Source organism: Prunus avium, chromosome 1, assembly GCF_965620075.1.
Source record: "Prunus avium chromosome 1, drPruAviu1.hap1.1, whole genome shotgun sequence".
Lineage (NCBI taxonomy): Eukaryota > Viridiplantae > Streptophyta > Magnoliopsida > Rosales > Rosaceae > Prunus > Prunus avium.
In genome coordinates, this window is record NC_142284.1 from 60,064,047 (window position 1) to 60,166,665 (window position 102,619).

The 102,619-nt window shown below is 38.4% G+C and overlaps 7 protein-coding genes and 1 pseudogene across 10 annotated transcripts; 3 read left to right on the forward strand and 5 right to left on the reverse strand.

Annotated features, from left to right (window-relative positions):
• Positions 1–2,032: 2,032 nt before the first annotated feature.
• Positions 2,033–8,087, reverse strand: LOC110767046 (BRASSINOSTEROID INSENSITIVE 1-associated receptor kinase 1-like). The gene is made up of 11 exons (XM_021970467.2): positions 7,555–8,087; positions 7,330–7,462; positions 7,092–7,163; positions 6,814–6,957; positions 5,258–5,329; positions 5,073–5,144; positions 4,910–4,989; positions 4,482–4,610; positions 4,052–4,393; positions 3,399–3,793; positions 2,033–2,701 (listed from the first exon to the last, which is right to left on the reverse strand). The coding sequence occupies exons 1-11, from the start codon at positions 7,652–7,654 to the stop codon at positions 2,387–2,389; spliced, it is 1,854 nt and encodes a 617-aa protein (XP_021826159.1). The 5' UTR covers positions 7,655–8,087; the 3' UTR covers positions 2,033–2,386.
• A 2,140-nt stretch (positions 8,088–10,227) lies between these two features.
• LOC110767045 (transcription initiation factor TFIID subunit 1-like) lies at positions 10,228–35,447 on the reverse strand. 3 transcript variants are annotated; one of them, XM_088246719.1, is made up of 22 exons: positions 35,118–35,447; positions 34,959–35,027; positions 34,143–34,249; positions 32,632–32,694; positions 32,326–32,371; positions 31,214–31,471; positions 30,966–31,069; positions 30,386–30,533; positions 29,007–30,111; positions 28,151–28,353; positions 27,791–28,028; positions 26,643–26,979; positions 22,962–23,171; positions 22,765–22,857; positions 15,456–15,656; positions 15,060–15,266; positions 14,234–14,723; positions 13,791–13,972; positions 13,510–13,626; positions 12,957–13,013; positions 11,722–12,855; positions 10,228–10,901 (listed from the first exon to the last, which is right to left on the reverse strand). In XM_088246719.1, exons 2-22 carry the CDS (start codon positions 35,002–35,004, stop codon positions 10,539–10,541), a joined length of 5,709 nt encoding a protein of 1,902 aa, XP_088102845.1. In that variant the 5' UTR covers positions 35,005–35,027; positions 35,118–35,447; the 3' UTR covers positions 10,228–10,538. The 3 variants fall into 3 exon arrangements, with proteins under 3 accessions (XP_088102845.1, XP_088102846.1, XP_088102847.1); XM_088246720.1 differs by having other exon boundaries at positions 30,966–31,057; positions 34,959–35,447; XM_088246721.1 differs by lacking the exons at positions 30,966–31,069; positions 31,214–31,471; positions 32,326–32,371; ... (2 more) ...; positions 34,959–35,027; positions 35,118–35,447 and having other exon boundaries at positions 29,007–30,107; positions 30,386–30,521.
• A 5,215-nt stretch (positions 35,448–40,662) lies between these two features.
• LOC110767048 (uncharacterized) lies at positions 40,663–46,763 on the reverse strand. Its single transcript, XM_021970472.2, has 6 exons — positions 46,520–46,763; positions 45,952–46,151; positions 45,788–45,839; positions 43,206–43,264; positions 41,871–41,916; positions 40,663–41,088 (listed from the first exon to the last, which is right to left on the reverse strand). Exons 2-6 carry the CDS (start codon positions 46,069–46,071, stop codon positions 40,961–40,963), a joined length of 405 nt encoding a protein of 134 aa, XP_021826164.1. The 5' UTR covers positions 46,072–46,151; positions 46,520–46,763; the 3' UTR covers positions 40,663–40,960.
• Positions 46,764–47,928: 1,165 nt separating this feature from the next.
• Positions 47,929–50,843, forward strand: LOC110767033 (laccase-14-like; annotated as a pseudogene).
• A 15,784-nt stretch (positions 50,844–66,627) lies between these two features.
• LOC148298112 (uncharacterized) lies at positions 66,628–67,542 on the forward strand. Its single transcript, XM_088249789.1, has one exon. It carries the CDS (start codon positions 66,628–66,630, stop codon positions 67,540–67,542), a length of 915 nt encoding a protein of 304 aa, XP_088105915.1.
• A 357-nt stretch (positions 67,543–67,899) lies between these two features.
• Positions 67,900–70,788, forward strand: LOC148298113 (uncharacterized). The gene is made up of 3 exons (XM_088249792.1): positions 67,900–68,121; positions 69,124–69,358; positions 69,635–70,788. The coding sequence occupies exons 1-3, from the start codon at positions 67,900–67,902 to the stop codon at positions 70,786–70,788; spliced, it is 1,611 nt and encodes a 536-aa protein (XP_088105918.1).
• Positions 70,789–74,598: 3,810 nt separating this feature from the next.
• On the reverse strand, positions 74,599–78,334 carry LOC110767047 (BRASSINOSTEROID INSENSITIVE 1-associated receptor kinase 1-like). 2 transcript variants are annotated; one of them, XM_021970468.2, is made up of 8 exons: positions 78,057–78,334; positions 77,832–77,964; positions 77,580–77,651; positions 77,302–77,445; positions 75,744–75,815; positions 75,550–75,621; positions 75,387–75,466; positions 74,599–75,213 (listed from the first exon to the last, which is right to left on the reverse strand). In XM_021970468.2, the coding sequence occupies exons 1-8, from the start codon at positions 78,154–78,156 to the stop codon at positions 75,173–75,175; spliced, it is 714 nt and encodes a 237-aa protein (XP_021826160.1). In that variant the 5' UTR covers positions 78,157–78,334; the 3' UTR covers positions 74,599–75,172. The 2 variants fall into 2 exon arrangements, with proteins under 2 accessions (XP_021826160.1, XP_021826161.1); XM_021970469.2 differs by lacking the exon at positions 74,599–75,213 and adding an exon at positions 75,245–75,307.
• A 2,062-nt stretch (positions 78,335–80,396) lies between these two features.
• On the reverse strand, positions 80,397–99,427 carry LOC110767034 (transcription initiation factor TFIID subunit 1-like). Its single transcript, XM_088250988.1, is given in 22 exon segments — positions 80,397–81,031; positions 81,853–82,986; positions 83,088–83,144; positions 83,613–83,729; positions 83,894–84,075; positions 84,372–84,861; positions 85,214–85,420; positions 85,610–85,810; positions 86,792–86,884; positions 86,989–87,198; positions 90,666–91,002; positions 91,814–92,051; positions 92,173–92,375; positions 93,058–93,907; positions 93,910–94,161; positions 94,435–94,582; positions 95,015–95,106; positions 95,263–95,520; positions 96,368–96,413; positions 96,671–96,733; positions 98,145–98,251; positions 98,963–99,427. Coding segments are annotated over 22 exon segments (5,694 nt in total). The 5' UTR covers positions 99,009–99,427; the 3' UTR covers positions 80,397–80,668.
• Positions 99,428–102,619: the final 3,192 nt, after the last annotated feature.

A 102,619-nucleotide genomic window follows, 5' to 3' on the forward strand; every position in this document is an offset into this window, starting at 1 on the left:
TGTAATGTTTGTGTATGTGTGTGTGTGTTTTTTTTTTTGCTAGAAGAATTTGTGTTTATGGTACAATATGACAATATTCGTAGTGGTAGTAGCTACAATGTTGGTTTGATTAATATTAGGGAGTTATATCTTCGTTATAGTTTATGCTTTTGATCCCTTGTAGATTGATTTTTTTTTTTGTGTTTGTTGGTTATGACTTATGAGAATGATTTGATTCAATGTATTGTCACTATAGGGGCTGAATTTGTTTTTTGGGGTTGATATATATATTTTTTGGAACAGTATATTTGTTTATAGGGTTGATTCTGGCTTCGTTTAATTTGGGTATGATGGTTGGTTTCTTTATAAATAAAAAACATCTCAGCCAAATGCATTGTTGATGCACAGTGGATGAAAAAACAATGTGTGCTGTGGTTCTTCTACATTCCTAGAAGTGTAGTGTCTGTGTGTTTTTTTTCGTGTTTGGTTGTGGTTGTGGTTGTGGTTGTGGAGGGGGACTTGGTTTGGTGATTGTATAATGACTTAAAAGGACATTATATTGAAAATTTGACTTAGGGTTAATTTCATTTGGTGCCTTGCAATTGTACCCTTAAGGTAAGTTTGTGGGCACTTTCAATTTTCACAACCCTATGTAAATTTTAAGTGATGATGTGGTATACGTGGGATCCAATTTTTTAATGATAAAATGGACTAAAATATCAATAAGAAAACAAGGAGCAAGAAGAAAGGATGCAAGACAAGAAGGGCAAGATCAGTGAGCGCCACATCGCTCAGAAAGGGAAATGTGAAGTGCCATATATGTGTGGGCATAACTTCCTAGCAAAACCAATTCTAGACCCAAAGCAGACAATATCTTGAAAGTAAAACGGTGTCGTATTGACACCAAAAAAACAAAAAAGTGTCGTGACATATATCCTCCCTCAAAACCCAAAATTGATTATTAAAAAAAAAAAAAATTTGAACACTATTTGCATCTTCGGTTAGTGTTTTTTTAAATAACAAAAATTAATCTTCGGTTAGTGTTGATATTCTTTGAATGTCGAACACTGTTTCCATCTTTGGTTCTCTTTTGTTTTTTTAAATGGGAGCAAGCCTTACTTTTCCTCAAAACTTCTGTTAACACCTCCAGTTTATGAAAGCTAGCTCTCGCCAATCCCCAATGTCCAATCTTGTAATTATGAAGTTATAGCCAAATTAATGGATGACAATTTTCCCATCGGTAAGGGTCTTTGTAAAGCTTTGACCCTAAATGGATCAGGTTGGAATGATAAAAAAATAGATATGGGGATAGGTTTGGAGAATTTTTCAAGTATGGTGTTTGGGGAAGGATGGGGATGATATTCTAATTCCCGACTCAAATTCGCCTCTTATAGAATACATATATATAATTTATTTTTCATATAAATATATTATTAAAGTGATTGTGCCCACCAAATTTTGTATTGCATAATATTAAATTAATATATTTATGTAATTTATATGAATCTTGTCCTAGTTTTATTGTTTATAAATCTTCTAGCCGACATCCCAACGGGGTCTAGTACAGTTGGAAAAATGCCTAGACTTGCATACACAAGGTGTTATGTTAGAATCCCCGTGTCATCTTGGTTGTGTAATAGGGCAGGTCCCCAATGAAGGAAAGGATAGACAATCCCCAATTTGAATATTGAGGGTATGAAAACGGAAGTGAAATGCTTAATGGGGATAGAGATGGGAATAGAATACCCACCCTCGATTCGATGAATTGCCATTATAAGTTATAACACACATCATAGATCATGATTCATGAGTTCCCAGACACCTATTTAAGCCCTCCCTCCACAACCCCAAAAAAAAAAAAAAAACAGAAAAAACTATACACTTCTACGAATAGCACACATTGTTTCTCCATTCACCCTGCATGAATTTTGCATTGCTGAAGGATTACATTCGAATCATAGACCATAGCTTGGCCACAAGTAAGAATGAACCAGAAAGGAATGATGAAAAGGTAATATGTATGGTAATGGAACACCTTAATTTTAATACAAAATTATTCTGCAATGCAGGAAATAAAGATTTATTTATTCGACAATCTTGACTAATTTCCGGGTACATAAAAATTATAAGGAATGGGTGCTTTTATGGCCCTTACTAGTTCCTGCCGTGTTGCTAGCACAATAATTTCATAATGCCAGTTAACAACCCTATAAAATTACAGCAGCACCAGCTCCATTGTGTGATATAAACAAGACGTTAGAGAATAATAAAATGGAAAACAAAACCAAATAAGAGAAGAGAAAAGACAAACATATACACAAATGTGGTATTGCTGAAATACAAAATGGGCCTTGTCAATTCCTGAAGGCTTCTTACACGTATACAGAGGACGGAATTCAGGAGCGTATCACCTGGGACCGGACAACTCATCGGGTGGAATTTGAGAACTAGAGTCCATGATCCAATTCGTACTTGGATGCTGAATTGGGTTGAAGTCTTGGCGGAACATCTCCTCTTTCTGCCACTCCTCCCATCTTTCAGCCAAACCATCCCCTTCAAGCATTCTGACAACCTCTGACATCTTGGGCCTTTCCCCTGGGGTGCCTTGCGTGCAGAGTAGAGCTACTTGGATCAGCTGCTCCACTTCGTCGTCGTTATAGTTACCATTTAGATCAGCATCAACAAGAGCTTCCAATCTCCGATCTTTCAACAATCCTTTTACCTATATTTTATTTTATTTTATTTTGAAAAAATAAAGGTTAGGTAGTTCCAAAAGTTGAAAAGAAAAATATGGTACCAGGTACAGAACAAATGTGCCTGTAATGTTTGAACATGAAAGCGTGTAATGGACCAAAGTAGTTTGGTAAGATAACCTAATATAATGGACCAAAGTAGTTGTCACTTTCAAACAATCACAGTAAGGCCAACCAACAAGAACAAAAATTATAACGATAACAACAAATAATAGTAATATAATATATATCAGTGATTATACAAATTATATTAATAACAATATAAGTGCTAAAATAACATTATAATTAATCTCTAATAGATAAAACTTAAATGTTGTAAATAAAGCTAAATAAATACTTACAGCTAAAATGTACTTCCAATTAGTAAAAGCTAATCAAATTGAACTAATTTTCTAAGCTTTTTCTGCCTACACCTAAAGTAAATATAATTTTTTCTTCTTCCGTCCATCATTGTAACTGTTTTCTACATTTGAGCCAAAAAGGACAAGTCTGTTCTACATTTTCTACATGAATCCAACAGGAACTGGCCAGCTGTTTAAATAACTATTACTATCTTTCAATTATTTTCAGGGAACTACCTAAAACAATTACAGAAGCTTTCACAGGGAACTATCTAATCTGCATTGAATTAGCTACATACAGAAATAGAAAAACGTAAATGCATACCCAATCAAGCAACATCACATCATCATCATTTGCAAGCCGAGCAAGATCGAAAGCCCTCTGCCCAGTGATAAGTTCAAGAAGCATGACTCCATATCCAAAAACATCAGTTTTCTCTGAAGACTTTCCAGTTGAGAGATACTCTGGTGCTATATGACCAATTGTGCCACGTACAGCTGTGGTAACATGCGTATCTTTGTAATCCATGAGTTTAGCCAATCCAAAGTCTCCAACAACTGCTTCGAATTCCTCATCTAACAATATGTTTGCAGCTTTCACATCACGGTGAATAATTTTCGGATCACAGTGATCATGCAAATAAGCAAGGCCTCTTGCAGATCCCAATGATATGCGTTTTCTTATGTTCCAATCAAGTGGAGGCTGTGCTTCTGGACGATCTACAATAATTCATAGACATAATCATGAAAGCAGAATTACAGAATAGGTCGTGTGATCTCATCATACCTCCCCAAAGAAAAAGAAAAAAAAGAATTTGTTGATCTTGGTATCCTCAAATTAGACAGAAATAAGATCAACATCACAAAGGTAACTTAAAACTGAAAAAATAATTTATTGAATCAATGTATTTGAAATAATTTCTTAATGTCAAGAAAAAAAATAGATTCATCAACATAGCAAAGAATTTAAAACACTACCTCTTAAACATGATGCTACACTTCCATTAGCCATATAAGGATATACAAGCAGCCTTTCTGTTGGTGTCATGCAAAATCCACGCAGACGAAGCAGATTGCGGTGGACAGCCATGCTAATCATTTCAACTTCTGTTTGGAACTGTAGCTCCCCGCCTTGGGTTCTCTCCTCTTTAAGTCTTTTTACAGCTACCAGAGTCCCATCAGCTAAACGTCCTTTATAAACCTTACCAAATCCACCTCTACCTAGAATATTTTTATTGCTAAAGGTATCTGTTGCAACTTGTAGCTCACGCAAAGAAAACCTTTTGAGCTGTCCCAAATGAACTTCTGGATCCTCCTCCGCTGCAAAGTGTATAGATCAGTGAAACATGCATCCCATAATACAACATGATCCTGATCAAGTTAAATTATTCTTTTATAATTGACTAACCAGGTACATCAAAGAAATGATCCTGTGGTTTTCTTCGTCGCCACCAAGCAAGTGCAATTGCAGGTGCAGCAAATAGCAAAGCAGCACCGGCAGCAACCCCTCCAGCAATAGCCCCAGTAGCAGTGCTACCTAATAAGAATCATCAGAGTTAAGCAAAAGGTTTATTTGCATGACATGAGCCAGAACCTAAATGAAAAATCATTAACATTAGATGTTATATAATGAAAAATTATCAAAGTCAGATGTTATATAACACACTCTCTCTCTTCTTCTTCATTTCTGTGATTGCAACAAGCATCTCATATTATTAAAATAAATTTATAAACACAAGGGATGGCCAAAACGTTCCTGGAAAACATTCAAACATCATGCTCTCTGAAAAAAAAAAAATTCAGTCAATATCACAAGAATACTATAACTGGTAAAACCTGGAGAACTTGGCGGGGTTGAAGGAACAGAAGAAGGTGGAGAGGCTGGAAGAGGGTTCAGATGAGGGTTATTGGCGTAACTGCAAAATGAGGAATAATGTCAGTGAGTACATCATTTACATAAGCCTTCCAAAAGAAAAAGAATAAAATAGCCTCTACAAACCTGATGGGAGTAAAAAGTGAAAAAGAACCATTGACTGGAATATCTCCAGTCAGATTGTTATTTGAAAGATCCCTGCATTCCATGTTAAAAAAACTTTGTTATTTGCATTCTCTGATGGTAGAGAAACTAGTAACTCTTCTCTCTCTCTCTCCTTCTTATTGAGATGAAAAGGGTACAAAACTCACAGGACTTGCAACGATTGAATCTTAGTCAAAGCCACGGGAATATTCCCCGTCAAGGTGTTGTTGTTGAGACGCCTATTTCATGGAACAGAAACTGTTATATCCCCAATAATTCCAATGACAACATATATTGTATTTCTAACACATCACTACTCAATTTTTTCCAAGGGGAGATGATAAATAGACTGTGAAACGAAGTTTTATGGTTTTTTTTTCTTCACATGTTTCTTGTCACATTCAAACGCTAGAAGAATGTGCAAGTCATGCGTGCACATAGTGTCGAAACAGACTACACATTCTGCAGGATCCTTCACTGGTTAGATAATATGAATCTAGTAATTGTTACTGCTTGAGATACCAAGGATTAAAGCACAGCATTTCTGGGAAATCAATAGATTCTCTTTTTAACATACTCAGTATTCAGGAAAAATAAATAAATCTCCCTAACTTCTGCATGCCCAGCAAAGTGAAAGTTGTTGAGAAGCCAAAAAGAAAGCATGATAATTTTCTTATGATAAACCGAAGAGAGATCACAAGGATGGCTCGAAAACTAAATTGGAAATTATAGTACTCCAATTAAAACTCAATGTTATACTACTATTTGCAATCTAAAAGATTGAGATCAGATAGAAACACAAACTGGAATACTCTTACTAAATATAAGCTTATCATCATACTTCAGACTAAAACTTCATGAACTCAATTACTAGCACAAGCAGTCTCTTTTAGATAGTTGATGGCATTATTTTAAGACTTCTTCTGCATCAACATTTCCGGGGATAGAGAACTAAGAAACAAAACACTCAAAAAGAGCTAAAGAAATTCATGACAGGGCCTCTTCAAGCTATTATGTGCCATGATTAACTGGGAACCTGGGGTTTCATAATCATCAAGGTATAAAACGGAACAGCAAAAAGCTATGGGAACTTATAATTTTCTTCCTTTCCTATTAGGACCTTCTTTAGAATATTTACACCACTGCTTTTAGCTTAATGCTTCTTGCATTTAAAGTTCCAGTCACATCCATATTAGCTTTACCGAGTGAACTATTACCTTCTTTAGAATCTTGATACCAGGCATCTTGCCTTAAGGGTTCCAATTACTTATTTGTTTATGTTTTTTGTCCTTTTGCGTATTGTTGACCTGTTGTATATTATTTTCCTTATGCTAATTTGTTTAAACTCCACCTTGATGCCTTAACTAAAGTGGCACAATATTGGTAGATCATAGTCAACCGAAATAATCTTTTGGTCTTGATGCTATCATGTACTCTAAGGATGAATGTTACTGAAGGAATAATTGAAAACATTACATTAGCATATCGAATAAAACAAACAAATACAAGATATATTTATTTTCTTTAAACCACAACCTAAATCCTCTAAATCCAAAAGGAAAACCATATTTGTTAGTGGACAAGTCACATAATAGACTGTACGGGATGAATTCAGAGAAAGCATAATCAATCAGAACATAAATAAATGAATCCACCAACTAAAGAATGAAGACAATTTGTTAAGAAAAAACAAAGAATGTAGACAAAGGATGCGGGTTCATACAGGAAACGTAGTTTTTCTAGCTTGGCAAGTGTGTCGGGAATGGTACCACGTAAATTGTTCAAGTAAAGATCCAAGCTGACCAAGTTTGTCAAAGTTCCAAGCTCTGCTGGAATGTTTCCAGTTATGTTATTACTATAAAGTTCCCTGTCAATGGAAGTAGTGAATCGATGGATCAGTTTTTCACTTTTTAAGGTAAGATTCCAATTTCAATTTGGATGCATATTGATGGAACTTTAGATAATACAAGGACAAACAAGTAGACTCAAAAACACACTTACAAGTACTGCAAGTTGTAAAGAACACCAAGTTGTGACACCAATTGACCAGAGAGATTGGCATTGCCAAGATCACTGAATGAGCGCAAATGTTAAAAACAAGAAAAGCATGTCATTAGTCTTTTTTTTCTCCTTTTTGGGTATTTCTCTTTTTCTGGGTTTGCTTAATAAACAGAAGGAAATGAATTGAATGGATGAACTGAAAGAAACAAGTGAAATGAAGTGTTTTTTAGCTGCTTACACTCGCGTAACGCTGTTTTCGCTATTACAAGTGACATGAAACCATGTACAGGGGTTGACGAGAGTGGGATCCCAACTTTGGAGAACATTGTTAGGATCAACTAAATTGCTCTTCAACGCATTCAATGCGTCACCTGTCTCCAAGGAAATCAAATCAGTCATTCATTCATCCAAATTCCCATAACCAAACAAAAACCCAAACACACACAACACACGAAGAAGAGACCTTCAACGTTGCCAGATAGTTTAAGGAGTTGAAGGAAACCAAACAGAAGAAATAGCCAAACAGAAGCAGAGCCCGAGGTGGTGGACATCACTGCGTCCATTTCCCTCACAAATTCCAGGAGCTCAGCTCAGCTCAGTAGCCTCAGCCTCTTCATAAACGAATCCCTAATTCTAATTCGAATTCAAAGTCTAATAATTGAGGAAGCAGCTGGCGTTGACCGATCAAAATCTGGAGCATCTCTGGGTTTGACGTCGTTGACCCAAAGTCTAGAAAATTCGGATGCTTTTGCTTTTGCTATTGCTTTTGCTTTTGCTTTGGGCGTGAGATTGAAATTGTAGATTTCGTTTGGCAAAGCATACGCTGGAGAGCAGACAAAGACAAAGACAGAGAGAGAGAGAGAGAGATATCAATGGAGGACTTTGTCTTTGAGCTTGAAATGAAAACAGAGTTTAGTTATGTTTTGGGGAAGAGAGGAGAAAAAGAAAAGTAAAAGCTGGTGGGTTGGTTTGTTTGGGTTTGGGTTTGGGAGGAGCGGCGGATGGCTCGTCTTCTTAGTCAAAGTTGCAGCCCACCACGTTAGAAATTTCCTTCTTCTTTTTTTATTTATATTTTATTTTTTTATTTCTATTATGTTTTTCTAATGTTTATAATTATTTTATTAATTTGTTTTTGGGCCTTGACTGAGGCTTGCTATTGGACTTGATGAGAATAACGATGCCCAGTTGAGAGTGAGAACGTGGCGACATTCTATAGTGAGGGTGCTATATATGAACTCTTCATGTGGACTTTTTATATTAGCCACATGATCATTTCATTAAATTTAAGTGAAGTTACTATTCAGATCAATCATGTGGCTAATATGAAGGTCCACATCTATAGTCCATATATGGCACTCTCACCATAGAATGACTCTAAGAACGTGTTGCCTGGAGTCAAAGATCTGGCGATCAAGAAAGGTCCTAAGTTCGATGTTCCATTCCTTCAATATCGCTTTTTGTATAAAATAATAAAGTATGGAGACCAAGTAAAAGAAATATGGGGATCAAGCATTATTTGACTACAAGAGCATAAAACAGTGCTGTCAATTTTGAAGTACTTCATACTCCAAGCAATTCAAATCGACTCTAGAGTGGATTCCTAATCTAATTAAGTCATTCAAGCACTATATAAGACTACTCAAATTTAGAACCATAGATACGACTTTTTCAACACAAGTCAACTCAAATTTTAGCATATTTCTTTTAGATCACAAATCAGTTCCCGAGAGATTTCAAGCCTGCTTAAGGCTTCTTGATTCAGAACTCGGCATACCCAATCAAAATTTCTTCCTACTAGTTTGGGGTAATTTCTTTTTACTTTCTTAAGTGATATCTAGCAGTATATAAATGGTTTTTATCATATTCAAAGAGAATTTAAGTCCTTATTGCTTTTAAGGCATGGGAAATAACCAATATCTAGCTAGATCTCTACCTAATGCACACTGGCTTGGTTAGAAATCAGTTACTTGAGGCACAATCAATCACAAATTATATATTATATTGAGTTCTTTTGCAATATCAATAGTGGCATGCTCACGTAAGTTAACTAGAGCTTGCTTCCATCGATGTCTAAGGCTAGGTAGTTGTTTAGCAAACATCTTTATGTGGCACACCCAATGGATCGAGCTTTATTTTAACCGTGTTCGAGTTTCCAATAGTACTTATAAGCCTAAAACACCCCGAAAGAGTGTTGAATTTGAGGGAGTGCTATGGTTATCTTCAATGGCACATTGGGACATTATTGGCAAGAAATACGTCATCTCTACAGAGAGTTCCGAAAGAGGAGCAATGGGAGAAAACCTAAGTACGTTGGGGTTGCTGTGTTAATTCTTCCATATCACAGAATTGACGGGAAGGATAAACCAGGTGTTGGAAGGATATTATTTGAGTTTGAACTTGGTGCTGAGAGTGAATAATATTTTATCGTTACTCTAATTAGGATTGAATCGAGATTAAACTCAGGTTGGCACCAGAGGCTAGTATTGTGGGAGCTAAGGATCCACAAGTTTAGCAAGAGAAAAAGTATGCATGAAATTCCTTGTACTTTGATTGTGCTTGGACTTTTGGACAGTGGCTCTCACCTGGATGTTGGGCACTGTGTTTTATAAGGGCTGAAGGCAGGAATAATGATACGAGAGGAAGTGGAGTTGAGGAACTAACAGAACCAATAATCGAGTTTGAGGACCAAAATGTAAATCATGCCTAAATTTTGTTTTTCTTTGTTGTTCAATACATCATGCCTAAGTTGAAGGACCATTGCTCCTAAAAATTATGCAACTCGATTGCTTGTGTGCATGTGAACTTTCATTTGCGGATTCAATCAGTAGATGTTGCTAGTACTCATTCATTAGGTAATTAACTGCAACATTGGAAAGGATTTTGATATATCGATCAAGTTGTACTCAGGAAACCAAAAACCCGAAACTAATACTGGAATGGAATGTCAGATGCATGACATGAAGATGAAATAACATCCAGCACAAAAAATCTTTTGATCCTCCTGTTCAGATCGGTGACTTTGCAAGATGAAATTTTGATTGAAAAACTGATATGTCAATGAAACCTTTTTTATTTTTTTTATTTTTTAATACAAGCGGATATCGAGGGAGGGGGGAATCGAACCTAGGACATTGAGTGCAGGCTAAATGCTCTTAAGCACTTGAGATACAAGCCCCTTGTGTCAATGAAACTTTTTAAACATTGCAGGCACTGTACAACTAATACAACTTTAAAACGGATGTTATTCAATAACTAAACACAAATTACAGCAGATAATCACAAATTTACAGGAGATGCGACTATTTTCTTTCATTGATGCTTCCTGACATGTGAGATGAAGCCGAAGCAGTTTCTTTAATCCCCAATACCTAAAAACTTACTCCGGCAAAAGTGGGCATTCTTCTTTGTAAAAATAAAGTTACGGATATTAAATCAGTATCAATATCTCTAGAAATCTGCAGATTCAATGCCTGCTTCAGCTTCAGTCAAGCTTTCGTCATTCTCAACCAACATATAGTCACAAAGCTCTAAGAGCTGATCTGCGAGAGGAGGTATACCTGGATTACGCCCATCATTATATTTGTGAGCATTATAAGTTATCTGCCACACATCGTGCCTGAATTGCTCCCTGCTCTTGTACTCCATTTTCCTCACCTTCTCCCTGATTGTAGACAGATCCATGGGGCGCTCTATGATGTCCAGGTAATCAGGAGCTTCCTTTTTGGATACTGGTTTAAGAAAAAGATACGATACTTCAATTCGATCTTTGAGGGTTTCTATAATACGCTCCAAGATGTTTGCCAGACCAACCTGTAGAAAAAGTAAGAAGATAAATAAGAAAGTTTTGTACAGTATTACATAGGATATTTGTTATTATACAAGCCTCTTGGAGGTTGATGTGAATATTCGTATACCATCTGTGAACACTGCAATCTATTGATAATGACACACTGTAATTTCTTACAACAAAGAAATTACAAAAGTCATTGGCAACTTTGGCTGTGCATTAATTCATTGCTTGGTGTATGAGAGTTTAGCTTGCACAATTTCAGAAAAGAACAATGGGCCCTTCTCTTCCGCATTTTGTTTTATTTTATCTTATGTATTAGAACGAGCATTATCTCATCCCATTCCTATTCTAGGTTAGTAAATAAATCAACTCCAAGAAAGATACGGGGAAAAAGAAGGATGTTTGTCTTAGCACATAAATTTAACAGGATTTCTCACCAACCACCCATAAAAACTACATAAATAAACTCCCCCAAAAAGTAATTCGTAATTGATTCTACTCTGTTTACTGTTTTATTTGGGATAAATATGTTTACTGTTTTATAAGTACAGAGGAACACTAAGTCACACCACAAACAAAACTCTACCAAATAAATTTTGATTAAAAGTCAGTGTGAACCCACTGGAAAACAATTAATAATTCTAAAAGAATAGTTGCAATTCATAGTGGGTAGATTGGGATTGTCCATTTCGACTGATCTATTCCTAAATTTTATCCTGGCATAGGCGGTGAACTACTACATATCGTAGAATGAATCCGCCACCAGTTGTAATAAAGGTGGCATGTGCGGGGAAAATCTGAATGAATGAAAGTAACTTGAAGATAAGCTTGAAACATTACCTCTCCCCCTCTACGACGCTTTGTTATCGGGGCAGATTCTCCACCATACCTTCCCAATTCAACAACTGGCCTCCTTTTCGCACCCCGATCTCTTTCTTGCATCCTTTTGTCAGATCTTCTTGCTCGTGAATCCTCTATATAATCCTCCTTTATCTCAGGCCTTTTCTTCTTCTGTTTGTTCTTCTTTGCTTTCTGGCGTTCTTCTTCCTCCCTCTCTTGTCTGATGACTGCTTCATATCTTCTAATCTCTGCTAGTCTTTCTTGCTCCTCTATCATCCTCATTTCCTCTTCGTAAAGCCTCCTGGCCCTCTCTTCTCTCAATCTCTCTTCATTTCTCCGTTTCTCTTGCTCCTCCCTTGATCTCTTATCATCTCTAGCTTTCTTTTTTGCAGCTTCCTTAGCCAAATACATGTTCTCTTCCTTCCTGTTCTTTTCAGAACTTGTCAATTCAACAATTCTTTTAGTTTTCCTATGTTCAACAGGAGTACTCCCATCCTGACTGACCTGATCTATATCAATAATTTCTTTTGGACGTTTAATTATAATTTTCTTATGATGTTGCTCTCTCTGTGCCTCCATTGATGGTCGTTTAGCAATTAAGGGCTTTTGAGATTCCACCTGGTCTCTATCTGTATTTGCTGGTGGCCGTATAACAATAGTTGGCTTTTGTGATTCGACATGGCCCTTATCTGTATCTGTGGGAGGCCGTATCACAATAGGTGGCTTCTGAGATTCAACAGGTGCATTTTCAGGTTTCATCTTGTTCGATATTATTATCTTGTTCACCTTAAAAGTGGTCTTCCCAGTTTCCGGATCAGATGCCACCGGACGTTCAGAGCTCTCTGTCTCTCCAAGAGCCTGTTTATCAGGAAGCTTTTCAGTTGACCCACATTTGAATTTCAATGGAAGAACCTTTGTACTCAGACCAACGTCAACATCGGAAGCTTCAACCACGGCAATTTTAGTTGCACTTTTAGGTACCAGCTTCTTTGTCGTAGTTTTCTGCTGAGCCTGATTAGATGGATTCAGAGCAGTGATCTTTCCATCTTCTTTATCCAGATCCGGAGTGTCGCTGTGTGTTTCCTGATCTTCGCCATACTTGGGGCAGTTCTTGTTTGTTCTCATGTGTCCAGCCTGGGCCATCAAAAAGGTAAACAATCAGTATTAAATTATTAGTCACACTATTTAGCAGAATATTACCAAAACTCTAAACTAAACTTATCTGAGTTATATACCTGATGACATGCTCCACACATAAATTTCTCTCGTGCTGATTTCTTCTCCTTATATGTCTGAATTCAAAGAGGTAGTCAAATTAAGAACGATTTCTAAGCGGGGGAAATATACAAATATATGACACATTCCACAGATCCGAGAATCATTAGCACACAGTAAAGTTGATGGGAATGTACAACAAATAAGAATAACAGTATTACACATTATTGCCTCCGAAAGGCAGCCAGACTGTCTTGTATTGATTATCAAATGGAAGAAAATGCACAAGTGTATATCCAAGAAGGAATGTTACAAACAAAAACATAAAAGGTTTTTTAAATACAATCCTACTTTCCCAGTGCAGGCAGTTTCCTTGTATACATGAATTAAAGCATAAAATCAGAAAGAAACAAAAAGTATGCAAAGACAGAAAGTATGTGTGGTCAAAAGAAAAAAGGAAATGCAGTAAGTCGGTAGCAACTTAAGTATTAAAGAAATGCAAAGAAGAAATAAGCACAAAGCACGAAGAAAGAAAAGAAAAGGAACCAGCAGTTTTATAACAAGCTCACTTGCCTTGCCACCATCTCCTGATATCTTCAGTTTCTTATTCATCAGACCAGTATGTGTGATATCATTCTTTTTCATTCCTTTAAGTGTTCCGGTCTTTTTTCTTTTAAGAGGATTTTCCACCTGCAACCAAAACATGAACATTACACACAGTTCAACCTACATGCATAGGGAAAGAATATCTTCATGATCAGACATGACGTACATGTTTAAACAAGAAGAGCTGAATTAAAAGATAAAATAAATAAACCAAGACTAAACATGACGAAATGGTGATTCATTCTTACCAGTTTCACATCTCCAACTGGATTATCTTTTGAAGTATAGGATTCATCAGGTTGTGCTGCACCAATTATTTTCTTTGCCCTATCTGCATTTTCGAAGCCATAATTTGTTCTTGACCCAGGAGCCAACCCCAGCTCCTCCCCAGAAACTCTTGTTTTCTTCTTCTTCCTCCTCTCAGTTTCATCTGTGTAACAGCTGTCATGGTCAACCACATATCACAAATAGGAACACAATGACATTCACCAGATAGAATTCAAATTCCCACACGAGCACATTAGAAATTGAGCAATAACCAATATCAGCAGGTCTATTCCCAAATAACAAAACAAAACCATGCACAATCAATCCATTTAACAGAACCTACATTGGAACTAGGAAATACTCAATCTAATATTTTCTGCATAGCACAAACGTAACTAAACAAAAGTAACATAAATATCCTTACCATCCATAAGCAACCTGCATAACTCTGCTGCTTCTGCTGCTTCATCTTCAATCTCCTCTTCTGCCTGAGCCAAGGAAGGGCGCCTTCTCATTTTAAGCCCTTTAACACCATCCAATTTATCATGATTGGATTCATGATCACCTCCAAGCACTTCTTCACATTCTTCTGCATCAAGCAAATTTTCTAAATCCCCAGCAAAGGAATCCAGATCGCTATTATTTCCTTCAGAGTCGCTCTCATTTTCTTCCCCATCTAGAGCTGAAAGACTCTGAACTTGCCTATCCCAAATTTCTTGACACTTCTCCCGGTTCTGCTGCTGTAGCTGAAGGAAGGACATACGCTGGCCACGTGCATATTTACTGATAGTGTTTGCATCAACTTTTACCCCAGATGCAGCTTGCTCACTTGAAAGCTTGCGTATCATCGCAATCCGATGCCATCTAGTCTGCCTCGCAATCAGTTCATCAGAAACACCGAATTTAAGAAGAACCTGGGAATAAGAACACAATTAAAGTCAACATAAAACAATAAATACATCTAGATATCCCACAACATTTCCAAAAGGAAACAGAGACGCTAAAACACCCTACTGTACAATGTACGAGGTCATAGACCTACTAGCAATTTCTCATGCACATCAGGATATCTTTTTTAAGTCACATAAAATATACTTATTTCTGTCCTACATGTTAACAAGGATAGCAAAGATTTAATTAAACAAAACGGTAGTGATGCCCATAAGGGAAGCTAGAAATATAAATTAAGATTCTTAAATAACGTCTTTTTTCTTGACCGTTCAATGAGATTTAGGGCAGCAATAATGCACCTCTCGTGCAGCCTCCATGCTTAATCTGCGTAGATCAGCATCTGTTCCGGTAACAGTGGAACCTCCTCGAGTAGCAGCAGATTTTTTTTTCACCACTGCACTTGACATAGATGCTTTTGGTGCAGCACGAACATAACTAAAACCTAGGCCCCGGCCAGATGGATCCCCAACACCAGATATTTCCAAACGCTCAATATTTTCTTTTCCCTTAAAAACAACAAAGAAGATTGTGTAAACAAACAAATAAATGGAAAAGAGGTACTGATGGTTGCAAGATTAATTACCTCTTCCGGTCAATTAGCCACGAGAATATGATGCAAATCTCAAAAACAGGATCACAAGTAAAAATGCACTTGATGTAAAAAAGAAATCATAGAGTCAAAGATATATGTTTACCTGTGTACATGCTACAAAATTGCTACTCAAGTTCCATGGAGTAATCTGCAGTTCCCTTTCAATGTGTGATGCAGCAGCCAGAGTAATTGCGTCATCAGGGAGACGACTCATTGCAGATGATATGGCAGAGGGATGTGTTTCAGTAATTCCCAAATGTTTGAGCCGGTAAAGACCAGCTTGCATACTTTCATAGGCACACACCTATACACAAAAAGTAAGAACAAAAAAGATGCATGAGCATCATCTCTTTGGTCATAACTACTATTTAACCTGCTGAGTTGAGGCGTCAAATTAATAACTTACTGCAATCCATTTTTAAAATTGCAAGACAAAGTATAAAGGATAAACTAGATAAGTTGTTTCCTTCAAGCCATTTCTAAACTGTATAGAAGTCTTGCTTCAATGTGCCTGAATGACTGTGTGCTAACATGATGAAACAAACGCTTCATGCTATTCAACTAAGTGTCCATCAGAAATTCAAGAATTAATCACACTTTGAATGTTTTTTAAGCCAAACTTTGGCTGCCAAAGCATATGCATTTAGATGAGATTAGATTTTGGCAAAGAACAATCATTAGAAGAATTCAATCATTAGGGGACAACAAGAACAGATTTGGCCTTACCATTCATGTCTAGAAGAAAAATAGGTAGAAGGCTATTACTGAGGCAATAAAAGTCAACAAACTGTGATAATTTAAACCCATGACAATTTCAGGCAATGGCATAAATCCCATCATATAACTTGAAATAATTTGAATTAGTTTTAAAAGGTATTTTTCCCTTCATGAGTCAACATCTAGTAAGCAGTCCGAAGAGTATGTTTATTCTCTCCGTTTGAGCTTTCAAAGATATACCGACCATAGGTATCTTACCATCGGATACCAATAGTCGTCTTCTAACATTACTGACCTTTTTTTTTTTGAATAGAAACATTGTATTGATAATCAAGAGGAAAAAAACCTCGATCAAGCAACAAAACCTATAATGAAGAGTATCTGACCAACTAAGACAGAAAGATTCTGTAATTAAAAACACAAAAACATAAGTGACATCATCTTAAGACGGCCGTCATGTCCCTCAAGATGATAGAGTAGTGATAATCCTTAAATTGTCCCGAAACCGAAGCCCAAAGAGATGCCCAAAATTTAATTCTATCCCATAATTCCTCAACCCTTACTCCTGTATGACCCTGAAAAATTCTTCGATTACGCTCCATCCATATATTCCAGAAAATAGCATGAACTAGACAATCTCGAAGGGTTCCAGCTCTCTTCCCCTTCCCCGACGCCCTCAAATTGATACTAAGGAGCTCAAAACACCCTTTAGGAATGACCCACTCCGCTCCGAGAGCACCCAACATCCTCCACCATAATTTGAGGGAATAAGAACAGTGAATGAACAAGTGATCAATACTTTCTGCATTCTCTTTGCAAAGAACACACCAAGAAGGAGATAAGCACATCTTAGGTTGCCTCCTTTGAATGCAATCACAAGTATTAATCTTGCCATTTGCTACCAGCCACACGAAAAATTGGATTTTCGGAGGTGTCTTCGCCTTCCAGATTGAGCTGAAAGGGGAGAAAACATCTGTGGTGGTAGAGAGAAGAAAAGACCTGAAAGACCTGCATGAAAACGAGCCGTGCCACTCAATCTCCCATGATCTCCGATCCAATCTAGAACTATTTATTCTCACCTTCCCCAAAATATCCAAAAGAACTACCACTTCTGCAATTTCAGCCTCAGACAAATTCCTTCTGAAATCAAAATCCCAATTAAGATTCACCTCTTGAGTGTTAGCAAAATGGGATATAGTTTGATTTTTTCTCCTGGATAAAGAAAAGAGTCTAGGGAACAGATTTTTTAGTATCCCTTCTTTCAGCCAAAGGTCCTCCCAAAATCTAATTTTCTCCCCATTTCCAACAGAAAATCTGCAGCATTGAAGGAAAGAGTTATACCCTTTTGAAATTTCTCGCCAAGGATTCCTGCAAGACACATTAACTAACTCTTTAGTATCCCACCCATTTGAGTCGGTTCCATACTTGCTCTTAATGATCCTGTGCCTTAGCGAGTTGGTTTCTAGTGGAAATCTCCACAACCATTTAGCTCTCAGGGCTTCATTTCTTTCTCTTAAGGAGCCAATACCAAGACCACCTTCCTCTTTCGTTCTAGTGACCCTTTCCCACCTGACCAAGTGATTTTTCTTCCCTTCTTCTAGTCCTTCCCATAAAAAGTTACGCATAAGCTGTTCAATTTTGGCAACCACTCCTAAAGGCATCTTAAACAATGACATATAGTAAGAAGGGATGCTACTCAAAACAGCTTGGATTAGTGTTAACCTTCCCCCTTTGGATAAACAAGCCCTCTTCCATTTTTGAAGTCGTTTTTCCACCTTATCCTTTACTGGATTCCAGAAATTAAGAGCCCTTGGGTTTCCCCCGAGAGGAAGACCCAAGTATATCATCGGCCAACAACCAACCTCGCATCCCCAACTGCCCGCCATGTTATTCAAAGCTTCGATACTAATATTGATCCCAAAGATGCAACTTTTAGCCTTATTAATCTTCATTCCGGAAACATCACAAAACAGCTTCAGCAACTCTAGGAGATTTAACCAATACTCTTCCTTACCATCTAGAAGAAAAATGGTATCATCTGCAAATTGAAGGTGAGAAACTTCCACTTTATCATGTCCTGAAGCAATTCCATGAACTAGGTTAGCAGCTTGAGCCCTTTCAATTGTTCTGCTTAAAACATCGCTGACCAAGGTAAATAGGAATGGTGATAGTGGGTCCCCTTGCCTAATTCCCCTAGAAGCCCTGAACTTTCCTCTTGGTTTTCCATTAATCAAAATGGAAAAGTTGACAGATTCCAAACAGCCTTTAATCCAGCTTCTCCATTTGACACCAAAGCCTTTCCTTTCCTGCACGTCATCTAAAAAATTCCACCCCACATGATCGTAAGCTTTCTCGAAATCAATTTTGAACACCAGCCCTTTTCTTTTCTGTTTTCTGACTTCCTCTACAACTTCATTTGCGACTAACACAGCGTCTAGAATCTGTCTCTTTTGAACAAAAGCTCCCTGAGATTGGGAGAAAGTATTTCCAAGAACCTCCCTCAATCTTGAGGCCAAAACCTTGGATATCACTTTATAAAGACTTGTAACCAGACTAATCGGTCTATAATCAGTAACCTTCACGGAATTCGCCTTTTTAGGAATGAGACAAATGAAAGTTTCGTTCGTGACCCCATTTACAATTCCACTATGAAAAAAATCTTGCATTACCTTCATGAGATCTCCCTTAACCACCTCCCAGCAAGACTGGAAAAAACTCATAGAAAAACCATCCGGTCCCGGTGATTTATCCTTGCCACAATCAAAAACTGCTTTATGGACTTCCTTCAATTCAAAAGGTCGTTCAAGCCAATCAGCGTCCAATTGGCTAATGGGACACCAATTTAGGCCTTCAACACCCCAGCCTGCATCTCTATTGCTGCTATAAAGCCCTTTAAAGAAGCTAATCACCTCCCTTTCTATGTTTGCATCATCTTCTATAACGCCCAAGTTCTCCACTTCTAGTTTGTCTATGTAGTTTCTTTTCCTTGCTCCATTTGCCACTCTGTGAAAAAATTTGGTATTCCCATCCCCTTCTCTTGCCCATTTTATCTTTCCTCTTTGGCGCCATTTGACTTCCTCCCTCTGGGCCAAATCACCAAGCTTTATGAGAAGATTCTCTCTCTCAGACCTCAAGAGGTGGTCCAATCCGTCCGTACCTTCACATTGATCCAAAACCAGCAATCTCGCTTCTGCCTCCTGTATATCTCGCTCAACTTCCCCGAATATCTCCTTGCTCCATACTTTCAATTTCTGTTTTAGCATTTTTAGCCTCATCATGAATTTGTATCCCTCCCAACCCGATATCTGATCCTCACCCCACCACTGCTTGATATTCCTCTTAAAGTCCGGGTGACTCAACCACATGTTTTCAAAACGGAAGGGTGAAGGACCCCATTTTACCCTAGAGGTGTCCAGCTCTATAGGGCAGTGATCCGATGTGATTCGCGGCAAGGCTTTGTGGCGGTAATGAGGGAAATAATCTTCTCAGCTGCTCGACACCAAAAATCTGTCCAGTCTTCTACAAACAGCATTTTCTCTTAGATTAGACCAAGTAAAAGAAGCGTTGAGGAGATTGGGATCCCGTAAGTTTGTTTCTTGGATAAAATCATTAAAATCTCTCATGCTTCTAGTCTCTCTTCCTTCATTTGACTTTTCAGCTGCGAAACGGACCACATTAAAGTCACCTCCAAGACACCAATTATCGCCACAATACCCGTACAGATCCGCCAATTCTTCCCGAAAACGATTTCTTTCCCTTTGTCTGCATGGGCCATAAATCCCGGACAGCCACCATTCCGTCCCAATACTTTCAACAATTCTAATAGATACTGAAAATTCACCAACCATAGAATCAATTACTGAAACGGATTGGGAATTCCACAAAACTGCTATGCCACCAGACCTTCCCAGGGAAGGAGAGAATACCCACTCCTTGAACCTTGACCCCCAAACACCTGCCACCAATTGTCTGTCCACTATCTCCTTTTTAGTTTCCAACAAAATTACTATGTCTGGTTTGATTCTCCGTAGTTGCTCTTTTACCAATAATCTTTTCCTTCTACTTCCCAGACCTCTAATATTCCAGCTAATTATCCTCATTGATAAGAAGTAGATTCCCATATCTTCTGCTTACTTTTTCCGGTGCCCCTCGGACCTGGGTCACCGTTGGAAATACAAGGTTTACCATGTCTTCTATAGGCCAGGTTCTTCTTTAGGGGCATCAAAGATATATCCATTTTGTGCAGCAGTGCTTTAGGTAGACCATCTTTGCGTCCCTGACCTCGACTCTTCCTTCTTTTTCTGTAGTAAAGAACTTCTGGAATGGTCTCTGGAACAAAAGTTGCATCATCATCAGCTTCTATTCCCTTCTGCTCATCTGGCTGGAAATTTGCAACAGGATTAGTAAAGATGTCATTAAGAATCCCCTCTTCATTGGCAAAAGCATCTATCTTTTCCTTCTCCTCGGTCGACGAGATCTCGTCGACGAATTCAGATTCCGACGAAGGTGATTTGGCCAATGAATCCACAGATTCCGGGCAAATCGATGAAATGGAATCATCCTCATCTCTATCGGCGATCGACGAAGGGGGGAGGGAACAGATCTGCGGCAGAGCGCTTGCACTTGAAAGTTGATCGTCGATGTGAGATAGACCTTTTCTGGAACCCCTACTTCCTTCACCATTTGTTCTGCCGAATTTTGATAGGAATCTAGTTTGTGTCCTCGACTTAGTTGCCGTACAGTCACTCTTTGACTGGGGATCAGAATTCATGTTCTTTTCTAACCCACAAATAGGGCCCGGTTCACTGAAGGACCTAATATTCTGAAAAAGTTTGGGCTCAGAGGAAAAAACACCCAAGGGATTAACTTGGGCTGAATGTTGCAAAATGGGCTCGACATTAATTGGGCCCAGCGACATCACATTTTCTGTTGTGGCCTTATTAGGTAATGCCGACATAAAAGCAGGGATAATTAAATTCTCTGCCGCTTGGATAGAGGTCCCCTCGCCTGGAACCTTCGAAGTCCCTTCACCTCTATCCTTTTGATTATGCACAAATCCGCAAACGGAGTTCCGGTTTTCCTTCTCGAGCCAATCAAACTCATTAATGTTGCTTCGAGCCCAATCCACCTGGGAATAATCAACGACTCTCCAGTGTCTCTGGCTAGTCGGAACACCACCTCCAGTAACAACCTGAACAGTCCCGCTACCAGAGATCAAAGGCCTGGCTTGCCGTGAAGTGATGGGCCGAACTGCCGGAGAAATTGGTCTGATCTTCACGTGATAAGTTTCTGTTCCTTCTGTAAGGGTCAATATTTCCGGTAAAAACCCAATGGAGTTTTTCCTGGTTCTAATTTTTGCTTCAAAAAGGTATTTATAATTTTCGGTCCGCTGGTCCACCTGTAGCAGCCCCCCACATTCCATGCCAATGCGTTGGAAAAATTCCTTGCTCCACCAGTGCATCGGAAGCCCAGTAATACCCAGCCAGCCACCGTAACTGACAATTTTGGGGAGATTATTTTTCAAACCATGTTCCCAGCTGTACAGCAAAACATCTGTTTGCCCCTCCACCGCCAGTTTTCCTCTGCTACTAACTCTCATCGCTTCTGATTTGCTGTCGCAGGAGAAAAAAGCCCTATTAATTTGATAAGGGAATAAATTAACATTTTTATCCAACAGACCTTCCATAGCCTTCCGGATATCCTCCCAGGCCTGGTGCAGCACTTGCCTTTCGCAAACCACCACCCAACTCCAATTTCCCATGTCATCAGAATTGCCATTCCCTTTTTCCTGTTCTTGTACAATCTTCTCAGTTTGTACCGCTTCTTTGTAAGTCTTGCCTGAAATTCTGCCTCTGGCACTCAAGGCTGTGTTGCCAACATCTTCTGTGATCCCGTGTCCGCTGGTTCTGTCTTTCCCTGTTATAATTCCTTCTAAATTCTCTTTAATCTGGATCCATCCACTATCATTTTTACCCTGGGGAATCACAACAGACTTCACAATTCCGTGTACACACTTGGTCAGTCTTAGATAGTATCCTTTCCAGTTATGAACCTTTTCCACCCACACTTGATAAGAATCCCCCCTGTACCTCCTGAAAAAACTCTGACCCTTACTATCCAGGAGAATCTGCAGCTCTTTGATCAACCATTCTACACAACTAAGTTCCATGGAAACATGGAACATACGATCGTTAGCCTTCTCTGTGATTAGAATTGACCCTCCATACGATAAAGCATCCACCTTAATTCGGAACTCCTTTGACTCAATGTTGAAAAACCTTGGTACATGTCTGTTACTCACCTCTCCCTCTTTCTGTTTCCTTTTCCCACTTTCTGTTTCCCTCTCTCTCCCACCCTCTCTCTCTCTCATCTCTAAATCATAGCAAAACACAAATACAAACTAAAGGTAACATTACTGACCTTTAAATATCGGGTTTTCATCAATTTCACATAAAATAAAAAAAGCTCTTTTCAACATCAGAAACAACCCAGTTTCCTAGACTTAGCATTGCATTACCATAACGAAAAGCAAACACAAAAAGAAAAAGAGAAATTTCTCTTATAATATGAAATGAACCTTTCTCGGTGGAAGAAAGGAATAACGATGGATTTCTATGGAGCATCTACAAACAAAAATGTTTGATCGATTTAACTTAGTAAAAGCAGAAAAGCAAAAGATTTGAAGTGTAACTCACCTCTTCTGGCTTCACCATATTTCTTAATTCATCCTCTGAGAAAATTCGGAAGTTGCGTTTCTTAACCCACATCCATTGTCCATTTGATCCCCTCTGGAAATGTTGCATATCCATTCAGAATGATAAGTTCAGTAAAGAACAGTAAACAAGAAAATAATAATAATATATCAGAAGGGAATTGGGCAAAAAGAAAGTGCCTGCAAATTTGCATGTTCCTTCAGCTTCTTCCGAAGAAAGGCTTCAGATAGATAAGGAAATTGTGAAGGTAGCTCATCTGCGCGGATACAAGGAAGAACATGGCGCTTTTCGGCAGCACGGAACTCTCGGCACATGTAGACTAAGAGCCTGTTAATCATATAAGTTTGAAGATTCTTAGTTCCAGGAGACATTACCTCCATGAGAGGTTCCTGCAAACAATAGAAGGAGAACAACTCAGATTCACAAGGAAAGATTGTCTCTTAATACACATAGATCTACTGAAATTGTTATTGACTGGCAGTGCACAATTTAGACACAAGTAATCTACTAATATTCCGATATGGAAAAGCAAATAAACAAAATAAAACCACAATGGAACCAAGTAACGGATATCGACCTAGAGAATCATATTACAAAATCCAGGATATATAATAAAACACTCAGACAAACGAAAAGCTTTCACTTTATGGTAGCGTCACGTTTTCCGCTAAACCCACGAACATCAATTTCACATAGAATTTGAAATTTCAGTTGGAAGGCAGAAAATGTCATCTCCTTCAGTTACACTTCTCCACAAGTGGCAAACATCTGTTCACAACAGCTAGCAAATCCATCCTAACAACTGAGAATGCGTTCTCCCTGAAACCTGCAGCAACCGACACCCATAAAGCTGACTAAAATCTTACTCAACCGCTCAGTTTTTCCACTCCAACCCCATTCTAATCCTCAAAAATACAAAGACTAGATGGAGGCTCTGACCATTAACAAATTATCAGCAAAAGTTTAAATCATTTCTATAGCATGCAACTACCTATTTATATGTTCTTATCATATGACGAATAGTCACTACCTGCACTACCAAGATTACTTTTACATTATAAAGAGTACCTCAGAAAGAAGGTTCTTTTCATTTTCTTTGTCAAATAAACAATCAATTAGCCTTACATCCTAAGATTCCTCTTTTTTCTTACTCACAATGGCATACAATCCCTCTGAGTTTGATACTTGTAGTTGGGTCCATTCCAAATAGCTCATGATGTTTCGTGGTTAAAAATGACTTATCCTGCTACCCGAGCACAATTGTCTAAGTAATCCAATGAGAACCTCAAAAAAAAAAGACAGCATTTTCTTTCATGAGAAACATGCTTTCACTAATATAAAGAAATATTACAAAACATGAACGAAACAAGATATAAAATATATAAAATAAAAAACAGCAACACTCCAATTATAAAACAAAGCCTGAAAGAACTATCCAGATACTTTGGAGATACCAACATTCAAAGGGAAGGTCAAAAGCGAACTCTATCCCACAAAAGATCCCTCAAATATCCTTTTATTCCACTCCATCCACATCACCCAAAAAATTACCACCACAGCACATCTCCCCAAAGAAATACCTCTCCCAATTCAGCACAAGAAGCCAGAGTATCCCAATTCACTTGGGCCTCCTTAAACAATCTTCTCCACAAGGACAATTCAATGGGGCAACAAAGCAGTAAGTCATCCAAAATTTCAATAGCATTTTGCACATCACACCAATGGGGATAGAGGCACCAGGATGGTCGTCTTCTCGAATAAATAAATAATTCACCTATCCTAGAGCTATAAACCAAGCTAACACCCGTACTACAGGAGGTACTTTGGCCTTCGAAATACATGAGAGGCCGAAAAGAGAAAGAGAAGAGTTGTCCAACAATTTTTTTGAATAAGATGTATAAGAGAATACTTCCGAAGACTCCAACTTCCATAATCTTCTACCTGGCCTAGATGGAACCAAACAAATGTTTCTAAGACAGCCAATAACTCGGTTAGCTTCCCCCCTCATGCTTCCATGAAAGCCAAAGTCCCAACTCAGAGGAGAAGTAGAAGAATCTACACACAAGCTTACAATAGGAACATTATGGAAACAAGGTAAACTGTATACGCGAGGAAAAGGAGTGGATACAGCCGTTTCTCCCACCCAGCACTCATCCCAAAACATCAATTAAGATATCAAGCAAGGAACGTTGAGACATTCTGTCCAAGGGCTTGAACCCCTCTAATCACAATAATAGAATCACATCTATTTTCTTTTTGGTGAAGAATCACACCTATTTTCATGTGACCCATATTTACTTCCAATGACAGAAACCAAAGGAGCCCCGCGCTCTTGTTCAAACCTCCATAATCATTTTCCATGAAGACTTTCATTTCTACTTACCATATTCCCAACAACTAACCTCATATTTCAAACACCTGGGACACCAAATCCCATTTGACCAAATGGTCTTTTCTACCTTCCAATATTCCTTGCCATAGAAACTTCCTCATCAAGCTTCCCAATTTTTGTCCACGCTAACACGACTAAAAAAAGTGGAATATAGATAGGCATGCAGCAAAGAACTGATTGAATAAGTGTTAGTCTTTTTCACCTCCAGATAAAAAAGGCTAAATAAGTACCAACGGAAGGTTCTCACCTTGTCTCCAACATTGTTCTCCGAAAATGTGCGCTGGACAAAAGGAGCCACCATTCTCTTTCTTTCATCAATCGCTTTGATCTGCCGCTGCCACTGGCAACTCATAGCCAGAAGACGCAAGCGAGGATGATATATCTACATTAACATAATCTATCTTCTCGTCTTCATAAGATCGGTTTGTTCCAGTAATTCAAGCGGTCAGATCAATGTTCAACGAATGGCACACAGGGTCTCACATTTTCTCCAACTTCTTCCCCATTGGATCCCACAAACTAATTGCCATAGGATTAACCCAAAGTGGCAGCACTAAATAATTCATAGGCCACTTATCCACCTCACACCCAAAGGCCAATTCTAACTCCCTTACTTTTCTTGCATGTGTATTTATCCCTGCAGTTGAACATTTGCCTCTATTTATCTTCAAACCAGAAACAGTACTGAAAACTTCTAGTACTGACAGAAAGTTTCTCAAATTTTGACCCTCCTCCAAAAGGGAAAAAAATTGTATCTTCCATAAACTACATATGCAAGATCTCCATTTCTTGCCCACCAACTACCAATCCCCTTTCATATTCATCTCCTTTGCTCTTTCCACCAATCTACTCAAACCATCCACCACCACAGTAAACAAAGAAGAAGAAAGTATCTCCTTGGCTTAACCTTTTGATGCTCCAAATTAAAGGCTTGGTCTTCCATTAATTAAAATTGGAATCTTATCTCAATTCAAAACCCCCTTTCCACTTCTTCCAAATAGCACAAATCCTTTTTGTTCTAAAGAAAAATCCACTCCCTCCCCTATGGGCTGTATTTGACTCATCTATTGAGCACACCTAGACATGAGGGAGAATGTTGTATGGATTGTTGGGTTGTGAGTTGATATATATTCAAGGACGCATTTCCTGATGGCTCAGACATTGAGAACCCACACTGGCTTAACAGCTCATCCAAAAACAAGTAAATGTTACATTTATGTTCTGTTTGAATTATTATGTAATATGTGAACTATGAAAATGCAACAAAGTACTAAAATGCATACAAGAAAATCACTTTTTTTAATAATCAAACAAGGACATGAGTAAAGCCAAGCACCAACAACTTGCATCAGTTGCCCGTAAATCACCAACAGGAGGAGGGACCAAAAAAAAAAAAAAAGCTTCTGAAACCCAAGAGAACAAAATAAAAATATTGGAGTATGCAATGAAGGGTATTGCTATCACAAACCTGTTGGCCAACAACGTTAAGTCTGTCAATGCGTCTAATTGAAAGCTTTCCCTTTGCAGAACGAACCAACAAATAATCAGTTGATGGCACCTTATGAGAAAATACAGGAGCTCTATACATGTTTGTTTCAAGCGATGACTGACTGCAACCAGCTTTTGTATCTCCAAGAAAAGGTGATTTATCAGCAGGATTTAGTGAGATGACATGTCCCAAACTGTTGCTGTCACTGCGTAACAAAGAACCAGTTTGATCATCTGGGGCTGATTTTTGATAATAAGTGCACAATCTTGCACCCATACCAGCATTGCTCAAAAGTAAAGGTCTTTCCTCACAGTACCTGCAAAGAAAATAAATCAAATTAGTTTGGTATGGTCACCTCCATATCTGTACAGTTGAAAAAAGTTATGCTTGGCCAAAAAGAAAAAACCAAGGAACAATACTTTTTTTTTCTTTTTTCTTTTTTTGAAAAGCAACAGACATACTGAAGTAGAAAAGCTAATTACAAAGAGTGGATAAGGAATCCAAAATCTGAAGAGAAAACAGAAAATACAAAAAATAAAAATAAAAAAGGAAGTTAGTAAAAGCTCAAACTTGAAAAATCTAATCAAACATTAAAGAAGAATGAGAATATCCCTAAAATCAACCAAAACCAGTGCCCACAGTGCCCAGAACCTCCTCACTCTTTCCCAGTACGTCATCAAAGCAATAAATTCATTTAACTGCCCTTATTAGTCCCTAGAAATTGATGTCAACATAAGATATCAGCTTCCTGAATTTGTGATTCAGCACAACTTTTGGTGCTTGGAATATCATAAACCTTGTAGTTGTAGAAATCAAGAAAACTACTTTAATGATGCTTTCATACTCTTAAGATTGATAAGTTGTCCTAAGATTCCATAAAATAAAGCAATGAAAGACATCATTTCATACTTTTAAGATTGATAAGTTGTCCGAAGAACAAACAATTCAATTGCAAGATACAAAGTGAAGCATCAATCTGACACTCTTACTGTCATACAAAACAATGAAGGCGATCACAATAAGAACAGAATCGGAAGAATAGCACAATAACCATCAAGCAAACCAACTCATACAGGGGAAGGGGAAACAACATAAAAGGTTTAAAACAGGTCTTTGAAGTTGCTTACTCCATTAGAAACACATGACCATCTTTCACAGAAAGGTCAGATTTCTTCTTAAATGCTCCAGGAGGCCGCAAAGATTTATTCTCACCAGGAATCTTTTGTGCCTTTGGCAACAAGTATATTTTTGTACGAACAAGATGAAGCAAAGAATTTGGTTGAACATTCTGGGCTGCAAGAGATTTATCATCTTCAAGTTCCTTCCCTAAATAAAACAACTTCACAGTTTCGGATGGCTTAAAATCTACAAAATCAAGAATTCTGAGTCAGCTTTTAAACTTCTCTACATACTTCAAAAGAATTCATCAATTAAAAAACTTAAACATAAATACACAAGACAAACACATTAAAATGAGAGGGGTCAACCTAGCTTTTTTGAAGCTTTTGATTTAACAGAAGAGACTGTTTCCTCAGCATCCACATGAAGTTTACTTCCTTTCCCACCCAAGCTCTTTATGATAATTTTCATTGGTCCTTGAGTGGGGAGCTTCCCTCGTTCTTTTACAGCCACTTCATTGTCATGGGGATACCATAAAGATTTTGGTCGGTGAAAATTAGCCACACCCTTACTGCAAAAAAGTTATTTTTTTGAGTTATAAAATTAGGCAGCATAACATGCAAAAGTAGGAGACAGATGGAGTGGCATAGAAGATTCACAACACAAGTTTAACAAATAAAATCACCTTGAAACCCATGGCCAATGGGATATCTATCATGCGCAAGTACAAGAAAGATTATGCTGAAACGATAACCAAAACTACCTAAACTCTTCGACCAAAAAAAAAAAACCTAAACTCAATCATCAATTCAAAATCTCAAAAACCTTGCAAGACTTGCTATATTATTATATAACAAAAAGAAATTACAGATTAGCTGGATTCATATTTCTTTCCTATGCATGACCCAGTATAGTTAACAGTACTTGTGCAGATAAGCACGTAGTGACCTGCATTCAACAACAAAGAGTCTTCCTTCTTATCTCCTTCTTTGGAATTTCATTCTTGAACCCATTCCTTCACTTATTCAGTGAAGCACTTCAAATTCCTCATTACCTAACCCTAAATAGGCTTATGACTGTTTTTGAAACAGAGTTGAGCCAAATGACTATAAACCATGACATACTGATAAAGTAAAACACAACATTCAAACAAAATAAAGAAAGCATGCAGCAGTATCAGAACAAATAAAGAAAAATAAGGGAATATATAACAATCCATCTTACTTGCTTAACCTCAGTTTCATTGTCTGTAACATCAGGGCAGGTTGTGAGTGATAAATCTTTATGCCCTGCACTGTGCGTCTTTTAGAATTTGATTTCAGTTGCTGAGAAGTTTTCCTATTTGAATAGTGTTTATCATTAGCAACATAACGCCAACCAAATTGACCTCCGTGACCTGGCAGCTCAAAAGAATCCCCATTGCTCAAGTTTACCGGGCGAGTCACAATCATGGCCCCTGAATGAAGCCTAAGATGTTCGCTTTCCTTGTTATCCAAAATCTCAAATAGCATTTGCTCATCTTGAAGATCAAGGATAAGTTTTGGCTTTCCAGTAGGCATATCTGGGTCCCAAATTATCTGGTCTAACCAGGATCCTTTTAGCATGTCTCTATTCTGTGAAGTGAGTTTGCTAAATTCCCTCACAGCATCACTCTGATGAAGCTTCTCACCGACACTCTCCATTGTACCATCTGTATGGTCATCCACTTCAAATCGAGATTCTAGCCTTAAAAGTTGGGGATGGCATCTGCTTTCCGAGACAGGAAGACATAAAAGTTCTGATGAATTTCTTGAGCCAAAAGGCTCCAATAAACTACATGAGCTATGCAGCACAACAGCATGATCCCTCTCATCAGGTTCTTTTGGGGGCTCTAACAGAACATTTTGTGACCCACTATCAGGTTCTGTTTCGCTATTAATTGAAACTTCATCAGGTCCCGAAATTTCACAACTCTCATCAGAATTGTCACTTGCTACAGGAGAATTGCCCCAAACAATTCCTTCTTCCCAGTCTAGTTGATCAAGAGGATAAAATTTTGAACACAAAGGTGACTGCCTTCCCACAGAAATATCAAAATTTAGATCCTCTTTCAATGGTTCTGCATTGAGACAGGAGTCCTTTATTGGCCCATCATCCAGCAGAGCGACTGAATTAGTCGCTTTTAGAACACCAAACTTTGCATTTTCCGAGTCAGTGTCATTGAGTGCTGAGATGTCATATTTCATTGCATCTGCCTGTTTCAAAGATTGCAATCCGTGACTAGATCCTTTTAAGAATTCCTCTTCATCCTCTTCAATGATATCCGAAACATCCATGGATTTGTACCTATCTGAAAGGATGTTGGTTTAATTCTGTAAACAGGACTAAAAATAAAACTAGATGAAGCAATAAGATACAAACCAAAACTAGAAGACCTGTCTAACAGGAAGATAACCTAAAATGCAACTAAAATTTGACCCATAAGAAAAAAAAAATGTAAACATAATTTTTAACATAACATATGCTTTGAGACAGTAGTTTGCTGCCATTAAGACATGTAATTTCTGTCCTAGCAACTTTATCCTTGGAGGCATCAAGGAGGATTCCATATATATGCAACATACCTTTAGGAACAGAGTATCTATGTTCTCTTTTCTCCGCCTTCTTCAAGGGCACATGAATACCAAAGATTTCCGAGAATCTTAAGATCACCAACCCATCTTCTATGCACAGAACTGGCAGCGGCGTGGCACTTTTATCTGAAAGCGCTTCCTGTAATAGCCAAGAGAGATGTAAACATCAATGAAGACTAATAGAATAGCAAGAAGCACTGTCAAGATGCAATTCAGTTAAAGAACGAGCAGCAATACGTGTTCCCTCGACTAGATGACAAAGAAATCACTTGCATTCACAAATTAGCTGTCTCCTTACATCAGGTATAGCATCTCAAAGAAATTAGAGAACAAATGTAGACATATGACAAAATACAAATGTAGTCTAGTACGCATTGCTTAGGAAACAATATAATTGTATCCACGATCATGTCCCCAACTTGTCAGAGCAAATGTTTTTTCTTGTAGGAAACAGAATAAACATACATGACAATGAAAACAATTCTTACTTTACAAGTAACATGTCAGAATAAATAATATCCGAGAGCAAGAATTGATATGCAACTTTTTATACATATTATCACAATCAGACCTGAAACTCTTCTACATGAGCATCCAAATTTTCAGAGTCCAAACCGCCAATTTGATAATCATCCTCAGAATATTTTTCTCCTTTAGAATCCCCTGCAAGACAACCTATCAAATTATACAACTACATTTAATATGTATCTTTTCCATCCCCAACTATGAGCAAAATCAATATATGTGATCTAGGCAAACACTGATGAATGCATGGTGTAAAAGTTAGCAACTAACAGAAAACTTTAACTGAGAGAACACCTGGTAAAGAGATAGTTTCAACATCAACGTTTTTTTCAACCACCTCATGTTCCACTTCCTGTTCAATTTCTTCATCGTAATCTTCATCATCAAACACAGAATGTGTGAGCTCCAAAGTAGACAATGACACTTGAGCAGAAAGATAATCCTTTCTGGGCAACAAATGGTCCTCCTCAGTAGCAGCTTGAATCTCAGGTCCCTCAAAATCCTCATCAATATCAAAATAATTCACTGCATTTTCAGCCTTCTCATCATAATCTGTCATAAGAGAACACAATGAGTGCATACTCACAAAATAAGAATGTGAACGACGAACTTATTTTTTATTTCCGCCTCATTTATTAGAAAATGAGAGCGTGAGACTGACAGACAGACTGGCTAAGGTCAAATACAACACAGAGAATATTAGAATCAACATAGCTTTACCTAGTGGAGAAGTCAAATTGTACAGTGTACAGTGTACAGCCTTAAAGAACAGGTATCACAAAAATTTATCTGAGGTTAAACATCTCAGCAACACACTAGAAACAAATTTATCGCATTTGCTGCGACATTTTTATGCCCCTTAGCACAGAATCCATCTTCCACGAGAGGCGAACGGCCACTCAAGGAGCAAATTAGAAGATCAAGGGTATAACCTAGAATGCCAGGAATTAAATATTTCATATGCATAAAGTGCTAAAATGACAAATTAAATAAGACTGAAGTAATGGTTTTAATCGTGAAATCACATCGAAGGTTTTCTGGGTGGCACAAAATTGGAAGAAGAAAAATCAGAATTATCACCTAAAAACTAAATAAAATATACAAAAAGCATCATAGTGTATTCACAAATGAATTGAAAGGGTGTAAATATAGTGCATTAGCAAAATAAATTGAGAGAGAGTAATCATAGTGCAGTCACAAATAAATCTAGAAAGAGTGGTCATAGTGCATTCGCTAGATTCCTTTGTTCTTAAAATAATATTGCTTGATAGCCAATAGAAGAAATTGTAATATACAAATATAACAAATAGATATGAACTGGGACAGGGGGAGGCAGGAGGGGAGGAGTCACTAGCAAAACATCAAAAAATTGAATGAGATCGTTTTTCCAGGCTCACAATATTCACCTTCTTCAACAGCATCAGTTGATGTTTGTGGTGATTTTACTGACAGCTAAAAATCAAACAAAAATTTACGTATCAGGGAAGAGAGTTAAAAAGAAGGGTAGGAAAAAGCACAAGTAAAGGAATAAGAGAGTTCCATAAAATAATAAAATAAAATAAAATAAAATAAAAGCAAGTGCCAAAAAAAGTAAAAAAGCAATTATAACTCCCTTAAATATAATAAGAAATTCATGACAATGGGCCCCAAGATAATATTCAAGACTACCAAATAGAGCAATAGACCTAAAGAAATGGATGAGAAATCCATACATCTATGCCTGTTATAGAAGGACCCAGCTTGTCAGCAAGTGCAGCGAGGTGTTCCTTTGCATCCTGTGGTTTCAGCATCAAGATTACATCACTAAACTAGAACTCAATTTAAAACTGTAAATGTGAAAAATGAGAACACTCATGAATATCTAATTGGATGATTATTGCTGACAAACCCAAAATTTTAAATATATATATATATGGAAGAATAAATAATAATAATAATAAGAGAGAGAAGAAGCAAGATCATTATTAAAACATTATTGCGAGCTCAAAATGCAAGAAATAGAGTCGAGTTTAAACACTTCAAAACATGAGGGCGAGTGCTCTTCAACAAGTAGACAATGATGCAAATTGTTGAATGTCCCAGAATTAATAATTTGCAGTAGACCAAGAAATCTTAAAATATATTTCAATTTCATGGCAACAGCTACTTGCATGTCAGCTTTAGAAGACATGCCAGAAATTTAGTTTCTTGTTCATGCTTTTCTTGTAGAACAAGCAGTATCTGAAGTGCTGGGATATATTATTTGGTAATATGTTCAATTATACAAATGTTACAATATTTGTGTCAGTCAAAACTTCTTTGTTTTTCTTGGACTGTCAGTCAAGACTTATAGACATTCAAATAGGTATATGTATATTAGGGAATTTGGGAAGACGAAGAGGTCTAAAAGAATGAATTAGTTTCTTTCAAGATACTCGGATTCTCTCTTACATGACCCCAAGAAAATGAAAGGCTTATAGCCTTAGAACAAAGCATTAGATTTCCATTAAAAATGTGTCTTGTTCAGTTGGGGTGGCCCAATGGCTGCTGTGTACTCCCTCTAGAGAAAATTCAATCCCATTCAAGCAGAACAAGATAGTGAGAGCGGAATGCTATGCAGAAATTTCTGCTCCAGCAGCTCAAACTGCTTCATAGTTTAAGTTATGATTTTGAGCCCTTTTTTGTCCTTTTTCTTCCCAGGTTAGCCTCAGTCTTATGGGGTATTTATAGTTACGGTTAGAGCCTTTTAGGGTCTGTTTAGTTTAGGGTTTAGGTTTGTGGTGAGAAAGGGTGTGTTTAGGTTTCTCTATTGAGTGCTTCCGTGGGAAAAGAGAGATTATCCTGTGTGAGGGAGACCCAAAACGTTCTTTGTTGTTATCTTCTTTTATGCTCCTTTTGGATGATTTATTTGGATCATTATGGCCCGTGGATGTGGCCCAACTTGGGGTGAACCACGTAAATTGGTGTTCATTTTGTCTATGATCTATTTTGTTCTTGGGCACGGCCCACAGGAGCTTAGATTTGGAATTCCCTAACAATTCCAAATAGGTGGACTCATCGCACATGCATTTCTATGGCCATCCATAACTTGTCAAAGCTATTTCAAGCTTCAATAATTGTAAGCAAGTACTTCTTGTTACTTATTTGTTTGTTTCACCACAGTTAAACCCAAAATTAAAGGAGAGGAGAAAAAAAGAAGGGGGGAGGGGGCGCTGAGGGGTTGGGCGCGGGGGAGTAAGCTTACCTCATCAAGGTAATCAGCATCAAGACCACCAGAGTCATTGACATTGCCAAACATAAATCCAAGAAATCGACTACCCCTGCCAGCCTCCTCATATTCTTCCTCATCATCTACCAAAACAAAAATTTGAGAACACACTTGGTATGCAAAACTATAAGCAATAGCAAATAAGACTTGAACTACAAAGGTCAAAAAAATTAAAATTGCAACTATGGATTTTATAAATTCACAACATTACAGACCAGGAAAAATTGAGATATCCAAATAAAAGGCAGGAAAACTTGCCAATATCTTTACAAAGGGGGGTGTCTAGCTCTTTCTTCCATTCACTCATAGACAAGTTTGGTGCATCATCTTGAGAGGGGAGAATTGGAATATATAACTATAACTTGGTTAATTTTTGTAATTGTGTGTGTACTCAAAGTGCTATCATTGAAGGAAGCATGGAGAGAGTAGTTAACCTTTCTCGTTAGAAGGAAACACCACACCACGCAATTCAATGTACCAGCAATATACATAGCAGACAAAGTTGTATAACTCGAAAGGAAATAATAATTTACTGAATGAATCAATAAAAGGCACTAACGACCGTGTACATACAGCTAAAAAGAACAGAAACACAACTAAGAAAAACTTAGAACTTGGAATGAGAAAAAAAAATAAAAAATTCCCTAGGATCAACAGCCAGTACCAGTAAGTCGTTACCCCCCTGCTCTAGTCCAAGGCAATTTTTTATTCCTTTCAACTCTGAGTTCAACCTTTTTAAACATAACAAAGAGCGAGCAAAAAAATGCATTTTGAGTTAAACATCCAACTTACCTTCATCCCTTCCATCTTGGGAACCACCATCTGAATCATGGCCCATGTTGTAACAGCTCTGCAATAACCCTAAAGAAAATTCAAAATCTTGAAATTAGATTATAAATTTATAGCAGCCATTGCCCAACCTATTCCACTATCACCAACCACCACACCCACCACCCAATTGAACCAACACGTCAAACCCAATTGAACCACCACTGTCAAACCAAATAGAACCTCCACATCAAACAAAATCGGACCCAACTGAAGGGGATGAAGATCAGCGACTTTGAAGGGGAAAATAGAGAGAGAGCCAAGAATGGAGAACTAGTGAGAGGAGCGGGAACCAGAGAAGTTGGGAGGGAGATAGAGAAACGGAGAGAACAAAAAAAAAATTGATGAGAGAAGGAGAGAGGTATCAGGAGGGAGAGAAAAACAGAGGAGATGTGATTTGGGTGGGTTTTGGAGACACGGGGAAAAGAAGGTGGGGGACATACTGGGATGGGAGGAGGGTTGTTTTTTGTAATTTGTTTTACTTTGGCTTCTTCTTTTTTTTTTTTTTTTTTGCCAATATTTTCTTTTCTTTTGCTAAGGCGAGGTGTTGAGGAGAGGTTGTTTCTTTTTAATTTTTAAAAATAATTCTAGTTTTATTATTATTTTACATTGGAATTTTTTTTAATTTAGATGAGACTATGGTGATTTTATTTGGGATCCGAATTCTCTACTATGATTTTCTCTATCATGAGCGGTTTAACTTTCGTCCTACACATATCACCTCATTAAAATTTAATATAAGGAATTTAAACTGAACACATCATACATCTTTTTCTCTTCTTCATTTTGTATCCCACTCCTCTCATTCATCCATTCTTCTCCCAAACACCATCGATGCCAGTTTCGTCAAATACAGGCAAAGGCAAAGAGAGGAGAAATTGAGTCTAGGAGTGTTCTTTTGTATAGAACGTAGTACCTTTTTTTGGACGAATGGGCAGTAGTACTTGGAGTCACGTTTGATTTGGTCTATGAGGTTTCAGGTTTTTTATTTTACTCACCAAACCAATTATGTTCTACAAGTTTTGGCACGATTAGTTTTAATTACAAAATAATAGAATTAAGTAATACAACTAGTTAACAATATTGCTGAATTGGAGAAAATGTTTAAGCGTTGATAAAATTACAAAGATATGCGAATTTTCTTCCAACGAACATATGGGAATTTGCTTCCAACCTGTTTACCCGTTTTGATGTAGTTCTTGTGGTGATAGGGTAAAGTTCTTCATTGGCTTGAAAACCATTAGTGGTCAACAAGTCAACTTTCTTTTGTGCGCGAGCTTGCCACTGTTAGTGGTTAAAACCCCAACAGACTTATGAAAAATAAATAACTTATGCCCCAAGCTATTGACTTTAATCAAGTGATTGTGAATTTGGGTGAGGAATAACTCCCGAATAAGTTCTTTTCTTGTTGAGGACTTTAAAATTTCCCACAATAAAACTAGTAATTCTAGCTAGAATAGGTGTTGAAAAATAAAATAAACTAGTTCAAAGTTAAACTATCTATTACATAATCAAAGAAAAGAGAAATTGCCAAGTCCGAAAGGACATCAGAACATTGTACTTCAATTTATGCTTGGATTATTGCGTGTGATTCAGGCTAGACTGTATATATCTGCGCTGGAATTGCACGTCAGCACCTTCAACTGATGGGGTTTAGCTGGAAATTAATACTAATGTTGAGATTGGCAGAGCTTCAATCAATTTTAGCCATGGAGAGGCTCATCGAATAAACAGAACTGAGATCTCTTCAGTCTGGACTGGGCTTGAGGTGGTTGGACTGACAATTGCTGATCTGGAACTACACTTTAGTACTTGTTCTGCTTGAGTGTGGATCACCTGAGAGCTACTATGGTGATTTTGAGACCTTAAGGCATCTTTGTAAATTTGTTGAGGTTTTCATATTATGAAAAACCTGAATTCCGCTTGATTCGCTTGTTCTGAACCAAATTTGTAAAGAGAGAAATCTCGTTTCCTTTGTGAGCTGCTTCTTTGAACTGAACTGTGGTCAGAAGTCTGAGTTCTACCTACTTTGTCAGAGATTGGATGATTCTTGCGAACCAAAGAGCTTGGTTGTTTCTGAGTCTAAAAGCTTTGGGATCGTATGATCTTGCTTGACTTTGTCAGTGTGACTGAGAGTTTTTGATTTGATTGGATTTTTTGCTGTCCTCTGGAGGACACATTGTTGAGAGGATCCTCTGCTCCAGCACAAAAGGGGTAGTGGTTAATCTGATAAGAAAAGCCCCCATCAAGGGTTAGTTTTCAAGATTGATCAGTTTTGACTTTCTAACAACCAACTCTCTTATTTCTTGTTTATCTCCTATAAACTCAGCTTTGTACTGACGAGAAATCCTCACGAATATGGGAAGAAAACTTGGCCATCTTTTCTGGCATTAAATGGTTATGGGGAGTGGGTTTTGATTTTGCCTTTCTACCAACTCTCCTACACGTCATCTGCCCCCTTTCTGTGGATGTCTTGTCATTGGGGTCACATGGGCACTGTTAGGAGAAAAATCCTCCCCATTATCTGTTGATTTGATTTATGAATGTGTGATCAACAGTGATGATCAAACTTTGAGCCCTTTGGAAAAGATTTGGAAGCTGAGTAACAATTAAGCTAATGGTAATTAACCTTTAACTTGTGGAAATTTATTTTGCGATTGGTTTTGATTCCAATCTCTCCTTTTCGAAATGGTCTGGGCTTCTTTAAAACATCATGGGCTGACTGCCAATTTTGGTAAAACAAAGCCCAAACTCCTGTCATCGATATGGGCCAATAGCCAGATGCGCTGGTGCGCGGAAATTAAGCCCAAACACAACCAAAAAAGCATTACATTAAATCTCCCTAAGAAATCCCAGCAATTGGACAACAACCCAACAATCTTGGAACCTTCAACTTTTCATAGTTGACAGAAACCTCACTTTCAATTCATTCAAAGCATTTGTGAGTCACTTGTTTAGTAATAGAGAGTTTGAATCTTCGTATGAGAGAGTATTCAACACAATCGTGGTTCGCTAGGGCTTTATGATTTGGAGTGCTATAATCGTAAGGACGTGGTCATTGTATTTTGGGAGACAAGTGCCGATCAACCATGAGCACCATAGTGGGGCGTAAATTATCTTGAGGACAGAGTGTCGAGCACTTGCCTCAACCAATTTTCAGTGTTTCTAATCCATTTTTCATGTACTTTTTTCTTTTTTTTCTTTTTTTTTAATCACAGATCCTACGCATTGAAAAAATGTTTCTAATTCATTTTTCAAGAATTTGCTGATCCATTTTTGTTAAAATATAGCAATAAACCCTTACTTTTCCTACAGGCCAGTATACTAACTTGGTCTTAGCAAGGGGCTGGTGACTTAAGTGGTTAAAAACATGAGTGCTGCTAAATGAACCCTAAAATTAACTGAGTACACCTTACTACCAAACTATTTATTGAATTACTAATTTACCCTAATATAAAATGACCAAAAAGGATATATTGAATTGTGAAACAAATGTAATTTTAATATCAGTAATGCTACGGACACCAACTTAAACACCAACTTTTTATTACCAACCGATGTGTCACATGACATGGATCATCTCTATTTTAATTTAATCAGTTTTTTTATGTTTTTAAAATTTATTTAATTAATTTGTTTAAAAACCAAACCCTAACATCATCCTAGCCGCACCACTGTCATCGCTGCAGTACTAGATCTGCCATGATTTCACAATTGACAAACGTCCATATATCCAATATGGCTTTTCTCTTTTGCTGGTTCCTCATGTCCTGGAAATCCCAAGTTTATTTGAGGCGATGTAACACTACAATGTGATGGACAAGATGATAGATGAGATAATCATATTACTTCTCCCAAATTGGGTTTGACAGAGGATTTGCCCCAGATTTGGGTGAAAAGACCTCCACTCTTTCCTTGATCAAGTTCATGATAAGTGACGATATACAAAGTTTAAGGCCACATCCACAATGAACGAGACTTGAAATTTTAGGATAAAGTCAATTCTACTATTTTTTATATATATTAGATTTATATTCTTTGTTCAGTCGCCCAGCTTGATGGTTATTATATGGCTCCTTGTGATAAAGTGTATTAGGGTGTGCCAAGGGTATTTTTGGAAGTTAAATAGGGTGAACTTAGTTAATTTTACATTTTGATTTTAATATTATGGTGTACTTAGATTATAGAGTGTACTCAGTTAATTTTAGGGTTCGTTTAACAACACTCAAAAACATTTACCTTTGCATCATAAGTCCTAGGTTCAATTTCCGTTCCCCAACATCGCTTTGTATTAAAAAAAATAAAAATAAAACTTGGTCTTAAGGTACGTCTTCAAAATCAAATGGTTATGTTTAATCCTAATTAGTTTTTGAAATGAAAATTTTAAAACTATTTTTTCAATGCGTAGGATCTGTGATAACATGGAACATGTACTCTATGTATGCTTAAGAAGAGAATTATATAAAGGCTTATTATCACAAAAGGTCCCTAAGGTTTACGAAACTATCAGATTGCATCCTTAATGTTTTTTTGTGTCATTGGTGGTCCTCAAGGTTAGTATGTGTAATTACAAATGGTCCCTGCCGTTAGGTTCCGTCAAAAACTCCGTTAGTTTGCTGATGTGGCATATATATATATCACAAAACATCCCTGAGGTTTACACATCTATCACAAATGGTCCTTGCAAATTTTTTTAATTTTTTTCATTTAAAATTCATAAAATTTTGGTTTTCTTTTTTAAATCTTATGAATTTTAAATTATTTTAAAATATACATTGTATTTTAAATACACATGACACTATATTATTTTAGATGTGGGCTCCACATATATGTCACATCAACAAACTAATGGAGTTTTTAAAAATTAATTTAAAATTCATAAAATTTAAAAATGAAAAAAATCAAGGGTTTAGGGTTTATAAATGGTCCTCAAGGTTAAAATCCTTATATAAATGGTTTTTTCATTTTTAAATTTTATGAATTTTAGATTATTTTTTAAAAAAAACTTCATTAGTTTGTTGGTGTGGCATATATGTGGAGCCCTCATCTTCAAAAATATAGTATCATATGTATTTAAAATACAATATATATTTTTAAATATTATAAAAAACAAAAACAAAATTTTATGAATTTTAAATTAAAAAATTAAAAAAATTTGCAGGGACCATTTGTGATAGATGTGTTAACCTCAGGGATGTTTTGTGATATGCATATATGCCACGTCAGCAAACTAACGGAGTTTTTGACGGAACCTAACGGCAAGGACCATTTGTGATCAGACATACTAACCTTGAGGACCATAAGTGACACAAAAAAACATTAAGGATGCAATCTGATAGTTTCGTAAACCTTAGGGACCTTTTGTGATAATAAGCCTTATATAAAACACATGGGATGGGAGATACAACTTATGAACGCACTTACTATAGACCTATCACAACACTAATTTTCACACCTTGAAACCCAGTCATAGTCATGTGAGCAACATATATGTCAGAAGGACCGCGAGCCTATCACCAAAATCACTCGAGCGTCATACTCTTTTAACTATTGCCAAAACAAGTTCAACCCCTTTAAATAGTTAAACGAGTTGGATTGGAGTTTTATTAATTCATTTAGTTTACATGCCCAGTTAAGCAATTATAAACCGCAATCGAGAAATACTTGCTTGGCCTAACAATTGTCTGATTAGATATTGGATCTTAGCGCACTTTCCTTTGCAACACATCCAGTAAATTTACATGTACACGGAAAATAAAGTGGTCGGAAAAATAAGTCAAAAGCAAAGTATTACCATAGCATAAAGATTTACCCAACAAGTATTTGCATGATAACTTTGTATGACCAAAACTTGTGTCTGCCTGACGCTGTCGGGACTTCATGAACCACCTCGATGAAGTGGACAACTACACAGGTGGCCTTGATGGTTCCCTCACGTGCACTTGCTTGCATAAAGCTGTTGTACATTACAGAGTAGAGGAAGTTCTGGACTTGTGAATCTTCTCGTCTTCAGATGTTGGCGGCAATGAGGACGATGAGACCACTGCACGATAAGAGGAAGAAGCAAGTTGGGCCAAGGCTGGAACAGCCCCACCTGTAGATTTTCCAAAAGGCATTAAATAACAGCTCCATTAGAGGTTTGCAGAATTGTAAAACAAGATCCAAGTTTTACACACATTGAGTGTTGCCCTCACCGTAGTGCCAGACAGTGAATACAAAAATGATGACAAACGGATCTAAAAGCTGAAAGCAACATCTCAAAGTTCACACCAACGACAAGCACTAATTTCGAAACTACGCTGTGATGACCGTTATAAAGCTCCAGAAATTTTAGTGTGTTTCGTAAGTTCATGGATTTTGATTTGGCATATTTCATTGAGCAAAACATGTCAGAGTCTGTCAATCAATGGTACCTGCACATGTTGGTTCTGATTTCAGCTACAACTCGTACTTTAGGCTGTTTAAGTAACTTAGATGACTTAGACTTGATTGAGCTTGTTCGCTTGGTTATCATGTTCAATGAAAGCTAGTAACATGTGTCTATTGCTATCACTACAATGTCATACTCAGTTCATTTAATCTATTTTATCTAATCATTCTCAGTCTTTTTTATCCCAAGATTTTCAGTTCAATCATTCACATTTATTCTTTCTTTTCATCTTATTATTATTTCTTAAATTATATGCTAATTAACTTAATTTATTATATAAAATTCGGATTTTTCATCTGTTATAATTTACAGCCAGACTAAGTTAACTTTAATTAGTTTATTTCTCCAACAAAATTACTATCACTAGACATTAGCAAAAGTAGGTACAAGCTAATCAAATAGCCCACATTGATGATCTTACATAATATAACAAAACAATAACTGACCTGCCAAACCTGCACAAGCTGAAGAGAATACAATCACAGGCGGAGCCTACAGTTGCAAAAGGAAGACTTATGTCATTCACTATCTTTTTAAAAGTAAGCATAGAAAAATTTAGCACATACAAATAACGCAACAAAGCAAGTTCAGGAACAACCCAAAACCTCTAAAGTTTTAGGAACATAGATTGAAACGTGTACACATGCACAGACACAAACACATGCAGATGAGTAACAAAAATAAATTGCAAAATGCAACCCATGAAGAACCAACTGTTCAAATATAGGCAAGGCATAGTGTAATTTAATTTTTTCCTATCAACCAGAATAAATTTTCATCATGTGTCATGCATTGGCTATTTGTTTCATCAAATATAACGAGAATGTAATATGTGGGCCATTTGGTTACACACCAAAACTATTTTCCATTTCAGAAAACAAGCATTACCTTTTAGAAAATGAGAAAGAAAAAAAATGTTTTTAAAGTTCCAAATTGGAGAAGCTCTATTCGATGGGAGGAGTTTGCCACCGAACAAAAAACAGTTTTTAAAATGGAAAACACTTCTCAAATTTAATATTAAAAAAGTTTTCATTTAAAAAAATAACAAGTATATTAGAATATAAAGAGATGTCCAAGATATCAATAGAACAAATCGAATGAAATATAATCTTGAAATATGTCTATAAATAAAAACATATAATCCTGAAACATTTAAGAGCCCAAATTTTTTCCTTATAAGGAACAAATATTTATTGCAAAAGCCAACAGTGTACAATGTCCAGCAGGGACAAGAAATCCACCAACCAAAAAGTTCAACAGAACCTTTCTAGATAACCAGAAAAGAACTCTGGCCTACCATGTACAGAATTACCAATACAGGGCTACATCACATCATTTGGGATGGCCTCCTCGTTCAACAGCCAAACTCTTTTGTTTTTTTTGGTCAAGAGTTCAACAGCCTAACTCCGCATATAATATTAAGTCAGCCCGCAAATTTGGCACGAAACGCAACTAACACAATGTAAAATTTTCATTTTCACATTAATATCCCATCTCATAACTACAATATGGTATTTATATAAACCAGAATAAGTCTTGGGATTTTAGAAATAACACTTTTAGGTGGAACTTAAACTTGGGATTTATAAATCCCAAAGGTCAAGCTTCTTTCCATGTTATGAACCCAAACAAGGAAATTAGTACCCACCATTTTACAATCCTGAGTTTTGTTCAAATTCAAAGTTTATTTTCTCCATCAAAATACACTGATACTGACATTTTCATCCTTAGGGATAAGAAGCAAGGTATTTTGAAAATAGAAAAAGAATTGAAGAACTTACACCAATGAAAAAATGTAACCACATAGGCCCTTTTACCCATCTCCGAACAACAGGCATCACTGCACCAAGAAAAAAATAACGAAGATAGAATTAGATATTAATATTTTAATAAACCTTTCTGCCAATACCTCAAAACAAAAATTGCATTGGGCTCATGAAAGGTAGAAACAGAAGTTCACAAGAATGCATGCATGTATGCATAAACAGAGTCATTAGACCAAAAACAAAAGCATAAACACAGACATGTATGTATATTGTTGATTGCCAATAACATCTTATGACATGTACAAGCCATGGCAATGTACAAAGGGATTAAGATACTTGAATCAAATTAATTTTTTATAGCTAAGGAGGGAAATATTTTATGAGAGAACATCTTCAGCTCTGCTTTTCCATGTTTAATGAATATCATATCATGAAATTCGTTTTGTCATGCCTGAAAACCAGGATTGGTGACTAAGTGGAGGATTCCAAAAGATGGACATTTCACTGTCTCACAATTTTTTTTTAGGCCCTAATAGTAATATGTATGGGTTCAGGTGCCCTAATCATGCATAAAATAAGCATGAAAAGACATCCCACATTTTTATGGAACAAAGTTTGCACAAGATAGTACATTCCACCACCCCTTCAAGAATTTTGTCCTCGAAATTTGTACAGGTAATGAATTTTCTCCTTGAAAATTTCAGAAATCAATATCTTCCTAGGAAATTCCAGAATTATGTCATAATCTTATATTAGGACTTGATCCCTCCAGCATTCTTTCTTTTCCAAATTAAATGAGTCTAGAAGATACTGGCATGGTGTCAATGTAAATAGTATCACATTTCACCTTCCTAAACACGAACCTGAAAACAAGTACTCAGTCAAGTTCATATGATCCTTTTCGAACCGACATTAGAGAATGTGCATCCATTAGGATTGATCACCATCTTTTCAATACACTACAAAAGAACTGCCTTAGCATCTACAAGGCTCTCCAAGAGTACTTGGGCCCGGTAGTCTATTGGGCTAGGGTTCTAGTTACTTCTTTTCAGTTTCCTATTCCAAATAGGATTTGGTTCACTTTCCTGACTTTGGTTTAGTTTTCCTTTTCAATCAGGTTACACATTTATGCTAGGGTTTGATGGCTTTATAAGCCTAGTTAAGAGTTGTAATAAGGATCTTTATCAACTTTATTCAAAAATTACAGATTATAGAGCTTCTTTTCAGTCTCTTTGCCCTAGAACTCAATTATATTCGTTCCAACTTCTATTCTGTTGCTTTATCCACCTATTCTCTGTACAGTTTATCGCTGGGTTCCGTCTCAACTATTATTTTGTCCTATTCTACCCGCTGGACAGCAGCTTATAGCCGCTGCCCTGTATCACTCTGTCTTTGCAAACATATTCTTTCTTAACCACATCTCATATACAGGGATAGGCAATTTGAAAATTTACGAATATACATTCCACACTAGGACAAAAGGGACTAAGTGTCCAGTCAGACCCCACATCCTGAGTTTGTGAAAAGCCCACCAGTCATATGAAACCGGGAAGCCGCAAACATAAGTTGTAACTTGCACTATTACTAGGTATCTACTTGTCTAAATACCTTCAAGCACAACTAACCCACTTCCTGAGGCACACTAGCTTCAACCAAGTATTGCATTTGATTTCAAGTAAAAATGTTAGACACCGCTATGGGTATTTTGGTTCTTCTATCCTTAAATCTACTATAGTACCACCTCTAAGGGAAGAAATGTCACCTCCAGGAGGGGTGAAGATCTTAACTACCAAGAGGTGATACAAATATGCACTCTCAACACAATACCAATAGTGCACTCCTTGTTTATGTGCCAAAATTCACATTTGGAGGTGGGTTTTGCAACTTGCCATTGAAGCCTGATTCCAGGATTAATCCCTTAAATTCTAATGTATTCCTAGCATAAGTTTAGGAAATTATGTAAAACAACACTGGCGAAGTTCCGTTTGTCTTTTGGGCACACTAAAACTATGCAACCTACATAAATAACAGTTCTCAAACCATTCTACCCTTATGTCAATCATGGACCTTTTATCCGTCCACAATCAAAGCACCACCAAGACAAACATCATATCAATTTCACAATCAAGCATATAGTGATATCCAGCTCCCTTATGTATTTACAGTACATATTCAAAATAACATAACACCATTACAATAAGAAATCTTTTTTGCATATTACACTAGTTCTTGAGGAGTTGGGGTCACCACTCAGAAATTACATACATTTTGAGGCTTAAAAACAAACTGGCTTGTCAAATAACAGGGTCAAACAGACACCCCAACCAAACAAAGAAAACTTTTTCCAAAGTAGACTACCACCTAAGCTCTATTGCCATAACTATCACAGATGCCTACAAATTCTTAGACACTGAGGCCTAAGAAGAGCCCAAAAAGCTAACTCTATTCCACAACTCAAAGCATTTAAGAATGTCATCATGCCAAAGGAAATAAATAACAGTTTAGAACAAGCCGTAATAACCATACACCAAGAACGCCAATGGATGAAAGTAGATAATCTTAATAAAACTGAATAAAGAAAACGAAAAATAGATTACCATGGTTGAATCCATAAAAAGCACTTGCTGTGCCACCAACCGCAGAGCCAATCTGTACCATGACACAATCACCACACAAGATCATCAGTCCAAATTTCACTTACCAACTAAATTTCCCAATATATGTATGCGGCTGGTAAAATAAGAAAAGAAGATAACAATACCATAGAAAAGCTATCCCTAATAAGAGGTGGAACGGTCCACCCGCTAGTTTCCATCTCCTTAGAAAGAGGACCAGCACAATGATGGCATCTCATGCTAGTTGTAGGTTTGGAATCAGCCATGCCTTTCTCTATCTGAGTAAATTCTCTACAAAACCCTTTGAACAGTGCACTTTGTGGCACCAGATCTCCACAATGAAAGCCTGAAAAAGAACTTGTGTCAGCTAAGAAATTTGATCACTCAATTCAATTTCAGCTTATACAGAAATTAGCAAAGAATATGTATGGCTAAGATTCATATTCAATACAATCAAGAATATGCAGAGACGCAAAAGATTAAGCAATTTACGGTACAAGCATGCAATTAGTTTATATAATTTGTCCATACTTCAACTTTTTCCGGTTTATGCAAAAGAATATAGTATCTTTTCAGAGAGAATAAAAAGGAGAAGGAAAAACAGAGCTTAAGCAAGATGATCCTATGCCATTTGAATACGCAAAGTTTGAGAAAGAACAGTGAATCACCAAAAAAAAAAAATTGACGAGGAAAAGAAGGAAAACGAAAAATTACCCAAAGTAGCGAGCCAGAAGAGAGAGAGAGTCGCAGAGATGAGAGCCTGAGGACGGTGTGACGCCGGACTGATGGTGTGCGCCTCTGCGGTTATGGGTTCGAGTCTTTGACTGAAACAGAGACGGAGTCGCAGGGTTGAGAGACACGTAGCCGGAGAGATGAAAGAGACGGAGTAGCATAGAGATGAACGGCGACAGAAAGACCAATTTTTTTTTATTGAAATCTTTTTGGGAAATTCACTTACGTACTCACTAAACACAAATCTTTATTAAAAATACAACAAATACTTACTTTCCCATATTAAAAAATACTAAATTGCCTACCACACAAATAGATCAATATTTGACGCTAGGTTCTTTTTGTCTACAAATAAACCATAAAATTTTTGGGTCATGCTAGGGAGACCAACTTGGGAGATCAACTTGGGATACCAACTCTCTAATAGAGGCGGAGCCCACCAATGCAATGGATCCCACGCTCTATTAGAGAGTTGGTATCCCAAGTTGGTCTCCCAAGTTGGTCTCCCTAGCATTTTCCAAAATTTTTTTGATCTCCCTTAGGTCTTCTCCAACTTATGAGGGGCTAAATCCAAATTTTCTCTCTTCAAAAAATAACTATTTGGGTTTTGCCCGGACTCAAATAGTTTTTTCTCCCAACCCTCCGAACTCAAATTTTAATTCCGCAACTTTATTAAATTGTTTAAGAATGGTTTAAGTCCAATTTTTTTTTTTATGGATAACTTTTCTTCATTCAATCTTTTTAAATAACTTCATGATTAAATTTTTTGAACAATTTGACCAACAAAAATTAAAATTTCACAAAAATAATTTTATTCCAAAAGAAAACACTCAACATATTATTTTGAGTGAAATCCATTCAGAAAGCTCATATTTATATATTAGATATTTATTCAAAAACTCATTTTAGCATGAGATATTATACAAAAACTCATATATATAGAGCCTATTTGGAGAGAAAAACTCAAAACTAGCCACTTGCCATTTTCTAATTGGTTCTTAATGTGTTAAAATTTAATAAGAACCAATTAGAAAATAACAAGTGACTAGTTTTGGATTTTTCATTCCAAATAGGTTCTTTAAGGGCTTTTGTATATTATGTCATGTTAAAATGGGTTTATTAGTGAAATCCTCTTTATGTATTCGCTGCATCTAACTTTCTTAACCAGATCAGCTTATTTAAGAAAGATGTAAATTTTGAAGACTAAAATCCATAATGGGAGGAAATGAGGCATGTGAAAGGATATTGTTCTTAATTGGTACAGTCCAGATAGAAAAAATAGAAAAGAGCACGAAGAAGAAGAAGGGGAGTAGAAATACAAGAAGTCTGGTAACAATCTGAGGTTTGGAGCACCATACTGGCCTTTGAAAGTTCTGATCTGGTCCCCTACTATGGCTAATGGCATAGTGCATTTTGCTTTCTCTGTTTTCCAACTTTTTCTTATTTTTGATGCAGCAAATGGGAAAACCCATCGCCATAACTTTGTGGTGTGTACTCTCTCTCTCTCTCTCTCTCTCTCTCTCTACAATCATGTTTGTAAATTGCACGCACTTTTGCAGGTGAAGTCATCTTCTTATACTCGACTATGTAGCACTAAGGACATCTTGACTGTGAATGGGCAATTTCCAGGGCCAAGTTTGAAAGCTCACAGAGGAGATAAAATGATCATTAAGGTCGATAACAAGGCAAACTACAATATCACTTTTCATTGGTACGTGGCTTACTTGAGCAATTTTATAAATATACATGTTTTGTCAACGGGGTCTAGCCCAATGCAAATTGGCATTGACTTGTAGACTACATTTTTTAACCCCATAACACTTTGTAGTGTGTCTGTGTGCGTGAGCAATCCCCTCCTCTTTGTAGTTTTAGACTATCGCTTGCATTCAAAAATAAATAAATATACATGTTATGATGATCAATTTGATTATAATTAATGTACGTTTAATTTGCAGGCATGGAGTTAAGCAACCAAGAAATCCATGGTCGGATGGACCTGAGTATATTACACAGTGCCCGATTAGGCCAGGAAACAAGCACACTTACAAAATTGAGTTTACAACAGAAGAAGGAACAATGTGGTGGCATGCACACAGTGGATGGGCAAGAGCAACAGTTCATGGTGCCATTTTGGTCTATCCAAAGCCTGGTTCTCACTATCCCTTCTCCAAACCCTATGCAGAGGTTCCAATCATACTAGGTACGTACGAAAATAATTACAATTAAACCCTCAAAGTTGTGACAATAATATGCTTCCTATTAATTTGGCTCCATTTGGAAAAGGGGATGTCAAATCTGGAGATTTTGATAATATCTTTAAATTGTTTGCATAAAGAGTAAACAATTATATATCATCTTCGTATTTTCTGGGAAAGAAATATATATATAGAAGAAGAAATCCATCAACTTCAAATCATTCATTGTATATACCAAGTGATATTGAATTCATAGTATGTAATATTGCGTTGTATTGTATGTAGTAATTTGAAATACATTATATTTATAGTATTTTTATGACTTTTCCGAAAAAAACTATAGCTTATTTGCCAAATTCTTTTTCTATCCAAATCAACCTCATTTCTTTTGATGCTAGATAGGCTTACTTTAAAAGGAATTTTTTAAATAATTTTTTTTGGGGAATCCATAATACAACACAGATTGACATAGAAAGTACTCCGAAAACGTTATTAAAAGTACGAGATAGCGTAAACAAAAGGAATGTGTCCGTCGACTCGACACTACAAAACACCAAGGCTTTTGATAGCGTTTGCATATGTACATGGCTTTCGCCACATATATTTTCAAAGCATCAAGGCTTTCTTCAGTAACCCTAATATTCTTCTTGTTGTGTAGGTGAATGTTGGAAGAAAAATGTAATGGAGATACCAAGAAATGCAAATATAACAGGAGGAGAGCCTATATTGTCAGATGCATATACCATAAATGGGAAACCAGGCCATCTCTATCCATGCTCCAAATCAGGTATATATATCCAAACTCATCAGGAAATCCATATACACATAGATAGTCTTAATAAAGAAATAACAATTTAATTTGAACAACTTAATTACAAAGACATATATGTATATGTCTTAAGTTTTTTTTTTTTTTTTCACAAGGGCAATATTCTAAACTATTTTAATGTACGGGAAGGGAGTTCGAACTCAAATACAAGTGGACGAACACATTGCCTTAACTAACTAACCTAACACACACGTTTGCATGGGTTAAGTATTATTACAAGCAAACAAATTGAGACCTCTTACATTATGATAGCTCCTGGCCAATCCATGGATGTTTTATTACAAGCAAACCAACCCCCAAGCTTCTATTTCATGGCTGCAAGAGCATATTCAAGTGCCATTGGAGCTGGTTTTGACAAAACCATGACAACGGCCATTCTCAAATACCAAGCTTCATACCATGAACCTCCCAAATTCCCATATTATAAATTTCCACATCTGCCCCCTTATGATAGAACACAAGCATCAACTGACTTCACCAAGAGAATCAGGAGCCTTGCAACAAAAGATCACCCAACCAACGTCCCATTACATGTAAACACCCACCTCTTCTTCACCATTTCAGTCAACCTCCTTAATTGTAGTAACAAACCATGCACTGGTCCTTTTGGTAAAAGATTTGCTGCCAGTGTGAACAACATAAGCTTTGTCGCCCCATCCATCGACATACTTCAAGCTTACTACTATAAGATCCCGGGAGTTTTCGAGAACAATTTTCCCAAAAAACCCCCAAAGGAATTTAATTATACCGGTGAAGATCTTCCTGAGAACCTGTTGACGCCTTCATACGGCACGAAGGTGGTGGTTTTGGAGTACAATGCAAGTGTTGAGTTGGTTTTGCAAGGAACTAATGTCCTATAGCAAGTGATAACCATCCTGTGCATTTGCATGGATATAGCTTTTGTGTTGTTGGCTGGGGCTTTGGAAACTTCAATCCCAAGAAAGACCCTTTGAGTTATAATCTTGTTGATCCCCCAGAGGAGACTACAGTTGGGGTTCCTAAGAATGGTTGGGTTGCAATCAGATTCAGAGCTGATAATCCAGGTCAACAATCCATTTTTTATTATAATAAATCTTCATAATTTAACCTTGTTTATGATCTTCATTAAAATTTCAAAAATTCATATCTAATTATTTGTATGGTTGATGCAGGTGTGTGGTTGATGCATTGTCACATAGAGCGCCACCAAACATGGGGAATGACTGTGGTGCTCCTAGTGAAAAATGGGATTAGTCCTCAAAACAAAATTCTTCTACCACCTCATGATTTGCCTACTTGTTGACGGGAGCACGTATCCTCTTGTTAACTGGATTTATATTTAGTGTAATAAATATGAAAAACGTGAATTCATATACGAATTGAGCTTAGAGCGCTCAAAAGAAAACTTAATTTTGCCAGTCATATTCATAATGCTAACAATTTTGTGTTGCTCAAGCAAGAGTGTATGTTTATATTACATGCTCATTTTGTGTCATATCGATCGATCGACTTACTTTTTCAACAACAAGGTACTCAAGGAAAATTGGATGAATACATTATCTGTCTTAGTCCAAAAGGCTTCCACCCCTGTTCTCTTTAGTGGTATCTTTTCAGGAAATGAAGAGTCTAATTGTTTTGAGCAAATATTCGCACGCCAATTGACAAACATACATGTAGATAAGAGAGCTTTAGAGAGAGGCTCCCCTTCTCTCTAGAACTTCTCTCCTTCCCCACCGCCCTCTTCTGAGCAGTTGGTGGCTGTGTCGCCGCCCTTCGGGACGGCATCTCTGCCACCCTCTAGTGTGGCTTTTCTTCCTTTTTTTTTTCTTTTTTTTTTTCTGTTTGTTTTGGTTTGCCCTTCCTCTCTTGATTTTCCAAATGTAGGCCCAGATCTCCTCCACATCTCCTCCCCAACTGTACTCTTCAGCCATTTCACCTCTCTCACCCTTTTTTTCTCTCAGACACTCACCCCTCATCAGTCCATTTCTCTCCCCCTCCTAGGAAAACTCAAACCCTAAAATCCTCCTCTTTCCCTAGAATTTTCTTGGTTGTCTACTTGTTTGTTGCTGTTGTTTCTCCCCTACAACCCATCCTCATATTTGAGATCATGTTATGGAGATGTGGGCTTTGTAGTTTAATGGTCCATTTGGACCAATACCTGCTCATGGATCGCTTGAGCATGATGTATGTTGGTGGCTTCCTTCCCCAATCCCATGCTCTACAGATCCACTTTGATAGTTCCCCTGAACCTTCTTCTTCTTCCTCTAGCTGCAGCGACGACGACGGCTGCTTGTTGTTTCTAGGGTTTGATTCTAGGGCTTTTGTGTTTTGGGGTTACTATTAGACCATTACCCGAGTATCTATTGTCCCCTTTTGATTTTTTACTTTTTCCAGAGTTATTATCCATATATATAAATAATTTAGTATTTTCTTGTTTAATGCTCGTATTATACACGCACGTATACATTTTTCAATAATACTTCCGCTTTCCATACATATCTTAAAGGCTCGGTAAAATACAAGTTGTTTTAAAAGCAAACACACAAGATATGTATTTTACACGTATGTATGTATTTTTCATGTTTAATACATGTGGTGTTTACAAAGTTTTCAATAATACAAACAAAATTCAAGTATTATGCACATAATTTTCACATATTATTGCATTAAAATATTAAAATAAATTATTGTAAAACATTATATGAACTTTTCAGTTGTAAATTGCCAAAATTATAAATTTTTTTTTAATAAATAGTACGGCCGTGCGGCTATACTGGCCTCTTTTTTTTATTGTTTTTAATAAATCGTATAGCCGCACGGCTATACTTTTAAAATATAATATATTAAAGGGGTATAGCCTAGCCAATCGGCTATACGCCGGTGTTTTTTAAATTTTTTGTGAGATTAATAGTATAGCCGAGCGGCTGTACTGTGTTTTTAAATTTTTTTAAATAAATAGTATAGCCGTGCGGCGACACGTTTTGAAATATAATATATTGTGAACTTTTTTTGAAATTAATTTTATAGCCGAGCGGCTATACTAATTATGTTTTTTAAAAGAGCCGCCTAGGTTCTAGGCGCTAGGCGGGTCCCACCCTTATTTTTTCTGAAGCCCATAGTCCACGAAGTCTACCAAGGCTTAATAAGGAAAGCCCAGCATTGTCAACGAGTGGGTAAATCCAACTCCATCATAGGCCCCCACTACCAAGGCTTAACAGTCCGGAACAAATTTGTTTTTTTAAATACTGTTTTTATTTTTTATTATTGGAACCAAAATACTGTTTTTATTTTTTATTATTGGAACCAAAATACTGTTTTTTAGGCCAACATAAATTTCATTTTAAAAGAGTACATTCAACTTGAATGAACAAAAACACCCCCAGGTGAAAATGGTCTATGAAGGGAAGAATGGGTCGAATTAATTAGAGTTTAAGTGGGTAAACCAAATCATAACTTGACGAAAGGGGCCACATTGACCACGGTTTGAAACATTAGGAGGCTTAAAATCAAATTAAAAGTTTAGAAGGCAAAGTGAAACAAGGTCTATATTTGAAGGGGCATTGCTAAAATTATCTAAAAAATTAAATATCTCTAGCACGTTGGTTTTACATTCAATTTGTCGGTGATAAGTCATATAATTTCTTTATGGTCGAATATCAAAAGTCATATATTTCTTTTTTCATCTTTAGTTATATATGTTATCCATTAAAAGCTAACAATTTTTCTTGCAAGGAATTAGGTTATATGGATTATGTAGGACCCCTTTTCGGTTTTCGCCTACAGCCACTATAATCTCAAAGTGGGCCGTGTGTGAATTACATGCATATCATAATCAGCACGGAACTCACACAAAACTACAACTGATGGAATGGTAATGGTACCCAAATTTCCCACTAAATGGGATCCACAACCTATAATATTGGACGTGAATATCACATTCACAATCACAGCCCTACGCATGCATGATTATGCATAACACTGGATTCATTCAGCAACTATAGTTGTGGCTGCGGGCTATATATATATAGCATATGTTAAGATTTCAGAGGGACGGATTCTTGGCCCGCCACTAGTAATATTGATATTGTTCCCAACTTAACCACATGTTTAGCCGGTGTGGGGTTTTATACAAAAGGCCTTGATTTTATTAGGAGTGAAACCATTTATTCTATGCGAATTTCTATTTTGTTAAGTTTCCTATGTGGGACTCGTGTATTCTTCAACAACATTAATTGAGGAATTTTTCAAATGAGTTTATGTGAGGAACACTCCACATTGTATTTTAATTGAATCCAAAACCATTAACCACTTAATAAAATGGTTGTCATTTCAGTATTTTCTTAAAGCACCATGCTCGCCTATTTAGTTGGTCACAACTAGATAAGAGCCTTGACTTGCACACATTGGTCTCAAGTTTGAACTTCCCATGACACGTTGGTAATGTGTGGTAAGAAACCCCCTCTCCCTTATAGTTTAGACTATCACTTATATATAAAGTTGGCTAGCTTTGGTAGAGAGCAAGTGGTTGGCTTTGTTGGGTGCCAAGCGAGTCAGTAATCATGTCTTATCGAACATAGCGGGGTCCCGGACATGCTTATTTTGTGCAACAAGCCAACGACCATAACACACTGCTTGAAAGTTGCAACTTGCATTGGTCCCCCTTCCCTCCTACGCAGTACGTACTCTGCTCATGACAGCCAGCAACCCAGAGCTCCATCCTTTATCCAAATCATTCATATTAATTATATTTCATGGCTCTAACTAACTCTCTAATTAAATTAATTATTAACTGTTCATGACTCTCGATAGCCCTTAATCTCTTTTGTCTACCTAATCCTTCACAAACAATACTTATAACAAATATTATACGTGCAGAGAGTTAGTGTGAAAAGGAAAGGAGCCAGTATAGAAAATGAGGGTCGTGCAGGCGTCAGGGAGTTGCCGGCAAGGATGGCCTTGGCCGATAAGTCATTGCAGTTGGTGGAGATACCCAACTCTAAGTTCCAGTTTTCTTTTTTTATCAACTATACTTATCCTGCGTTTAAAATTTACTATTAATACTCTTAAATTATAAGAGATATGAATCTACATTATGGACACTTAAGTCCCACGGAATTACACACCTAGATTAGGTCAGTTGACTATGGCAGTGTGCATGCCCTTTTGCACCTAAGTTCGATTCTCCCGTTCTACATTATAATAATTCAAAATATTGTTTTCTCATAAACAAAATCCAACGGAAAATAATTATTTATTTTTCTTAATAAATAAATATAGTGGACAGCCCACAAATGAATCACGGGCCAACAACATTACCAATCTCTAAGAGCCCCAACTAAATTCAAGAACTAAAAGACTCGAATGTAGTAAGTACTGGATAGTCCAAGGAGTGAGAAATTATGGAAGCTGACCTGCCAACCACTGAACTTAAACAGCTTGACTCAATATCCAAATGCAATGATATATTCTTCCAATTTCTGTCATGGAGTGAATAGAAAGCAAAGGAAAACTACATCATGTGATGCCTTTTGCCGCCATTTTTGTCACCGAACGTAGAATGCACGTTCATTGGCTTCAAATCTAATCTTTAATTTATCATGCAGCACTCGCTGAGATCTCAATTCTCATCACCAAATAATAAGTTATCATCAGTTCACAACACTTTGGACCACATTCGTTTTATTCCCTTGTACAATTATTCTCTGACTAGAAGGAAGTTAAAAGATTTGTCCAAAACAAAAAGAAGGAAGTTGAAAGAGAGATAGAGGTGGTGGAGGAAGTTTTCTCTCTCATGAAACGTGAGGATTTATCTTTTGCTTTTGTTTGTATTCATAAATCAAGTACAAAGATCGTCAACCACAAGAGCTAGAATATGTGCAGATAACTACGACGGGTTAATATAAATATGGAAACATAGTACTTACTTAGAGTTAATTCATATAAGGAGGAATTCATCAACAACAAGCACACCAAATATATCTCTACTAATAGCCACATAAGGCCAAAGAAATTTCGACATAAAATTCGTTAGCCTGAACAAATCAGACATGAACCGCAGCGCCCAAAACTACAAATACAACTACAATCTTTAAACTCTCACAAGTATAAAACATAAGTAAAAACTAGACAACAAACAAACACCACACTCGCAAAGAATTAATGTAATTATTGCAACTCAAGAAACTGAGAGTAAACAATTCAACCACCTAGTCGTCACTGAGACAAACTGGAGTATACCCAAAGAAAATAGATCTACCCAAAACATTGTTGTACATTTGCTACAGAAACTCTAAATATACAACCAAAGAAAAAGAGCAGCCAAACACCGACATGAGTGGGGAAAATCCACTCGCTCTCAAAGGCAAGGAGAGTCATGGACTAAACAAAAAGACACAAGCCTTTTGCAGCAAAAAAAACCCCACAATTCAACACCTACACATTGTCTCAGTGTCTCCACTTGATTGACTTGAGACTAATCATCCTTTCAATTGAGGAGACGTAGTATGTACTTGTCTTTTCTAATTATCCATTAACAATTAATAATTATATGATTATGAACTATTTAAGATATGAGGATTAAAAAGTAAATGTCTCATGAACGTATTGTTTAAGCATGTATAACTATTAATAAGACAATTATTATTAAACAATAAACTTGTCATTTGATTCAATAAATATCCTTAAAAGATTACATTAAATGTTTGGCTTTTTAGGAATATTTCCAATAAGAAGATCCGAGGCGGATCCTACAACCATACATATTAAAAGTAGTTTTGTATTTGAGGAGGAATGTCTATTTTTTTTTGTTGGCCAATGTATTAGCTACCATATTAGTTTCACAAAACATATGATAAATATAATGAGTTTTTTTTCCTTTCAAAAAGATAAAAAGTTTACAAAGAAGATCTGTGACCGACGAATCTAACAACCATGCATATTAAGGGCTCTTTTGGGAGTAATTCTGAATAAGCCAAAAAACACTCATATGGAGAATCACTTCTCTATAAAAAAAAAAAACACTTTAAATGATTTTATATCACTTAAAGTGATTATATGGAGAAGCACATGGGGGTTGCTTCTCCACAGAAGTGATTCCGGCATATCCAGAATCACTCCCAAACAAGCCCTAAAAATAAGTCTATAATATAAACATTCAAGGAAAATTTACTGAACCAAATACTGATATTTGAGGAGGAATGTTCTTTTTTGTCCAATGTGCGTATCAGCTACCCTTTGCTTCACGAAATATATAATGAATAGTGACCCGTATATAGATTGAGCATTAAATGTTGTGGCTCCACAAATTGCTCCATCCATCTGTCATGATAAGTTCAAACCTGCTCGAGCTTGTTGATTTAATATTTGCCCAAAGAAAGGGACAAGGTTAAGCCAACCACATGGACATAGGTTAAGTCAGTCCGTCAATTTTTGCAGTCCAAATTGTATCAAGTTATCTTCTTAAGATCGTACAAATCATATAATTATCCTATCTACCTTTTGTCTTAATTAAAAAAAACATGTAAATCACTCTCCATTTGCATATAAGTTAAGCGATTGTGGGACCTCTACAACCAAAAAATGTTGAACACAAAATTAATCGCCTTAAGAATTTAAATATAAATAATTAATGGTTCTTTAAATCCGCAGGTCTTATCTTAGAAGTGGCCCAACGGCGGTCCAACACGTGGGCACCTTTAATTCTTCATAGTGAGAAATGATAGAATATTACGGTAATATAATCACGTGATACATCTTGTACACATGCATGGGTACCTCCGTATGCACCAAGCGAGTGGGCCGATCCGAGGATGCCTTCGTAACAACGTAAGGCGGGTCATCGGTGATGTTATAGCTAACAAATAAAGTAATCGGTCGACGAGGGTTTGTCTCAGTTGTTATAGCTAAGTGGAGGGTCTAAATCCACGTAGCAAGATATTAGTAAACAATTTGATACCCATAATTCTGCATAGTCTGTTTCCATTAACGTACTATATATTATCATCATGCCTGTATATATTTTGTAGTGCAAGGGAACCAATAAAATTGGATATAAGAAAAAAAGAACCCATGAGATTTGTCCACCACATGTAGACGTAAGACAATATCTAATCATGGCTACACAGGACATCGATGAAAAATGAGGCACGTCTAATGGACACTGACATGCATGATAATATATAATTTCACCTGTATACCACTATATATTTATCTTCCTTTCATATAAGCATTTAGACGGGCACGTCATTAGCGATCGATTTGAGGGTAGCGGACTTGGGGAAGAGGCTGACATTGCAAGAGAAAATTGGGTTCTTGGTAAACAGTGCAGGGAGTGTGAGCAGGCTTGGGATACCAAAGTACGAGTGGTGGTCTGAAGCTTTACATGGAGTCTCCAACGTTGGCCCCGGGACCAAGTTTTCGAATGTGGTTCCGGGAGCTACCAGCTTCCCTCAGGTCATTTTGACTGCCGCTTCTTTCAATGCCTCTCTGTTTGAAGCCATTGGAAGGGTACGTAAACTAACTCTCTCACTATAACTGTCCTTAATCTTCTTCCCTATTATCGTCATCTTTGTTTTCAATCTTTGATGAGTATGCTTCACAGTTTATAACAAATCAAAATAAGAGCAGAAGGCGGTCCTATGCCTAGGGCAAGGTAGGCTGCTGCCTGAAAGAGCTTGAAAAGTATTATAATGAATAATTGTTATTGAATTGATTGTTGTTTTTTACAATGATACATCCGCATAGGATATATAAACAAAACAAAAGTATAAAGTTGCAATGCACTAGGAATAGAATATTGAAACTGTCAGTGGATGTTTCCACGCCTGGTTCTAAGGAAAACAAAGTTTGCTAGTTTAATTTACTATTGTATGTTAACTAGTGGTATTCACCGAGTGTGTCTTCTGTCATGTCTTCTGTCATCATTATGTCTTCTATCATCCTCCCGCAAGCTCAGAAGCGGAGAGCGAATGAGCTTGGATTTTAAGAAAGTAAAGCGAGCAAAAGAGAGGCCTTTCGTAAAAATGTCTGCAAGTTGGTGACTAGTGGAGACATAACGAACATCCAAGTCCCGAGCAATCACTAATTCACGAACATAATGATAATCAATGGCCACGTGCTTAGTCCGAGCATGAAACACAGGGTTGGAGGCCAAAGCAATAGAACTGGTATTGTCACACCATAACAAAGGTGGACAATGTTGAGAAACCGATAGTTCAAGAAGCAGTTGCTGCACCCAAACTATCTCGGTTGCGGTGATAGCCATTTGTCGATATTCGGACTCAGTGCTAGATCGAGCAACGGTGCGTTGCTTCTTAGAACTCCAAGAAATCAAGTTGGGACCCAAGAACATACAAAAACCTCCTGTAGACCGACGAGTATCCGGATTGCCCGCATAGTCAGAGTCAGAATATGCTACTAAGGTAGTATTGCCTCGTGTGAAAAACAGCCCCTCAGAGGATGAACCTTTCAAATAGCGAAGAATTCTTTTAACTGCAATCCAATGGACGGTAGTGGGCTGATGCATATGTTGACAAACTTGATTGACAGCGTAGGTAATGTCAGGACGAGTGATCGTTAAATATTGTAAAGCCCCAACAAGACTGCGGTATTCATGAGGATTAGACAATGGTATACCATCTGTGACACTAAGTTGGGAACCAGAAGCAACTGGGGTGGCACATGGTTTAGAATCCTGCAAGTGAGCACGAACAAGAAGATCGCATGTGTATTTATTTTGTGATAAATGAAGACCAGTAGGTGTGCGAGTAGCTTCAATACCCAAGAAATAATTAAGAGGCCCAAGATCCTTCATTGCAAAAGCTTTACCAAGAGAGGTAATAAGAGACTGAACCTGACTGTTCTGATTTCCTGTAATTAAAATATCGTCCACATATATAAGCAAGAGAGTATAAACACCATGTCTATTGTAAATAAAGAGGGAGTGATCTGCCTGAGAACCAACAAACCCATATTGAAGAAGAAACTCAGAAAACTTGTGAAACCATGCCCTCGGGGCTTGTTTAAGACCATAAATAGACTTGCGAAGTCGGCAAACATGGTGAGGTCTTCTAGGATCTTCGAAACCCTTCGGTTGACGCATATATACCTCCTCAGTAAGATGCCCATGAAGAAATGCATTTTGTACGTCTAGTTGACGAATAGGCCAATCATGAGAGACAGCAAGTGATAGAACAATGCGGATGGTGACATGCTTAACAACAGGACTGAAGGTTTCAGTATAATTAATACCCTCTTGTTGAAGAAAACCGTTTGCAACAAGCCGAGCTTTAAAACGTTCAAGTGAGCCGTCAGATTTGCGTTTGATGCGATATACCCACTTACAAGGAAGAATATGAGTAGCTTGAGAAGAAGGAACAAGATCCCATGTGCCTGCTTGTTGAAGGGCTTGAAACTCAGCATCCATTGCGGAGCGCCAAGAAGGAGATTGATTTGCTTCACGAAAACTATATGGTTCACGATTCAAATCCTGCGAAAAAGATACCAATGCATATCGGGGATTGGGTTTACGAGTGCCGGTTTTAAGACGAGTAAGCATTGGATGAGAGGGTGTCTTGACTAATTGAAGAAAACCTGGAGACACTATGGGAGAAGACGGTTGATGAGGAGATGAGAGGCCCGGGTTGGAGGAAGGATCTTGGGACAATGGTGGCAAATGTGATGACAAAGAAAGGGGTTGAGAAAGAAGACGAGGTGAGGTTTGTGGTGATGGGGGATTAGGAGAAAATGCAGGACTAGAAGGTGTGACACTATTAGATAACAAAGATAAAGAATCGTTAGTATCAGAATGAGAAGAAGAGGAAACAACAGGAAATGTTACCTGAGGAGGACCTGGAGAAGGATGAAGAACCACAGGTTGGTGCTCAGCCAAGGGTGAGAGTGGTTGAGGGAGTGCAACAGTAGCAAGAGGAAAATAAGTCTCATCAAATACAACATGGCGAGATAGGTAAACACGCCCGAAAACAGGATCATAACAACGATACCCTTGATGATTTAATGAGTATCCTAGAAAAACACATTTTTTAGACCGAAATTCTAGTTTATTTTTGTTATATGGACGTAAATAAGGAAAACACGCGCAACCAAACACACGAAAAACAGAATAAGATGGAGCACGACCAAACAACTTTTCATAAGGTGATAGAAAATGCAATTGTCGAGCAGGAAGACGATTAATGAGATAAACTGAGGTATTGAAAGCATCTACCCAGAAAGATTGGGGCATTTGAGCAGTAGCAAGGAGAGTAAGTCCCATATCCACTATATGACGTTGTTTACGTTCAGCTACCCCATTTTGTTCCGGTGTGTGTGGGCAAGTGACACGATGAAAAATTCCATTCTTAGATAAAAAAGTTTGAAAACTATGACTCATAAACTCACCACCACCATCAGTTTGCAATGCCTTAATTGTATATACATTATTAATGGAGAGGAGATTTTCAACCAATAATTTAAACTTCTGAAAATAATGTAAGGCCTCAGATTTATATTGCAAAGGATATATCCAAGTATATCGAGAGAAATCATCCACAAATAAGATAAAATACCTGGAGCCTTTATTTGAAGATACTGGCGAAGACCAAATATCACAATGGACTAATTGAAGTGGAGAAACGGAAATGGATGAAGATAAAGGAAAAGGGAGCTTAGTGCTCTTTCCTAAAGGACATGTATGACACATAAGACTTGACTTAGAAGAACTAACAGGAATAACAGAGCTGAGCTTATGAAAAATATCGTTAGAAGGATGACCCAAGCGTTGGTGCCACACAGAAGGAGTTGTTCGTTCACCAATGAGAGCTACAAATTTGCATGACTCCACCCGAAACGGATACAAACCGTTCTCACTCTTGCCTTGGAAAAGCGTCCTCCCCGTGGATAGATCCTTCACGTAAAAGGAAGAAGGTGTGAAAATAAAATAACAATGATTATCAGAAGAAAATTTTTGAACACTCAACAAATTGTGGGACACAGAAGGACAATGAAGAAGATTATTGAGCTTAAAGGAAGACAAAGAACCAGAGCCAATATGCTCGATAGGTAAACCTGCACCATTGCCAACCGACACTTGATCTTGACCCGTATATGCAGTTGGAAGACGAAGATTAGCAAAATCGTGAGTGATATGTGAAGATGCCCCACTGTCTGTATACCAAGTATCATTAGAACCTGCAGCAGAATGAGTTGCTACCAAAGCTCGAGAAGGTACACGTGGGGAGCGAGATTCATAAAACTGCTTAGGCTTCGAGCAATTATTAGCAAGATGGCGAGGATCACCACAATTGTAACAAAAACGGTTAGGACGAGGAAAGCCACCAGAAAGGGAATTCTCATGAGCAAAGGAATGACCACGGCCAACAGAATTTGTGAACCCTCCAGAAATTTCATTCCCACGACTTGATCCATGAAAAGTACCAGAATAAGAACCCCTTTGTCCACGTGAAAAGCCACGACCACCAAACTGATTGGAACCACCATAACTGCGACCACCAAATTGATTGGAACTGTCATAAGAGTCAAATGCACGACTATTGTTGCCACGACCACTGTTGCTACGGCCAAAACCTGAGCCACCAAAACTGCGACCATGAGAACCAGAACCATGACTGCGTCCTTGAGAAGTCGTAGTATAGAGAGCCGTAGAGGTAGAATCTGAAAGGAGAGAGTTGGAGTCCTCAAGTCGAGACTCAGCGCTCAAAAGGAGAGCAAGAACATCATCCAGCAGCATAGAAGTTTCACGAGCTTTAATAGAGTTTACAGCACTCTCATAAGCAGGACCCACACCATTAAGAATAATCTCAATAAAATCCTCATCATCGAGAGGTTTACCAGCAAGAGAAAGTTGGTCCGCAATACCGGTCAACTTATCAATATACGCAGTAATAGACATACTACCACGCCTAGTAGATTGGAGCTGAAATTTAAGCTGAAGTATACGAGAGCGAGACTGCGAAGCATAACGAGTGGCCAAGGATTTCCACACCTCAGCAGAAGTAGCACATCGAGCCACAGTAGAAAGAACAGTGGAAGTTAACGTAGAGTTGATCCAACTCATAATTTGCTTATCTTGTCGCTGCCAAGTCGCATATTCAGGATTTGGAGTGGACTTATCATCAAGGAGTTTTGCAGGACAAGTTTGAGAACCATCAACATAACCATAGAGATCATTGGCTTGTAACAGAGGAGTGAATTGCGCAAGCCATAGCAGATAATTGGTGCGATCAAGTTTGATCGAAACCAAGTATGAGACGTTGGGAAGAGAACTGGCCAGAGAGGTAGAAGATGAAGCCATCTCAACCAGAACAGGAAACAACAACCAAGAACAAACAATTAAACAAGAACAGAGTTAAAAAAAAAAAAATTGGATCGAGAGTCTCAAGACAAGAGCTCTGATACCATGAAAGAGCTTGAAAAGTATTATAATGAATAATTGTTATTGAATTGATTGTTGTTTTTTACAATGATACATCCGCATAGGATATATAAACAAAACAAAAGTATAAAGTTGCAATGCACTAGGAATAGAATATTGAAACTGTCAGTGGATGTTTCCACGCCTGGTTCTAAGGAAAACAAAGTTTGCTAGTTTAATTTACTATTGTATGTTAACTAGTGGTATTCACCGAGTGTGTCTTCTGTCATGTCTTCTGTCATCATTATGTCTTCTATCACTGCCTACCCCAAAATTTTAAAAAATAAAAAATACCCATATATAATAGGGCAACTCATGTGAAACATACAAACCTATGCCCACCCAAAGAGCAACCCACATGTATTCATAACCTAAAATTTCTCTCTTCTTTAATTATCTCCTCTTTAATTACCTACCTCAAATTTTAAGATGTTGTATATGACAACATTGAATCTAACATATTTTAAATAGGTTAGAAGTTATGTGTTCTAATCTGTTCTAGCGTTTACTTAAGAATGAATTTTAATTTGCTGACTTTGTTGAAATTAATAAGGTCTTTGATTTTTGGAATTTTGTTGAGATGTTTGATTTGATATTGGTATTGTTGAGATGTTTGATTTGTTCTTGATATGTTAATGTTTGATTAAAGGCATTGATGTTATTATGAGAATTTATTTGATTTTTTTTTTTTGGGATGTTGGATTAAATAGTTTATCTTTTGTTATGTCGGATCACAATCCGAACCCCAAGAAAACAAAGAATTTGTTGGAATTTTTTTTTTTTAAAGAAAAAGATTAGTTTTTTCTTTGTTGCTAAACTTTTATTTATATATAGAGATGCATTTGATGGTAAGGCTCATTATGTCCTCCTACTAGGTGTATATTTTTATGTTTATTAATGAGATTCACTCATAACGTCAAGTTTTTAATGTAAGTTTCGCCTAGCCGGATTTCGAATCCTGGATTCGCCACTGAGCAGAACAGAACAGAACAAAGTCTTCTCTCTCTCTCTCTCTGATCACGTTGGGTTGTTGGATTGTTTTTCCATATTATGTTTGGGAACCGAATTAAATCACCCTAGGTCAAATAATTCCTTCCATTTGGGGATTATTTGACCTAATTGGGAGTTACTCAATTTAATTGGGAGTTACCCAATTAAATTAGCAATTACCTAATTAAAATGGGGATTGATTTGATTCCTACCCTAATTAGGGATTTGATTTAAATCAGATAAATCAAATCCCTAATTAATCAAATCTCGCCTAATCGGGGAGGAATAATTCCTTTCCATCTACGGAATTATTCCTCTGAAACCCTAGCCTCCGAGGCTCCTATAAATACCTAGCTACACACAAGGGTTAAGGTACGTCTAAATTCCTACTGAAACTCTGCAGAAATTATCCTTCACAAACCCTAGCCACCATCTTCTTTCTCTCTCTCTCTCACACAAGGCTCCGGCCTCCACACACGGCTCCGGCCACCCGGTTTTCCTTGAAACACCCATCCTAACTTAGGCATCGGAGGGCCTTTGGCCAACACCCCCCGGGTGTGGTCCTTTTACTCCGATCTATTTTGCAGGGAGAGAGAGGTGCGGAAAAGACGAAGGAATCTTTAGGCGAATATTCCCGTGGGAGGAAATTTGCTCCCACAAATTGGTGCTTTCATTGAGAGCGCGAAATTATACTCAAAGCGTGCTCCAAATTCATTTTCCACAACTTTTTCCAATCAACCATGGTCGATACAAGACGTTCGAAGAGTAACACCACCACGACGGGCCCGTCTCATGGTTTCGTGGTGGAAGCCTCTCTGCAACCTCACGGAATCGTGGCTGCCAACGCCTTGCGTCCGCCTCCAAGTGCTTCGCAGCCACCTCCAACTGCCGGAATTGCAGAACAGCCGCCGCAGACAGCTACTGGAATTGCAGAACAGCCACCACGTGGTCCTGTGACCTGCACAGCCATGCAGCCACAAGCGCCAGCGGCCGGAGCTGCTCTGCCGCGCCATCCTGCTGTCGGAACACAGCAGCAGCCACACCACTCAACTGCCGGACTTGCTGCACAGCCCCATGGCTACTTTGGTGCCTCCCCAGCCTTGGAGCATATCCTTTCTCTCCCTCCTCTGCCACCACACTTGACGTATGCACCTGTGTACGCGTCTAATGGAGCCCTAGCCCACGTGCCATTGGGCCCAATGCACACCTCTGGTCAGGTGGACCTTAACTCACGGGTTGATCAACTTACACAAAGAGTCGACGATCAGAACAACCTGATTGGCCAGCTACTCAGGCAAATCAACTTGAACCAAGGCCCTAACCTTGGATCCCGTGACGAGGAGAGGAGGACGCACGAGCATGTCAGCGAGCAGTTCGAGAGGTCCCAAGCCGATCAGGCAAACGGGCAGGGGAGAGAACGAGATCGTGCTGATGAGACGCAGACATCTGCAAGTCGTACTCTGAGCCGGTCGACGATCCGTTCGAGGTTAGGTCCAAGGACCAATGTACGCGAAAGGCTGGGCCCACAGTCCAATGTCCACGCCCGCTTAGGCCCACAAGGAAGTAACCAATCCAGGCTGGGCTCACATGGAGCTCGAGTTCGTGAACAATCGCGTGACGAGCACAACAATCGACGCTCACCAGCCCGCTCGAGGACCAACACGCGGCAGCAAGCCGTAGAGGACTCCTCACAAGCTCAATCTCCTAATCTGCCCCACGGGCAGAACAACCAAGGGGATCGACCCTTGGGAACCGAGGAGGAAGTTAACCAGCGGCGCTCGAGACACCGAAGACATCGACCTGAACCACTACCTCTGCGAGCAGAGGATGTCGAGAAGTTAGTGAATGACCGACTCCAAAGTCTCCAACTTAATGGAAGCACGGAGGAGGCCCTGCGCAAAGAAATTGATCGAGTCGACTGCTCGCCCTTTACCGAGGAAGTGGAACGAGCTCCACCGCCAAAGCGGTTCACAACGCCATCCATCACTCCGTTCAAGGGAGACTCTGACCCTGAGAGCCATTTGAGGCACTTCAAGAGTGCCATGATCCTGTACAAGGCAGACGACGCCCTGATGTGCAAAGTGTTCGCGATGACTCTGCGAGGAGCAGCTCAAGATTGGTTCCACACCCTACCGTCCGGGTCGATAGGCAACTTCAAGGAGTTCGCCCTCATCTTCACAAAGGAGTACACCTCCTACAAGACGGTCAGAAAGCATGCAGACCACTTGTTCAACCTGCACAAGAAACCAGACGAGTCTCTTCGAGACTACCTCAGACGATTCAAGGCTGAGAAGGCGAACATCATAGGATGCAATGACCAAGTTGCATCCTCAGCTTTCAAAAAAGGCTTGCCAACCGAACACGAGCTATACCGTGAGCTGGCCATAACTCCAAGCCAAACCTTGACAGAGGTCTTCGCGACGGCAGAGCGCTACACACTTTGGGACGACGATCGTATTGCGGCGAAGAAAGCCAGCAAGCCAGCTGATCACCCGACAAGGCAGGCGAGCCAAAAGGGCAACAAGTTCGAGAAAAAGCCCGAGACAAGCGCAGATCGCGGCCCCAAGAGGGAGGCTCGGAAACAGGAACCTTCACTGAGTTCACTATCCCGATCCACCAGATCCTGGCACAAGTGAAGAACAAACCGTGGGTGAGAAGACCACCACCTATGAGGGGAGATCCCTCTATAAGGGACACCAATAAATACTGTGCATTCCACGGGGAACACGGTCATTACACAAACAACTGTAACGCCTGGAAAAGGCATCTTGAGGAGCTGGTCAGAGACGGCCATTGCACGGAATTCGTTGCAAAGAAGGCCATCCAGCAGATTGAGGATCGTGATGCGGTTGCCAAGGAACCTCCCCAAAAGGTCATACGGATCAACACCATTCTAGCTGACTCCCAGGAGTCCGGGCTGACCACCAAGGAGGGTAAGAGAAAGATCGCGCAGGCGACTTATGTCTCCCAAGTCACAACGGGAGTACCAGTCATTGCAGATACACCCATCATCGGCTTTCAGAAGAAGAACTTGATCGGGCTTGATCTGCCGCACAATGACGCCCTAGTAATCTGCATCCAAATTGAACAAGCTGTGATCGAGCGAGTTCACGTGGACGAGGGCAGCGCAGCCAATATCCTGCAACTATCTGTTATCCAACAGATGGGATTGGAGCCCAAGATCAGCAAACTTGCCAGATCACTCACCGGCTTCAATGGGGCCACGTCAATCACTGTTGGGACAATTGACCTAGACGTCCGCTCACCCCCAGTGGTCTGCTCGCAAACCTTCATGGTCATCGACGAGGTCTCTCCCTACAACTGGATTTTGGGCCGACCATGGATCAACAAGATCGAAGCCATCACATCTGCTCTACACCAGAAGATCCGCTACCCCATCCCTGGTGGCGGGATCGGACAGATCAACAGTGACCAAGTCATGGCAAGGAGATGCACAGCCCAAGGGCTCAAGAAGAGCAAACAGCTGCAGTTCACACCAGTAATGCAGGCTACTGACGAGGCAGGAAACACTCCCAACAGACAAGCAAGCCCGAACGGAAAGGAAGTTGCTACCTCAAAATAGCAATTAAGGAGCCAGGATCAAGGCGAGGGAATCCGCCCGGAAGACTCCCCTGAAAAGGTTTGGAAGCCTGAGGATGACGTTGAGTTAGTACCCCCTGATCCTGGCCTGCCAGACAAAGAAGCGCAGATCGGCTCACGCCAGAATCCAGACAAGGAGGATCGAGATGAGGGAATCCGCCCGGAAGGCTCCCTTGAACAAGGTTGGAAGCCTGAGGAAGACGTTGAGTTAGTACCCCTCGATCCTGACCAGCCAGACAAAAAAGCGCGGATCGGCTCGCGCCTAAGCCTAGACGAGAAGGTGGAGCTGACCACCTTCCTCCAAAAGAACAAAGACACGTTCGCATGGTCGCCATCTGACATGCCTGGCATCGACCCGAACATCATCTGCCACCGACTCCATGTCAACCCTGTCAGCAAACCCGTGGTGCAGAAGAGACGCAACTTCGCTCCCGAGCGAGTTGCGATCATCGAAGCCGAGATCAATAAGCTTTTAGCTGCCGGCTTCATTGAAGAGGTCTCCTACTCAGAATGGCTGGCCAACGTTGTACTGGTGGCAAAGCAGGAAAAGGGCAAATGGAGAGTTTGTGTTGACTACACCGACCTCAACAAAGCTTGCCCAAAAGACAACTTCCCATTGCCGAGAATTGATCAGCTCGTGGATTCAACTTCCGGCAATCAGCTGCTCAGCTTCATGGACGCCTACTCCGGCTATAATCAAATCCTAATGTACGAAGATGACAAGGCGAAGACCTCTTTCATCATAGAAAGAGGGACCTACTGCTACAAGGTCATGCCTTTTGGGCTGAAGAACGCCGGAGCAACCTACCAAAGGCTCGTGAATAAAATTTTCAAGGAGCAGATCGGCAAGACCATGGAAGTCTACGTGGATGACATGCTGGTCAAAGCCCCTAAGCGAGCAGACCACATCAAGAACCTCACTGAGGCGTTCAGCCTGCTCCGCCAGTATCGCATGAAGTTGAATCCAAGTAAGTGCACGTTCGGTGTATCGTCCGGTCGATTCCTGGGATACCTAGTAACTCAACGAGGTATCGAGGCACACCCACGCCAAATCAAGGCCATTCTCGAGATGAAGTCACCTTCAACAGTAAAGGAAATACAAAGTCTGACGGGCAGAGCAGCGGCCCTCAACCCATTCCTCTCGAGATCCACCGACAAGTGCAGACCATTCTTCAAGGCTTTAAAGAAGGGGCAAAGAGATAAATGGGACGAGGAGTGCGAAGAAGCTTTCCAGAATTTGAAGACTTACCTCACTTCACCTCCCCTGCTCTCGAAGCCAGTTCCTGGTGAAGACTTGTTCGTGTACCTGGCGGTGTCCAACTCAGCCGTCAGCTCAGCTCTCATCCGAGAAGAACTGGGGGCCCAACATCCTGTATTCTACACGTCAAAAGCCCTTCTCGATGCTGAGACTCGCTACCCAAAATTGGAGAAGCTCATTTTGGCCCTTGTAGTTTCCGCGAGAAAGCTGCGACCCTACTACCAAGCTCATCGAGTCATCGTCATGACCGACTTTCCTTTGAGGTCAATCCTGCACAGCCCTGACGCGTCTCAATGACTCATGAAGTGGGCTATAGAGATAAGCCAATACGACCTCCTCTACCGGCCGAAGACTGCAATAAAAGCCCAAGCTTTGGCAGACTTTGTCGCAGAATTCACGCCATCGGCTGAAGAAGAGAAGCTGGTCAGCAAAAAGAAGGAAAGTTCGAGAGCAGACAAGACCTCCGATGAACCTGACCAACCCAGAGACATGTGGCAGTTGCGCGTAGATGGAGGGTCGAACCAAAAAGGAGCTGGGGCAGGTGTCGTCATCATCACTCCGGATGGAACCCTGTTGGAGCAAGCTATCACGCTTGGCTTCCCAGCCTCAAACAACGAGGCAGAATACGAGGCATTGCTCGCTGGCTTGCGCTTGGCAAAGGAGCTGTCAATCAAGAAGCTGGCCATTTACTCAGATTCCCAGCTGATCATAAATCAAGCCTCAGGAGAATACATGGCGAAGCACCCAAGGATGATCTTGTACCTTGACAAAGTCCAAGAGCTGTTGAAGGCTTTTCCTACCTTCACCATCCAACAAGTTCCTCGAGCAGAGAACGCGCACGCAGACGCACTGGCGAGCTTAGGATCAGCGCTTGATACCCAGTTCAGGCGCTCTATCCCGGTCGAGCACCTTGACCAGCCAAGCATAGAAGAGGCAGAACAGCCAAACTTGATGCAGATCGACGAGGATCCTAGCTGGCAAGACCCCATCATTGACTACCTGGTTAACGAAAACTTACCCAAGGATAAGTCCAAGGCTCGGAAAATCAAACAGAAGGCTGCGAGGTACTACATGAAAGGTGACATGCTTGTTCGCAGATCATACTCCGGCCCTCACCTTACTTGCATCAAGTACCCGCAGACGCTCGAGGTCCTTTGCAAAATACACGACGGCGAATGTGGAAATCACGCTGGGGGCAGATCGCTTGCCCAGAAGGCTCTCAGCATAGGCTACTTCTGGCCTACCATGCGCCAAGACTCAACGGAGTATGCTCAAAGATGTGATCGGTGCCAACGATATAAGCCGATCCCTGGCTTGCCAGCTGAGGAATATCATCCGCAGAACAGTCCATGGCCTTTCATGCAATGGGCCATCGACTTGGTGGGACCCATGCCGACAACACCTGCCAACAAGGAGATGATGATCGTTGCCACGGATTACTTCACCAAGTGGATCGAGGCCGAGGCTTTATCCTCTACCAAGGAAGCTGATGTCGAACGATTTATCTGGAAGAACATCATCTGCCGGTTCGGATGCCCGCAGTCAATAGTCACCGACAATGGTACACAGTTCGTGGGCAAGCAGATCACTGCATTCCTTGCGAAGTATGGCATCAAACAGCACTTGTCTACCCCCAGATACCCGCAAGGTAATGGCCAAGCAGAAGCATCCAACAAGATCGTGCTGGACTGCTTGAAGAAAAGACTGGAAGGCGCAGAAGGAAAATGGGTCGATGAGTTACCAGGAGTCCTGTGGGCTTATCGCACAACCAAAAGGAGATCAACCGGCGAGACGCCATTTTCCCTAGCCTATGGGACAGAAGCAATCATCCCCCCACACATCACAGTCCCTTCCATAAGCATTGAGGTGGGCAGTCTTGACCAAAACTGCAAGCAGATGAAAGTCAACCTTGATCTGCTCGAAGAAGAACGAGAAATGGCCATTGTTCGAGTTGCAACTTACCAACAGTAGCTCACATCTTACTACAACAAGAAGGCCATTGTTCGAGCTTCCCAATAGCAGTTGGCATCTTACTACAACAAGAAGGCCATTGTTCAAGTTGCAGCTGACCAGCTCGACTCCAAGCAGGCGACGAGCCTCCATTACCTCCACTGAAGGCAAGCTACTTCTCGAGTACAAACTTCATGGAGTCCTTTTTTAGCGCTACGTCCCCGACATACGCTAGCAGGCGACAAGCCTCACCTCCACTGAAGGCAAGCTACTTCTCGAGTACAAACTTCATGGAGACCTTTTTTAGCGCTATGTCCCCGACATACGCTAGCAGGCGACAAGCCTCACCTCCACTGAAGGCAAGCTACTTCTCGAGTACAAACTTCATGGAGACCTTTTTTAGCGCTATGTCCCCGACATACGCTAGCAGGCGACAAGCCTCACCTCCATTGCAGGCAAGCTACTTCTCGAGTACAAACTCAATGGAGCCTTTTTCAAGCACTATGTCCTTGACATACGCACACAGGCTACAAGCCTTACCTCCATTGCAGGCAAGCTACTTCTCGAGTACAAACTCAATGGAGCCTTTTTCAAGCGCTATGTCCCCGACATACGCCCACAGGCGACAAGCCTTACCTCCACTGAAGGCAAGCTACTTCTCGAGTACAAACTTCATGGAGCCTTTTTCGAGCGCTATGTCCCCGACATACGCACACAGGCTACAAGCCTTATCTCCACTGAAGGCAAGCTACTTCTCGAGTACAAACTTCATGGAGCCCCTTTTTCAAGCGCTATGTCCCCGACATACGCACACAGGCTACAAGCCTTATCTCCATTGCAGACAAGCTGCTCTTCGAAGCACGAACTCAATGGAACCTCCATTGCAGACAAGCTGCTCCTCGAAGCACGAACTCAATGGAGCATTTTTTGAGTATTATGTCCCCGACATATGCTCGCAGGCGACAAGCCCAACCTCCATTGCAGACAAGCTGCTCCTCGAAGCACGAACTCAATGGAACCTACATTGCAGACAAGCTGCTCCTCGAATCACGAACTCAATGGAGCATTTTTTGAGTATTATGTCCCCGACATATGCTCGCAGGCGACAAGCCCCACCTCCATTGCAGACAAGCTGCTCTTCGAAGCACGAACTCAATGGAACCTCCATTGCAGACAAGCTGCTCCTCGAAGCACGAACTCAATGGAGCACTTTTCGAGTGTTATGTCACCAACATACACTCGCAGGCGACAAGCCCCACCTCCATTGCAGACAAGCTGCTCCTCGAAGCACAAACTCAATGGAGCCTTTTTCAAGCGCTATGTCCCCGACATGCACACACATGCTACAAGCCTTACCTCCATTGTAGGCAAGCAACTTCTCGAGTACAAATTCAATGGAGTCTCTTTTAAGCGCTATGCCTCCGGACATACACTTACGAGATACAATGAGAATTGAAGTTTGAAAGACAACTGAAAATTCCATTACAAAGCTGCCAACCAGTCAAGTTCAACAAGAAATGAACCTGATTCTGCTCAACCGGCATCATCTGCTCAACAGCCCCAGCTGCCTCCTCCTCCGCATCTGCCCTAATCTCATCAGCCGGGCCACCTTTGGCTTCGTCTTCCTACATTGCAACTTCATCAGCTACCTGCTCTTCAACTGCTTCTACATACACAGCATTGAGCTGCTCACTTTGAGCAGGGGGCAAGTCAAGATAGAGCTGCTCACCATCTTCATGTTCGAGAGGGCAACAAGGAGGAGCACCGTTCCTGCAGTCCAAGTATCCCAGCTTGTATGCATTAGCAGCAATTTTCATGCTTGGATGCCTCCGTGGCTTCAACATGAGTGTCAAACTTGACCAGCAGAGCTCTCACCGACTCCTGGATCGGTAGTTTGCGCAACTGAAGGACTTTTTGCTCGAGCAGACGACTTTTTATCTCTCTTGGCTACAACTTGCAACATTGAGTCAGCTCCGCGCTTGATTGTTCGTGGCTTTGCAGAAGAGTCGTGACTGCTGAACAGAGGCACAGTCTTCTCAGTTTGATCCCCGGATCAGTGCAAGCAACCCAAACCTTGCTTCTATGCAGCCTCTTTATAAGGCAGATCACTGGTTTTGGGCAGTTCAACCGGAGACTTGAGCAGAATATCCCGAACCTCCTGTATGCTACTGACATGCTTACTATTCACACTGACGAGGCGCTTGATCATAGCAAACGAGGCAGGAGCAACTTCCATAAGGACCTTCTCAGCAGACGAGAACCTCCTTGAGGAAGACTTGCTCGTGGCAGAAAAAGGTCTCGGCTGCTTTGGCTGTGGAGACGTATTCCTTGATCGTGAGACTACGACTTCATCGTGGGCAGATCTACAGCTAGACTGCCCAAGCCAAAGTCCAATTGGCAAGTCAAATACCTCCTCAACTCAGGAGCCCAAATCCAAGAAGGAAGCCCAGTTACAGTTGGACATCCCAATAGATAATTCACATCTCCTACATGCCACCACGCGCCATGCAGAAGCTGGGGGGGCATTTGTGGGAACCGAATTAAATCACCCTAGGTCAAATAATTCCTTCCATTTGGGGATTATTTGACCTAATTGGGAGTTACTCAATTTAATTGGGAGTTACCCAATTAAATTAGCAATTACCTAATTAAAATGGGGATTGATTTGATTCCTACCCTAATTAGGGATTTGATTTAAATCAGATAAATCAAATCCCTAATTAATCAAATCTCGCCTAATCGGGGAGGAATAATTCCTTTCCATCTACGGAATTATTCCTCTGAAACCCTAGCCTCCGAGGCTCCTATAAATACCTAGCTACACACAAGGGTTAAGGTACGTCTAAATTCCTACTGAAACTCTGCAGAAATTATCCTTCAGAAACCCTAGCCACCATCTTCTTTCTCTCTCTCTCACACACAAGGCTCCGGCCTCCACACACGGCTCCGGCCACCCGGTTTTCCTTGAAACACCCATCCTAACTTAGGCATTGGAGGGCCTTTGGCCAACACCCCCCGGGTGTGGTCCTTTTACTCCGATCTATTTTGCAGGGAGAGAGAGGTGCGGAAAAGACGAAGGAATCTTTAGGCGAATATTCCCGTGGGAGGAAATTTGCTCCCACATTATGTTTCAATATTTTAGGTAAATTTGGTGAGGTTGAAACAATAGTTTTTACCAGGGCAAATAATTTTTTTTGTGACTGGTTTGGTTGATTTTACTGGTTTGGGAGCCGTTCATTTTCAAAGTTGGATCAATCATGGATTTCTTTGTCTTGTTGAATCTTCACCATTTGGTGTCACTTTCATTCTACCCGTCACCAATAATCATTAAGATTGATTTGTATTTATTAGTTTGTTTCTTGTTCTTGTGGTTGAGATGCATTTCCAGTAAACATCACAGACTTCAATGGCACTAATAAATTATGACAGAAATGTATATTCTCTAAAGTTGTCGACTTATTTTTATTTTATTTTTCTAAGCTCCTATAATCCAAATCCAGAAAAAAAGAAAAGCACTTTTACAGCTTTTGAACAGAAAAGCATCTGTCAGCGGCTTGCCCATTGCCCTTTAGATATTTTGAAGTAGAAGCAAGTTGTAACAGTTGTTAGAGGTTAGTTTTAATAATTACGATCATATAAATGGGAGATTTTGTTGGTAGATATGATTGACTTGTGTTTACGTGGTGGTTTGGCCATACCTAATACCAATAGTAAATAGTTGTTCAAAAAAGTTGATTTTTTAAGTCACAGATTCCCCAAGTACATAGACTTTTAGGGCATTCCAGCTTGCAGATGAAGAAAAGAAAGTACAAGAGAGATGACACTGATCGATTACCTGTGACATTAATCACTGCATATAACTTATCATATCTTTCCACACAAAAAATAAAAATCTTCTGTTTTGTACATTACTCGCGTGGAGCAGACGATGATCAAAATAATTTAATTTAATGAAGCTCACTCACTAAAGCAGATACATTATGTATGCTAATTAGCTTTCATAAGACTATTGAGATAGATCCAAATTTGGGAAAAGTCTAGGAAATAATGGAGCATAATAAAATCCCTTTTTTCTTTTGTTCTTTTTTCTTTTTGAATCTGTCATCTTCTACTTTTCTTCCATCTCTCTCTGTCTTGTAACACCATAACTTGTATTGTATGGTTGCACGTGGTCCATGACAGAGATGTTAGTTTCGTGCTTAGAATGATCAACAGCTTAATGTGTGTGTGGGCAGGTGGTCTCAACCGAGGCCAGAGCAATGTACAATGTGGGATTGGCAGGATTGACATATTGGTCTCCAAACATTAACATATTTAGGGACCCCAGACGGGGGAGAGGTCAGGAGACTCCGGGAGAAGACCCGTTGCTGTCGAGCAAATACGGGTCGAGTTATGTTAGAGGCCTTCAGCAGACAGATGGTGGTGACAAAAATAAGCTCAAGGTTGCTGCATGTTGCAAACATTATACAGCTTATGATTTGGACAAGCATCTCATATTATTAAAATAAATTTATAAACACAAGGGATGGCCAAAACGTTCCTGGAAAACATTCAAACATCATGCTCTCTGAAAAAAAAAAATTTCAGTCAATATCACAAGAATACTATAACTGGTAAACCTGGAGAACTTGGCGGGGTTGAAGGAACAGAAGAAGGTGGAGAGGCTGGAAGAGCCTTCAGAAAAGGGTTATTGTTGTAACTGCAAAATGAGGAATAATGTTAGTGAGTACATCATTTACATAAGCCTTCCAAAATAAAAAGAATAAAATAGCCTCTACAAACCTGATGGGAGTAAAAAGTGAAAAAGAACCATTGACCGGAATATCACCAGTCAGATTGTTATTTGAAAGATCCCTGCATTCCATGTAAAAAAAAACTTTGTTATTTGCATTCTCTGATGGTAGAGAAACTAGTAACTCTTCTCTCTCTCTCTCTCTCTCCCCTTCTTATTGAGATGAAAAGGGTAGAAAACTCACAGGACTTGCAACGATTGAATCTTAGTCAAAGCCATGGGAATATTCCCCGTCAAGCTGTTGTTGTTGAGACGCCTATTTCATGGAACAGAAACTGTTATATCCCCAATAATTCCAATGACAACATATATTGTATTTCTTACACATCACTATTCAATTTTTTCCAAGGAAATGATAAATAGACTGTAAACGAAGTTTTATGGGTTTTTTTTTCTTCACGTGTTTCTTGTCACATTCAAACGCTAGAAGAATGTGCAAGTCATGCGTGCACATAGTGTTGAAACAAACTACACATTCTGCAGGATCCTTCACTGGTTAGATAATATGAATCTAGTAATTGTTACTGCTTAAGATACCAAGGATTAAAGCACAGCATTTCTGGGAAATCAATAGATTCTCTTTTTAACATACTCAGTATTCAGGAAAATAAATAAATCTCCCTAACGTCTGCATGCCCAGCAAAGTGAAAGTTGTTGAGAAGCCAAAAAGAGAGCATGATAATTTTCCTATGATAAACCTAAGAAAGATCACAAGGATGGCTCGAAAACTAAATTGGAAATTATAGTACTCCAATTAAAACTCAATGTTATACTACTATTTGCAATATAAAAGATTGCGATCAGATAGAAACACAAACTGGAATACTCTTACTAAATATAAGCTTATCATCATACTTCAGACTAAAACTTCATGAACTCAATTACTAGCACAAGCAGTCTCTTTTAGATAGTTGATGGCATTATTTAAGACTTCTTCTGCATCAACATTTCCGGGGATAGAGAACTAAGAAACAAAACACTCAAAAAGAGCTAAAGAAATTCATGACAGGGCCTCTTCAAGCTATTATGTGCCATGATTAACTGGCAACCTGGGGTTTCATAATCATCAAGGTAGAAAACGGAATGGCAAAATGCTATGGGAACTTACAATTTTCTTCCTTTCCTATTAGGACCTTCTTTAGAATATTTACACCACTGCTTTTAGCTTAATGCTTCTTGCATTTAAAGTTCCAGTCACATCCATATTAGCTTTACCGAGTGAACTATTACCTTCTTTAGAATCTTGATACCAGGCATCTTGCCTTAAGGGTTCCAATTACTTATTTGTTTATGTTTTTTGTCCTTTTGCGTATTGTTGACCTGTTGTATATTATTTTCCTTATGCTAATTTGTTTTAACTCCACCTTGATGCCTTAACTACAGTGGCACAATATTGGTAGATCATAGTCAACCTAAGTAATCTTTTGGGTTCAACCTAGATGCTATCATGCACTCTAAGGATGAATGTTACTGAAGGAATAATTGAAAACATTACATTAGCATATTGAATAAAACAAACAAATGCAAGATATATTTATTTTCTTTAAACCACAACCTAAACCCTCTAAATCCAAAAGGAAAACCATATTTGTCAGTGGACAAGTCACATAATAGACTGTACGGGATGCATTCAGAGAAAGCATAATCAATCAGAACATAAATAAATGAATCCACCAACTAAAGAATGAAGACAATTTGTTAAGAAAAAACAAAGAATGTAGACAAAGGATGCGGGTTCATACAGGAAACGTAGTTTTTCTAGCTTGGAAAGTGTGTCGGGAATGGTACCACGTAAACTGTTCAAGTAAAGATCCAAGCTGACCAAGTTTGTCAAAGTTCCAAGCTCTGCTGGAATGTTTCCAGTTATGTTATTACTATAAAGTTCCCTGTCAATGGAAGTAGTGAATCGATGGATCAGTTTTTCACTTTTTAAGGTAAGATTCCAATTTCAATTTGGATGCATATTGATGGAACTTTAGATAATACAAGGACAAACAAGTAGACTCAAAAACACACTTACAAGTACTGCAAGTTGGAAAGAACACCAAGTTGTGACACCAATTGACCAGAGAGATTGGCATTGCCAAGATCACTGAATGAGCGCAAATGTTAAAAACAAGAAAAGCATGTCATTAGTCTTTTTTTCTTTTTCTTTTTTTTCTCCTTTTTGGGTATTTCTCTTTTTCTGGGTTTGCTTAATAAACAGAAGGAAATGAATTGAATGGATGAACTGAAAGAAACAAGTGAAATGAAGTGTTTTTTAGCTGCTTACACTCGCGTAACGCTGTTTTCGCTATTACAAGTGACATGAAACCATGTACAGGGGTTGACGAGAGTGGGATCCCAACTTTGGAGAACATTGTTAGGATCAACTAAATTGCTCTTCAACGCATTCAATGCGTCACCTGTCTCCAAGGAAATCAAATCAGTCATTCATTCATCCAAATTCCCATAACCAAACAAAAACCCAAACACACACAACACACGAAGAAGAGACCTTCAACGTTTCCAGAGAGTTTAAGGAGTTGAAGGAAACCAAACAGAAGAAATAGCCAAACAGAAGCAGAGCCCGAGGTGGTGGACATCACTGCGTCCATTTCCCTCAAAAATTCCAGGAGCTCAGCTCAGCTCAGTAGCCTCAGCCTCTTCATAAACGAATCCCTAATTCTAATTCGAATTCAAAGTCTAATAATTGAGGAAGCAGCTGGCGTTGACCGATCAAAATCTGGAGCATCTCTGGGTTTGACGTCGTTGACCCAAAGTCTAGAAATTTCCTTCTTCTTTTTTTATTTATATTTTATTTCTTTATTTCTATTATGTTTTTCTAATGTTTATAATTATTTTATTCATTTGTTTTTGGGCCTTGACTGAGGCTTGCTGTTGGACTTGATGAGAATAACGATGCCCAGTTGAGAGTGAGAACGTGACGAAATTCTATAGTGAGGGTGCTATATATGAACTCTTCATGTGGACCTTTTATATTAGCCACATGATCATTAAATTAAACTTAAGTGAAGTTACTATTCAGATAAATCATGTGGCTAATATGAAGGTCTATATCTATAGTCCATATATGGCACTCTCACCACAGAATGACTATAAGAACGTGTTGTCTGGAGTCAAAGGTCTGGCGATCAAGAAAGGTCCTAAGTTCGATTTTCCATTCCTTCAATATCGCTTTTTGTATAAAATAATAAAGTATGGAGATCAAGTAAAAGAAATATGTGGATCAAGCATTATTTGACTACAAGAGCATAAAACAATGGAGTCAATTTTGAAGTACTTCAGACTCCAAGCAATTCAAATCGACTCTAGAATGGATTCCTAATCTAATTCAGTCATTCAAGCACTATATAAGACTACTCAAATTTAGAACCATAGATACGACTTTTTCAACACAAGTCAACTCAAATTTTAGCATATTTCTTTTAGATCACAAATCGGTTCCAAAGAGATTTCAAGCCTGCTTAAGGCTTCTTGATTCAGAACTCGGCATGCCCCAATCAAAATTTCTTCCTACTAGTTTGGGGTGATTTCTTTTTACTTTCTTAAGTGATATCTAGCAGTATATAAATGGCTTTTATCATATTCAAAGAGAATTTAAGTCCTTATTGCTTTTAAGGCATGGAAAATAACCCATATCTAGCTAGATCTCTACCTAATGCACATTGGCTTGGTTAGAAATCAGTTACTTGAGGCACAATCAATCACAAATTATATATTATATTGAGTTCTTTTGCAATATCAATAGTGGCATGCTCACGTAAGTTAACTAGAGCTTGCTTCCATCGATGTCTAAGGCTAGGTAGTTGTTTAGCAAACATCTATTTTTGGCACACCCAATGGATCGAGCTTTATTTTACCCGTGTTTGAGTTTCCAAGAGTACTTATAAGCCTAAAACACCCCGAAAGAGTGTTGAATTTGAGGGAGTGCTATGGTTATCTTCAATGGCACATTGGGACATTATTGGCAAGAAAAACGTCATCTCTATAGAGAGTTCCCATAGAGAAGAGCAATGGGACAAAACCTAAGTACGTTGGGGTTGCTATGTTGACTTTTCTATATCACAGAACTGACGGGAAGGATAAACCAGGTGTTGGAAGGATATTATTTGAGTTTGAACTTGGTGCTGAGAGTGTGACTAATATTAAATCGTTACTCTAATTAGGATTGAATCAAGATTAAACTCGGGTTGGCACCAGAGGCTAGTATTGTGGGAGCTAAGGATCCACAAGTTTAGCAAGAGAAAAAGTATGCATGAAATTCCTTGTACTTTGATTGTGCTTGGACTTTTGGACAGTGGTTCTCACCTGGATGTTGGGCACTGTGTTTTATAAGGGCTGAAGGCAGGACTAATGATACGAGAGGAGATGGAGTTGAGGAACTAACAGAACCAATAATCGAGTTTGAAAGGACCATTGCTCCTAAAAATTATGCAACTCGATTGCTTGTGTGCATGTGAACTTTCATTTGCGGATTCAATCAGTAGATGTTGCTAGTACTCATTCATTAGGTAATTAACTGCAACATTGGAAAGGATTTTGATATATCGATCAAGTTGTACTCAGGAAACCAAAAACCCAAAACTAATACTGGAATGGAATGTCAGATGCATGAAATGAAGAAGAAATAATATCCAGCACAACAAATCTTTTGATCCTCCTGCTCAGATCGGTGACTTTGCAAGATGAAATTTTGATTGAAAAACTGATCTGTCAATGAAACCTTTTTTTATTTTATTTATTTTAATACAAGCGGATATTGGGGGAGGGGGGAATCGAACCTAGGACATTGAGTGCAGGCTAAATGCTCTTAAGCACTTGAGATACAATCCCCTTGTGTCAATGAAACTTTTTAAACATTGCAGGCACTGTACAACTAATACAACTTTAAAACGGATGTTATTCAATAACTCAAACACAAATTACAGCAGATAATCACAAATTTACAGGAGATGCGACTATTTTCTTTAATTGATGCTTCCTGACATGTGAGATGAAGCCAAAGCAGACTCTTTAATCCCCAATACCTAAAAACTTACTCCGGCAAAAGTGGGCATTCTTCTTTGTAAAAATAAAGTTACGGATATTAAATCAGTATCAATATCTCTAGAAATCTGCAGATTCAATGCCTGCTTCAGCTTCAGTCAAGCTTTCGTCATTCTCAACCAACATATAGTCACAAAGCTCTAAGAGCTGATCTGCGAGAGGAGGTATACCTGGATTACGCCCATCATTATATTTGTGAGCATTATAAGTTATCTGCCACACATCGTGCCTGAATTGCTCCCTGCTCTTGTACTCCATTTTCCTCACCTTCTCCCTGATTGTAGACAGATCCATCGGGCGCTCTATGATGTCCAGGTAATCAGGAGCTTCCTTTTTGGATACTGGTTTAAGAAAAAGATACGATACTTCAATTCGATCTTTGAGGGTTTCTATAATACGCTCCAAGATGTTTGCCAGACCAACCTGTAGAAAAAGTAAGAAGATAAATAAGAAAGTTTTGTACAGTATTACATAGGATATTTGTTATTATACAAGCCTCTTGGAGGTTAATGTGAATATTCGTATACCATCTGTGAACACTGCAATCTATTGATAATGACACACTGTAATTTCTTACAACAAAGAAATTACAAAAGTCATTGGCACCTTTGGCTGTGCATTAATTCATTGCTTGGTGTATGAGAGTTTAGCTTGCACAATTTCAGAAAAGAACAATGGGCCCTTCTCTTCCGCATTTTGTTTTATTTTATCTTATGTATTAGAACGAGCATTATCTCATCCCATTCCTATTCTAGGTTAGTAAATAAATCAACTCCAAGAAAGATACGGGAAAAAAGAAGGATGTTTGTCTTAGCACATAAACTTGACAGGATTTCTCACCAACGACCCATAAAAACTACATAAATAAACTCCCCCAAAAAGTGATTCGTAATTGCTTCTACTCTGTTTACTGTTTTATTTGAGATAAATGTGTTTACTGTTTTATAAGTACAGAGGAACACTAAGTCACACCACAAACAAAACTCTACCAAATAAATTTTAATTAAAAGTCAGTGTGAGCCCACTGGAAAAAAATTAATAATTCTAAAAGAATAGTTGCAATTCATAGTGGGTAGACTGGGATTGTCCATTTCGACTGATCTATTCCTAAATTTTATCCTGGCGTAGGCGGTGAACTACTACATATTCTAGAATGAATCCGCCACCAGTTGTAATAAAGGTGGCATGTGCGGGGAAAATCTGAATGAATGAAAGTAACTTGAAGATAAGCTTGAACACATTACCTCTCCCCCTCTACGACGCTTTGTTATCGGGGCAGATTCTCCACCATACCTTCCCAATTCAACAACTGGCCTCCTTTTTGCACCCCGATCTCTTTCTTGCATCCTTTTGTCAGATCTTCTTGCTCGTGAATCCTCTATATAATCCTCCTTTATCTCAGGCCTTTTCTTCTTCTGTTTGTTCTTCTTTGCTTTCTGGCGTTCTTCTTCCTCCCTCTCTTGTCTGATGACTGCTTCATATCTTCTAATCTCTGCTAGTCTTTCTTGCTCCTCTATCATCCTCATTTCCTCTTTGTAAAGCCTCCTGGCCCTCTCTTCTCTCAATCTCTCTTCATTTCTCCGTTTCTCTTGCTCCTCCCTTGATCTCTTATCATCTCTAGCTTTCTTTTTTGCAGCTTCCTTAGCCAAATACATGTTCTCTTCCTTCCTGTTCTTTTCAGAACTTGTCAATTCAACAATTCTTTTAGTTTTCCTATGTTCAACAGGAGTACTCCCATCCTGACTGACCTGATCTATATCAATAATTTCTTTTGGACGTTTAATTATAATTTTCTTATGATGTTGCTCTCTCTGTGCCTCCATTGATGGTCGTTTAGCAATTAAGGGCTTTTGGGATTCCACCTGGTCTCTATCTGTATTTGCAGGTGGCCGTATAACAATAGTTGGCTTTTGTGATTTGACATGGCCCTTATCTGTATCTGTGGGAGGCCGTATCACAATAGGTGGCTTCTGAGATTCAACAGGTGCATTTTCAGGTTTCATCTTGTTCGATATTATTATCTTGTTCACCTTAAAAGTGGGCTTCCCAGTTTCCGGATCAGATGCCACCGGACGTTCAGAGCTCTCTGTCTCTCCAAGAGCCTGTTTATCAGGAAGCTTTTCAGTTGACCCACATTTGAATTTCAATGGAAGAACCTTTGTACTCAGACCAACGTCAACATCGGAAGCTTCAACCACGGCAATTTTAGTTGCACTTTTAGGTACCAGCTTCTTTGTCGTAGTTTTCTGCTGAGCCTGATTAGATGGATTCAGAGCAGTGATCTTTCCATCTGTTTTATCCAGATCTGGAGTGTCACTGTGTGTTTCCTGATCTTCGCCATACTTGGGGCAGTTCTTGTTTGTTCTCATGTGTCCAGCCTGGGCCATCAAAAAGGTAAACAATCAGTATTAAATTATTAGTCACACTATTTAGCAGAATATTACCAAAACTCTAAACTAAACTTATCTGAGTTATATACCTGATGACATGCTCCACATATAAATTTCTCTCGTGCTGATTTCTTCTCCTTATATGTCTGAATTCAAAGAGGTAGTCAAATTAAGAACGATTTCTAAGCGGGGGAAAAATACAAATATATGACACATTCCACAGATCCGAGAATCATTAGCACATAGTAAAGTTGATGGGAATGTACAACAAATAAGAATAACAGTATTACACATTATTGCCTCCAAAAGGCAGCCAGACTGTCTTGTATTGGTTATCAAATGGAAGGAATGTTACAAACAAAAACATAAAAGGTTTTTTAGTACAATCCTACTTTCCCAGTGCAGGCAGTTTCCTTGTATACATGAATTAAACCATAAAATCAGAAAGAAACAAAAAGTATGCAAAAACAGAAAGTATGTGTGGTCAAAAGAAAAAAGGAAATGCAGTAAGTCGGTTGCAACTTATGTATTAAAGAAATGCAAAGAAGAAATAAGCACAAAGCACGAAGAAAGAAAAGAAAAGGAACCAGCAGTTTTATAACAAGCTCACTTGCCTTGCCACCATCTCCTGATATCTTCAGTTTCTTATTCATCAGACCAGTATGTGTGATATCATTCTTTTTCATTCCTTTAAGTGTTCCGGTCTTTTTTCTTTTAAGAGGATTTTCCACCTGCAACCAAAACATGAACATTACACACAGTTCAACCTACATGCATAGGGAAAGAATATCTTCATGATCAGACATGACGTACATGTTTAAACAAGAAGAGCTGAATTAAAAGATAAAATAAATAAACCAAGACTAAACATGACGAAATGGTGATTCATTCTTACCAGTTTCACATCTCCAACTGGATTATCTTTTGAAGTATAGGATTCATCAGGTTGCGCTGCACCAATTATTTTCTTTGCCCTATCTGCATTTTCGAAGCCATAATTTGTTCTCGACCCAGGAGCCAACCCCAGCTCCTCCCCAGAAACTCTTGTTTTCTTCTTCTTCCCCCTCTCAGTTTCATCTGTGTAACAGCTGTCATGGTCAACCACAAATCACAAATAGGAACACAATGACATTCACCAGATAGAATTCAAATTCTCACATGATCACATTAGAAATTGAGCAATAACCAATATCAGCAGGTCTATTCCCAAATAACAAAATAAAACAAAAGTCACCTAAATATTGATAGGCGCAACTAAACCATGCACAATCAATCCATTTAACAGAACCTACATTGGAACTAGGAAATACTCAATCTAATATTTTCTGCATAGCACAAACGTAACTAAACAAAAGTAACATAAATATCCTTACCATCCATAAGCAACCTGCATAACTCTGCTGCTTCTGCTGCTTCATCTTCAATCTCCTCTTCTGCCTGAGCCAAGGAAGGGCGCCTTCTCATTTTAAGCCCTTTAACACCATCCAATTTATCATGATTGGATTCATGATCACCTCCTAGCACTTCTTCACATTCTTCTGCATCAAGCAAATTTTCTAAATCCCCAGCAAAGGAATCCAGATCACTATTATTTCCTTCAGAGTCGCTCTCATTTTCTTCCCCATCTAGAGCTGAAAGACTCTGAACTTGCCTATCCCAAATTTCTTGACACTTCTCCCGGTTCTGCTGCTGTAGCTGAAGGAAGGACATACGCTGGCCACGTGCATATTTACTGATAGTGTTTGCATCAACTTTTACCCCAGATGCAGCTTGCTCACTTGAAAGCTTGCGTATCATCGCAATCCGATGCCATCTAGTCTGCCTCGCAATCAGTTCATCAGAAACACCGAATTTAAGAAGAACCTGGGAATAAGAACACAATTAAAGTCAACATAAAACAATAAATACATCTGGATATCCCACAACATTTCCGAAAGGAAACAGAGACGCTAAAACACCCTATTGTACAATGGAAGATAATTTTATGTTACGAGGGCATAGACCTACTAGCAATTTCTCATGCACACCAGGATATCTTTTTAAAGTCACATAAAATATACTTATTTCTGTCCTACATGTTAACAAGGATAGCAAAGATTTAATTAAACAAAAAGGTAGTGATGCCCATAAGGGAAGCTAGAAATATAAATTAAGATTCTTAAATAGCGTCTTTTTTCTTGACCGTTCAATGAGATTTAGGGCAGCAATAATGCACCTCTCGTGCAGCCTCCATGCTTAATCTGCGTAGATCAGCATCTGTTCCGGTAACAGTGGAACCTCCTCGAGTAGCAGCAGATTTTTTTTTCACCACTGCACTTGACATAGATGCTTTTGGTGCAGCACGAACATAACTAAAACCTAGGCCCCGGCCAGATGGATCCCCAACACCAGATATTTCCAAACGCTCAATATTTTCTTTTCCCTTAAAAACAACAAAGAAGATTGTGTAAACAAACAAATAAATGGAAAAGAGGTACTGATGGTTGCAAGATTAATTACCTCTTCCGGTCAATTAGCCATGAGAATATGATGCAAATCTCAAAAACAGGATCACAAGTAAAAGTGCACTTCATGAAAAAAAGAAATCATAGAGTCAAAGATATATGTTTACCTGTGTACATGCTACAAAATTGCTACTCAAGTTCCATGGAGTAATCTGCAGTTCCCTTTCAATGTGTGATGCAGCAGCCAGAGTAATTGCGTCATCAGGGAGACGACTCATTGCAGATGATATGGCAGAGGGATGTGTTTCAGTAATTCCCAAATGTTTGAGCCGGTAAAGACCAGCTTGCATGCTTTCATAGGCACACACCTATACACAAAAAGTAAGAACAAAAAAGATGCATGAGCATCATATCTCTTTGGTCATAACTACTATTTAACCTGCTGAGTTGAGGCGTCAAATTAATAACTTACTGCAATCCATTTTTAAAATTGCAAGACAAAGTATAAAGGATAAACTAGATAAGTTGTTTCCTTCAAGCCATTTCTAAACTGTATAGAAGCCTTGCTTCAATGTGCCTGAATGACTGTGTGCTAACATGATGAAACAAACGCTTCATGCTATTCAACTAAGTGTCCATCAGAAATTCAAGAATTAATCACACTTTGAATGTTTTTTAAGCCAAACTTTGGCTGCCAAAGCATATGCATTTAGATGAGATTAGATTTTGGCAAAGAACAATCATTAGAAGAATTCAATTATTAGGGGACAACAAGAACAGATTTGGCCTTACCATTCATGTCTAGAAGAAAAATAGGTAGAAGGCTATTACTGAGGCAATAAAAGTCAACAAACTGTGATAATTTAAAACCATGACAATTTCAGGCAATGGCATAAATCCCATCATATAACTTGAAATAATTTGAATTAGTTTTAAAAGGTATTTTTCCCTTCATGAGTCAACATCTAGTAAGCAGTCCGAAGAGTATGTTTATTCTCTCCGTTTGAGCTTTCAAAGATATACCGACCATAGGTATCTTACCATCGGATACCGATAGTCGTCTTCTAACATTACTGACCTTTAAATATCGGGTTTTCATCAATTTCACATAAAATAAAAAAAAGCTCTTTTCAACATCAGAACCCGGTTTCCGAGACTTAGCATTGCATGATCATAACGAAAAGCAAACAAAAAAAGAAAAGAGAAATTTCTCTTATAATTCGAAATGAACCTTTCTCGGTGGAAGAAAGGAATAACGATGGATTTCTATGGAGCATCCACACAAAAAAATGTTCGATCAATTTAACTTAGTAAAAGCAGAAAAGCAAAAGATTTGAAGTGTAACTCACCTCTTCTGGCTTCACCATATTTCTTAATTCATCCTCTGAGAAAATTCGGAAGTTGCGTTTCTTAACCCACATCCATTGTCCATTTGATCCCCTCTGGAAATGTTGCATATCCATTCAGAATGATAAGTTGATTAAAGAACAGTAAACAAGAAAATAATAATAATATATCAGAAGAGAATTGAGCAAAAAGAAAGTGCCTGCAAATTTGCATGCTCCTTCAGCTTCTTCCGAAGAAAGGCTTCAGATAGATAAGGAAATTGTGAAGGTAGCTCATCTGCGCGGATACAAGGAAGAAAATGGCGCTTTTCGGCAGCATGGAACTCTCGGCACATGTAGACTAAGAGCCTGTTAATCATATAAGTTTGAAGATTCTTAGTTCCAGGAGACATTACCTCCATGAGAGGTTCCTGCAAACAATAGAAGGAGAACAACTCGGATTCAACAATATATGTCCTGGAAAGATTGTCTCTTAATACACATAGATCTACTGAAATTGTTATTGACTGGCAGTGCACAATTTAGACACAAGTAATCTACTAATATTCCGATATGGAAAAGCAAACAAACAAAATAAAACCACAATGGAACCAAGTAACGGATATCGACCTAGAGAATCGTATTACAAAATCCAGGATATATAATAAAACACTCAGACAAACGAAAAGCTTTCACTTTATGGTAGCGTCACGTTTTCCGCTAAACCCACGAACATCAATTTCACATAGAATTTGAAGTTTCAGTTGGAAGGCAGAAAATGTCATCTCCTTCAGTTACACCTCTCCACAAGTAGCAAACATCAGTTCACAACAGCTAGCAAATCCATCCTAATAACTGAGAATGCGTTCTCGCTGAAACCTGCAGCAACCGACACCCATAAAGCTGACTAAAATCTTACTCGACCGCTCAGTTTTTCCACTCCAACCCCATTCTAATCCTCAAAAATACAAAGACTAGATGGAGGCTCTGACCATTAACAAATTATCAGCAAAAGTTTAAATCATTTCTATAGCATGCAACTACCAATTTATATGTTCTTATCATATGACGAATAGTCACTACCTGCACCACCAACATTACTTTTACATTATAAAGAGTACCTCAGAAAGAAGGTTCTTTTCATTTTCTTTGTCAAATAAACAACAATCAATTAGCCTTGCATCCTAAGATTCCTCTTTTTTCTTACTCACAATGGCATACAATCCCTCTGAGTTTGATACTTGTAGTTGGGTCCATTCCAAATAGCTCATGATGTTTCATGGTTAAAAATGACTTATCCTGCTACCCGAGCACAATTGTCTAAGTAATCCAATGAGAACCTCAGAAAAAAAGACGGCATTTTCTTTCATAAGAAACATGCTTTCACTAATATAAAGAAATATTACAAAACATGAACGAAACAAGATATAAAAAATATAAAATAAGAAACAGCAACACTCCAATTATAAAACAAAGCCTGAAAGAACTATCCAGATACTTTGGAGATACCAACATTCAAAGGGAAGGTCAAAAGCGAACTCTATCCCACAAAAGATGCCTCAAATATCCTTTTATTCCACTCCATCCACATCACCCAAAAAATTACCACCACAGCACATCTCCCCAAAGCTATACCTTCAGCACAAGAAGCCAGAGTATCCCAATTCACTTGGGCCTCTGTAAACAATCTTCTCCACAAGGACAATTTAATGGGGCAACAAAGCAGTAGGTCATCCAAAATTTCAGTAGCATTTTGCACATCACACCAATGGGGATAGAGGCACCAGGATGGTCGTCTTCTCAAATAAATAAATAATTCACCTATCCTAGAGCTATAAACCAAGCTAACACCCGTACTACAGGAGGTACTTTGACCTTCGAAATACATGAGGGGCCGAAAAGAGAAAGAGAAGAGTTGTCCAACAATTTTTTTGAATAAGATGTATAAGAGAATACTACCGAAGACTCCAACTTCCATAATCTTCTACCTGGCCTAGATGGAACCAAACAAATGTTTCTAAGACAACCAATAACTCGGCTAGCTTCCCCCCTCATGCTTCCATGAAAGCCAAAGTCCCAACTCAGAGGAGAAGTAGAAGAATCTACACACAAGCTTGCAATAGGAACATTATGGAAACAAGGTAAACTGTATACGCGAGGAAAAGGAGTGGATACAACCGTTTCTCCCACCCAGCACTCATCCCAAAACATCAATTAAGATATCAAGCAAGGAACGTTTCTGTCCAAGGGCTTGAACCCCTCTAATCACAATAATAGAATCACATCTATTTTCTTTTTGGTGAAGAATCACACCTATTTTCATGTGACCCATATTTACTTCCAATGACAGAAACCAAAGGAGCCCCGCGCTCTTGTTCAAACCTCCATAATCATTTTCCATGAAGACTTTCATTTCTACTTACCATATTCCCAACAACTAACCTCATATTTCAAACACCTGGGACACCAAATCCCATTTGACCAAATGGTCTTTTCTACCTTCCAATATTCCTTGCCATAGAAACTTCCTCATCAAGCTTCCCAATTTTTGTCCACGCTAACACGACTAAAACAAGTGGAATATAGATAGGCATGCAGCAAAGAACTGATTGAATAAGTGTTAGTCTTTTTCACCTCCAGATAAAAAAGGCTAAATAAGTACCAACGGAAGGTTCTCACCTTGTCTCCAACATTGTTCTCCGACAATGTGCGCTGGACAAAAGGAGCCACCATTCTCTTTCTTTCTTCAATCGCTTTGATCTGCCGCTGCCAATGGCAACTCATAGCCAGAAGACGCAAGACGAGGACGATATATCTACATTAACAGAATCTGTCTTCTCGTCTTCATAAGATCGGTTTGTTCCAGTAATTCAAGCGGTCAGATCAATGTTCAATGAATGGCACACAGGGTCTCACATTTTCTCCAACTTCTTCCCCATTGGATCCCACAAACTAATTGCCATAGGATTAACCCCAAGTGGCAGCACTTGATATTTCATAGGCCACTTATCCACCTCACACCCAAAGGCCAATTCTAACTCCCTTACTTTTCTTGCATGTGTATTTATCCCTGCAGTTGAACATTTGCCGCTATTTATCTTCAAACCAGAAACAGTACTGAAAACTTCTAGTACTGACAGAAAGTTTCCCAAATTTTGATCCCCCTCCAAAAAGGGAAAAAAATTGTATCTTCCATAAACTACAAATGCAAGATCTCCATTTCTTGCCTACCAACTACCAATCCCCTTTCATATTCATCTCCTTTGCTCTTTCCACCAATCTACTCAAACCATCCACCACCACAGTAAACAAAGAAGAAGAAAGTATCTCCTTGGCTTAACCTTTTGATGCTCCAAATTTAAGGCTTGGTCTTCCATTAATTAAAATTGGAATCTTATCTCAATTCAAAACCCCCTTTCCACTTCTTCCAAATAGCACAAATCCTTTTTGTTCTAAAGAAAAATCCACTCCCTCCCCTATGGGCTGTATTTGACTCATCTATTGAGCACACCTCGACATGAGGGAGAATGTTGTATGGATCGTTGGGTTGTGAGCTTGATATATATTCAAGGACGCATTTCACGATGGCTCAGACATTGAGAACCCACACTGGCTAAACGGCTCATCCAAAAACAAGTAAATGTTACATTTATGTTCTGTTTGAATTATTATGTAATATGTGAACTATGAAAATGCAACAAAGTACTAAAATGCATACAAGAAAATCACTTTTTTTTTATAATCAAACAAGGACATGAGTAAAGCCAAGCACCAACAACTTGCATCAGTTGCCCGTAAATCACCAACAGGAGGAGGGACAAAAAAAAAAGCTTCTGAAACCCAAGAGAACAAAATAAAAATATTGGAGTATGCAATGAAGGGTATTGCTATTACAAACCTGTTGGCCAACAACATTAAGTCTGTCAATGCGTCTAATTGAAAGCTTTCCCTTTGCAGAACGAACCAACAAATAATCAGTTGATGGCACCTTATGAGAAAATACAGGAGCTCTATACATGTTTGTTTCAAGCGATGACTGACTGCAACCAGCTTTTGTATCTCCAAGAAAAGGTGATTTATCAGCAGGATTTAGTGAGATGACATGTCCCAAACTGTTGCTGTCACTGCGTAACAAAGAACCAGTTTGATCATCTGGGGCTGATTTTTGATAATAAGTGCACAATCTTGCACCCATACCAGCATTGCTCAAAAGTAAAGGTCTTTCCTCACAGTACCTGCAAAGAAAATAAATCAAATTAGTTTGGTATGGTCACCTCCATATCTGTACAGTTGAAAAAAGTTATGCTTGGCCAAAAAGAAAAACCAAGGAACAATACTTTTTTTTTTTTTTGAAAAGCAACAGACATATACTGAAGTAGAAAAGCTAATTACAAAGAGTGGATAAGGAATCCAAAATCTGAAGAGAAAACAGAAAATATTATAAAAATAAAATATAAAAAAAGGCAAGTTAGTAAAAGCTCAAACTTGAAAAATCTAATCAAACATTAAAGAAGAATGAGAATATCCCTAAAATCAACCAAAACCAGTGCCCACAGAGCTGCCCAGAACCTCCTCACTCTTTCCCAGTACATCATCAAAGCAATAAATTCATTTAACTGCCCTTATTAGTCCCTAGAAATTGATGTCAACATAAGTTATCAGCTTCCTGAATTTGTGATTCAGCACAACTTTTGGTGCTTGGAATATCATAAACCTTGTAGTTGTAGAAATCAAGAAAACTACATTAATGATGCTTTCATACTCTTAAGATTGATAAGTTGTCCTAAGATTCCATAAAATAAAGTAATGAAAGACATCATTTCATACTTTTAAGATTGCTAAGTTGTCCGAAGAACAAACAATTCAATTGCAAGATACAAAGCGAAGCATCAATCTGACACTCTTACTGTCATACAAAACAATGAAGGCGATCACAATAAGAACAGCATAGGAAGAATAGCACAATAACCATCAAGCAAACCAACTCATACAGGGGAAAGGGGAAACAACATAAAAGGTTTAAAACAGGTCTTTGAAGTTGCTTACTCCATTAGAAACACATGACCATCTTTCACAGAAAGGTCAGATTTCTTCTTAAATGCTCCAGGAGGCCGCAAAGATTTATTCTCACCAGGAATCTTTTGTGCCTTTGGCAACAAGTATATTTTTGTACGAACAAGATGAAGCAAAGAATTTGGTTGAACATTCTGGGCTGCAAGAGATTTATCATCTTCGAGTTCCTTCCCTAAATAAAACAACTTCACAGTTTCGGATGGCTTAAACTCTACAAAATCAAGAATTCTGAGTCAGCTTTTAAACTTCTCTACATACTTCAAAAGAATTCATCAATTAAAAAACTTAAACATAAATACACAAGACAAACACACTAAAATGAGAGGGTCAACCTAGCTTTTTTGAAGCTTTTGATTTAACAGAAGAGACTGTTTCCTCAGCATCCACATGAAGTTTACTTCCTTTCCCACCCAAGCTCTTTATGATAATTTTCATTGGTCCTTGAGTGGGGAGCTTCCCTCGTTCTTTTACAGCCACTTCATTGTCATGGGGATACCATAAAGATTTTGGTCGGTGAAAATTAGCCACACCCTTACTGCAAAAAAGTTATTTTTTTGAGTTATAAAATTAGGCAGCATAACATGCAAAAGTAGGAAACAGATGGAGTGGCATAGAAGATTTACAACACAAGTTTAACAAATAAAATCACCTTGAAACCCATGGCCAATGGGATATCTATCATGCGCAAGTACAAGAAAGATTATGCTGAAATGATAACCAAAACTACCTAAACTCTTCGACCCAAAAAAAACCACATAAACTCTTCCACCAAAAAAAAAATACCTAAACTCAATCATCAATTCAAAATCTCAAAAACCTTGCAAGACTTACTCTATTATTATATAACAAAAAGAAATTACAGATTAGCTGTGATTCATATTTCTTTCCTATGCATGACCCAGTATAGTTAACAGTACTTGTGCAGATAAGCACGTAGTGACCCACATTCAACAACAAAGAGTCTTCCTTCTTATCTCCTTCTTTGGAATTTCATTCTTGAACCCATTCCTTCACTTATTCAGTGAAGCACTTCAAATTCCTCATTACCTAACCCTAAATAGGCTTATGACTGTTTTTGAAACAGAGTTGAGCCAAATGACTATAAACCATGACATACTGATAAAGTAGAACACAACATTCAAACAAAATAAAGAAAGCATGCAGCCATATCAGAACAAATAAAGAAAATTTAGGGAATATATAACAATCCATCTTACTTGCTTAACCTCAGTTTCATTGTCTGTAACATCAGGGCAGGTTGTGAGTGATAAATCTTTATGCCCTGCACTGTGCGTCTTTTAGAATTTGATTTCAGTTGCTGAGAAGTTTTCCTATTTGAATAGTGTTTATCATTAGCAACATAACGCCAACCAAATTGACCTCCATGACCTGGCAGCTCAAAAGAATCCCCATTGCTCAAGTTTACCGGGCGAGTCACAATCATGGCCCCTGAATGAAGCCTAAGATGTTCACTTTCCTTGTTATCCAATATCTCAAATAGCATTTGCTCATCCTGAAGATCGAGGATAAGTTTTGGCTTTCCAGTAGGCATATCTGGGTCCCAAATTATCTGATCTAACCAGGATCCTTTTAGCATGTCTCTATTCTGTGAAGTGAGTTTGCTAAATTCCCTCACAGCATCACTCTGATGAAGCTTCTCACCGACACTCTCCATTGTACCATCTGTATGGTCATCCACTTCAAATCGAGATTCTAGCCTTAAAAGTTGGGGATGGCATCTGCTTTCAGAGACAGGAAGACATAAAAGTTCTGATGAATTTCTTGAGCCAAAAGGCTCCAATAGACTACATGAGCTATGCAGCACAATAGCATGATCCTTCTCATCAGGTTCTTTTGGGGGCTCTAACAGAATATTTTGTGACCCACTATCAGGTTCTGTTTCACTATTAATTGAAACTTCATCAGGTCCCGAAATTTCACAACTCTCATCAGAATTGTCACTTGCTACAGGAGAATTGCCCCATACAATTCCTTCTTCCCAGTCTAGTTGATCAAGAGGATAAAATTTTGAACACAAAGGTGACTGCCTTCCCACAGAAATATCAAAATTAGATCCTCTTTCAATGGTTCTGCATTGAGACAGGAGTCCTTTATTGGCCCGTCATCCAGCAGAGCGACTGAATTAGTCGCTTTTAGAACACCAAACTTTGCATTTTCCAAGTCAGTGTCATTGAGTGCTGAGATGTCATATTTCATTGCATCTGCCTGTTTCAAAGATTGCAATCCGTGACTAGATCCTTTTAAGAATTCCTCTTCATCCTCTTCAATGATATCCGAAACATCCATGGATTTGTACCTATCTGAAAGGATGCTGGTTTAATTCTGTAAACAGTACTAAAAATAAAACAAGATGAAGCAACAAGATACAAACCAAAACTAGACGACCTGTCTAACAGGAAGATAACCTAAAATGCAACTAAAATTTGAGCCATAAGAAAAAAAAATGTAAACATAATTTTTAACATAACATATGCTTTGAGACAGTAGTTTGCTGCCATTAAGACATGTAATTTCTGTCCTAGCAACTTTATCATTGGAGGCATCAAGGAGGATTCCATATATATGCAACATACCTTTAGGAACAGAGTATCTATGTTCTCTTTTCTCCGCCTTCTTCAAGGGCACATGAATACCAAAGATTTCCGAGAATCTTAAGATCACCAATCCATCTTCTATGCATAGAACTGGCAGCGGCGTGGCACTTTTATCTGAAAGTGCTTCCTGTAATAGCCAAGAGAGATGTAAACATCAATGAAGACTAATAGAATAGTGAGAAGCACTTTCAAGATGCAATTCAGTTAAAGAACGAGTAGCAATATGTGTTCCCTCGACTAGATGACAAAGAAATCACTTGCATTCACAAATTAGCTGTCTCCTTACATCAGGTATAGCATCTCAAAGAAATTAGAGAACAAATATAGATATATGACAAAATACAAATGTAGTCTAGTACGCATTGCTTAGGAAACAATACAATTGTATCCACAATCATGTCCCCAACTTGTCAGAGCAAATGTTTTTCTTGGTAGGAAACAGAATACACATACGTGACAATGAAAACAATTCTTTCTTTACAAGTAACATGTCAGAATAAATAATATCCGAGAGCAAGAATTAATATGCAACTTTTTATACATATTATCACAATCAGACCTGAAACTCTTCTACATGAGCATCCAAATTTTCAGAGTCCAAACCGCCAATTTGATAATCATCCTCTGAATATTTTTCTCCTTTAGAATCCCCTGCAAGACAACCTATCAAATTATACAACTACATTTAAGATGTATCTTTTCCATCCCCAACTATAAGCAAAATCAATATATGTGATCTAGGTAAACACTGATCAATGAACGGTGTAAAAGTTAGCAACTAACAGAAAACTTTAACTGAGAGAACACCTGGTAAAGAGATAGTTTCAACATCAACATTTCTTTCAACCACCTCATGTTCCACTTCCTGTTCAATTTCTTCATCGTAATCTTCATCATCAAACACAGAATGTGTGAGCTCCAAAGTAGCCAATGAAACTTGAGCAGAAAGATAATCCTTTCTGGGCAACAAATGGTCCTCCTCAGTAGCAGCTTGAATCTCAGGTCCCTCAAAATCCTCATCAATATCAAAATAATTCACTGCATTTTCAGCCTTCTCATCATAATCTGTCATAAGAGAACACAATGAGTGCATACTCACAAAATAAGAATGTGAACGACGAATTTATTTTTTACTTCCGCCTCATTTATTAGAGAATGAGAGCGTGAGACTGACAGACAGACAGGCTAAGGTCAAATAAAACACAGAGAATATTAGAATCAACATAGCTTCACCCAGTGGTGAAGTCAAATTGTACAATGTACGGCCTTAAAGAACAGGTATCACAAAAATTTATCTGAGGTTAAACATCTCAGCAACACACTAGAAACAAATTTATCGCATTTGCTGCGACACTTTTATGCCCCTTAGCACAGAATCCATCTTCCACGAGAGGCAAACGGCCACTCAGGGAGCAAATTAGAAGATCAAGGGTATAACCTAGAATGCCAGGAATTAAATATTTTATATGCATAAAGTGCTAAAATGACAAATTAAATAAGACTGAAGTAATGGTTTTAATCGTGAAATCACATCCAAGGTTTTCTGGGTGGCACAAAATTGGAAGAAGGAAAATCAGAATTATCACCTAAAAACTAAATAAAATATACAAAAAGCATCATAGTGTATTCACAAATGAATTGAGAGGGTGTAAATATAGTGCATTAGCAAAATAAATTGAGGGAGAGTAATCATAGTGCAGTCACAAATAAATCTAGAAAGAGTGGTCATAGTGCTTTCACTAGATTCCTTTGTTCTTAAAATGATATTGCTTGATAGCCAATAGAAGAAATTGTAATATACAAATATAACAAATAGATATGAACTGGGACAGGGGGAGGCGGGAGGGGAAGAGTCACTAGCAAAACATCAAAAAATTGCATGAGATCGATTTTCCAGGCTCACAATATTCACCTTCTTCAACAGCATCAGTTGATGTTTGTGGTGATTTTACTGACAGCTAAAAATCAAAAAAAAAATTACATACCAGGGAAGAGAGTTAAAAAGAAGGGTAGGAGAAAGCACAAGTAAAGGAATAAGAGAGTTCCATAAAATAATAAAATAAAATAAAATAAAAAAGCAAGTGCCAAAAAAAGTAAAAAAGCAATTATAACTCCCTTAAATATAATAAGAAATTCATGACAACGGGCCCCAAGATAATATTCAAGACTACCAAATAGAGCAATAGACCTAAAGAAATGGATGAGAAATCCATACATCTATGCCTCTTATAGAAGGACCCAGCTTGTCAGCAAGTGCAGCGAGGTGTTCCTTTGCATCCTGTGGTTTCAGCATCAAGATTACATCACTAAACTAGAACTCAATTTAAAAGTGTAAATGTGAAAAATGAGAACACTCATGAATATCTAAATGGATGATTATTGCTGACAAACCCAAAATTTTAAATATATATATATATATATGGAAGAATAAATAATAATAATAATAATAATAATAATAATAATAAGAGAGAGAGGAAGCAAGATCATTATTAAAACATTATTGCAAGCTCAAAATGCAAGAAATAGAGTCGAGTTTAAACAGTTCAAAACATGAGGGCGAGTGCTCTTCAACAGGTATACAATGATGCAAATTGTTGAATGTGAAATCTTAAAATATATTTCAGTTTCATGGCAACGGCTACTTGCATGTCAGCTTTAGAAGACATGCCAGAAATTTAGTTTCTTGTTCATCCTTTTCTTGTAAAACAAGCAGTATCTGAAGTGCTGTGATATATTATTTGGTAGCACGTTCAATTATACAACTGTTACAATATTTGTGTCAGTCAAAACTTCTTTGTTTTTCTTGGACTGTCAGTCAAGACTTATAGACATTCAAATAGGTATATGTATATTAGGGAATTTGGGAAGACGAAGAGGTCTAAAAGAATGAATTAGTTTCTTTCAAGATACTCGGATTCTCTCTTACATGACCCCAATAAAATGAAAGAAACTAATTCATTCTTTTAAAACATAGCATTAGATTTCCATTAAAAATGTGTCTTGTTCAGTTGGGGTGGCCCAATGGCTGCTGTGTACTCCCTCTAGAGAAAATTCAATCCCATTCAAGCAGAACAAGATAGTGAGAGCGGAATGCTATGCAGAAATTTCTGCTCCAGCAGCTCAAACTGTTTCATAGTTTAAGTTATCATTTTGAGCCCTTTTTTGTCCTTGTTCTTCCCAGGTTAGCCTCAGTCTTATGGGGTATTTATAGTTACAGTTAGAGCCTTTTAGGGTCTGTTTGGTTTAGGGTTTAGGTTTGTGGTGAGGAAGGGTGTGTTTAGGTTTCTCTATTGAGTGCTTCCGTGGGAAAAGAGAGATTATCCTGTTTGAGGGAGACCCAAAACGTTCTTTGTTGTTATCTTCTTTTATGCTCGTTTTGGATGATTTATTTGGATCATTATGGCCCGTGGATGTGGCCCAACTTGGGGTGAACCATGTCAATTGGTGTTCATTTTGTCTATGATCTATTTTGTTCTTGGGCATGGTCCACAGGAGCTTAGATTTGGAATTCCCTAACAATTCCAAGTAGGTGGACTCATCGCACATGCATTTCTATGGCCATCCATAACTTGTCAAATCTATTTCAAGCTTCAATAATTGTAAGCAACTGCTTCTTGTTACTTATTTGTTTGTTTACAGTTAAACCCAAAATTGAAGGAGAGGAGAAAAGAAGGGGGGAGTAAGGTTACCTCGTCAAGGTAATCGGCATCAAGACCACCAGAGTCATTGACATTGCCAAACATAAATCCAAGAAATCGACTACCCCTCCCAGCCTCCTCATATTCTTCCTCATCATCTACCAAAACAAAAATTTGAGATCACACTTGGTATGCAAAACTATAAGCAATAGCAAATAAGACTTGAACTACAAAGGTCAAAAAAATTAAAATTGCAACTGTGTATTTTATAAATTCACAACATTACAGACAAGGAAAAATTGAGATATCCAAATAAAAGGCAGGAAAACTTGCCAATATCTTTACAAAGAGGGGTGTCTAGCTCTTTCTTCCATTTACTCATAGACAAGTTTGGTGCATCAGCTTGAGAGGGGAGAATTGGAATATATAACTATAACTTGGTTAATTTTTGTAATTGTGTGTGTACTCAAAGTGCTATCATTGAAGGAAGCATGGAGAGAGTAGTTAACCTTTCTCATTAGAAGGAAACACCACACCACGCAATTCAATGTACCAGCAATATACATAGCACACAAAGTTGTATAACTCGAAAGGAAGTAATACTTTACTGAATGAATCAATAAAAGGCACTAACGACCGTTTACATACAGCTAAAAAGAACAGAAACACAACTAAGAAAAACTTAGAACTTGGAATGAGAAAAAAAAAAAAAAAAAATTCCCTAGGATCAACAGCCAGTACCAGTAAGTCGTTACCCCCCTGCTCTAGTCCAAGGCAATTTTTTATCCCTTTCAACTCTGAGTTCAACCTTTTTTAACATAACAAAGAGCGAGCAAAAAAATGCATTTTGAGTTAAACATCCAACTTACCTTCATCCCTTCCATCTTGGGAACCACCATCTGAATCATGGCCCATGTTGTAACAGCTCTGCAATAACCCTAAAGAAAATTCAAAATCTTGAAATTAGATTATAAATTTATAGCAGCCATTGCCCAACCTATTCCACTATCACCAACCACCACACCCACCACCCAATTGAACCACCACGTCAAACCCAATTGAACCACCACTGTCAAACCAAATAGAACCTCCACATCAAACACAATCGGACCCAACTGAAAGGGATGAAGATCAGCGACTTTGAAGGGGAAAATAGAGAGAGAGCCAAGAATAGAGAACTAGTGAGAGGAGCGGGAACCAGAGAAGTTGGGAGGGAGATAGAGAAACGGAGAGAACAAAAAAAAAATGATGAGAGAAGGAGAGAGGTATCAGGAGGGAGAGAAAAACAGAGGAGATGTGATTTGGGTGGGTTTTGGACACACGGGGAAAAGAAGGTGGGGGACATACTGGGAGGAGGGTTGTTTTTTGTAATTTTTTTTACTTTGGCTTTCTTTTTTTTTTGCCAATATTTTCTTTTCTTTTGCTACAGTGAGGTGTTGAGGTTGTTTCTTTTTAATTTTTTTAAATAATTCTAGTTTATTATTATTTTACATTGGAATTTTTTTAATTTAGATGAGACTATAGTGATTTTATTTGGGATTCGAATTCTCTACTATGATTTTCTCTATTATGATCTATTTGACTTTCGTCCTACACATATCACCTCATAAAAATTTAATCTAAGGAATTTAAACTGAACACATCATACGTCTTTTTCTCTTCTTCATTTTGTATCCCACTCGTCTCATTCATCCATTCTCCTCTCAAACACCATCGTTGCCAGTTTCGTCAAATACAAGCAAAGGCAAAGAGAGGAGAAATTGAGTCTAGGAGTGTTCTTTTGTATAGAACATAGTACCCTTTTTTTTGTATGAATGGGCAGTAGTACTTGGAGTCACGTTTGATTTGGTCTATGAGGTTTCAGGTTTTTAATTTTACTCACCAAACCAATTCTATTCTACAAGTTTTGGCACGATTAGTTTTAATTACAAAATAATAGAATTAAGTAATACAACTAGTTAACAATGTTGCTGAATTGGAGAAAATGTTTAAGACGTTGATAAAATTACAAAGATATGCGAATTTTCTTCCAACGAACATATGGGAATTTGCTTCCAACCTGTTTACCCGTTTTGATGTAGTTCTCGTGGTGATAGGGTAAAGTTCTCCATTGGCTTGAAAACCATTAGTGGTCAACAAGTCAACTTTCTTTTGTGCGCGAGCTTGCCACTGTTAGCGGTTAAAACCCCAATAGACTTATGAAAAATAAATAACTTGTGCCCCAAGCTATTGACTTTGATAAAGTGATTGTGAATTTGGGTGAGGAATAACTCCCAAATAAGTTATTTTCTTGCTGAGGACTTTAAAACTTCCCACAATAAAACTAGTAATTCTAGCTAGAATAGGTGTTGAAAAATAAAATAAACTAGTTCAAAGTTAAACTATCTATTACATAATCAAACAAAAGAGAAATTGCCAAGTCCGGAAGGACATCAGAACATTGTACTTCAATTTCTGCTTGGATTGTTGCTTGTGATTCAGGCTAGACTGGATATATCTGTGCTGGAATTGTACGTCAGCACCTTCAACTGATGGGGTTTAGCTGGAAATCGATACTAATGTTGAGACTGGCAGAGCTTCAATCAATTTTAGCCATGGAGAGGCTCGTCGAATAGACAGAACTGAGATCTCTTCAGTCTGGACTGGGCTTGAGGTGGTTGGACTAACAATTGCTGATTTGGAACTGCACTTCAGTACTTGTTCTGCTTGAGTGTGGATCACCTGAGAGCTATTCTAGTGATTTTGAGACCTTAAGGCATCGTTGTAAATTTGTTGAGGTTTTCATATTATGAAAAACCTAAATTCCGCTTGATTCGCTTGTTATGAACCAAATTTGTAAAGAGAGAAATCTGGTTTCCTTTGTGAGCTGCTTCTTTGAACTGAACCATGGTTAGAAGTCTGAGTTCTACCTATTTTGTCAGAGATTGGATGATTCTTGAGAACCAAAGAGCTTGGTTGTTTCTGAGTCTAAAAGCTTTGGGATCGTATGATCTTGCTTGACTTTGTCAGTGTGACTGAGAGTTTTTGTTTTGATTGGATTTTTTGCTGTCCTCTATCCTATTCACATCCTCCTATATTTATATGGGATCTGCATGAGTGATTATTCCTTAATATCTGGAGGACACATTGTTGAGAGGATCTTCTGCTCCAGCACAGAAGGGGCGGTGGTTAATCTGACAAGAAAAGCCCCCATCAAGGGTCAGTTTTCAAGATTGATCAGTTTTGACTTTCTAACAACCAACTCTCTTATTTCTTGTTTATCTCCTGTAAACTCGGCTTTGTACTGACGAGAAATCCTTACGAGTATGGGAAGAAAACTTGGCCATCATTTCTGGCATTAAATGGTTATGGGGAGTGGTTTTTGATTTTGCCTTTCTACCAACTCTCCTACACGTCATCTGCCCCATTTATGTGGATGTCTTGTCATTGGGGCCACATGGGCACTGTTGGGAGAAAAATCCTCCCCATTATCTGCTGATTTGATTTATGAATGTGTGATCAACGGTGATGATCAAACTTTGAGCCCTTTGGAAAAGAATTGGAAGCTGAGTAACAATTAAGCTAATGGTAATTAACCTTTAACTTGTGGAAATTTATTTTGTGATTGGTTTTTATTCCAATCTCTCCTTTTCGAAATGGTCTGGGCTTCTTTAAAATATCATGGGCTGACTGCCAATTTTGGTAAAACAAAGCCCAAACTCCTGTCATCGATATGGGCCAATAGCCAGATGTGCTGGTGCGCAGAAATTAAGCCCAAACACAACTAAAAAAGCATTACATTAAATCTCCCTACGAAATCCCAACAATTGGACAACAACCCAACAATCTTGGAACCCAACAATCTTGGAGCCTTCAACTTTTCATAGTTGACAGAAACCTCACTTTCAATTCATTCAAAGCATTTGTGAGTCACTTGCGTAGTAATAGAGAGTTTGAATCTTCGTATGAGAGAGTATTCAACACAATCGTGGTTCGCTAGGGCCTTATGATTTGGAGTGCTATAATCATAAGGACGTGGTCATTGTATTTTGGGAGACAAGTGCCGATCAACCATGAGCACCATAGTGGGGTGTAAATTATCTTAAGGACAAAGTGTCGAGCACTTGCCGCAACCAATTTTCAGTGTTTCTAATCCATTTTTCTTGTACATTTATCTTCTTTTTTTATCACAGATCCTACGCATTGAAAAAATGTCTCTAATTCATTTTTCAAGCACTTGCTGATCCATTTTTGTTAAAATATAGCAATAAACCCTTACTTTTCCTACAGGCCAGTATGCTAACTTGGTCTTAGCAAGGGGCTTGTGACTTAAGTGGTTAAAAACAACTTTACATCATAAGTCCTACGTTCAATTTCCCCTTCCCAACATCGCTTTGTATTAAAAAATAAAAATAAAACTTGGTCTTAAGGTACATCTTCAAAATCAAATGGTTATGTTTAATCCTAATTAGTTTTTAAAATGAAAATTTTAAAACTATTTTTTAAATGCTTAGGATCTGTGATAACATGGAACATGTACTCTATGT

Bases quoted from the DNA above. Each gene is read 5' to 3' on its own strand.
- LOC110767046 (XM_021970467.2), bottom strand. From the start codon at position 7,654: ATGGACGCAGTGATGTCCACCACCTCGGGCTCTGCTTCTGTTTGGCTA. The intron at 4,611-4,909 runs GTTTTACCAGTT...GATTCTTATTAG, and splicing joins AACCCCGCCAAGTTCTCCAG to GTAGCACTGCTACTGGGGCT. The intron at 2,702-3,398 runs GTATGCATTTAC...AATAAAATATAG, and splicing joins ATGTGATGTTGCTTGATTGG to GTAAAAGGATTGTTGAAAGA.
- LOC110767045 (XM_088246719.1), bottom strand. From the start codon at position 35,004: ATGGGCCATGATTCAGATGGTGGTTCCCAAGATGGAAGGGATGAAG. The intron at 13,014-13,509 runs GCAAGTGAGCTT...CTTTGAATTCAG, and splicing joins TATCAGGAGATGGTGGCAAG to ACATATAAGGAGAAGAAATC. The intron at 12,856-12,956 runs GTATATAACTCA...TTGATGGCCCAG, and splicing joins TGTGTGGAGCATGTCATCAG to GCTGGACACATGAGAACAAA.
- LOC110767048 (XM_021970472.2), bottom strand. From the start codon at position 46,071: ATGGCTGATTCCAAACCTACAACTAGCATGAGATGCCATCATTGTGCT. The intron at 45,840-45,951 runs GTATTGTTATCT...GTCATGGTACAG, and splicing joins TTAGGGATAGCTTTTCTATG to ATTGGCTCTGCGGTTGGTGG. The intron at 43,265-45,787 runs GTAATCTATTTT...TTCTTGGTGCAG, and splicing joins TTTTTATGGATTCAACCATG to TGATGCCTGTTGTTCGGAGA.
- LOC148298112 (XM_088249789.1), top strand. From the start codon at position 66,628: ATGAGGGGAGATCCCTCTATAAGGGACACCAATAAATACTGTGCATTC.
- LOC148298113 (XM_088249792.1), top strand. From the start codon at position 67,900: ATGCCTGGCATCGACCCGAACATCATCTGCCACCGACTCCATGTCAAC. The intron at 68,122-69,123 runs GTTTGTGTTGAC...TGACTCATGAAG, and splicing joins AGGAAAAGGGCAAATGGAGA to TGGGCTATAGAGATAAGCCA. The intron at 69,359-69,634 runs GTGTCGTCATCA...CCATCCAACAAG, and splicing joins CCAAAAAGGAGCTGGGGCAG to TTCCTCGAGCAGAGAACGCG.
- LOC110767047 (XM_021970468.2), bottom strand. From the start codon at position 78,156: ATGGACGCAGTGATGTCCACCACCTCGGGCTCTGCTTCTGTTTGGCTA. The intron at 77,965-78,056 runs GTCTCTTCTTCG...CCTTGGAGACAG, and splicing joins ACTCTCTGGAAACGTTGAAG to GTGACGCATTGAATGCGTTG. The intron at 77,652-77,831 runs GTAAGCAGCTAA...GCGCTCATTCAG, and splicing joins GAAAACAGCGTTACGCGAGT to TGATCTTGGCAATGCCAATC.